We start from the raw sequence: 144,179 nt of genomic DNA, 5'->3' as shown, positions 1-144,179 counted from the left end.
GTATATAAAAATGAATTATCATCTCAGTACGTACCGACTTGACAGAAAATCCTAGGAAGTTCTGGTCTTAGGTTAAATCAATATGTGGATCGAAACAGCATATCCAGACACTCTGGGATGATGATGGCATTGAAACAGAGGATGACGCGCTGAAATACGAAACACCTTTTTACATAGTTGTTTCACACAGGAAGACCGCACTGCAGTTCTTTCTCTAAATCCTCATGCAAACGAAAAAATTGCTGACACCGAAATAAGTGTTCAAGGAATAGAAAAGTAACTGAAATCACTCAACAGAAGAAAGTCCACTAGACCTGACGGGATACCAATTCAATTCTACACATACTCAAAAGAACTTGCCCCCTTCTAACAGCCGTGTACCGCAAGTCTCTAGAGGAACGGAAGGTTGCAAATGATTAGAAAAGAGCACAGGTAGTTAGCTCGCGTATCATGTCATTTCTGGAAAAACAGAATCTACACTGTAGGAATCAACATGCATTCCGGAAACAGCGATCGTGTGAGACCCAACTCGCTTTATTTGTTCATGAGACCCAGAAAATATTAGATACAGGCTCCTAGATAGATGCCATTTACCTTGACTTCCAGAAGGCGTTAGATACAATTCAGCACTGTCGCCTGATAAACAAAGTAAGAGCCTACGGAATATCAGACCAGCTGTGTGGCTGGATTGAACAGTTTTTAGCAAACAGAGCACAGCATGATGTTCTCAATGGAGAGGCGTCTACAGACGTTAAAGTAATCTCTGGCGTGACGCAGGGGTGTGTTATGGGACCATTGGTTTTCACAATATATATATAAATGACCTAGTAGATAGCGTCGGAAGTTCCATGCGGCTTTTCGCGGATGATGCTGTAGTTTACAGAGAAGTTGCAGCATTAGAAAATTGCAGCGAAATGCAGGAAGATCTGCAGCGGATAGGCACTTGGTGCAGGGAATGGAAACTGACGTTTAACATAGACAAATGTAATTTATTGCAAATACGTAGAAAGAAGAAGCCTTTATTGTATGATTATATGATAACGGAACAAACACTGGTAGCAGTTACTTCTGTAAAATATCTGGGAGTATGCATACGGAACGATTTGAAGTGGAATGACCATATAAAATTAATTGTTGGTAAGGCGGGTGCCAGGTGGACATTCATTGGGTGAGTCCTTAGAAAATGTAATCCATCTACAAAGGAGGCGGTTTACAAAATACCCGTTCGACCTATACTTAAGTATTGCTCATCAGTGTGGGATCCGTACCAGGTCGGGTTGACAGAGGGGTTGAGAAAATCCGAAGAAAAGCGGCGCGTTTCGTCACAGGGTTATTTGGTAAGTGTGATAGTGTTACGGAGATGTTTAACAAATTCAAGTGGCAGATTCTGCAAGAGAGGCGCTCTGCATCGCGGTGTAGCTTGCTGTCCAGGTTTCGAGAGAGTGCGAACCATACGCGACTGGAACAGGAAAGGGAGGTAACGAGAGTCGCACGTAAAATGCCCTCCGCCACAAGCCGTACACAGATGAAAGCATTCGCCACGAAGACAATAGACGTCAGCCTATTTACTCATCATCTATAAGATGAGCAGTCTGTAGTTCGCAAAAACCGTGGTCCAAATTGTGTGGATGTGTACCCGTCAACAGTACTTTTCTGCTCAGAGCAGGCAAGGACTGTTTCAAAAGATAGCATGAAAATTAAGAGAAAGTTATAGCAAGTTGGACCACCAACTACCGTACTTTCATACTGTAACATGGCATGATAATCATCTGCTGTGACCATAATTAATGATAATATTTTGTTGTTCCCCCTTCACCCCTCCCCCATGAACCATGCAGCTTGCCACGTACCCTAGGTGCAACCACAACAGAGGGGTATCTGCTGAGGGACCAGACAAACGCATAGTTCCGAATGAGAGGCAGCAGCATTTTCAGTTGTTGCAGCGGCCACAGTCTGGATGATTGACTTATTTAATCCTGTAACATCAACCAAAACGGCCTTGCTGTGCTGGTACTGCGAACGGCTGAAAGCCAGGGGAAACTACAGCCGATTTTTTTCTGAGGGCATGCAGCTCTACTGTATGGTTAAATGATGATGGCAACCTCTTGGGTAAAACATCTCAGAGGTAAAATACTCGCCCATTCGGATCTCCGAGTGTGGACTACTCAGGAAGACATGGTTATCACGAGAAACAAAACTGGCTTTCTACGGATTGGAGTATGGAAAGTCAGATCCAGTAATCGGTCAGGTAGGTTAGAAAATTTAAAAAGGGAATTGGATAGGTTAAAGTTATATGTAGTGGAAATTAGTGAAGTTCAGTGACAAGAGGAAGAGGACTTTTGCTCAGCTGAATACAGGGTTATAAATACAAGATCAAATACGGGTAATGCAGGAGTAGGTTTAATAATGAGTAAGAAAATGAGACCATGGATAAGCTACTATGAATAGCATAGTGAGCGCATTATTGTAGCCTAGACAGATACGAAACCCACACCCTAGCTGACTAGCGCCACAGATGAGGAAAATATTGATAAAATGTATGACGAGATAAAAGAAATTATTCAGATGATTAAGGGAGCTGAAAATTTATTAGTCATGGGGGACTGGAATTCAGTAGTACGAAAAGGAAGAGAAGGAACAGTAGTAGGTGAAAATGGACTGGGGGAAACGAATGAAAGAGGAAACCACCTGGTGGAATTTTTCACTGAGTTTAACTTCATCATAGCTAACACCTTGTTTAAGAATCTTGAGAGAAGGTTGTGTATGAGGAAGAGACCTGGAGACCCTGGAAGGTTTCAGTTTGATTATATAGTTGTTAGACAGAGGTTTAGGAACCAGGTTTTAAATTGTAAGACATTTCCAGAGGCAGATATGGACACTGACCACAATTTTTTGGTTATGATCTGTAGATTAAAACTGAAGAAACAGTGAAAAGGCAGGAATTTAAGAAAATGGGACCCAGATAAACTGAAAGAACCAGAGATAGGGGAAGAATGGGGAGCTCTGAGGGATGAAACAGTCAATGCAGCAGATGATCAAGTAGTTATAAAGACGAGGGCTAGTAGAATTCCTTGGGTAACACAAGAGATATTGCATTTATTTGATGAAACAAGAAATTATAAGGAAATAATAAATGAAGTGCGTGTAAAAAATGAGATCTATAGGAAGTGCAAAATGGCTAAGCAGGACTGGCTGGAAGAGAAATATTAGGATGTAGAAGCATATGTCACTAAGGGGTAAGACTGATACTGCCTATATAAAAATTAAAGACACCTTTGGAGAAAAGAGAACCCCCTGCATAAATATCGAGGGCTCAGATGGAGGATCTATACAAGATGTACTTGAGGGCAATATTATGGAAATGGAAGAGGTAGTAAGATGAGTGAAGAATTTGACAAGGCATTGAAATACTGAAGTCGAAACAAAGCCCTGGAAACAGACAACATTCCGTTAGAACTACTGATAGTCTTGGGTGATTCAGCCATGAAAAACCTCTTTCATTTGGTGACCAAGATGTATGAGATAGGCGAAATACCCTCGTAGTTTGGATTCTGGAACACGACAGGCAATACTGACCTGTAAACTTCTCATAGAAGATAGGTTAAGGAAAGGCAAGCCTTCATTTGTAGCATTTGTAGACTTAGAGATAGCTTGTGACAATGACTGAAGCACTCTGTTTCAAATAATAAAGGGATTAGGCGTAAAATACAGGGAGGAAAGGTTATTAACAGTTTGTACAGAAAGCATATGGCAGCGACACAAAAGGAAAGTAGTTGGTGAGAAGCGAGTGGGACAGGGGTGTAGCCTATTTCTGATGTTATTCAATCTGTATACTGAGCAAGCAGTAAAGGAAACAAAAGAAAAATTTGGAATGCGGTTTAAAATCCAAAGAAGAGAAATAAAAACTATGAGGTGTGCCGATGACATTGTAATTATACCAGCGACAGCAAAGGACTTGGAAGAGGAGTTGAATGGAATGGTCAGTGTCTTGAAAGGGGGATTAAGGAGAAAATCAACAAAAGCAAAACGAGGAGAATGGAACACAGTCAAATCAAATTAGGTGATGCTGAGGGAATTAGATAAGAAATGAGACACTTACAGTGGTAAATGAGTTTTGCTATTTGACAAGCAAAATAACAGATGATGGTCAAGGTAGGGAGAATATGAAATGAAGACTGCCAATGCCAAAAAAAGCGTTTCTGAAGAAGAGAAATTTGTTAACGTCGAGTATAGGTTTAACTGTCAGGAACTCCTTTCTCAAGGTATTTGAATGGAGTGTAGCCATGTATAGAAGTGAAATATGGACGATAAATAGTTTAGACAACAAGAGAGTAGAAGCTTTTGAAATGTGGTGCTACAGAAGTATACTAAAGATTAGATGAGTAATTACATAACAAATGGAGAGGTAATGAATACAATTGGGGAGAAGACAAATATATGGTACAACCTGACTAGAAGAAGGAATAGGTTGGTAGGACACATTCTGAGGCATCAAGGGATCACTAGAGGCAATCATGAGGGGTAAAAGTCGTAGAGGGAAACCAGGAGATGAATACAGTAAGCAGATTCATAACAATGTAGGTTTTGCTAGTTACTCGGAGATGAAGAGACTTGCACAGGATAGAGTAGCATGGTAAGTTGCATCAAACCAGTCTTCGGACTGAAAATCACAACAGCACATTTGTTGTTATTGTGAATTTTTAAAAACTAAGAGTAGAAGACGTATCACACTAATGAAACAAAAGTATTACAAGTGAATAAGATTTAAAATACGTAAATCATTATTCATGCCCTCCTATAATAAAATATTTTGATTACCTCCCCTCGAGACTTAAGTGCCTTTTTATTCGCAAAATTATTTTCATTGCCTGCACTATTTCTAAGGTGAAATTAAAATGATTCCGTTCGGTTGTGTTTTTGCAGCACATATACAACGTAGCGCATCGCCCATGAGGGTATATAAGCACCGATACTTAGGCAAGAGATTAGCACAGTTTTAATGTCTTTTTCAGGTAAATCTGCAGTAAATGCAGAAACGAGAGCTATGGTGACGTTACCAAGAGCTTCCAAACAGGGTCACAGTGCTTTTATTCTTTTCTTGGCTGTAGACATGCATCAGAGGATAAAGAATGTGTATGGGACAGCATATCTGTCAGAAACCACCGCTGTGGAATAGTGTGACGCCTGCCGCACTGGTCACGGCGCGACAAAGGACGCCTGTCGGCCTGGGACGCCAGCCCCATCCAGTCAACTCAAGGGCGAGGCAGACGTGCACCCGCCCTACAGTCCTGAACTCACACTGTCTTATTATCATGCATCTGGTCGTTTATTAAAGACCTTGAAGGGTCGCCAGTTCCTTTCGAGAGAGGGTCTACACTTGGCAGTTACCGACTTATTCACGCAGCAAGACATGGTGTGTTACCAAATGGATATTCTCAGCGTGGTGCAAAGGCTGGATGATTCCTTGAATGACCATGACACTTTTGCCTGACTACCAGACTGATTCTGGACTGTTTGCCTAGTAATGGAAAATTTTTGATTGCTCCTTACATGAACACAGTACTTTTAAAATGCCAGTATTGTTGACAAATTATCTGATGCTGACCATTATTTCTCAGCTTCTCTGTATACAATACCGAGAAACATGAGAATATGTGACCCACTGTGCTTCTGACTGCAGGTCCCCCATCACCTGTTGACTAATGGCAGGGTGGTCGTGGCTGTTGGTGCAGTTGGTGGTGTGGTGCTGCGCTGGCTTGGTGGCTGTGCTGTGGTGGAAGTGGGCTACCAGGCCCCACATCAACGCTCCCGGGCCACCCACGCTGCCCATCATTGGGAACATTCTGGACTTCCTTGAAATGCCGGTGACCCTCCATAAGATGTTCGACCTCCACCACCAGTATGGGAACTTGGTGAGGTGAGCTTATGGCGTCTGGTGGGAGAATGATCGGCCAGAACAAAAAGTATGGACTGAAATGTTATATCTAATCTCTGGAAATCAGTAGTATAATTTTGGGTGATTTGATACTTTTGAATAACTTGAGGCATTACGATATTAATCAAGTGAACAATGATTCTTTTGAAACCTTTAAACTAACACTGAAGGTGAATGATACTGAAGTGTTGCAAAGTGGAGTAACTCTCAAGGTTCTGTTCTGATACATCTCTTTTTATTAACAACCCTAATGTGAAGTACTAAAGGTTTGATGATCTTCAAAAAAAGAGAGGCCCACCTGAGAAGATTTGTATTGGGGACACAGGCGCAGTTTTACAAACAGGGGCATTTTATTTACAAATAACAGTAAAAAATCAAATGTCCCATTTTTTACACAAAAGTGAAGATAATTATACGTATGTAAAACGACATTTTTTAAATAAATAACCACAAAAACTCGATTTCCACACTCATCCTACCTATACGCGCAAACTGACAAGTAGATGAAATTGTTCTTTTAGTTACTTTCGATGTAAAGCCATATTAAGGGTAAAAATCCAGTTCATGACACTCATTATCACTATATTTAAGCTTCTTCATTCCTTTGTGTCTCAAGTTAATACTTCCATGTTCAAGAAACTGAAAATCACAACCAGTAATTTATTTATTATATCAGTTTGTTAAATTTGTCTTCAATTATTTATCAAGTTCAATACAAATATTTTTCCCTTATCTAGTTTTTAAATATTCATAACCTATAACCTATTAGAATTTATTACTTCTTGCTGACTAATGTTCTTAAACAAATTACAATTGCTTGCATTATTAAGCTTCTTCAGTAGAGTATCCATTTATTTACATTACAACTTAAAAGGTTTATCAATTTTTAATCTTATAAATATGACTAACGTGTGGACCCATTTATATTTGACGTTTTTGTCGAGAGAAATAATAAACCAAGAGAGAGACAAGTTGAATGTAATATTTGCATAGACAATATTAAACCACATTTAGTTATAGAACATTTGAGAACTACCATACTGACAGTAATGATGTATTAAAGGAAATTTATAGAGAAGAACAATACAAAAAGAGTTGATAGTTATGAGGAAAGTGATACAGAAATATGGGAAGAAATAGGAAACTGACATTTTCTCTTTTTTATGACTGTCAAAGAAATACCGAAGTGTAATTTGCCATATGGTATGTATTTATTTTATTGTTCAATATATATCTTTTATCATCATGAGGACTGTACACTTTCTTGTTTACCCTAAATGCGTAGAGTTCATGTTTTTCACTTCAAATCATTTTCATCATTCTATATTGTTCTACACTGTTAAATAAACAATCTTTACACTCTTCTAAACTTATTCTGTTTTTAATAACATATTTCTTAACACCTATAGATTTATTCTATATTTTATAACCAATTTTATATGCATTTATCTATGATCTCAAACTACAGAATCCTTCCATTACTTTTCCACTTCATTTATCTATCAATTTCCCTAAAACTTCTTGTCATATGGGATAGCTGTGCGGTCTGGGGCAACTTGCCACAGTTCACGTGGCTCCCTCTGTCAGAGGTCTGAATCCTCCTTCAGGCATAGGTGTGATTGTTGTCCTTACCATAAATTAGTTTAAGTTACAGCCAATAGTTTGTAAGCTTAGGGACTGATGACCTCAGCAGTTTGGTCCCCTAAGCTCTTACCAGAAATTTCCAAATTTCCGATTTTCCTATAACTTTTTTGTTTACTTGTAGAATACCAGAAATATTATCTGTTGGGTAATACTTGCATCAAAGTAATTACTCTTCGACTTCATATATTCATATAAATGTTTACTCTATATAGTAAATGTCTCTGGCTGTATCTTGGTAAAACAATTGAATACTTTAAATACAAAAATTGTAATTATGCTTTACTGTGACTGTTATTGAGATCAAATGAAACAACAAGTTTACTGTTATCAGTCACTGTTTATTTATCTCCACAGAGCACTTTAAAGGTCTAAATCTGCATTATCAGGTAGATTTAGATCTGTTAATATGACGTGTGTGTGTTGTGTTACGAATTTTTGGAGTAACGTGTGGCATCGTGTAGTGAGAGAAACAAATTAATATTTCAGACCGTGGTTTTCGGTTTCTTTTGACAAGAAACTAAATGTTATATCTAATGGTGAAAATAAAATGAGTGAAATAGAAGTCCTCCAGTGGCCACAGGTTCCTTTCACTGCCATAATGTATGATATTTATACTATCATATTTTGTAAACAAATATGGCATCAGGAAAATAGTAGTTGCAAGGATCATATTGCAGAAGAGAAACATTATCACAGAGTACAAAAATAATCATTGTAAAAACATTATTACAGAATATATTTTAAAGGATTTGGGAAATCATTGTTTTGAGGTGTTGAATATGTATATTGGAATAAATATTTCAGGTTGTATATAAATCTGATTTTGTCAAGTTAATGTAGCTTTAACGTCATACTCGTTTATATAATAATGTGATATGTTGCAATTTTTAGGTACAATAAGTATGTTGACTACAGTGGTAAAACTATATAAAAATAACAATTCTGTTTGAGATTCACAGACAGCTATAAAAGGCTGGATGCAGAGTGGGACGGTGTGAAAGAGAAAGTGAGAGAGAAAGGGTGGAAGGAGTGATTGGATGAGAGAAAACGTCTTAGGATTGTATCTATTTTATGTAGTAACTGTCTAAAGGTTGTGGTAATACATTGGTTAATGCTTTAAGATATGCAGATTGATCTACAGTTCCTGTCATTTAATGATGTACTTATAATTTCCATCTGGTGGGGGGTGCAAGCTGTTGGTGCAATGATGTATTAGTAAATAAGATTAACCCCTTGTACATTTCAGGGATATCATAGTAACATAACTAGTTATTGATAATATGAATGTGTCTGTGTGTTTGGGTGTGAATGTGTTTGTGTATGCGTGTGTGTGTGTGTGTGTGTGTGTGAGTGTGTGTGTGTGTGTGTGTGTGTGTGTGTGTATGCGTGTGTGTGTGTGTGTGAATTGCAAATTTAACAACATAGGCAGTTGCTAAAGCAAGGAGTGTACTATAGTAAATATTGTCATTTTTGCTATTTAAGGTGGGTTCAAATGACAATATAAATATTTTACATATTGCCATTAGAATAAAGAGTAGCAGGCAACAGTTTGAAATCTGTCAGACACCTACCACAACACATACAATTCTCTTTCTAGATACCATTGCATATTAGACTACCAGTGCCAACAAACAAAAAGGCATAAACATATTTTTACCACAGAAAACAAGACTGCACAGAAGTTATCCCACAACATCAGCACATGGAACCCACTTCACTACACAGGGGTATCCCATATAGAAAGACTGTAACTGCTTTTTCATGAGCCAGACAGGCAGATCACTTGAGATTAGATTCAAAAATACAAATAGCAACACTAAAAAACGAAAAAATACCATACATCAGCATTAGCCACCAACCTGCATGAAACAAAACACCATGTTAACAACCCAAGTATTAGCATCCTACACTTACAGCCTAAAGGCAAAAAAGTAGACATCCTTAAAACAGTCCAAATTTACAAACACAAAACAAAAAACCTGAATCCATCGTAAATGACAAAAATGACTGTATTGTCTCTATCATAGCTGTCTATGTTATTAAACATGCAATGGAGACACATACCCATCCACCCACCCACCCACCCACCCACACACCCACCCACCCTCCCACACACACACACACATACACACACACATACACACACACACACACACACACACACACACACACACACACACACACACATTAATATTTACCATAAATATTTAGTTATGTTACCATGAGATCTCCACAATGCACAAGGGATTGACCTCATTTACTAATAAATTATCTTATCAACAGCTTCTACTTCCTGACAGCTTGAAGCAAAATGTCCATTAACTAGTGGCACAAACTGTACACCTCTATGTGTATTTTAAGCATAACCAATGTATTACTCCAATCTTTAGGCAGTTATTACATGGAACAGATATAATCCTAAGAACCCCTTCTTTGGAAAGTTTGCTCCCATCCAATCACTCTGTCCACCCTCTGTCTCTCTCCAACTTTCTCTTCCCCTCACTCTGCATGTAGCCTTTTATTTCTGTCTATGAATCATAAACAAAATTGTAATTTGTGTATAATTTTATGACTGTAGCCAATATAATTATTGTACCTAAAGTTTGCAGCATGTCACCTTATTGTATAAACGAGTATGAAGTTTCTGCCATATTAACTTGACAAAATAGAATTTATACCCAACCTGAAATATTTATTCCAACCCCTGTATTAAACATCTCATAATTAACATCTCTAAAATCCTTTAAAATTTATCTGTAATAATCGTGTTATGATGCATGTTCTTAGTGCTTTGTGAAAATGTTTTTCTTCTGTTACCTTATGCTTCTTCTGTTATAATATGCTTCCACCTATTAATTTTTCGACTCCATATTTATTTACAAAATATGGCAGTATATATGTGGTGTGTTATGTCAGTGAAAGGAACATGTGATCACTGGAGGTACTCTATTTTAATTATTTTAATTTTACTCATAGATACATGTTTAGTTTTTTGTCAAAAGAAACCCAAAACCATGCTCTGAAATATTGTCTTGTTTCCCCCTCTAGATGATGCCACGAGTTCCTCTAAAAAGTGATAACACAACACACAGACACACACATGTCAATGTACATGCACCTGAAGATTGAGGTTTAAACCTTTGAAACATATCATGGAGATAAATAATGACTGGTAACAATTCAATACTTCCTCCATATTTCAGTTTCATTAATCTGTAGTGAAAAAATCGTACACCTGTGCTTTAGATAGATTGTTTACTCTTATGCCAACATCAATTGGTTTATTAAATAGATTTTTATGTTATTCATATGATTAGCAGCAACATTGTCAGCAGATATAGTCCTTCCTTTAAGGTTTGCTTTATCACACTTTTCTCTCTCTGACACTAATTTTTAAATCTAATTTGTTTCTTATATTTTCCATTGTCTTACTGAATACTGAACTATTCATTACCTGTTAGAAATCTGTTTCAAAATCGTTCTTTGATTGCATCGTCATTTGAGGATTCTAGTCTAAATTTTATTTCAACTAATCAGATTATTTAAATTTTAAAACTCTCTGTATTTTTGTTAGCTTTATGTCTTGATACAAGTATATCTGTAGTGAACAACATAATTGTATTTACCATTCAAAGTATTCAGTGACTTACTTTCCTATGTCCCTTGTCCAATTTTATTTTCAGGATCGAGTGGTGATTTTTATGCAAATCATGTAATTCTTTTGTATATTCTAGATGTACTTACAATATATATATATATATATATAATAATTTTATCATTGTTGATATTTCACTCATTTTTGTACAATCAAACATTGTTTGGTTCATCTCATTCAAATCCAAAACATGTTAAATATGGACTCATAGTATAACCATACAAGTTGTTTGCATCTAAAGACATTATTTGATATGTTTTTTTCATCAAAATCTTTCTTATACTTATCATTTGCTGTGACATATCTTTTACAACACAGATACACCTCCTATTCCTTTTTCTATCATTAAAATCGTATTATAAATGTGTAATAATTTAAGTTGTTGTTTAGTCATTTGTAACTGTGCATCCCATGATAATCAAGGTGCAGTAAAACATCAACAAGGATCTAAATCATAACCTTTAATACAAGTTTTTCTACAATTTTCAAATACATCACAAATAATAATACTTCATTTTCTAGATACAGACCATGGTATGCACCAAGATCTTTAATATTACACTTTTTCCACACTAATTGTGCATGATTACAGTCTTTTTGTCACACTATATCAGTATACTGTAAAATTCTTCTTTTGGTGGAAGAAGCTCTTCTGCAACTTTTTTCCAAGAATCCATATAATCATATTGATACACAGCTTTCCTCATCACTATATTGAATAATCCTTGGTGAAAAATTATCTGATTTTTTCATTTGATCTCTCTTCAAAGGGTTGTTAAGTGTAGAAGTGATGAACCTAAATATATCAATAAATCTGATCTTAAAATTTCTGTTTTCTTCTCAAAACTATTGTATGTATCTTCTTTGTTTGGTATTTAATACTTGTCTTTATCATCATAACCAAGTTCTTTCACAAACGAACAAGAATAGTATACTGATAAATTACATACATAAATTGGAACAAAACTCAGATGTTCTAACTCTAGATTGCAAATACTACATAATGGACTTTTGTATTTTCCAGATAACTGATGATGGTGACAAACTTTCTTTATTATATCTTGTATAATGATATCTACAAAATCTACAAGTTTTCGATCTTTCACATGTTCACTATTCCTCAGGAGTTAGTGGTTGCATTGCTTCAATTTCAAAATAATTTCATCCAATTCCATCAACCTCCTTTTTATACATTCAGTAATTTTTTCTCACAGTTTGATCATAAGTATACAATGGGAGCCATATAATGTCTATTAGTCTATTTGATATAATAACAAAATCCTCTGTGTTCATATTTTTGATATTTCATTGTATATGAATTTTCTGTATTTGGTTGACAGTTGTCCATCTTTCAATATACTCTCAAAATCTGTACAAATACCAAATGGGAATTTCTGTGTATTTCGATAATTTTCAAAAGTCACATATGACCATTTCTGTGGTAATTCTCTTTTTAATGGTTTGATAAATAAGTAATTTCGTGTGTGACTATCTAATATTTCCTTACTATTAAAGTGGAGTATATATATATATATATATATATATAATCTACGTTTCGACATTTTAGCTGAAAGGGGTCGAGAAAAAACTTTCATTTCAACATTGTTTTTAAAATGTAATAAATTTACACATTTTTCTTTCTTGCTTTTTGTGTTTTTAATGGATAAATTTGATATTTGTCATCAAATAAATAACATTAATACATACATTAACATGTTATCAACCACCACAGGAAAGTCAAAATATTATAAATTCTGATCAAGACCATGGCCAAGATTTTTGTATTTTGTAACCCTTTGTGGTTCTATATCTACATGATATACTGCAGATTTTATAAACAACAGAAATTTTTTCACCATCATGTTTTACATTAACTCAAACTTGTTTTTTATTTACTTTTTCTTGTGATTTGATGCAAGATGATGCTGTCAATGGAGTATATCTGTTGAATCCTAACTGAAGGCCAATAGCTCTATTTAATGTCCATCCTGATCCTCATGCTTGAAAATTAGATAATTTTGTTAAAATAACTTGGTTTTCAGGCTCAAAGTTTTCAATCAAATCCTTCTCTGTAATAATAGTATAAGTATGTGTTTGTTGTCCTAATTTCTGAACTTTTTCGTTTGTCTGCAATCTGTACTCACAAAAGAAATAAAAATTTATTTTAGAACCATAAAATAGTTGTAATTTTCCTTAACTATTTTCATATTTTTGTGGTTTTAAACACTATCAGCTAGGTAATCTCTAATTGCTCTTCTGTTTCTTTCCTATCAAACACGGAATTATAAAAATGAAATATTCCTTTCAGCAGTTTATATTCTTTATTTAGAAAAATTTCCTCATCATTTCCTATTTTATGAAATGGTAGTTGTGTCCAAGGGCCATTTGAATATTAGAATGTCTACTAATAATATAATAAAATTAGCTTTTCTAGATTTGTGATATCCCCACAAATTATTCCTTCAACAATAGTCATGAAGCTGAGCAACTACGAATTGCTCTACTTATTAGAGATAAAAAAACATTAGAGTTTGGAAAATGGCTTCCGTTTTCAATTAATTTTTACGCTTATTTGTCCATAAATGTTCTTTTAGATCACTTGTAATTGTTTCTTTTTCACATTTACCATTTTTCTGTTCAGCATGTTTTCTAGTTGTCTTGATAACTGATACATTTTTTGTTGTATTATGATAATCATCAATTTTCAGGAATAACATTATTTTAGAATGCTCCTCACATTGTATTTGTTTTAAACATTTGTTATAAAATACAGATATAATATTTTTCCCACACACAAAAGAACACTTAAATACATTTATTTCTTTGATAGTTTCTAATACATTTTCTTCATATATGTGAATATTTATTCTTTGTATATTGATGTGACTGAATGTTATCAATTGACTTTTCCCTGTCACAAATATTACACTTCTTGGATATAAAAGCTTCCATGTATTGAGATAATTTTTATTAGTTTAGTTTAAATTATTATTTAAGAAATACAATGAAATGCATAACTTATCACAATTGGTAAAGAAAAATGCGAATAGATATAAAGTAGAAAAAGATCATTATGTTATTGAGGGAACAAAAATTAAAGCACATTTCGAGAAAGAAATTGGAAAATTTAAAGTTGAATATTTAACAATTGTTCATTAAGAGAATATGTTCTTATATGAGAAACATATTGAATATTGGGCAAAGAAACAGGAGAATTATTGTCACCATAGCTACACTTTTTATGATTTAGTATGCTCTTTTATAGCGATTTTTATACAAGAGATAGTAGAAGATCTAGAACCAGATTTTCATTTTTATAGCCAACCAATCATCACTTGAAGGATTAACTTTTGTTCACAATGTAAAGAAAAGTTCATTTTACTAAATGAGTCATCCTTCATGTTGCTGTGGACTAGATCACTGTATAGATAAAATATTTACAATCGTAATTTTATTTCTATCACTAGCATTTCTACTATGCTTTCCTATCTTATTTCAAAACGTTTGGCACAATAAGCATTTAGATAGTGTCAGAAGTTCCACGCAGCTTTTAGCGGATAATGCTGTAGTATACAGAGAAATTTCAGCATTAGAAAATTGCAGCGAAATGCCTGAAGACCTGCAATGGATAGGCACTTGATGCAGGGAGTGGCTACTGGCCCTTAACATAGAGAAATATGATGTATTGCTAATACACAGAAGGAAGGAGCCTTTATTGTATGATTATATGATAGCTGAACACTGGTAGCAGTTACTTCTGTAAAATATCTGGGAGTATGCGTACAGCTGATTTGAAGTGGAATGATCGTATAAAATTAATTGTTGGTAAGGCATGTACCAGCTTGCGATTCATTGGGAGAGTCCTTAAAAAATGTAGTCCATCGACAAAGGAGGTAGCTTACAAAACACTCATTCGACCTATACTTGAGTATTTCTCAGCAGTGTGGTCAGGTTGACAGAGAAGATAGAGAGGGTCCAAACAGGGTTATTTGGTAAATGTGATAACATAATGGAGATGTTTAGGAAACTCAAGTGGCAGACTCTGCAGGAGAGTTTTGCAGTGTAGCTTGCTGTCCAGGTTTCGAGAGGGTGTGTTTCTGAATGAGGTGTCGAATATATTGCTTCCACCCACATATACCTCCAGAGGAGATCACGAATGTAAAATTAGTGAGAATCGAGCAGGCACGGATACTTTCCGGCAGTCATTCATCCCGCAAACCATATGCGACTGGAACAGGACAGGGAGGTAATTATAGTGGCATGTAAAGTGCTCTCCACCAAACACCGTTGGGTGGCTTGCAAAGTGTTAATGTAGATGTAGATGTAGATATAACGAAAAAGAAATTCTGACATATAATGACAAATTCTTAAGAAAATTACTGAAATCTAGCTACACATTTTTATCTCATATTTTTTAAATCTATATAAATGGAGTCAGCGATAGTTGAAGCAGCCTCAGGGTCATGTCCAGTTCCAAACACTTCAACAACCACAACATCTATGATGAATATCTTTTAATTCATTAGTAGTAACAATTATCAGCTGAAGTTAGGGAATTATTTTAAAGACATTTGGCCTCCATTGTTTGAAAAGAATCATCTACTAATTATGAAAGAAGTTTTATTATTTTTACATGGAATTCCAGCGGAATCCACTTATCTCCATATAAATTTTTAAAAAATTAAAAAGGTTTATAATAAATTTTTAAAGACAACAAAATATCATACACAGAAGTAAAATATGACGTTCCTTTGGCTGTAGAGTATGAATTTGTTCAAAATTGAAATTAAAACATTAAGAGCTAATAATCTTGTTCAAAAAATGGCCTTTGTTAACTGTTGAAAATTTTATAAGTTCAGTGATGACATAAATGCAAAACAATATAAACAAGTAAAATGTATTACATTACATCAGAAAAAATTACTGGATTATGTGATGTATATGACAATTGTAGAAAACTTAAATCTCAAAAAATTACTGATAAGAAGTGATAAACATACAAGCAAAAGTTTACAAGTTAGAAGTGTACTTTCTGATATAGTAGAGGTAAAGAAAGAGCAGATTGTTTACATTGCCACATCTAAGCAGTAATTACCTTAAATTGGTGGTGTATTGTCTGCAAATCATCTTTCAGGAAGGTTGTCTGGTTATGACAGTGGAAGACATAAATAAGATAAAATACATTGTGTTTGAATGTATGAATCTACCGCTTATAAGTTAGTGAAATATCTTGAATATGTATTTGGTGTACATAGAGTAGATAAAAAGTAAAGAAATGTGCAATATTCACTTAAATAGTGTACCTTATGTCACTAAGAAATTATGTGACCAATCCAATGATATTGATGATGAACTAAATGAAATGAGAAAATATATTTATGATGAAGTTTTGACTGTGCCATTATACAATTTGCATTTATGAAATCTATTTTAATTTCTATAAATGGAAACGATCATACACAAGGTCGTCAAGAAACATGCATATAACAGCAAGCAAATCTGTGTGATAATTGATGATCAGAATAATCCAGGGTTTCAAAGAACAGATGTAGCCAAAAATTTAGAATATAAAACACCGAGAAATGCTATTTTTGATTATATGGATAAAACTGACACACAAATATATAGCGAATTATGTGGCAGTCACTCACTAAGATCTTTTAATATACAACTAAACAGAGTTTTAATCAAAGAATCAGCTGTCAAAAGTTATATTCAAACATAACATGTGTGCAGCTGAAAAATTTACACATTGTGTAACTAAAAAATTTTCACTATCAATTAGAGAACATGGTGGATATATGATTAGAACAGAAATAGTAGACACCCACAGATGTTAAATAACATATTTATGACAAAAACTAAACTGGGTGAAAAACAAAAATTTGGAGAATACAGTTTTAGATGTATAAAACTGAAGAAACAGAGAACTAGATGTAATGTTAGATAATGTCCCTAAAAGTATTACAATAATTTAAGACCAACTATTTTTTTAAAATTATTCCGTGATGCCAGTGATTATACTTACTGTGTCATTAGAACACAAAGGCAAAATTAACAAAAAAGTAGCACATTATTCAAAATAGACATCCAAATTGTGATGAAATGTTAAGACCATTTTATGATCCTAATTCAGTAATATTGTACCAAAGAATGAAAGAAATCTTATTCATCATTTGCTGCCATAATTATTTTAATATTTCGAATGATTACACACAAGAAGAACTGGTGAATGATATTATAAATAACACTGAATCGAGTTGTAGTTTTAGACCTGTGTACTCGGCTACCTTACAAAAATTCTACTTTATGAGAAAAATAGTGCAGCTATTCTGTCCCTCCACAACAATTCAAAAACATTTTATTAAATATTTTTGTACATACAGAAGAGGGTTGTTATTCATTACAGTTTCAAAAAATCAACTTTTTTCTTGGATGTAAATGAGGAGTCAGCAATCGGGAAAATCGACCACTGAATTTTAAAAATTTTATGTATCGATAAACTGATTTTTGAAATATTCATGTGAAATGCAAATTTCTTCATCTTCCAGGTATTATAAATAATTTAGATTTTTATCACTTAATTGATTTATGAATATAGATATATTTTTCATTATGTTAACATATGGATAGAAGGAATGAAATCAGTTTTTTCGCTGATAGTGTAGCCGTTTATGTGTAGCTATTTGTTTAAGATAATTTTTTCTTTATCTTTCTATTATGTGAATTACAAAATAATAACTATTCACATATAATTTATCTCCTTTCGTTCTCAATACTTTTTGTACAAGATACACATCAGGAAATTTTGTTTTCTGCAGTTCTTGTTCATAAAAATTTCTATTATTATCTTCCAGTTTATATGTGATTGGATTGGAATGAATAATAGATTCAGTTTCTAATTAGCTGTGTATCGTTTCTCAAAAAGTCTTTCGAGTTTACTGTTTCTAACTTTATCTAGTTTTTTAAATTTTGCATTATCATTAGTCACAACAGTAGTAGGTTCATAATTCTTGTCACTGACTTCTGTGGGTTTCATTTCAGTAGGTAAATCTTTTGTATTCTTGCACTCATCAACAAATTTTGTAAATGTCAGAACCTATTTATTATTTCCTTTGAATATCAAATTGATTTCCAAACTTTTTAAGTGTTGTATTAAAACCTTCAGCCAGAGATGCTTTTAATTCAAGTTGAATAATGATTCATACTATCTTTTTCCATTGATTTTTCAGAATCTGAATATTCTGAATGGTTTTAACTCAGCTGAATCTGGGTTTGAAGGAGAACCAATAGGACCAGAAACCGGTTGTTTCAGTGAAAATCACCACCCCTAGGCTGTTGCCACCTAGCCGCCTAGGTAGATGGCAGTGTTTCCAGCATACTCAACATGATGATATACACTCAGATGCCAAAGGTCATTAGGGGCCTCCTCATATCATGTAAAGTCTCCTTTTACTTCGTGTAGTGCAACTGCTGAACATAGTATGGACTCAAGAAATCGTTGGACGTTTCCTGTAGAAATACTGAGCCATGCTACCACTGCCTGTAGAGCTATCAATAATTGCAAGAGTTTTGCCGATGCAGAATTTTGTGTCTGAACAGACCTCTCGATTATGTCCCATGATTGATCTATGGGATTAATGTCACTTGTTGGAATTGTTTAGAAAGTTCTTAAAACCAATCATGAACAATTGTGGTTCAATGGCATGATTTACTACATCTATATGGGTTTCATCATTTTTTTAGGACATGAATTCCATGAATGGCTGCAAAATTTCTCCAAGTGGTAGATTTTCTCTGTGTAGCCGAACATCAAAATTTACAGTCAATAATCGGTTCCGTTGGTTCAGAGGATCCAGTCCGTTCCATGTAAACACAGCTAACATCATTATAGAGCCACCACCCGCTTGCAGAGTGCTTTGTTGGCAACTTGGGTTCACAGCGTTGAGGGGTTTGCGCCGTACTGGAGCCATACCATCGACTCTCATCTAACGAAACAACGGTTTTTCAGTCGTCTAGAGTCCAAACGATATGGTGACGATCCAGGAGACGCTCTGCAGGCGATGATGTACTATTAGAACAGGAATTCGTGGCAGTTGTCTCCTATCATAGCCCATCAACAGCAAATTTCGCAGCATTGTCTTAACTGATACTTTAGCCTTAGGTCCCGTATTGATTTCTGCAGTTTTATCTTGGACTTCTCTCCAAAGCCATGTGAAGATAACAGGTCTCGCCATTCAATAATTTCGGCACACAACAAAAGATATTTCACACATAGATCAGTTCACTGCGTATCTTGTATTCTTATACTAGCCCCAGTTGCAAATCAATTGTAGACCAGTATAATCTTTCTGCATGACAGTCATTCTGTAAAAAAGTAATAATTCTACGAAGTTTTGCCTTCGCCAGTTTAGAAGGGCAATTATAATTATATTGTTTCAGAAACTATTTTACTGTTACTGAAACGAATTTAGTTTATAACAGTAAATTGCAGCGTTATGCTTGGAATCAAGATAAATTGAAGCTGTGATATTTACCATGTAGCTCAATGGCTACCATCATTAAGTTTTGCAGTTACGAATTAATGAAAATTAAATTACTAGGTTAGGTGAAATTACTCCCATGAGCAGTATCATCAAACAAGTTAGCAATGCACTTAGTAAAGTTTAAGTTAGCTGTGCGATTACTAAATTTCAGGTAAATATGCATAGATCTGAAGATGACTTTTCCAGCTTCACTAAAGGGGCACTCACACGTTCAATATTAATAGTATTGTCAAATCAAACTATTAATATATTGGTCGTCTGAGAGTTCATACTGACGTACTGCCAGTACTAAAAATACTGAGGAGCAGTACTGATGGCCCTCAAAATATTCTGAATAATGTCAACACATACTGAATGTGCGAGGTCAAGTATTGACGGTTTGTCAATGTCCTCCATTGATACGTTGCAGAGCTTCATGAGCCACCCTAAAATTTTTATTGTAATGAAGTGTCATTGGAGCAGCAAGAATGAAGTTTTGTGTAAAAAAAGCATTTGCTGCATGCATAGGACAACAGTGTTGTGGTAGGCCGATAAATGTGTGTTACTCGACTTCAGCGCAAATATTGGCTGTACCTATGCATATTTTCCTGTAATCCAGTGATGGGTGCAGTGATGGAGGGTCAGTAGGAGCTGCAAATAAAAGATATTCGGGAGGCGAGAAATGTTCTCGGTCTTATTCAGGCGAGCTATCGGAACTGAATTCCTGGTGCCAGAAAATGCGTTCATACCTGACATAATACAGTAATGAAGTCTCAGATGTTATCGAACTGAATCCATGATTTTTCTTAACAACTTTCTCTATAGAATTTGCTACAAGTCTTTCGAGGTCTCAGATTCATTAGCGACGAGATTTTTCGCTAGAGAAGCCGAACGGTTTCACACCTGTACTGTATTTTACTATTTATTTCGGAATTAATGTTTTCACGATGAAAATATGTGTTGCATGGTTCTATCAGATGTGAGAATGTTTATATATTATATTCAGTCCAAATACGTCAGTGGTTCTGTGTTACACACAGCCTGAAATAATACACGCATATATACAGCGTGATTTTCTTCACACTGTACAATTCTAGTATTATAGTTTATTACAGACTGCAGTCTAATACCCACTGCGCCATGCAACCACAGTTACAATATGCATGGGTTCCTCCTAAAGGATGGAACTGTTCCTCATACGTCATGCTCCAGTGGCCTCAGCTGCCATAGTAATTGGTAATGTTCTGTCTGATTCACTTCTCTTACTGAGTCACCTTGTAGTGGATGCGATACAGCAGTGCACACATTGATTCCATATTGGAATCGACAGCTTGGTGGAATGGTGTTAACCAACATAAAGGCAAATGACATTGAGCGGCCAGCAGCAAGGTTGCATCAGAAAGTATATCCCCACCGACAACAACCACAGCGTTCAATGTTTGCAACAGTGTTTCGCCATTTGTGTGAGAGAGGGTCGTTTCAGGAATCTGGAAATAATGAAGGACGTACCAGAAGTTCTTGGACATCGAACTTCGAGGAAATGTGATAAACACTGTGGAAGGCGACTGCCATGTCAGTACCTGGCAGTTGGTCCACCAGTACAGGGTAAGCCAGATGGCTGTGTGGAACGTTCTCCATGACTATTACTCGTACCACCGTCACTTACAGCATGTGCAGGACTTACTAGAGACAGACTTTCCACATAAGGAGCAGTTTTGTCACTGGTTTCTTCACCAGGCAACCACGATTCCAGGATTTGGCTCAGCCATCCTATGAGGCCGCCTATACACAGAGTGATATCTTCGACTTTCATAATAGCCATCTGTGGGATAGTATGCAGAACCCCCATGGTATTGTGACAGCAAATAATTAGCATAGGTGTAGCTGGAATGTGTGGGCTGGGATAATTGGCGACCATATGTTGGGACCAGTATTCCTATCACGTCGCCTAACAGGCCGGAACTATCGGCATTTCTCGCAGGTGACTTTGCCTCCCTGCTTGAAGCAGTGTCATTGATGAGTCAAACAGTTATGTGGCTGCTACATGATGGTGCTCCAGCGCACTTTCCCATTAATGTGTGGATACATCTCAGTTGTGTGTTCCCTGGTTGAGGGATCAGACGAGGTTGTCCAGTCACATGGTCTGCTCGTTCACTGGATATCAATTCATGCGATTTCTGGTTAGGATTCCATCTCAAAAGTATCCTCTATTGCACAGCTCAATCCAGACGTGGAGACACTGGAATGGGGTATTCATGCTGTATTCAGATGCAGCTTGGCTGATGTGATTGCAATGAGACAGTGCATGCTACAATGCATGCACACATTTGTTGAGGCATATGGAAACCATTTTCAATGCATACTGTAACTGCGGCAGCATCATACTGTGCATATTAGACTGCTGTCTCTGTAACAGTGTATGACTGAATAAATGGTCTCTAGCTTGGATGGAAACCATGCATTTCTGGACACAAGTTCATTAGAATTGGTTTGTTCTGTATCCTCTGATCAATCAATCCACATAGAGGTTGTGCACAGTCGAAAAATTCACCCTGCACACACACACACACACACACACACATATATATATATATATATATATATATATATATATATATATATATATATATATATATATATATATAGGGTGTTTCAGGGCACATTCCTCACACACAAATAAAGAAAAGATGTTGTGTGTGGACATGAGTCTGGAAACAATTTCCATGTTAGAGCTCATGTATTGTACTTCATTGATTCACTGCAATGATTTCATATGGGATACTCTACCTGTAGTGCTAGAACATGTGCCCTGACAAGTACAACACAACATGTGGTTCATGCACGATGGAGCTCCTGCACATTTCGGTAGAAGTGTTCGTACGCTTCTCAACAGCAAATATTCGGTGACTGATGGATTGGTAGCGGCGGACCAATTTCATGGCCTCCAAGGTCTCCTGACCTCAACGCTCTTGACTTTCATTTATGGGGGCATTTTAAAGCTGTTGTCTATGCAACCTCGGTACCAAATGTAGAGACTCTTTGTGCGCGTATTGTGGTACAATACGCCATTCTCCAGGACTGCATGAGCGCATCAGGGATTGCATGTGACAGAGGGTGGATGCATGTATCCTTGCTAACGGAGGACATTTTCAACATTTCCTGTAACAATGTGTTTGAAGTCACTCTGGTACGTTCTGTTGCTGAGTGTTTCCATTCCATGATTAATGTGTTCTGAAGAGAAGTAATAAAATGAACTCTGACATGGAAAGTAAGCGTTTCCGGACACCTGTCCACATGACATGTTTTCTTTCTTTGTGTGTGAGGAATGTTTCCTGAAAGTTTGGCCACACCTTTTTGTAACAAAGTTTCTTCTGACGTTAGTTCTTACATTTTGCTGTAGCAGCAGCAGCTGAGAATAATTATCTTTTTTTAAGCCATCGATCATATTAGACTGAAAATACAGATATATAATACTTTATTTCTGAATTCTTATCAGAATTGGAAATTATCACTAACTGGCTATACTACAGGACTGAGATATGATCCCGAGGTGCCTATTTTCGTGACGGCAGCTATGGTAGCCAACAGGACGGTCTTCCGTTATCGCGATTCTGGAAATTTTATTCGATCTTTTGACTGTTTCTACTTAGCCAGAATTACTTAGAAACAGCAACAAGGAAGCAGGATTCCGTTTACAAATTCAGGAAATGAGTTTAAGAGACAGTTTTAGGTAACGGACTGTACTAAACAGAGGCGTATGAAGTTTGGACAGTAACCTTGCACACAGCTCTATTCATTTATATTTAATTAAAAATTCTTGCCTTGTTTATAGTAGCTGTTATTCTGTTGTAGCTGCAGATTTCAGAACGATAATTGCCGTGAGTCTTCACGTCTCCTATGAGATGGAATTACTTTATTTCTATGTTCGCCACAAATTCCATCATAGACTAATGTCGGGTAACCTTGCGTTCCAAACCCTGTAATATCCAAAGAAAATTTTATGGCACATATAACGCCGCCACCCCAATTTTCACTCGAATATACACAGTTTTTGTCCCATAAAAATGTTAACATCGCCAGACATGACGCAGTTAGATCCACACACTAGGCTAACCTGCTTCCGACTGTCACCTTTTGGTTCTTTCAGCGCCAAGGTCATCCACACGACCGAGCTGTAAATTTTCAAATTCCATAGTTGATCCCTGCCTCTCTCATTAGCTTTCTGAAACTTACAATACATTTCCCAAGAACCACTGAACATTATACTTATTATATCTATTCTTGACATTTGAATTGTGTTATTGTAGACTTGGTTAATACAAAATGTTGCATAAAATTTACTCCCTTTGTCATAAAAGTTCCAGAGCAGGTTTTTTTTTAAATACAAAGTTTCACTTACCAAGTAGTGATTCTAGGTGCTATCAAAATAGTGCCCTTGGCTATCTATACACAATTTCCAACGTTTATGGAGGTCTTGAAAGCAAGCAGGGCAGTAATGAACTGCGATCCGTGTGAGCTCATTTGTCACAGCCCATTGGATGTTTGCGATATCTTGCTGAAGCGTTCCTTTTAGTCGCCTTTTCACTCGTGACAACAAGAAAAATCTCAAGGCGAGAGGTCGGGCGAATATGGCAGATTTGGGATACCAACTACAGACTGTCTAGCCAGATACACGGCAACAGACATAACAGTGTTGAGTCTTGTTATGCAATAGAAATCGGTCCTGAGAACGCCACAAATTAGGGCGGTAACGTCGAACTGCTTGTCGCAAACGTTTCAAGACTTCGATGTAAAGAGATTGGTTCACTAATCGATCAAGATTGCTTTTCTTCTCGAAGTTTGTCGTTTGACTGTTTTCGAGGGTGGTGATCTACGACTCCAACATTCTGCAATTTGACGTTTCGTGTGAGGGTCTTAATGGTAGCACCGCCTTTCACCTCAAGAAATAATATTCGACATAGACGTGGCTGTGTCCTGTAGTTCAGCAAGAATTCTTCATCTTTCCTCTTTCAATTTGTCTGTTAGTGTGTAAGGGACGAGTTTTGCACTAAGTTTCCGTTTCCCTAAATCTTCACGTAAAATCTTGTGACACAGACCTCACGATTCAAATTAAGTTCTTCTGAAATCGTACGCACAGTTACTTTATAGTCTTCTTGCAAGAACTGTCTTACACGCTCCACGTTTTCATCAGTATGTGTTGCAGACGGGCGACCAGCTCCGGGATCGTCTAGCACTGAACCTCTGCCTTCAAGAAACATTTTGTTCCACTGGTAACCACGACTTCTTGAAAGTGTCTCGCATGCATATGCCTGCGTAACCATTGTTCACGTTTCACATGGGGTTTTCCCGAGCTTAACGCAGAACTTAATGTTCACTGTTTCCCCACAATCAGCATCCACTGTGTAACCGTAACTAATGCGCCAGTAGCCCAAACAGTGTGCTGCTAATCACAGACCCGCACACATACCAGGAAACATAGAAACAGCGTTTGTTCCTCTTTAGTACTCCAAACTCAGAAATAATAATGAATCGCTCCAGAAAATTTTCTGATGATGGAGCATGTTGCTTTATATATCCATGTGGATTATTTTGACAATGATGCAAGGTATTGCCAATTGTTATTTCTCGAATAAGATTTTTGACGCGCTGTATGGAGGTAGATTGGGAGAGTTCTGATTTGAGATGCCCTGCACCGTTAGCTGTAGGTGCGTGCATGAATGCCAAATGAGACAGAATGATATCAGCTGTTCTCTTGTGGGATTGTCTTCAGCACTAGGCTTTAGCCTATTTCAGCTGCACTTTGTGAACACGTCTACAATGACAAATAGTTCTGATATTCAATATGAATATATATTATGTGTATACTGCCTACTGTATGTGTAAAACGGCTGTCGGCTAAGCAAGCACTGTTAGTGCAGATATGTCATAATTCAACTAACAACTGACGAAATCTTATGACGTATATTTTAAGTGTTCTAATTTTTATAGTTTCTTATAAAGCATTATATTTTATATTTGATAGGCATGGATAGAAAATTAACTTGATAGTTTGAAACTAGTTGTCAGCGTAATTAAATCCGTATGAGACGCAGTTATGTTATCCAAGTTTCCAGCTCTATCTTGACTTTATTTTCTAAATACATCGTTTGTTTTTCTCACGTATGTCTCGATCTGTTTAACAAGTCACATGATCATCTTTAATCTGAAAATTATGAGGTGCATCCAAGACAGCATCTTCGCAAATTGCCACGATTGTTGGTAACATAAATTTACGAGATATCCTCATTTTCCACCTCACATTATGTGATATTAAATGTCTATTTATCCACCTGTTTGTTTTTCAGAGGAGTGAATACCCTACCCTCTACTTTGGAAATATTTTTTTTACTCCCAGGTCTCCTCATCGCATTGGATGAAGCTACAACATTTCGCGAGTTTAGAATCTTATGAGCTAATAACTTCTTATGGAAGCAATGCGTTGGACAGTCAGCTAACACTCATCTTGATGTCTTGACACCTTGATTCAATAGCAGCATTCATGTTACTTGTACTGTGGCGATAGGAAGGGCATCTGGCACCTTCAGACACTAACATCGCTAAACCCATAGTAACAAGGCCGGCCCCGTGTTGAAGTGGGACGAAGGCCAACGAAAATGATGATGATGTTACTCATACTCAAACATCTTTTCCTTAGGCATATTGTTTGAAGACATTCTCTGGAGGCTGGAGCTATGTCACGTATATTATTCGGACAACTTCTATTACCAACAAATCGCAAACGACATACTGTTCAAGAGGCAAATATACGTCATTCCTCAACTGCTTAGGTAAGGGTCGTGTTTCACTATATCATTTCAAAGTGTCCTTTAGTGATAGTAGCTAACTTGTTTGCTGTTACCATGGTGATGGTAGTTCTAGCATAATATGTTATTCAGCGGCCTGGCGCACAGACTCCTAAAGGAATTGGATTGGGGTAAAATACAATCTCACCTCCTACAGGGAGGAATTGCGACTTGATGTACTGTTCCTTCTCGAGGTAACGCCACATAGCATACAATAAACTCACAAGTGTTCTCGTGTGGAACATCGAAGGTTTGAAGAACGTCCTGCCTCTCTTCTCAATAGAAACGCTAAAAAGATATGACGTCATCACACTGACAAACTTCCCTATCAGAGGAATACAATATACAGGGATGTTAAGGAATGCATTCAATAGGCCGTCAGGCTGCAGGAAGACCGGCAAGCATAGGAGCAATAAAACAAATAATAAAAGAAGAAAACACAATCACCGTAAAGACTAACCAACTCTCAATCATCGGCATCTACGCACATCCGCACATTTCAACAGAAGACACAAATGAAAGAATTACAGAAGCGCCATCACAAACGGAAACAGATGACATTGCTCCGAATGGAACCAGCACCATAGACCTAGTATTCTACAGACGGACAGACATTAAGTCTCTCAACAAAAACGCAGTATGGAACTCGGCCATGGCTCCGATTACAAAGCGTCTACCAACCTCAACAACCTTTCACTCGCCCAGAACAAGCGCCCATACCGCCGAAGAAGAAAAATCCAAGAAATTAGATTCGGAGAAACTTGGACACAACACCGAAGAAATAGGCAAAGCAAGACCGTTATTATAACAACACGATTTAACTAAAGCAGTAGAAATATGCACGAGAAGTCTACAAGCCTGCCAAACTGAAAAGAAAGGAAGAAACTCCAACCTATGGTTTAATAACGACTGCTATAATGAACAGGAAAAACCGTGCTAGCAGTACACCAAGCGAAGGACACAAATCACTCAAATGACCTACTGAAATATACAGAGCAGAAAAGGAAATATAAGACACTAATCAAGAAGACGAGGGCAGAATATATTGAAGAAGACGCCAGGAGGCGCGTAACAAGCGCCCAAACTGATCCATTCATAGCGCTCCAAAGTACCAGCAACAAATATCATCTTAAGGGAATCGTAGGAAAGCCACTTCAAAAACATCCTCAACCATCAAAGTCGGTCAACAGCCTTTGAACTCAGATACAACAACGGCAAATCACACCCCCATAACGAAACAGGAAATACTTGAGACAATAACAACAGCACAAAACGGAAAGGCCCCAATACCAGACAGCATCTATATGAAACACCTAAAGGAATCGCTTCATTTCATGCAAGACTATTCACCGAGTACATCCACTCTAGGAAAATACCAGAGCAATGGAGGTCATCATTAACGAAGGTGATGTTCAAAGGGAAAGTACACCCCCGCGATCCTCACTCATACCGAGGTATAGCACTCGAAAATACATCCTTCAAGATATTCATGATAATCTTAACAAACAGACCCACAAAAATGATGGACTCACAAATACCAGAGAATCAGTTCGGCTTCCGAAAAGGAATAAGCACCTTACATGTTTTAAGCTACCTAATGAAGTAAACACAAATATACTCAGACATCCAAGAAAGAAATGCTTTATGGTCTTCATGGACTACCACAAAGCCTCTAACATCATCGACAGAGCGACACTAGTCCAGAAAGTCAATCATCTGATAGAAGCGACACACACGTTAGCAAACACAATCTCAAATATCTTCAGATATAACAATATCCACGAACATAATCCAGGCAAACGGAGTTCTACAAGGAGATCCAATTAGCCCAACGTTATTCAACATCATGACCGCAAACATCACAGACATAATCAGAGACAGCTCAGCATCACTTATTCTCTATGCGGATGACATGGCAATAGAAAATGCAGGAGAGCTCCAAGGTGGTGGCGGTCGTTAGTGTTTAACGTCCCGTCGACAACGAGGTCATTAGAGACGGAGCGCAAGCTCGGGTTAGGGAAGGATTGGGAAGGAAATCGGCCATGCCCTTTCAAAGGAACCATCCCGGCATTTGCCTGAAACGATTTAGGGAAATCACGGAAAACCTAAATCAGGATGGCCGGAGACGGGATTGAACCGTCGTCCTCCCGAATGCGAGTCCAGTGTGCTAACCACTGCGCCACCTCGCTCGGTAGAGCTCCAAGGGGTTCACAAAAGGCTCACATCGAGGGTGGAAAGAAATGGATTTCAAATAAACCACAGCGAAACCAAAAAAGTGACTTTAAGGAAAGGAAGGAAACACGCTCCCAGAAAGTACAATGACCCTGCACAATAAACCTTTAGAGGTAGTGCCAAAATTCAACTACCTTGGAGTCACCCTGCAAACCACCTTGTCATCCTTCAGTAATCATGCCAAAGAAACAGCTGCCACTGCCACATCCAACAGCCACAAATATATCACTGGATATAGCGGCGCTTCTCTTCAAGTTTCCCCAATAGCTACCTATGGGATTAGCATCACATGGGAAAAACTCACTCTAAGCGACCTGATAACAAAGCTGGCTACATAAAAAGGATTTTAGGCGTCGGAAAGTCAGCACCCTCAAGGCTAACATATGTATTAACCAGGGAAAACTACTTCATCGACGACATCAAAATGCAGAACTGGCTGCCAAATACCAAGCCCTAAGAGAATCACGTCAAACCCTTACCAAGAAGTGCAGAGCCATCTGGCCTGACTTCTACTCCACAGACGCCATAATGACGGACGAATGGAAACAAGCAAACTTCTAGCTACGACATGTAGTAACGCGTTACGCCAGGCATGGATTTCACCATGGAGTCTACCAAAGAAAGAGATTTCACCAGCCGAACGAAGACTGTGTTTCGGATTTGTGTAATAAACATTGTGAGAGATACCACGCTCAAAACTACAAAATCAGGAAAACCCCGATTATAAAACTGGCTCTGGAATAGCTATTACTTTGTAATTTGGATTACTTTGTAATTTCTCTTTGGACATTGTGCGCTTTTCAAAATGGTTCAAATGGCTCTGAGCACTATGGGACTCATCTGAGGTCATCAGTCCCTTAGAACTTAGAACTACTTAAACCTAGCTGGCCGGAGTGGCCGTGCGGTTCTAGGCACTACAGTCTGGAGCCGAGCGACCGCTACAGTCGCAGGTTCGAATCCTGCCTCGGGCATGGATGTGTGTAATGTACTTAGGTTAGTTAGGTTTAATTCTCTAAGTTCTAGGTGACTGATGACCTCAGAAGTTAAGTCGCATAGTGCTCAGAGCCATTTGTGAATTTAAACCTAAATAACCTAAAGACATCACACACATCCACTCCCGAGGCAGAATTCGAACCTGCGACCGTAGCGGTCACGCGGTTTCAGGCTGATGCGCCTAGAACCGCTTGGTCACAACTGCAGGCGTGCGCTTTTCAGTTAATATTTCAGCAAGGCAATGCCCAGATAAGCGCATGAAGAATTATGATAAAATCTTTCAAAAATGATAGCATCTCAACGTAGTTGTCCTGCATGTTTACTCCATGATTAGTGTGACGAACATGGCTGACGTGCGAGAAAGGGGGGAGAGTGTCACGGACGTGATACAGCATTTGAGGTGTATATAATCTAAACGAGGCGTTTCTCCTTGCGGCAGGATCTTCTCACGAAATTTCTGTCACCAACTTTCTCCTCAAAATACGAAAATAATTTGTTGACGTCGACCTACATAGGGAGAAACGATCATCATAATAAAATAAAGAAAATCAGAGCTTGCATGGAAAGATATCACTGTTTGTTTCGAGCATGCGCTCTTCGAAAGTGGAATATTTGTGAGTTATTTTGAAGGTGGCTTGATGGACTCTCTGCTAGGCACTTAAGTGTCACTTCCGGAATATCCATGCAGATGTAGATGTAGTGCTACTAATGAATATTTGTGGCGATTGATGTATGAATTATTGAGAGTGGTCTCCAGGAACGGATATATTCAGTCTTTGACATGTTGTCAAGATGTTTAGAGAGTTTCGTTACAGAATTTGAGGAAATTACGTCATGATGAACTCACACATATCTTATACACTTGTGCAAACCTCCTCACTGGTATATTGTCGTGTTCCTCAACTGTTGTGTCACACTTATTACAGTTGTTATACATGTACAGCCGTTTTGTCTGAACATGGGGGTACACTTGTTATCTTGTGGCAGGCTGTATGTCGGCCCAATGCTGCTGGTGATGGTGGCGCATCCAGACGATGTGCAGCACACCCTGCTGACATCAAAGCTGGTAGACCGTGGCAACGTCGTCACCAACCTCTTGCGGCCCTTCGCTGGCGTTGGACTAGTCAACATTGATGCCAGCCGGTGGAAGCTGCACCGCAAACTTATCAACCCCACGTTCCACTCTGAGGTGAGTTACTCAGCATAGGTAAGGTGCATCCTTTATCAGCAGCCGCTAGAAGACCTACTGTCAACAACCCTGCAATCAGCTCTGAGGTGAATTAGCTAGCTTCCGTTGTTCGAGCTAGGCAGCTTTCGATGTTTGTAAGGACTTGCAGGAATGGGCAAAATACTCAAGCAGGAAATGAAAAGGAACGTCTTGTGACAACGGGTGCACGTGAAGAAACTTTAATTCATAACCTAAAGAGATTGTAGATTGTTCAAGATCAAAATCTTATGATCATACTTTAGAGGACTGATACTCTTTGACTACACTGTTCTTATCTTGTATACCATATCATACGCACAATATGTAAGCTTGGAATCCGAAATACACAAGTCAAATTTTTTTCTCCAAAAACATGGTCATTCTGGTCAAGAAGAAAAATACAACATGTGAGGCATAAGTTTGTAACGCTTTTGTTTTCCATTTTGGTGTTCCAATTTCTATGGGCTTACTTATCGATTGTCATTTTTTATTTTGTGGGGTGCGTACTGTAAGACCTTCGGTCCACACACCATCAGATTATTTGACTTGTCACTAACGAAATAGGCGAGTGTCAGTAATATGTCTCGTGGTCTTATTGTGGTGTGTTTATCTTCAGTTGATAGAAATGCCACTTGCACACTTAGAGTAGCAGATTGATGGTGACAAACTTTAAACACAAGTTGATTAATTTTTACACACATTTATTAAAATAGTAGCAAGCATAAACCTTACGTAACTTGATTCTGGATGCTGTTTACAATTGACAATCTCAAGTTCCTTGGTACGTTAATCTTATTCTCATATATCTCTGAGACTTGACAATGTGTCTGTACATTTCTCTTCATGGCTATGTATAGGAATATGATAATCTTATTAGGCGCAGACTGAAACTTGACTATAGACTGGTACAGACTAATGTAGACTGGTACAGACTGGTGCAGACAAATGCAGACTGACTAATCGGAGGTCTGTACACTCATTATAATACCTCGCGTGTTCAGGTATCACTGCACGAGTGTGATCCATGAGGAGAAAAGGTTCTATACTAGCAGCAATCTCACTGGATGCGTTGCATATTAACACGCGGATCGGCGGATGCAGAATTTGGTCCGTCTCTAAGACAGCGCCATCTCGTAGTGCGGAGACGAACGACTGCTGCGCCTGCGCTGTTGTGTTTAGCGGGGCGCGCTCTAGTGGGAAAGTTGTGCACGCGCTGACTATGCAGAACTATGTATACAACATATTTGTAGTTCTTTGGTCCTATTTGAGTTTACGAGTTATCATTCGGTCGTGTGTGGACGCTTTAAAGTGGGGTGCTGAGTACAGAAGTAGGAACATTTTCGATATAGTTTTTCGTATGATTTCAGTAGAATGGTGACAGTTGGGGAGGCAACCAGAAACATTTTCAGGGTTTATGTGGAAAGTGCCATTTAACAGAGCATGACAAGATAATGGTTTTCTCGTTTTAAGAAGGATCGTTTTGACGTTAGTGACTTTCCACATTTAGAAAGAGCTTCGGGGTTTGATGAAGATAGTTTAAACCCATTAATACACAATGATCCATTTCAGTCTACTGCAGAGCTTGCAAAAGTCATGAACTTGGGTTATTCCACCATCGTGCGATATTTGCATGCAATGGCGAAGGTTCAAAAACTGGGAGTGTGATTACTGTGTGCTCTTAGACTGATGTTACTATAATGGTTTTGTTGTGTACATTGTTCAGCGTAGTCATTGCGTACACAACTTTCCCACTAGAGCCCGCCCTGCTAAGCACAACAGCGGAGGCGCAGCCCTCGTCTGTCTCCGCACTACAAGATAGCGCTGCCTTAGAGACAGACCAAATTCTGCTTCCGCCGATCTGCATATTAATATGTAACGCAGCCAATGTGATTGTTGCTAACATAGAACCTCTTCTCCTCGCGGATCACACTCGCGCAGTGATACCTGAACGTGCGAGGTATTATAACAAGTGTACAGACCTCCGATTAGTCAGTCAGCATTTGTCTGCATTAGTCTGTACCAGTCTGCATTTGTCTGTACCAGTCTATAGTCAAGTTTCAGTCGGCACTTAATAAAATTACCATATTCCTGTACGTAGCCATGAAGATAAATGAATAGACACTCTGTCAAGTATCAGAGATCTGTAAGAATAAGATTAAAGTACCAAGACCAAAGGAACTTCAGATTGTCAATAGTAAATAGCATCCAGAATAAAGTTACTTTGATTTATGCTTTTTATTATTTTAATAAATGTGTGCGAAAATTAATCAAGTTGTGTTTATAGATGGTCACTTTCAATCTGCTAAGGGTGCATGTGGCATCTCTATCGTCTGACCTAACGGCAGAAGAAAAACACGTCACGATAAGACCACGAGACATATTGCTGACACTCGCCTACTTCATTAGAGCGACAAGTCAAATAATCTGATGGTGTGTGTACCGAAGGTCTTACAGTACGCACACCACAGGTTTCAACAGATAATGTAGTGGCGTAGCTGCCAGAGTGCCATCCGTGTCTACCCTTTAATAGGGAATGGTCACAGCCGGAACGCTCAACGTGGTGCAGAAGTGTGAAGTAAGCAGGCACCCACGCCACTGAGACGCGCTCGTGCTTCCACAGCCAACTGTGCGAGCTTGAAAGGGGTCAAACTGTGGTCTTCCGAGTGGCGAGATTCTCAGATTGTGCAGCGATTTTGGTATCAGTTGTTACGTGAACATACTCATACCACAGACGATGCTCTAGACGTCCCCGCAGTTCAGAAATCCGCCAGGACCACAGCATTGTAAGAGCCGAAATAACATATCGTAAAGCTATCACAGCATAGATAAGAGGGCTTGGGAGTCCAGACATCTCAACATCAACCATTGAAAATTGGTTATTAGCAGTGAGACTACACACAGGGACAGCTCTAGCCTGTCTTTCTCTCACGCAACAGCATGGAAGTGCACGTCTCGACTGGCGGCGTCAGAGAGGCGCATTCGTGATGGAATGACGCTGCGTGGTCTTCATCGATGAAAACAGATTCTGTCTGCGTACAATGTACACCTGGTGAGTTCTGTCTCGTGGAATGCATACGTCCAATACAAACTGGTTCCACTGCAGGCCTTAAGATCTGGGATGTGATAAGCCACAACTCTCGTTCACCTTTGATGTTTCTCGAGAGGATGCTAACCAACGCTCGGTATGTGCAGAATGTTGTGAACCTGTTCTTTTGCTGTTTTTGCAACACGAAGGTGATGTATTGTTCCAACAGGATAATGTGCCCCCACATACTGCCCATGAACCTGAATTTGCTCTATAAGATGTGCAAAAACTTCGCGGGAGAGAAATATCCTCCAATGAAGCGTGGGTGGGATATGAGGGGATGGGAAGTGACTTGTGTGACTGTTCAAGTAACAACTGATAGCTATGTGAGCTGGTCGAGTAGTATCCCAGCCATCAGCACTGTCGACTGGATGTCAGAGTCAATGCATGCACTGGGGGCCAAGGCTGCTACATCACACACCTCGTAATATCATGTTTTAGCATAGCTCAATGTGTGGCACCTCAGAACTGCCTGTGCCATTTATCTGTTATTGTAATCATTTCATATACTCTATATGGACCATTGTGACAATAAATCCTGGGTGAATTGGAAATCTCTAAAATCTGTGCTAATTTATTTTTTGTGGATTAGAAACTACAAAGGACCCAAGATAGAACCCTGTGGTACACAATTACTGATTCATTGCCGTTCAGAGTAGGTGCTATGGGATAGAAAAACCAGCGAGAGACTAATTTATAGCATGCAAATGGGATAAATTCAGCGTGGTAGCTATAATTGAAGATTAAGCATGTTGAAAATGTGCTGCTGGGTTACAGCTTCTGGAGGGATTCCTGGAGGCTTTCCACGACGGTGGTCTCTTCGTGAGCGAGCGGCTCGCTAGGACCAGAGGCGCAGCTACCGAGGTTCACCCTTCAGTGTTCTTGGCAGCCATCCACAACTTCTGCAGCACCATCATAGGCATGAACCATGACCTCATACCCGACGGCATGGCAGGGGACGAGCTGTCTGCCGCAGTGAACGATGGCTTGACCACTGTGCAGGTAAGATCGAATAAAGCAGTGAGTTTACTGATGCACATTCCAAGAACGGCATTGTCTGTTGTCGCAGTTATTTATGTATCCCTTGAACCACCTTACGATATGTATCGTAGGAAACATAGTCCATTGTCCCACAGGGCGAGTGTCGTTGGATACATAGATATCTTCTCGAGTCCCTAGCGAAGGTTTCTTTATCTTTACAAATAAAAGTATATTTAAAGCGGAATTTTGTGTACTCGTAATGCAGGGCGATTTCTTCCACAGTGCACAAATTCAAGTGAATGATAGATGAAAGAACACAGAACAAAAACTAATGGACGTATCTCCGGATATGCATGATTTCCATGCTACAGATAATTTATTCAATCATAAATTGTTCCAGACACTGTGATCTACTTCGCGCTGGACCATCCAGACACAGATACAGTATAGCCGGTTCCCTCCTACAGGGTGGAACGGTTAATAACACGTCATGCCCTAGCGCCCTCTCCTTCCATAGTCATTGCTAATGTTGTGTCCGATTCACTTGCGCTGACTCATCTCGCAGTGGATGTGATGAAGCGTTGTACATAATGGTTCCGCTTCGAATCGAGAGCTAGCTTAGATAAATGCAAATGACAATGGGCGACCAGCAGCAAGATTGCATCAGAAAATCTATTCCTACCGACAACCACAGCATTCAAAGTTTGCAACAGTGTTTCTCCATTTGTCTGAGACAGGGTCGTTTCCGGAAGCAGGAAATCATGAAGGACCTACCCGAAATGTTCGGACATCGGACTTGGAGAAAAATGTGATTAACACTGTGGAAGGCGACTGCTGTGTCCGTACCAGGCAGTTGGCTCGCCAGTACAGGGTAAGCCAGGCTACCGTGTGGAACATTCTCCATGACAATTGTTTCTACCGTTGTCACTTACATCGTGTGCAAGACTTACTAGCGACAGTCTTTCCACATTGGGAGCAGTTTTGTCGCTGGTTTCTTCACCAGGCAACCACGATTCCGCGATTTGTGTCATCCATCCTATTCACACATGAGGCCACTTTTAGACAGAGTTGTATCTTCGACTTTCATAATAGTCATCTGTGGGGTAGTACGCAGAACCTCCATGGTATGGTGACAGCGAATCATCAGCATGGGTGCAGCCGGAATGTGTGGGCCATGTTTTGGGAGCAGCCTTACTTCCATGTCACCTAACAGGCTGGAACTATCGGCGTTTCTTGAGGGGGACTTTTTCTCCCCTGCTGAAATAAGTGCCATTGGTGGTTCGTTTTGTGGTGCTCGAGCCCACTTCCCCGTTGTGCAAAGGAAACGGATATTCATGGATTTCGTAGCGCTTAGAATAAAAACCTCCATAAGGGTGCACAAATGCTACACTTCCCATTACTTAGGACACCGAGTTAAGTGCTGTGGGCGAGACGCAGCAGTCTGCTACAAATGCGCCAAGCCAGGACAGATTCAAACCGATTGTACTGATGAGGCAGTTGGTTGCTACCGTGAATGTACAGAAATAAAGCAGGCGATCCGGAGAGCACCACATACAAACAGTTGCTCGAAAAACTGATCTCTAACACGAACTAAAATTATCAAAACTGCTTAGTAAGATCAGGACTTGTCAAGAGGATCTGCATTCCACGTATCTTGGCAACGCATACGAAGATATTCACTGCCGGAATGGCAAGTCTCCAGCTACCTTGGCGAGCTCATGGCGCCGCGAAATGGCATGGCAGCAACAAATGGGCTTCCTCCGGGAGACGTTCGACGACACTGAAACCCTCCCTTCATTGGCTGCCACCAACTTGGTTCAGCGACATAACAGACAACGTAACGCATCGACGTACTGAGCATGAAAGGTATCATGCGCAAGGCACATAAAATGTGAAATGTACCAATGCGCAGATATCTTAATTTGTTAAAGACAGAAAAATAGGAACTAAAATTAGTCAGTAATGATTGTGGAAAGAAAGTGCTAAACCACACAAACCAGTGACGTTCATCTCAGGGTGGTTCACAAACACAAATAACGCAGCACACAATATCAACACGCGTGGAAGGGGATAAAAGTGAAAATGATTCCAAAAGACAGACAGACAGACAACCCAACACAACTTCAGCCAGGAAGCTCGAACGTAAACAAGAGTACGACACAAAACACGCCTTTCGAGACTATAAAACAGAGACACCGTCCAAACAGCGTTGCGACTTGTGACTAGAACTGGCAACTCAAAAGGTGCCTCATTCTGCTACTCGATGACAGAGCAGACGGAAAGGCTTTCCCTGAAATCAATATACGAACAGACATTAAAGGACTGCGCTACTATACAAAACCTGCTCTAGAAGGGGCGACAATCTCATTCTAGAAAATGTATACAAAGACATTGCGAGGGCCCACGGATTAGTATACTTCGAGGGATCTAAATGTCTTGTATATATCCGACGTCCATGAAACTCTTACAACGGAATGCAAACAGTCAGACACTAGTTAGTTTGGAGATACTTAAACTAATGGATGAAGCGCAATCGGACGTAGTCTGCTTTTAGGAACGCTGCCCCAGGAAACTGCAAACTAGTAGGTTTTGATCACAAAGAAATCGTCGCAACAGGTACATCCAATGCGAAGGCTGCGATCGTTGACACAAATCGAATCTTCACAGTTACACAGACAGCTCCTCCATGTACCGAACACCTCGCAACATGGGAAATAGTACACGAAGGCAAGAAGCGGATTATTGCGTCGTTATACGCCCAGTTCTCGCACAACATTGTACCATATCTCAGTTACATCAAAGACGTTGTCGAACATGCCAATAACGGAAACTTGTTAATAGCTGCTGACATAACTGTCGACTTTATGGCACTCTGACACAACAGACGACTGGAGGTGCTAAATGAACACAATCTATGCATCATCATGAACATAGACTTACAGATACACACACCTACACAGCGTTTGATATTTCATAAAGTGGAATGGGCAAATCTAATACAGACGATTTATGCCTTCCCCCTACATGCAGTTGAGGGGTCAGTGGATTATGAGGCATATGTTTTGACTAACTTACTACGAAAAGCATAAACTGCTGCAAATCTGATCGCTGACACAGGACAGAAGTTAAACATACCATGAAGACTAACAAGATTGCGTAAAGAAGTACGAAACATACGGAAATAGTATGAAAGAGCAACAACGGCAACGGACGGAAATGTCAGACTGATACAGGTCAGGGAAGCAAAACAAAGCTACTAAAAAGAGTTACAAAAAGCACGAGAAGAACACTGCAACGTTCACGTGTAGAAACAGCTCCAAGCCAACGTTTGGGAGGAACCCTTCAAAATACAAAGGCAACGTCTGAAGACGCTACTAGTCTTAGGAAAGCTGAGAGAATTTGACGGCACCATAACATAGGGGTGGTGAAATTCTGCGGAATTCCTGCTAAGTAAACTCCTCCCCGATCTCTAGCTACAGTCAGGAGAGAAGATTCATACTTGACAGCGAACCTTATTGAACTCTTGCTATGAAAGTGGTACCGTCATTATTCCCTTTACATGTGAGGAGGTCGCGATTGCGATTGCCAAACTAAAGAACAAAAAGCCCATGAGTCAGATTGTATCCATTGGGAGAAAATGAAAATGGTCGTTCCATAGATTGTTCAATACCTGACGGATCTGCTCAACGAAGAGCTACAGCCGGGACAGGTATCTGCGATCTGGGAAACAACAAGTGCTGTCTTAATTAAAAAATAACAGGATAAGGATCCCTCACATCCAAAAAATATGCTTGTTAATGTCTTGGCCAAGGTCCAGGAACGACTTCTGTGCGATCGCAATCGCACAAGGACCTCCTTGTCCTTAGTCCGCACCAATTCGGTTCCAGGGTCGGAAAATCTATAGGTGACGCTCTAAATACGATACTAACTGCTGTTCATAACATAGAAAACAAATACTCAGAAGTTATTAAAAGAGTCACCAAAGATCGCTCGCAAGTATCAATCTGCGGCGTCTTTTGGGATATCACCTTTGAACCCGTCCTACAACTGGGTGGGGATAAACGTGGGAACAGGGTGACAGCATACGCAGATGACCTCCTGGTGGTGATATCCGAGACCTCAAGAGTGCAACTCGAACACTGGTCAACACAACAACGCACAAGCGTCAGCCAGTGATGCAAACATAATGACCTTTAGATAGCTCTCCACAAAGCAGTTCATATACTTCACAAAGGAACACTAAAAAGAAATCCAACCATAAAGCAACACGACGTTAGCATACGCCGACAACGGATAACTCGATACCTTGGCGTGCAACTCGACGAACAACTGTCCTTTGACGAACACATCAGAACAACGAGTGTAGGGTTGCCGAGATCACGCACAAACTGGCCAGACTCAACATAACACATTTCAGGTACCATTAGGCACACTGAGAACTTACCAAAGTGAGCTCTTTGAGTCTGTGGTCTGTTTTGCAGCCAGTGTGCGGTCTCACTGAGTACGTCTGGTGACGAATAGGAACATGGTGCGGCGAGGGCAGAGAAGCGCCCGGGTAAGGCTGTCAGGAGCTCTCAAAACATCAGCGGAATCACTCTGCGTGGTGGTTGGAACCTTCCCTATCAACATAACCATTAGGTTTATGGTTACAATGTACTGGCTGAGGAAGAGGAGGGGCAGCATAGGGTAATCAATATTCAACGCCGAGACGCGCCAGCTGGTTAAATGTCAGGTGGATACCTGGCAATGGGTATGGGAGGTGGGGTTCTTTGGGAGTTGGGTTCTTTGGGGAAGGAGACCAGACAGCTGGGTCATTGGTCTCATCGGATTAGGGAAGGACGGGGAAGGAAGTCGGCCGTGCCCTTTCAGAGGAACCATCCCGGCATTTGCCTGGAGTGATTTAGGGAAATCACGGAAAACCTAAATCAGGATGGCCGGACGCGGGACTGAACCGTCGTCCTCCCGAATGCGAGTCCAGTGTCTAACCACTGCGCCACCTCGCTCGGTCCGGTATGGGAGGTAAGCGATAAGGGTCGTAGGGTATATCATTTCATCCCAGACATCAGGGAACGTCTGAGACAGCCATACCAATCCCAGCCAGGGAATGGTTCACATTCTGACAGATCACGGCCCTTATCCTGTGCACTTACACTGCGTAGGTCGCAGCCAGCGTACTACTTGTACACGTGGGGAACACGGATCCCCAGAACTCATACTTCTTCACTGTCACCGATACAGAGCAGCACATCAGATACCAACGCAGTACGACAATAACATGATACCGGCAACAAGAGACAAAGACGAGTGTTTTTGTTGTTGTGGTCTTCAGTTCTGAGACTGGTTTGATGCAGCTCTCCATGCTACTCTATCCTGTGCAAGCTTCTTCATCTCCCACTACCTACTGCGCCCTACATCCTTATGAATCTGTTTAGTGTATTCATCTCTTGGTCTCCCTCTACGATTTTTATCCTCCACGCTGCCCTCCAATGCAAAATTGGTGATCACTTGATGCTTCAGAACATGTCCTACCAACCGATCCCTTCTTCTAGTTAAGTTGTGCCACAAACTTCTCTTCTCCCCAATCCTATTCAATACCTGCTCATTATTTATGTGACCTACCCATCTAATCTTCAGCATTCTTCTGTAGCCCCACATTTCGAAAGCTTCTATTCTCTTCTTGTCCGAGTTAGTTATCGTCCACGTTTCACTTCCAAACATGGCTACACCCCATAGAAATACTTTCAGAAACGACCTCCTGACACATAAATCTATACTCGATGTTAACAAGTTTCTCTTTGCACAAACGCTTTTCTTGCCATTGCCAGTCTACATTTTATATCCTCTCTACTTCGACCATGATCAGTTATTTTGCTCCCCAAATAGAAAAACTCCTTTACTACTTTAAGTGTCTCATTCCCTAATCTTATTCCCACAGCATCACCCGATTTAATTCGACTACATTCCATTATCCTCGTTTTGCTTTTGTTGATGTTCATCTTGTATCCTCCATTCAAGACACTGTCCATTCCATTCAACTGCTCTTCCAAGTCCTTTGCTGTCTCTGACAGAATTACAATGTCATCGGCGAACGTCAAAGTTTTATTTCTTCTCCATGGATTTTAATACCTACTCCGAATTTTTCTTTTGTTTCCTTTACTGCTTGCTCAATATGCAGATTGAATAACATCGGGGAGAGGCTACAACCCTGTCTCACTCCCTTCCCAACCGCTACTTCCCTTTCATGCCCCTCGAATCTTATAACTGCCATCTCGTTTCTGTACAAATCGTAAATAGCCTGTATTTTACCCCTGACACCTTTAGAATTTGAAAGAGAGTATTCCAGTAAACACTGTCAAAAGTTTTCTTTAAGTCTACAAATCCTAGAAACGTAGGGTTGCCTTTCCTTAATCTTTCTTCTAAGATAATTCGTAAGGTAAGTATTGCCTCACGTGTTCCAATATTTCTACGGAATCCAAACTAATCTTCCCCAAGGTCGGCTTCTACTAGTTTTTCTATTCGTCTGTAAATAATTCGTGTTAGTATTTTGCAGCTGTGGCTTATTAAACTGATAGCCTGTCAGCACCTGTTTTCTTTGGGATTGCATTTATTATATTCTTCTTTAAGTCTGTGGGTATTTAGCCTGTCTCATACATCTTGCTCACCAGATGGTAGAGTTTTGTCAGGACTGGCTCTCCCAAGGCCGTCAGTAGTTCTAATGGAATGTTGTCTACTCCCGGGGCCTCGTTTCGACTCCGGTCTTTCAGTGCTCTGTCAAACTCTTCACGCAGTATTGTATCTCCCTTTTTGTCTTCATCTATATTCTCTTCCATTTTCAGAATATTGCCCTTGTATAGACCCTCTATGTACTCCTTCCACCTTTCTGCTTTTCCTTCGTTGCTTAGAAAGACGAGTGGGAGATTATATAGAATCACTGATGATGTCTCAAGGACATTACCTGACGAATACAAACAGATACTTTCTGCAACACACAGGAAGCACGTAAGACAGGAAATCCAATTCGTACAACAACACACACAGCAGTACCAAAATACAATCACTCAAACAGCAAGCACTTTCAACAAGGCGCGCTAGAATAATTAAAACTGTATTAGAATAAACAGTGTAATGGAACCAATCCTACAAACGTGTTCTAGCTCAGGTATAAACATCAGGCACATCCATCCCGTTGCCATTATACCGCTGTTGGGATGTAATACATGTAACTGAACACTTACTATATAAGCAACACAACAGGTAAAAGTCAAGACACATAATATAGGAACTGAAAGTTAATTAACAAGAAATAACGTACTTTACACTCACAGGCTAATGCGCTTGCCACAATATACATAATAGTTATTGTTTTTGTATAAAGAGTTTAGAAATATTAATTCGTAAATTACACTGTGGCGAACCGTGACTGCAAGGCTCGGAGTTGTTCTGAGACTTTCACACTAGGCTGGGTCAGATAGAGTAACTTCTCTCTCTCTCTCTCTCTCTCTCTCTCTCCCCGTTTTTCTATCCAAGTCTCTCCTATTGTCTATGATAATATTTTCTTAAAATCTAAATATTTTTGTGTTGTATTCAGTTTCTAATGTATTTTTAATTTGTTGTTACTTCCATTCTAATTGTCGAAAACAATAATTGCTGTTTGTAATGGGGAATTCGTTTTGTAATCTACACGAACAGCTGTAAAATGAACGAGCTGGTATAAAATGTAAGGCAACAGGTCTCTAACTACCGTTAATGTCCAGACGCATTGTTGTGTGTTCCTTGGTCGATGGGCCGAACGAGGGAGCCAAGTTGCATAGCCTGCTCGTTCACTGGATCTCAAACTGTGCGATTTCTGGTTATGCGTCCATCTCAAAAGTATCCTGTATGCAGAGCCCATTAAAATGTGAATACATTGTAGCAGTGTATTCATGATGCCGTTGGCACTGTGGATGCAGCCTGGACGATGTGAAAGTGTGAGACAGAACATGCTACAGCAAGTACATGTGTGCATTGAGGCATATGGACACCATTTTCAACACACGCTGTAACTGTGGCTGCATGGACCAGCACATATTAGACTGCAGTAACAATGTGTGACTGAATAAATGGTGTGATTGAATAAATGCATTTCCAGACGTAAGCTTATGAGACCTTTTTTTCTGTATCTTCTCATCGATCAGTCCCTAGAGTTTGCACATGGTGGAATAAATCACCCAATATAGAGAGGTCCCCAATTAGTCTTATGTGTTTCCGTGTTATCGATATGTATTGTCAGGGACGGTAAAACACGAAGAACAAACCAGTACTCCAGTGGAGACTGAGCAGCGCTTTATGGCGTTAACAGCCAGCGAGGGCGAACGTGGTGCTGTCACTGTGGGAATACGGTTGGTTCAAATGGCTCTGAGCACTATGGGACTTAGCTTCTGAGGTCAACAGTTAAAAAATGATTCAAATGGCTCTGAGCACTATGGGACCTAACTTCTGAGATCATCAATCCCCTAGAACTACTTAAACCTAACTAACCTAAGGACATCACACACATCCATGCCCGACGTAGGATTCGAACCTGCGACTGTAGCAATCGCGCGGTTCCAAACTGAAGCGCCTTAAACCGCTCGGCCACACCGGCCAGCGTGGGAATACAGATTTGTTCTTCGTGTTTTACCGTCCCTGTTAATACAAAACGATCACACGAATATCGCGTTAGACTAATTTAGAACCGCTCTATCTTGCCACATACACCGTACAACAACAAACTGCGTTGTCCCTACACTCTCCACAGATGATGAACATATCGGTTTTTTCTGCATTGGCAGATCCCAGCGTCCACTTACGACCTACTACCTGGACTGTCATACACTAACTGACGAGCGAGTAACTTGTACTCGAAGAACACACAAGCACAATTTAAGCAAACATGACAGCATTATGAGCCCACTCAGAGGCATACCGACATCTCTTCTTTCCACGAACAATACGAGACTGGAATAGAAGGGAGAACCGATAGAGGTCCTGAAGGTACCCCCCGCCACACACCGTCAGGTAGCTTGCGGAGTATGGATGCAGATATAGATTTAGATCGTGCCTAGCAACTACGCAGATTGATAGGTGCAAACAAGTGAAAACTTCTTAGAATACAGTACACGCAGAGATGATAAATGTGATGGGATAGTGATATATCCAACATACTAATGACGGTAGTGTCGTGTACTCAAGGTATATTGGCGGAGCTGTCATTTGTACTCTGGTGATTTATGTTAAAAGGTCTCCAACGTCATTACGGCCGCAATATGGGTACTAAGAGATTTTGAACGTGGAATGGTAGTTGGAGCTAGATGCATGGAACATTCCATTTCGGAAATCGTTAGGGAATTCAGTATTCCGAGACAAGCAGTATCAAGAGTGTGATGAGATTGCCGGATTTCAGTTATTACCTCTCGCCATACACAATGCAGTGCCCTATCAGCGGCGTTTGCGTAAAGTTGTCAGTGCTAACAGACACGCAAGACTGCATGGAATAACCGCAGGAATCAATGTGGAACATACGACGAACGGAACGTTAGGGCAGTGCGGCGAAATTTTACGTTAAGCTCCTCTCCCAGTCTCGTGATCATATTGGTTGATCCTAGACGACTGGAAAAGCGTGACCTAGTCAGATGAGTCCCGATTTCAATTAGCAAGAGCTGATGGTAGGGTACGAGAGTACCGAGACCCCACGAACCATGGGCCCAAATTGACAATAAGGCACTGTACAAGCTGATGAAGGTTCCCTTGTAGTGTGGGCTATGTTTACATGAAATGGACTGAGTTCTCTTGTCTAACTAAAGCTATTACTGACTAGAAATATCTATGTTCTGCTACTTGGAGACCATTTGCAGCCATTCGTGGACGTCACGTTCCCAAACAGTGGTGGAATTTGTATGGGCGATGTGGTGTGTGTACTGTAAGACCTTCGGTACACACACCATCAGATTATTTGACTGGTCGCTCTAACAAAGTAGGCGAGTATCAGCAATATGTCTCGTGGTCTTATCGTGGCGTGTTTATCTTCTGCCATTAGGTCAGACGATAGAAATGCAACTTGCACACTTAGAGCAGCAGATTGACAGTGACCAACTTTAAACAGAACTTGATTAACTTTCACACACATTTATTAAAATAATAAAAGGCATAGACATTACGTAACTTGATTCTGGATGCTGTTTACAATTGACAATCTGAAGTTCCTTTGGTCTTGGTACGTTAATCTTACTCTTACAGATCTCTGATACTTGACAAAGTGTCTATTCATTTATCTTCATGGCTACGTACAGTAATATGGTAATTTTATTAAGTGCCGACTCAAACTTGACTATAGACTGGTACAGACTAATGCAGACTGGTACAGACTGGTGCAGACGAATGCAGACTGACTAATCGGAGGTCTGTACACTCGTTATAATACCTCGCGCGTTCAGGTATCACTGCACGAGTGTGATCCGCGAGGAGAAAAGGTTCTACGTTAGCAGAAATCTCATTGGCTGCGTTACATATTAATACGCGATCGGCGAAAGCAGAATTTGGTCCGTCTCTATGGCAGCGCCATCTCGTAGTGCGGAGACGGACGAGCGCTGCGCCTGCGCTGTTGTGCTTAGTGGGGTGCGCTCTAGTGGGAAAGTTGTGCACGCGCTGACTACGCGGAACTATGTACACTACAGACGACAATTGGCCATAACACTGGGTCGCAATAGATCGGCCTGAAGAACATTATGGACTGTCACTGCCACGTCGAGTTGCTGCACTCCGTCGGCCAAATATAATATTAAGAGGATCGCAACGCCTTTTGTCACCTCATTGTGTAATCTCACCAGAAAAATGTTAGTTACTGCTAGAGATATCAATACAATCATCATTTAATTCCATTTAATCCCGCATCTGAACTTGATGACCGCCTGGATTCGGTTAGGAGGAGACTCCACAAGTTAGTGCAGGCACGTTGCATCCAAGTCAAGCCACCCGATGAGGTTTTCATCGCGTAATTCCTCCAAATTGCGGAGATGCTGATGTCGGCGTTTCAGCCGCTGTTCCAGCATTAGCCACAGATTCTCTATGGGTTTCTTCTTTGGCGATTTTGCGGACTACATGAGACGTAGTGGGGTTGGGGAGTGACCAGGGAACGAGTCGCATGTTCTTGCAACCCAGTGGACCTTGCTGTTGTCGTTTTAATTTGCCTGTGTGGGCAATGGACACTTGATAGACGACCGACTCCAAATGTTCGTTGCATGCTCTTTCATTCCCAATGTTCTCTCATCAGCAGTTTGGGACGGACGCTGATTCACTGCCTTCAGCAATACCTGTCAGGTCTGGAAGTGATTTTCATTCACAAGCCGCGAAACGCGTCTCCGACACACTCCGCCTTTGTGTTTCGTGGCCACGTGTGTTACACCATTGTTTGCAAACACGTTCAACAGTCCACCGTGAAATACCAACAAATCCAGCAACGTCACAGGCCGTACGGCAGTGAGCACCGTCAAACACGATTGCCCCTTTACTCCACTGTGCCACAACTTTATATTCATCCATGTTTACGTACAATGTCCGATTGATACATAAACGTCTTGCTTACCACTTTTTCCTTGTGGCCACACAGAGGTAGTATGCTCGCGGTTGACGGCTGCACCATATGTAAAGGATCGACTATTCATCTGTGCGTTCTCACTGGACTGAATACATACAAATGGCTCAAATGGCTCTGGGCACTATGGAACTTAACTGCTGTGGTCATCAGTCCCCTAGAACTACTAAAGACATCACAAACATCCATGCCCGAGGCAGGATTCGAACCTGCGACTGTAGTGGTCACCCGATTTCAGACTGTAGCACATCTGTGAAAAGTTTCAGTGAATTCCTTCATTACGATATGGCGGGGATCTCAAATGCCCCAGCAGTTCTCAAGAGTGGGTCGCCCTTCTCTTTGCTGTCTTTTTATTGGACCAATTACATTTTCGCAGAATCCTCCCATCAAACTGAAGCTATGGGTTCGCCCTCCCTACAACCGACCTTACTAGACCAATGCACTTCATGTTGCTTGGCACAGCAGCACCTAGATATTAAGTAGGAGTGACCATGTCAAGCAGCACACATTGTTCGAACATTACCGGATTGTTTTTCCTACTCCTGTGCATTAAGTAAGATTTATCTACATTTAGAGCATGCTGCCCTCGATCATACCAAGTCATCCTCCTTCAACCACATAAATATATATGTATACAGGGTGTTACAAAAAGGTACGGCCAAACTTTCAGGAAACATTCCTCACACACAAATAAAGAAAAGGTGTTATGTGGACATGTGTCCGGAAACGCTTACTTTCCATCTTAGAGTTCATTTTAGTTTCGTCAGTATGTACTCCAACGTGTTCAAATTGTAAATTTTCACAATCAACATGTGTGGGCTGACGAGAATCCGCACGTAATTGAGCAATCACGTCATCAACACAGATATTCTGTGAACGTTTGGGCAGGCATTGTTCGTGATGTCTTGATTGGGCCCCATGTTCTTCCACCTACGCTCAATGGAGCACGTTATCATGATTTCATACGGGATACTCTACCTGTGCTGCTAGAGCATGTGCCTTTACAAGTACGACACAACATGTGGTCCATGCACGATGCAGCTCCTGCACATTTCAGTCGAAGTGTTCATACGCCTCTCAACAACAGATTCGGTGACCGATGGATTGGTAGAGGCGGACCAATTCGATGGCCTCCACGCTCACCTGACGTCAACGCTCTTGACTTTCATTTATGGGGGCATTTGAAAGCTCTCGTCTACGCAACCCAGGTACCAAATGTAGAGACTCTTCGTGCTCGTATTGTGGACGGCTGTGATACAATACGCCATTCTCCAGGGCTGCATCAGCGCATCGGCGATTCCTTGCGACAGAGAGTGGATGCATGTATCCTCGGTAACGGGGGACATTTTGAACATTTCCTGTAACAAAGTGTTTGAAGTCACGCTGGTACGTTCTGTTGGTGTGTGTTTCCTTTCCATGATTAATGTGATTTGAAGAGAAGTAATAAAAAGAGCTGTAACATGGAAAGTAATCGTTTCCGGACACATGTCCACATAACATCTTTTCTTTATTTGTGTGTGAGGAATGTTTCCTGAAAGTTTGGCCGTACCTTTTTGTAACACCCTGTATACATATATATTTATGTGGTTGTAGGAGGATGACTTGGTATGATTGAGGGCAGCTTGCTCCAAACGTAGATAAATCTTAGTTAATGGACACGAGTAGGAAAAACAATCCGGTAATGTTCGAACAATGTGCGCTGCTTGACATGGTCACGCCTACTAAATATGTAGGTGCTACTGTGCCAAGCAACATGAAGTGCATTGGTCTAGTAAGGTCGGTTGTAGGGAGGGCGAACCCGTAGCTTCAGTTTGATGGGAGGATTCTGGGAAAATGTAGTTGGTCCAATAAAGAGACTGCAAAGAGAATACTTTGGCGACCCACTCTTGAGAACTGCTGGGGCGTCTGAGATCCCCGTCATGTCGGAATGAAGGATCTCACTGAAACCTTTCACAGGTGTGCTATTCAATTTGTCACCAGTATTTTTGATCAAAATGCTAGTATTATGGAATTGCTCAACGAACTCAAATGGGAATCACTGTAGAGAGTAAGACGTTCATTTACGAAAGACTATTGATAACTTAAGAGACGCAGCATTTTCAACACAGTGCAGAACGAGCCTATTGCCACCAAACTACACTACTGGCCATTAAAATTGCTACACCACGAAGATGACGTGCTACGGACGCAAAATTTAACAGACAGAATGAAATTGCGGTGATATGCAAGTGATTAGCTTTTTAGAGCATTCACACAAGGTTCGCGCCGGTGGCGACACCTACAGCGTGCTGACATGATGAACGTTTTCAACCGATTTCTCATACAAAAACAGCGGTTAACCGGCGTTGCCTGGTGATACCTGGTGAGGACTGATGATGACTCATGTAAGGAGGAGAAATGCGTACCAGCACGTTTCCGACTTTGATAAAGGACCGATTGTAGCCTATCGCGATTGCGGTTTATCGTATCGCGACATTGCTGTTTGCGTTGGTCGAGATCCAATGACTGTTAGCAGAAGATGGAAACAGTGGGTTAGGAGGGTAATAAGGAACGCCGTGCTGGATCTCAGCGGCCTCGTTTCACTAGCTGTCGAGATAACAGGCGTCTTACCCGAATGGCTGTTGCGGATCGTGCAGCCACGTCTCGATCCCTGAGTCAGCAGATGGGGACGTTTGCAAGACAACAACCACCTGCACGAGCAGTTCAACGACGTTTGCAGCAGCATGGACTATCAGGTCGGAGACCATGGCTGCGGTTACCCTAGACGCTGCATCACAGACAGGAGCGCCTGCGATGGTGTTCTGAACGACGAAGCTGGTTGCACGAATAGTGAAACATCATTTTTTGGATGAATCCAGGTTCTGTTTACAGCATCATGATGGTCGCATCCGTGTTTGGCGACATCGCGGTGGACGCACATTAGAAGCGTGCATTGGTCATCGCATTACTGGCGTATCACCCGGCGTGATGGTATGGGGTGCCATTGGTTACACGTATCGGTCACCTCTTGTTCGCTTTGACGGCACTTTGAACAGTGGACGTTACATTTCAGATGTGTTACGACCCGTGCCTCTAGCCATCTTTCGATCCCTGCGTAACCCAAATTTTCAGCATGACAATGTACGACCGCATGTTGCAGGTCATGTGCAGGCCTTTATGGATACAGAAAATGTTCGGCTGCTGCCCTGGCCAGCACATTCTCCAGATCCCTCACCAACTGAAAACGTTTGGTCAATGCTGGCCGAGCAACTGGGTCGTCACAATACGCCAGTCACTACTCTTGATGAACTGTTGGTATAGTGTTGGAGCAGCATGGGCAGCTGTACCTGTACACTCCATTCAAGCTCTGTTTGACCCAATGCCCAGGCGTTTCAAGGCCTTTATTACGGCCATAGATGGCGTACTGATTTCTCTGGATCTATTCACCCAGATTGTAGTGAAAATGTAATCACAAGTCAGTTCTGATATAATATGTTTGTCCAATGAATACCCGTTTATCATCTGCATTTCTTCTTGGTGTAGTAATTTTAATGGCCAGTAGTGTACATCTCGCGCAGCGACCATGAAGATAAGGGCTCAAACAGAGGCATATAAGTAAATCAGCTTTTTCCTCTCTCTGTTTGCGAGTAGACCAGGAAAGGGAATTACTAGCAGTAGACAAAGTAACCTGCACCGTACTGTTTGCTGGTCTGCAGAGTATAGAGTGCTGATGTAGTTTGTAGACGTACCAAAATAGCTTTCGACCCATATCCATTCAGTCGATGGGGATTCTCAGTATGTAGATGGATCAACCCAAACGTGTCCAGTATACAGTCATGTTAGGGGAGGTAATATAAAGTGTGAAGAAAAAAGCCACACTCAGCAGTCGCCACGCGATTCCATATCCTACTTCAAGACAAAAGTGTGTCTAGTAACACCTAGTTCCAGCAATAGGTTTAATAGAAATGCGATTCGAACATGAGGCTCTGGCAAAGTTTTACTACGTGCAGCGCGGACAAGCGGCGCGGCAGTGTGAACGCTGCAGTGTGCCAGGGCTTTATCACTACCTCAGTGAGATGAAGAAACGCCGTCAAGAACGAATATGCAGACTCGCCGATGCCCGAGTCGCGTTTGCATGAAGTTATTTTTTTTAAGTTAAAGCATCAAATTGTATCCAATTGTGTCTATTTCTTTCGGTTACTGTTGTCTTTATTTAACTACACTCCTGGAAACTGATATAAGGACACCGTGAATCCATTGTCCCAGGAAGGGGAAACTTTATTGACACATTCCTGGGGTCAGATACATCACATGATGACACTGACAGAACCACAGGCACATAGACACAGGCAACAGAGCATGCACAATGTCGGCACTAGTACAGTGTATATCCACCTTTCGCAGCAATGCAGGCTGCTATTCTCCCATGGAGACGATCGTAGAGATGCTGGATGTAGTCCTGTGGAACGGCTTGCCATGCCATTTCCACCTGGCGCCTCAGTTGGACCAGCGTTCGTGCTGGACGTGCAGACCGCGTGAGACGACGCTTCATCCAGTCCCAAACATGCTCAATGGGGGACAGATCCGGAGATCTTGCTGGCCAGGGTAGTTGACTTACACCTTCTAGAGCACGTTGGGTGGCACGGGATACATGCGGACGTGCATTGTCCTGTTGGAACAGCAAGTTCCCTTGCCGGTCTAGGAATGGTAGAACGATGGGTTCGATGATGGTTTGGATGTACCGTGCACTATTCAGTGTCCCCTCGACGATCACCAGAGGTGTACGGCCAGTGTAGGAGATCGCTCCCCACACCATGATGCCGGGTGTTGGCCCTGTGCGCCTCGGTCGTATGCAGTCCTGATTGTGGCGCTCACCTGCACGGTGCCAAACACGCATACGACCATCATTGGCACCAAGGCAGAAGCGACTCTCATCGCTGAAGACGACACGTCTCCATTCGTCCCTCCATTTACGCCTGTCGCGACACCACTGGAGGCGGGCTGCACGATGTTGGGGCGTGAGCGGTAGACGGCCTAACGGTGTGCGGGACCGTAGCCCAGCTTCATGGTTGCGAATGGTCCTTGCCGATACCCCAGGAGCAACAGTGTCCCTAATTTGCTGGGAAGTGGCGGTGCGGTCCCCTACGGCACTGCGTAGGATCCTACGGTCTTGGCGTGCATCCGTGCGTCGCTGCGGTCCGGTCCCAGGTCGACGGGCACGTGCACCTTCCGCCGACCACTGGCGACAACATCGATGTACTGTGGAGACCTCACGCCCCACGTGTTGAGCAATTCGGCGGTACGTCCACCCAGCCTCCCGCATGCCCACTATACGCCCTCGCTCAAAGTCCGTCAACTGCACATACGGTTCACGTCCACGCTGTCGCGACATGCTACCAGTCTTAAAGACTGCGATGGAGCTCCATATGCCACGGCAAACTGGCTGACACTGACGGCGGCGGTGCACAAATGCTGCGCAGCTAGCGCCATTCGACGGCTAACACCGCGGTTCCTGGTGTGTCCGCTGTGTCGTGCGTGTGATCATTGCTTGTACAGCCCTCTCGCAGTGTCTGGAGGAAGTATGGTGGGTCTGGTGGGTCAATGAACACATTAATATCGTCTGTATCCAATGACGTACAAAAAAATTTTGTAGGCAGGATACATCATATTGCACAACATTGGCGCCAAACAAGCGGAGGGGCGTGCGGCACGGTAGCTTAGCGTGTTCGGTCAGAGGGTTCAGCTACCCCCTGTAATAAAAAAACTGAGTGAACGGATCAACGAACAACGTGAACGAGTGTCATCTGACGTCCGTCACGAACAAATTCAACGAACTATATAGAACAAAATGAGATTCACAAAAAAAAGTGGCACCGTGTGGTGGTGGGTAGGATGCAGAACTGTTGCATGAAGGGTTTTGGGTTCTAAACTAACCTGGACTGCACAATTTTAATTTCTATATTCGGTTCATTTTAGACGTATCCACAAATGGAAAGAATTATTGTACTGGAATGTTCTGTAGCTGTATATGTACTGTATGTTTTCTGGCCAGAGGTAGTTCGCTCGGCGCTCTTGTATCTGCAAGTTCTGAATAAACCTTCGTTAAGTAAATTTAGTGTTCGTCATTCATCTAATTACACCATCTTCTACTTGAAAATATGATACGCACAATAATTCCATTCTGTACATTTGATGTCCAGGCTTACGTTCACAGAGATGATACGTACTCGTACAAGCAATTTTCACTTCAGAGAAGATGTTCAAAGCAACCATTTCATCACTCTCTGGATCATACTTCGCTGGAACCTTAGCAACACAATTGAATCCGCCAAAGCGTCATACACGCGATCTATTGGGTCGGGTAAATCTGCATGTGAAGTACTATAAACTTGTGACTTTAAGTGTCTCCACAAATAGAGATCTAGTGAATTAACAACACTGAAACTCCACGACCAGCCAATTTACCTGGAGACGTTTCAGTTAAATAGCGACGCATATTCGTTCCAAAGCGTGGCAGTGCATCATCATTATGAAACCATAGCTGTCACCGAACGCCAAGCGGTACTGTTTCTACTGCAACAAGCAAAATATTGCAAGGAAATGTACGACATAGTGGTGCATTCAACTTGTCCAGCAATAGGTAAGGCCCCAGAAACACCCCTCCCACGATTCGAGCCCACACCTGTACCCCATAACGAAAAGCCACGTTCACGGGTGACGTGGGTTGTGTTCTGATCAATAATGGCTTTCGTGGATGTTGAAAATACCTTCACGAGTGTAACTTTATTCGTCAGTCCTAAGTTACTTATAAAATGTTCATTATCTTCCACTTGGTGCAAAAACAATTCACAAAACTATACTCGGCGTATGTGGTCTTCTACCTGCTGGTGTTAACGTGTAATGATATGTATGCAGTTTCGCATCGTGCTACAACCAGTCTTTGGGATATGTGGAACTGCCCTGCAATATCACAAGAAACTCGAATGCTGGAACGCTTTGACCACCTGCCGAGAAGCATCTGTGATACGTTTGCGCAGGACCGCAGCGGTGGAGCACATAAGGCGGTGCCTGATACCTTGCCATCAGCCTTGCGACTCACTCTGATGAGGGCCTGATGATACACGGCCGAAATAGTAGTTGATGAAGAAAATCTTCTACACATGCATGCCAGAAATTTTGTGAAAGTTTGTTTTGTGTTCTTGTCAGTGTGTTCAGAGTACAAATTGTGCTGTGACGCAAGATACGATGTATGATGTAAGTGTTAGTTAAGCTAATGAACAGCTAGAGGTGCTGGCCATTTCCTGACGCTCTAACCCAAAAATCACGATCATGAATAAGAGTAAAAACAAAATTTTGATGACTGATGATATTCATGTGCGACGACTGCAGAACGGGCAGCCAGCCCTCAAAATGAAAGCCTTGTTCTAACTCATGGCTAACATTGTAAGACCGCCTACCTCCGAATACGCCTCAGCAGTGTTTTAGTCCCAGAAGGCAGGGGGCAGGTTAGTGTTTGGTACTGAACTACAGAGTACATAATGCTAAGGCAATTTTAGAGTCACTGGCGCTACCGGACCTACACAACTCTATCACTTGATTTGTTGTGGCACGCTAGTTAGGATACAAACCAGGCGTATCGTCAAGTCTTACTCACCAAAGACTGCAAACCATGCAAGTGAAATTTGCACCAATTGGAATCTCTATGGATTTAATAGAGCTCCTTATGCGCTATCCACAGGGGCAACCGTGTTATCGTAACTTTCAGAGGTTGTACTGTCATGTACATAGTTCTCCGTAGTCAGCGCGTACACAAATTTCCCACTAGAGCGCGCCCGCTAAGCACAACAGCGCAGGCGCAGCGCTCGTCCGTCTCCGCAATACGAGATAACGCTGCCATAGACACAGACCAAATCCTACTTCCGCTGATCCGCGTATTATTATGTAAAGCAACCAATGAGATTGCTGCTAACGTACAACCTTTTCTCCTCGCAGATCACACTCGCGCGGTGATACCTGAACGGGTGAGTTATTATAACAAGTGTACAGACCTCCCATTAGTCAGTCTGCATTCGTCTGCACCAGTCTGTACCAGTCTGCATTAGTCTGCACCAGTCTGTACGAGCTCTACATTTGTCTGTACGAGTCTGTAGTCAAGTTTCAGTCTGCGCCCCATATTCCTGTACATAGCCATGAAGATAAATGTATAGACACTTTTGTCAAGGATCAGAGATACACTACTGGAAATGGAAACAAGAACACATTGACACCGGTGTGTCAGACCCACCATACTTGCTCCGGACACTGCGAGAGGGCTGTACAAGCAATGATCACACGCACGGCACAGCGGACACACCAGGAACCGCGGTGTTAGCCGTCGAATGGCGCTAGCTGCGCAGCATTTGTGCACCGCCGCCGTCAGTGTCAGCCAGTTTGCCGTGGCATACGGAGCTCCATCGCAGTCTTTAACACTGGTAGCATGTCGCGACAGCGTGGACGTTAACCGTATGTGCAGTTGACGGACTTTGAGCGAGGGCGTATAGTGGGCATGCGGGAGGCCGGGTGGAAGTACCGCCGAATTGCTCAACATGTGGGGCGTGAGGTCTCCACAGTACATCGATATTGTCGCCAGTGGTCGGCGGAAGGTGCACGTGCCCGTCGACCTGGGACCGGACCGCAGCGACGCACGGATGCACGCCAAGACCGTAGGATCCTACGCAGTGCCGCAGGGGACTGCACCGCCACTTCCCAGCAAATTAGGGACACTGTTGCTCCTGGGGTATCGGCGAGGACCATTCGCAACCATGAAGCTGGGCTACGGTCCCGCACACCGTTAGGCCGTCTTCCGCTCACGCCCCAACATCGTGCAGCCCGCCTCCAGTGGTGTCGCGACAGGCGTGAATGGAGGGACGAATGGAGACGTGTCGTCTTCAGCGATGAGAGTCGCTTCTGCCTTGGTGCCAATGATGGTCGTATGCGTGTTTGGCGCCATGCAGGTGAGCGCCACAATCAGGACTGCATACGACCGAGGCACACAGGACCAACACCCGGCATCATGGCGTGGGGAGCGATCTCCTACACTGGCCGTACACCTCTGGTGATCGTCGAGGGGACACTGAATAGTGCACGGTACATCCAAACCATCATCGAACCCATCGTTCTACCATTCCTAGACCGCAAGGGAACTTGCTGTTCCAACAGCGGAAAACGCCTATTTCCGCCAATAACAAGACGCAATGCAAACGCCAATAAAATGAACTCCTAGTACCCTTCCTCCTCATCCTCACATCCAATGACAACACTCTTCCATAGTATATATGTACCCACACTTGCGCGCATTCAGCAGTTAGCAACACACCCTGAGGAAGGCGTCTTGCAACAGACGCCGAAACGTTGGAATTTTATAAATGACAATGCGGTCTCTAACCCAGAAGAATTTTATTGACATTGACAACGGCCGCGGAAGCCTACGGTTACATTCTGTACTATACTTCACAATTTTTATTTTACCTAGGATCGTAGATTGAGTAACATGTTTGGTTACCGCGGCGAATCGTGCGGCCCTGATCGGTGGAAGCGGTTTCTTTGGCTTCCATGCACTTTTATGTTATCTACCTTTAGCGGGAGTGTGGGTGTATTAATTCACCTGCTTGTCCTCAAGACTATACACCACTGACGAGCCATCTGTTGTTTATGTAATGCAGCGCTGTAGTTTGTATGTGCTTGCCGGTGTGAGAATCAAGTTTAGATTCGCGTCAAACTTGGAGTTGGTGTTTGACCGGTTGTATTGTAATGGTTCACATGGCTCTGAGCACTATGGGACTTAACATCTGTGGTCATCAGTCCCCTAGAACTTAGAACTACTTAAACGTAACTAACCGACATCACACACATCCATGCCCGAGACAGGATTCGAACCTGCGACCGTAGCGGTCACGCGGTTCCAGACTGAAGCGCCTAGAACCGCACGGCCACACCGGCCGGCGGTTGTATTATAAGGAGAACCACATATTTAATCGGCGATTTATTCCGCTCTTGCCTTTCTTTCGGTAGCAATTGTTAGTCTGCTTGAATGCAACGCGAGGCATAAGCACAGTAAACTTGCGTGTTTGTAATCCCCTAAATGACCTTCTGAACGTCAATCCAGAGTACATTTTGAATCAGCCTTCTTAGTGTTTCTATTCGGGTTTCATAGTGCTTAATAGGAACAAATAAAATATGTTCCTTTGCGCTACGGGAAGAGCAAAGCGCTTTTGAGTTTATAACCATAGTCTTAAGATCATATAGGTTTTCACGCTGGGCAAATTCGTTAAAACAGCCTTGCTGGTTACTAAAGGTTATGCATTTCTTAATTTTTAAATTGCTGTGCAGTCTGAATCACGTTATGGAGTCATTATAGTGCCTTGGGCTGGAGGTTCAATGGCCATCTCATTAAGGTACTTTCATTCACAAATAGCACTTGTCACTCAAGGCCTATCATAAGTCTACTTTCTTTAATGTTATAGCGGTTAACCAAGTTAGTGCAAATTCTATTTTTTAGCTGGCTGTGACAGTTCTAAAAGAATTTTTTTCGTAAATTATTTTTGTAGTAAAAAATTATAATGATAACAACGTCAAGCAAGTATCTGCTCTTAAGTTTGTAACTGTTGGTAATACATGTCTTACGATCAGTGCTGCTGAAACAGAACGCCGCCTGGAAGCATATTGCAGTTGTTCTTTAAAGGCAAATATTGCAAGGTTTAAATGGTTTTCAGGGGAGGAGTCACTAAAGACAAGCATATGAACACGATGTGGATTCTGAAAGTACATAATGCTTTGAAATTTGGCTAGGTTATACTTTATGATCTTAAGACTACGGTTATAAACTCAAAAGTAAAGTAGATTCAGAAGCAGATTCAGAAGGATGTGGGTTGCAGTGGGTTCTTGCAGATGAAGAAGCTTGCACAGGATAGAGTAGCATGGAGAGCTGCATTAAACCAGTCTCAGGACTGAAGACCACAACAACAACATACTTTACTGTTTTACACGGCCTCTAAGTATGTACTATTATTTGGTTTTTGAGAAATGTTTCATGTTAGTAATTCACAAAAGTCTATACAGTATTATTCTTATAATTTTTCTGCAGTCAACAGTTTACAAAAACTGGGTCCATCTGGAAGTAAATATTTTATGATTCTAAATTTTTCAACATATTAGTTACTAACTGTATTAATTAGTGTGAGGTGTTTTCTGATTTAGAAAAGATACTGCAATAAAATTATTTTGTCAATGCTCAGAATCTTGCAGTCATTAAAGCAAATTTTGAGGAGCCTACCTTTCAGTGTCAATATTTCATCAGTTAATCAACGTCAAATGATTCCAAATACGTTCTCAGAACGTTGGGAGCATCTGCTTCCAAATGAGGGTTAACAGTATCTCCTCTGCTGCTTACTTGCTCACAATGTTTTTTTCATAATACGATGTTGTAACTTTAATTAGATGTTACTTTTAATTATTCAGGCTTCCAGTGCAAGCAATTGCATTATTATACTCATGAACATAAATGTTAACAACAGATATAAATGTTTAATGGACATTTTGCCTAAATAAAGTTTTACACGTTCCTGTACCGATCACGTATTGTGCGTGCCACTGCATTACATAGAGAATGAGAAGGTAAAATCGAAATATTTTTAGCTATCCTTCAGACCAGGAAATATAACGACGAGATCTCCACTTACTGTGTCTCTATGTTCAGATTCTCGCTATGAGGCCAATCAACAACATTATCGTCTAAGTATGTGAAAATACACGCAGGTTTCAAAACCGCTGACGCCAATATAATTCCCTCGAAGTCTTCCATAAACAAATTGGCTTTAACAGGTGACAAGGGGCTACCCATCGCAACTCCATCTGTCTGCTAATAGTACCTGTCACTGAATAAAAAGTAAGTGGATGTCAACACATGCCGAATTATGTACGTTAACACAAAAAAAACCTCACCTCAATTAACCGAAGTGAATAAGAGGAACACGAGTGAAGAGAGAGACCACATTAAAACTTACTAGAATATCATAGTCGTTCAGACTTATTCCCTCTGACCGACGTAAGCAATTAAACAAGTTCTTAATGTGATGCTAACACAGACGTACTAATGGGTTCAACAGGACAGCAAGGTGTTTTGCTACACGCAGTGTCGAAACCCCAATATTACTCAAAACCAGCCTAAGAGGGACCCTTGTGACCTACAGCACAATAAGAATTATGACTCTTGATAGTCTCCTAGGACAACGAACTATTCTTCGGGAAGCTGTTAATCTTTTTTTCAACACTTTTTGTCAGCACCGATCCTCCGTTACCCTCAGTCAGACAGCAAACATTGTATCTTTTGGGCGTAATCCTGCTTTTCCAAAAGAACTGTAGCATTAACCTTGCCCTTGGGTAAAATAATAGTATCCCCTCAGCCAGAGCCATATTACTCTCGTGCGGACGCTCCTCAGCCAGCACGCGGCCAGGCTGCCTCCTTACCTCTTCTGCAGAGTCAAAAGGTAGTTTAAAAATAGCCTTTTCCATAGATCTAATAAAAATCAAACTTTGACAAACGCATGGGAGTTGTTGCAAAATTGAGACTATTCCGTAACACGGTTAAATCTGCATCGTCAAGATAATTAACGAAATGCGCAACATTGGCAAACTTTGGAACACTATTTTGATGACGACACCTCAACAAAAGCGACAACGCACATCGAAATCTTACTTTACTACTGAGCAGTTTATCCCACCTCCTCAAGCAACGGCACATTTGCTTCCCGTAGAGGTTAATGATGCAAAATCTAACTGTCTTCCGGCATACAGGATGTTGAAATTATTTACAGGCGTACAACTGCGTGATGTCGTCAGCACTTTAGCCTTGAAAATGACAGGTTTTTCACCTCTCGAAGTATCGGCGGTTGTCGTCGAGGTCACCCGGCTGCATTTCCCTAACGTGTTTGAACGTTGTTTATGCAAGAAAAACTCAGGTCCCATATTGTTCACTTGTGGTGTAAATAATTTTTACACACACATAAGAATGTAAAAATATACTTTCACTTAAGAATGTGAACAGTGGTTCAAATGGCTCTAAGCACTATGGGACTTAACATCTGAGGTCATCCGTTCTCTAGAACTTAGAATTACTTAAACCTAACTAACGTAGGGCAATCACACACATTCCATGCCCGAGGCAGGATTCGAACCTGCGACCGTAGCGGTCGTGCAGTTGCAGACTGTAGTGCCTAGAACGGCTCGGCCACTCGGATCGGCATTTGAACAGTGAAAAAAGTCGAGGTAAAAAAAAGGCGCATGGTAAGGTCGACAGGTGGAGCAGCAACATACCTCTAGGAGCGAACGAGTAAGAAGCTAAAACTGAGTGTCGCACGCAACAGTGGCGGTGAGTGTTCGTGGTCGTTATTTTGAGGCTCTAGTTTTGCTGTTACATGTACAATTTCGGCACACACCACAGACGAGGAAACTAAAATGTAAACATATTACAGTACATATCGGACTGCAAATTTCAAATTCAAACACAGCACACTGATGTGACAAAAGTCATGAGGTACCTCCTAATATCGTGTCCGACCTTTTGTCGGGAGTAGTGTAGCAACTGGACATGGGGTGGACTCGACAAGTCTTTGGAAGCCTCCGGGAGAAATATTGAGCCATGTTGCCTCTATAAGCCGTCCATATTTGAGAAAGTGTTGTTCAAGAACTGATGTGGTGATTGTCCGATAAATCTCCAATCAGATTCATGGCGGGTGGTCTGGGTGGTCAAGATCACTCCCTCGAATTATCCAGAATGTTCTTCAAACCAATCCAGAACAACTGTGGCACGGTGAAACGTCGACTTGTCAACCATGAAAATTCCATCGTTATTTGGGAACAAGAAGTTCATCAGTGGTTGCAAATGGTTGCGAAGTAGCAGAACATAAAAATTTCCAGACAATGATCGGTTCAGTTGGACCAGAGGACCAACACGCTTCCGTGTAAGCAAGGCCCACACCATTATGAAGCCGCCACCAGCTTGTTGACAACTTGGGTGCGGTGATTTTGAGAATGCACGGTAGCAAACAGAGCGAACTCAGGACGACAACATGGCACTGCCGAGAGGGAAGACCATCGTGTTTGGCGAACGGCTCTCTCGCAGTTTGAGCAGCAGTTGGTACGGCAGTTACAACGAACTGTTACAAATCGGTTACTTTCAAGACAGCCCCGAGCCAGATGCCCTGTAGCTTGCATCACTGACGCCAAACCATTTGCGACTTCAATGGTGTCAAGCAAGAGCTCATTGGCGGGCAGCGAGGAGGTCTGTATTGTTCCCTGATGAAAGCTGGTTCTGCCTCGGTGCCAGTAATGGCCGTGTGCTGCTTACAAGGGAACCTCCCCATCGCACCACCCTCAGATTTAGTTATAATTTGGCACAGTGGATAGGCTTTGAAAAACTGAACACAGATCAGACTAGAAAACAGGAAGAAGTTGTGTGAAACTATGAAAAAATAAGCATAATATACAAACTGAGTAGTCCATGGGCAACATAGGCAACATCAAGTATGATGTGGGCACAGGAGCGCTGTGGTCCCGTGGTTAGCGTGAGCAGCTGCGGAGCGAGAGGTCTTTGGTTGAAGTCTACCCTCGAGCAAAAAGTATACTTACTTTATTTTTGCAAAGTTATGATCTGTCCGTTCGTTCATTGACGTCTCTGTTCACTGTAATATGTTTAGTATCTGCGTTTTGCGACCGAATCGCAAAACCGTGCGATTAGGAGACGAAAGGACGTGCCCCTCCAATGGGAACCGAAAACATTTGATTCAGGAAAACACTCCTGATATATTCTATACGACACTGGTGACGGCATGTGCGTCACATGACAGGAATATGTTGTCGACCCACCTAACTTGCACACTTGGGGAATGGGTAAAAACATTCTTCTACTTTGCCCGATTTAGGTTTTCTTGTGGATGTGATAATCACTCCCAAAAAAGGGATGAAAACATAAGAGTGTGTCACATAAACTGCAACAAATGAATGCAACAGTTTCACGGTCGCACAGTTTTCTCTGTGCTCTGTCAAAACATATGTTTTTAACGTTTTCAAATTTTCCCGTTTGTAGACCGTCACATCCTGCATATGTCAAAGCAAATATGAACATGTCCTGGAATTTTGGAGAGCGAAATTGATTATGAGTAAGTGCCTGAACTCTGATATTGTCTGAAAATAAAAATATAAATTTCTTACTGGAGGGAAGACTTAAACCAGAGACCTCTTGTTCCGCAGCTGCTCACGCAAACCACGGGACCACGGCGCTGCTGTGCCCAGATCATCCTTGATGTTGCTTATGTTGCCCGTGGACTACTCAGTTTGTATATTTTGCTTATTTTTTCATAGTTCCACACAACGTCTTCCTGTTTTCTAGACTGATCTGTGTTCAGTTTTTCAAGGCCTATCCACTGTGCCAAATTATAACTAAATCCGATGGGGGTGCGATGGGGAGGTTCCCCTGTTAGAAAGAGGCCAGTTGAGGGTCTGCAACCAACCTGTCTGCCTGCTAGACACCGTGAACCTGCACCTGTAGTTATGATGCGGGTTTCTACACTCCTGGAAAAGGAAAAAAGAACACATTGACACGGTGTGTCAGACCCACAATACTGCGAGAGGGCTGTACAAACAATGATCACACGCACGGCACAGCGGACACACCAGGAACCGCGGTGTTGGCCGTAGAATGGCGCTAGCTGCGCAGCATTTGTGCACTTCCGCCGTCAGTGTCAGCCAGTTTGCCGTGGCATACGGAGCTCCATCGCAGTCTTTAACACTGGTAGCATGTCGCGACAGCGTGGACGTTAACCGTATGTGCAGTTGACGGACTTTGAGCGAGGGCGTATAGTGGGCATGCGGGTGGCCGGGTGGACGTACCGCCGAATTGCTCAACACGTGGGGCGTGAGGTCTCCACAGTACATCGATGTTGTCGCCACTGGTCGGCGGAAGGTGCACGTGCCCGTCGACCTGGGACCGGACCGCAGCGACGCACGGATGCACGCCAAGACTGTAGGATCCTACGCAGTGCCGTAGGGGACCGCACCGCCACTTCCCAGCAAATTAGGGACACTGTTGCTCCTGGGGTATCGGCGAGGACCATTCGCAACCGTCTCCATGAAGCTGGGCTACGGTCCAGCACACCGTTAGGCTGTCTTCCGCTCACGCCCCAACATCGTGCAGCCCGCCTCCAGTGGTGTCGCGACAGCCGTGAATGGAGGGACGAATGGAGACGTGTCGTCTTCAGCGATGAGAGTTGCTTCTGCCTTGGTGCCAATGATGGTCGTATGCGTGTTTGGCGCCGTGCAGGTGAGCGTCACAATCAGGACTGCATACGACCGAGGCACACAGGGCCAACACCCGGCATCATGGTGTGGGGAGCGATCTCCTACACTGGCCGTACACCCCTGGTGATCGTCGAAAGGACACTGAATAGTGCACGGTACATCCAAACCGTCATAGAACCATTCCTAGACCGGCAAGGGAACTTGCTGTTCCAACAGGACAATGCACGTCCGCATGTATCCCGTGCCACCCAACGTGCTCTAGAAGGTGTAAGTCAACTACCCTGGCCAGCAAGATCTCCGGATCTGTCCCCCATTGAGCGTGTTTGGGAGTGGATGAAGCGTCGCCTCACGCGGTCTGCACGTCCAGCACGAACGCTGGTCCAACTGAGGCGCCAGGTGGAAATGGCATGGCAAGCCGTTCCACAGGACTACATCCAGCATCTCTACGATTGCCTCCATGGGAGAATAGCAGCCTGCATTGCTGCGAAAGGTGGATATACACTGTACTAGTGCCGACATTGTGCATGCTCTGTTGCCTGTGTCTATGTGCCTGTGGTTCTGTCAGTGTGATCATGTGATGTATCTGACCCCAGGAATGTGTCAATAAAGTTTCCCCTTCCTGGGACAATGAATTCACGGTGTTCTTATTTCAATTTCCAGGAGTGTATTTCGTATGGCACCAGGAGAAGTCTCGTGGTTATCCCATGTAAGACTGTAATTCAGTCGTGTGATAAGACCTGTTTGCTGCTTTTTATGAACACCATTCCGAGGGTGATTCAGAACAGGATAACGCTCGCCCACGTATCGCTCTTGTACGAGTAATGCAACATGCTGTACGGAGTGTCGACATTTTGCCTGGGCCCGCTCGATCGCCAGATCTGTCTACAGTCGAACACATATGGGGCATCATTAGACTACAGCTTCAGCGTCATGCACAAACTGCACAAATTGTACCTGTATTGACCGACCAAGTGCAACAGGCATGCCACAAACTGACATCCGGCTCCTGTACTACGCAGTGCACACACGTTTGCATGTTTGCATTCAACATTCTAGTGGTTACACCGGTTATTAATGTAACAGCAATTCTCGTTTGGCCGACCGGGGCGGCCGAGCGGTTGTAGGCGCTACAGTCTGGAGCCGCGCGACCGCTACGGTCGCAGGTTCGAATCCTGTCTCGGAAATGGATGTCGGGAATGGATGTGTGTGACGTCCTTAGGTTAGTTAGGTTTAAGTATGGGACATAATCGAGAGGTAAGTTGGTGAATAATATTCTGCACAGGCAACCCTTTCGCAAACATGGACGGCTATAGAGGCACTATGACACAATATTTCTGCAGGGGACCTCCAATGTTTTTTCGAGTCCACCCCATATCGATTTGCTGCACTACTCTGGACGAAAGGTCGAACACGGTATGAGCTGGTATCCCATGACCTTTGTCACCTCAGTGTACTCTGTTCGTATTTGAAATTTGCAGTCCGCGATGTGCAAGACCGAGTTGTGCACACTGGAGACCTCCCACCCGGCAGCCACGTCCTTCCGCTGACTGTACTTCGTATTTTCAGCTTAGGCCTATGATATGTACTTTAATATGTTCTCATTTTTGCTTCCTCGTCTGTGGCGTGTGCCGGAACCAGAGATGTAACATGAAAACAGGGATCTCAAAATGACGAACACGTCTACTCGCTCTCAGTGTTGTGAGCAACACTCGGATTTAGTTTCGTACTCATTCGTTCCAAGAGGTATGTTGCTGTTCTACCTATCAACCTCACCTTGCTACTTTTCTCTCATAGCATTACACGAACTCCCTGTTCAAATTCTTAAGGGAAAATATAGTTTTATATTCTTATATATGTGTAAAAATTATTTAATCCACAAGTAAATAATATGGGACCCGAGTTTCTCTGGGCATAAACAATGTTCAAATACTTTACGGAAAGGCAGCCAAGTGACCTCCCCAACAGTCGCCGATGTATCGAGATGTAAACGACCCGTCATTCTCGAGGCAAAAGCGCCGCCGACGTCACCCAGTTGTATCACGCAGTTGTACACCTGCAATCAATTTCAACATCCTACACTACGTGATCAAAAGACTTATAAGTTCGTGGCGCACCGGGCGCTGTGAACGAGCGGTTCTAGGTGCTACAGTCTGGAGCCGCGCGACCGCTATGATCGCAGGTTCAAAACCTGCCTCGGGAATGGATGTGCGGGACGTTCTTAGGTTAGTTAGGTTTCAGTAGTTCTAACTTCTAGGGGACTGATGGCCTTAGAAGTTAAGTCCCATAGTGCTCAGAGCCATTTGAACCATTTCTCGTTTGGGTGCTATTGCCTAGCTCACGTTTACATTAAACTGTGAGTCTGTGTGTTACTAAATTAAATATGTTTACCGGACCAATGTATTCCCAAAATTTAGTAACTCTAGGCTAATTATTTGTTTGGTGTTGGGATATTTTCCCGGTCATTGTTTTGGGGACTCGTGGGGGTTTTCTTTTTCCTTACAATGAAAATCTACGGTTAAAAGAGAGAAGTGCACACACGGAAACGCCACAAGTTTCTGCCGGAACAAACTGAATTTACTGTCTTCCAAAGACCCACCAAATCTGCCTTGCTGTTACCAAACACTGCCTCCAGGTAGCTGAGATATCCGCCTGAAGGGCCGCTTTCTTACTTGTAAAACTTTGGGTGGCTTTTACAGCTGTCTTCCACGAGAGAAATATCCTCTTCTTCACACGCACGCGGCCAAAGGTCTCTCAATGTTTTGTTCCACATATATTTGCGGGCGCTTTTTCTCTCTTTTAAAGCTTGCTAAAACTAATAAGCGTTCATTCCATGGCGATAAAAATTTTACCAATTCTTTGAGGTTAGCAGTCTTACGGAATATTGTACCAAGCCTAGACAAAATCTTTTCCTCGAAAAAGTGTAAAATGTTAATTGTCTTCTTTAACAATGTTGACTGTAAGAATTATAGAGCTTTATAACCTTAATCCTATTTTAATAAGTTTTCAAACTTGGCCAGTTAAAATTATTACGTACAAAACAGCAAACTAAGGATCCGGTTTCTAAACTCTAAAAAGGGATACAAAAAAACTGTAGCACGAAGTGTAACAAAAAATACTTACTTCTAACTACTAACAGTTATAATGAGGCTCTATATCCCTTACATAAAATTAATTCTAAAATATAATATTTTTTTAAGGTTAGATCTGACCGCGGGACAGTGCAGTGCAGAGCAGTGCTGTGCGGTTTCACTCACTCTGCAGCTCTCTCTCTCTCTCTCTCTCTGTCTCTCTCCCTCTCGCCTATGGCGACACTAGCGACACACTGTCGCGGACGGGGCGCTCAACTACAGTGTCTGTCGCCCGTGGGGCTCGGGCGAGACCGCCGGGCGCAATTCTTGGATGAGCCTGGGTTAGATGTACACGCCTCTTCAAAGAAAGTGGGGTTCGGATAATTTTCTGCTGTATAGTATAGGATAGATGGTGATCTGTGGCAACTCTGCCGAAGGAGCACAACGCTGGAGCACGCACAAGTGTTTCGGAGCTCACCGCTCATCGTACATTGTCAAAGATGGAGCTCCGCAGCAGACGACACCTACCAGTTAACACGTTGACCAAACGACATCGTCAGTTATGGCTGCAGTGAGCACGGGATCATCGGGCTTCGCTCATCGATCAATGCCAACGCTTCGGCTCTCTTGGCGAATATACAGGGTGTCCCAGCAATCTTGTCCACCCAAACTATCTCTGGAACAATAACAGCTATTGAAAAACGGCTTTCACCGGTATCAATGTAGGACTGGGGCCCATGAACGTATATATTTGGAAACATTCTAAAACGAAAACATATGTGTTTTTTAACACAACTTACATTTTTTTAAATGGACCTCCTATATTTTTTCTTCAGCAATCCATAGCATGACAAAGCACATACACAATGGCGTTGATTGCATCTCAATATTCCCATTACATCCCGAAATATTGAGACGCTAAGTTGACGCTTGAAACGCCCGACATGCGCTGCCAGCGCACGTCCTGAGGCTCAGGCGTGAACCCCATACTGCCCGTAATCGTGATGTGATTGACATGTGCAATCACACCTCTATACTTATTAAGAGGAACGCTTACTTGTCAATCACATCGCGATTACGGGCAGCATGTGGTTCACGCCTGAGCCTCAGGACGTACGCTAGCAGCGCATGTCGGGTGTTTCAAGGGTCAACTTCGCGTCTCAGTATTTCGGGATGTAATGGGAATAATGGGATGCAATCAACGCCATTGTGTATGTGCTTTGTCATGCTATGGATTGCTGAAGAAAAAATATAGGAGGTCCATTAAAAAAAACATAAGTTGTGTTAAAAACACATATGTTTTCGTTTTAGAATGTTTCCAAATATGTACATTCATGGGCCCCAGCCCTACATTGATACCGGTGAAAGTCGTTTTCCAATAGCTGTTATTGTTCCAGAGATATTTTGGGTGGACACGATGGCTGGGACACCCTGTATATTAATGACTTGCCATTCTACATTCGTGAAGATGCAAAGCTGGTACTTTTTGCCTATGATACAAGTATAACAATCACACTCAACAGACAAGAATTAACCGGTGAAATTGTAAACGATGTTTTTCAGAAAATAATTAAGTGGTTCTCTGCAAATGGGCTCTCATTAAACATTGACAAAACACAGTATATACAGTTCCACACAGTAAATGGAATGCCCCATTAATAAATATAGACTTTGATCAGAAATCGGTAGCTAAGGTAGAATATTCAAAATTTCTAGGTGTATATATTGATGAGGGGTTGAACTGGAAAAACACACTGAGGATTTGCCGAAATGATTACTGAAACGTTCAGCTACTTATGCTATTAGGGTCATTGAAAATTTTGGAGATATACATCTGAGTAAATTAGCTTACCACGCCTATTTTCACTCTCTGCTTTCGTATGGCATCATATTCTGGGGTAACTCATCATTGAGTAAAAGAGTGTTCATTGCACAAAAGCATGTAATCAGAATAATTGCTGGAGCTCATCCAAGATCATCCTGCAGACACTTATTTAAAGAGCTAGAAATCTTCACTGTAGCCTCACAATATATACAGGGTGAGTCACCTAACATTACCGCTGGATATATTTCGTAAAGCACATGAAACACTGACGAATCGATTCCACAGACCGAACGTGAGAAGAGGGGCTAGTGTAATTGGTTAATAAAAACCATAAAAAATGCACGGTAGAGTGTTTTTTTAACACAAACCTATGTTTTTTAAAAATGGAACCCCGTTGGTTTTGTTAGCACATCTGAAGATATAAACAAATACGCAATCAGTGCCTTTTGTTGCATTGTAAAATGCTAATTACCTCCGGAGATATTGTAACCTAAAGTTGACGCTTAAATACAACTCCTCCGCTGTTCGATCGTGTATATCGGAGAGCACCGAATTACGTAGGGATCCAAAGGGAATGGTGATGGACCTTAGGTACAGAAGAGACTCAAGCGTCAACTTAAATTACAATACACATTACGTCCACATGCTAACACCTTTTTTTTGGTCTTTTTCACTGACGCACATGTACATTACCATGAGGGGTGAGGTACACGTACACACGTGCTTTCCGTTTTCAATTACGGAGTGAAATAGAGTGTGCTCCGACATGTCAGGCCAATAGATGTTCAATGTGGTGGCCATCATTTGCTACACACAATTGCAATCTCTGGCGTAATGAATGTCGTACACGCCGCAGGCTGCCACAATACGTTGTTTCACATCCTCTGGGGTTGTAGGCACATCACGGCACACATTCTCCTTTAACGTACCCCACAGAATATTTAGAAGTCCTGAGGTGTAAGATCAGGAGAATGGACTGGCCAATTTATGCGTCCTCCACGTCCTATGAAACGCCTGTCGAACATCCTGTCAAGGGTCAGCCTAGTGTTAATTGCGGAATGTGCAGGTGCACCATCATGCTGATACCACACACGTCGACGCGTTTCCAGTGGGACATTTTCGAGCAACGTTGGCAGATCATTCTGTAGCAACGCTATGTGGAGGAGGAGATTAGTGTTTAACGTCCCGTCGACAACGAGGTCATTAGAGACGGAGCGCAAGCTCAGGTGAGGGAAGGATGGGGAAGGAAATCAGCCGTGCCCTTTCATAGGAACCATCCCGGCATTTGCCTGAAGCGATTTAGGGAAATCACGGAAAACCTAAATCAGGATGGCCAGAGACGGGATTGAACGGTCGTCCTCCCGAATGCGAGTCCAGTGTGATAACCACTGCGCCACCCCGCTCGGTAAACGCGATGTATGTTGCAACTGTTTGGGCCCCTGCAATGAAGTGAGGACCAATGAGGTGGTCGCCAATGATTCCTCACCATACATTTACAGTCCACGGTCGCTGTCGCTCTACCTCTCTGAGCGAGAGAGGATTGTCCATGGACCAGTCGTGCATGTTCCGTAGATCCACTGCCCCGTGGTTTGTGAAACCCGCTTCATCAGTAAACAGGAAGAACTGCAACGCATTCTCTATTAATGCCTATTGACAGAATTGCACTCGATGATTAAAGTCATCACCATGCAATTGATGATGTAGTGACACATGGAACGGGTGAAAGCGGTGACGATGCAGTATGCGCATGACACTACTTTGACTCAGTCCACCGGCTCTGGCAATGTCTCGTGTACTCATGTGTGGGTTCATGGCAACAGCAGCTAACACACCAACTGCACCCGCTTCTCCTGTGATGGGTCTATTACGGACCCGTTTGCGCGCTACGACCATACCTGTTGCATACAGTTGTCGGTAGATGTATTGCAATGTACCGCACCTTGGATGCTCTCTGTCCGAGTACCGTTCTGCATACACCCTGCAGGCTTCAGCTGCATTTCGACACTCGCCATAGATGAGTATCATCTCCGCCTTTTCAGAGTTCAAATACACCATGGTCACAGTCCCTACAACACTGCACTATCACAGACGTCTGGTAACACGGTGTACTACAGTTGGTCTACGTGCGGAGACGAATGCAGAATAACAATAGCAGCAAGCGCTACATGCGCACACTGCGACAGCTAGACCAAACCGCAACAGTGCACTACAGCCACACTCGTAAATACGGTCGTCATCGTAAACATGTCCGTGCAGATGCTGCTCGCCGACCGTGGCCCGTGTTTGTTTCAACACGCAACTGAAAGTCGGAGGTTTCAAGCGTCAACTTTAGGTTACAATATCTCCGGATGTAATTAACATTTTACGATGCAACAAACGGCACTAATTACGTATTTGTTTATATGTTCAGATGTGCTAACAAAACTAACGTGGTTCTATTTTTAAAAACGTAGGTTTGTGTTAAAAAACATACTTCCGTGCATTTTTGTATGGTTTGTATTAAACAATTACACTAGCCCTTCTCCTCACGTTCGGTCTGTGGAATCGGTTCGTTAGTATTTGATGTGGTTTACGAAATATATCCAGCGGTAACGTTAGTTGACTCACCCTGTATATTCGCTTTTGAAATTTGTTATTTACAGTCCGAACGAATTCAAAAGTAATAGCAGCGTACATGGCTACAACACTAGGAGAAAGGATGATCTTCACTAGTCAAGGTTAAATCTAACTCAAAAGGTGGTAAATTATGCTGCCACAAAAGTCTTTGGTCACTTACCTAATAGCATCAAAAGTCTGACAGATAGCCATATAGCACAGAAAGGAAATTAAAGTAATGTGTTAATGGCAACTCCTTCTACTCAATAGATTAATTTTTGGATATAGTTAAGTGGGTAATTTCCCAACCTCCACAAAAAAAACAAAAAAAAAACGTAAACAAAAAACGAGGGTCATGTAATATTTTTTCTAATGTAATATCTTGTATAGAAACCTTTTATTGACCTGACACATTCCACATCATTACGAAGTGTCGTATTCATGATCTACGGAACAAGTACTAATCCAATCTAATCTAATCTAATCTCTAATCACAAACGCCGTCCTCGGGGCGAATGGCGCGGCATCTACGCAGGCTGGTGCAAGTATTATGCTACGGGAAATATTCTCCTGTTCTTGCATTGGACTTGTGGCAGTAATCGAAGACACGCTGACAGCTGTAAACCACCTGCATCCCTTCATACTTGACTCGCTCGAAGTAGGCGATCTCATCTTCCAGCAATATAACTGTCCGTGCCTCGGAGCCAGAACCGCGCTACAGTGCTTTGAGGAGCATCACATTGAACTCACGTTGATGTCTCGGCGACGAGATTCACGCGGTGTAAATCCTATGGAAGTCACCTGCGTCATTATTGGGCGCCACCACTTCGTATACATACCAGCGTTCCGTTATTTACGCGAATTATATTACCTGTCTAATACCACATACCTCCACAAACCTGCCAACAAACTGCCGGATCCGTGATACTCAGAATCAGTGATGTATTGTGTTCCAAAGACTGATAAACAAGCTAGTAAGCAGGTGGACATAACAGCTTTGGCTCATCAGTATAGGCACATCATTCGACTATGTCCTGGCAATGCTTATAGTACCTACTGAAAGGTGTTTATTTCTGTCAAAAAAATGGCTCTGAGCACTATGGGACTTAACTGCTGTGGTCATCAGTCCCCTATAACTTAGAACTACTTAAACCTAACTAACCTAAGGACATCACACACATCCGTGCCCGAGGCAGGATTCGAACCTGCGACCGTAGCAGTCGCGCGGTTCCGGACTGAGCGCCTTAACCGCTAGACCACCGCGGCGGGCGTTTATTTCTGTCAATCATGCGATAAGTTTCTTTTGTAATAGCGTATTGGGAAAAACTGGGTCTCCTGTGCGAATCACTCGCTTCTGCCAACACTAGCGTCGGGCCAGACAAGCATCTGTTAGCAAGATAGAGGAAATGCTGATTCGTTATCTCCAGGCTGCAGAAGAGTATCCATTTCCCTGAATCTGGATTACCGTCATGAGCGTTCAAAATAGCGACTAACAGGTAGGAGGTGCCGGGAACAGATGTGTAATAGTTTATACGTTTAATCACTGTTTTAATTTAGGGAGTTTCACAAGCATTCGTCATTTGTACGAGTCAATATAATTAACAGAGAACAATGTTTCATGGCCTATTGTCCTCCCGCTCCCTCCCCACTCTCCCCCAGGTGGAGACTAGCACTGACGAGTGCCACATGGTTTTTACAGAAGATGATACTGCGGCCATGGATGCAGAACAAGTTTCTGCTGCGGCTGACGTCCAAAGGGCGTGGTGTGTTAAAGTTCGTGAAAATGCTGGAGAATTGGGCCATGCAGTGCATCGTCATAAGGTCGGCAGCCACAGAGGACGCACCTACCAAGACACGGCAGCGCCTGCTGGAAGCTCTGGTCAAGCCAGGCGGTCAGACTGCGATACCACTCGACGAGGTTCAGGGCGAGGTGAGACAGAGTCCTGCAGTATCTCATTGTTTTCCTCTTCGTGTTAATTCTCCACTACGATGTTTCTTTCCACTCCATCCACATCTGCAGCCTCCCCCTCGTCCTCATTTCTCTTCTTCTCTTTCCACTTGCTTGTTTATCCCACTTCTTTCCTTCTGCTTCTCCTTCTACTATACTAACACATCCTTTTCCTCGTGTGCACTTCTCCTCTTCCTCTTTCACTTTAACGTCATCATTGCATTATTTCTATTTCTCCTTCATTCTTCCTCCACTACAACTCTTCCACTTCCTATTCATGTTTCACTGTCTCATTCTCCTCCTACTTCTGCTCAACTTCCATTTCACTTTTCGCATCTTCAATTCTCTTTCTCCACCCTTATTGTATCCTTATTCCTCTCCTAATTTTACTCCTCTTTCATTTTTCCTTGTCCAGTTCATCAGAATCCTCCCCCACCTGCCCACCCACCTCCACCTTCTTTCACTCCTGTTTCCATTCCGTCTTCTTCTTTCGCTCCTTTGTTTCTTCTACCCCTTCTTTTCAATCTTTGGTTCAGTATCATCTTTATTTGCCTCTTTTCATATCTTTTTCTTTCAGCCTACCATCACCTAATACTTCCTGCTTTGAGTATTTTCTCATCCTTTTTTACTTCATTTTCGTCCCTTTCCCACATTCTCCTTCCTCTTCTCCTCTTTCTCTTCCCTCTCCCAAGTCTCTCCTCCCTCTTCTTCTCCTCCTCCTTCCCTTTATTCCCATCATTACATTTCTCTGCTGTCTGTTACCCATTTTCCTTTTCTTCTTCATCTTCTTCTTCTATTCTTATGTTTACAGTTTACACCTTTATGTCCTTATCTACATCCATGTTCCCTCTCCCTGAATCTTTAGACTTCTCCCGGTTTTTCCTCTGATCTTGCGTTCCCCCTCCTATACCTTTCCTCTTTCTTGTGCTACTCACCCTCTCCATCCTTCGTTCCCTCCCTCCTTTTCTCCCTTATAACTCTTCATCTTGCCATTATTGTCCATTTTTCATATCCAAAAAAATATGCCTTAAGAAACCAAATAGACACGTTAAAAAATTCTCAGCTTGACAGTATGAGTGTCTGTTTTAAAAGTAAAAAACACATTTATTTCTTTATGTTGCTCACATAATTATTTTACTCAGAAGATTCCATTAGTAAAGCGCAGTTTATTACAGACTGTGAATAAAATCATCTTTCCACTTTCATCAGCACTCTCTGTGCAATGTGGGAAATTTTCTCTTTGATCTAGTAACATAGTGTTTATCAATGAAACACTTGGAATAAGAAGAACCAGCATAGAAGCAGAAAAACACTTCCTTTTGTTTATTATAGCGAACTTGTTAGTGATCATAAAAAGTTTATTCACTGGAAGGTACAGGAAAAGACAAACCTCAGGTGCACATTGGTTGTCAGTTATTCTACTCTACCAACAATACTGTGATCTTCAAGTCTTTCCAGTGCTTGACTTTTGCCCATTTATACAGTTTATGAAAAAGTTTTCTCATGTAGAACGAGCAAATTAAAATCCGATCTAATGAATAAGTAGCCCCTGATAGTGGCCTACATAAGAACATATTATTGTATTAATGAAAGAGATATTTTTTAAAAAATAGTTTCCTTTCTGAACTAGCGATTCATCAAGTATGAAATAAAGCAGTTTACTGTGGAGACTCGGTGGCAAAATTCTTCTTTGGCAAATGAAACAAAAGCCTGTACCTGACACCATATCGGAAAGAAGCAATATAGAAAGCCATAGAATCAGAGCATGCCTTCCCTAAGCTTTCTACTAGAAGTTATGAGGTTCATGGAAATTTTATCTTGATATAACACGAGAGCTTAACCCCTGTGAATTGTAATATTCAAACCATATGAGTTAAGCCATTAATTGCAACTTTTTAATGACATCATCTAACTATGTACCTGTTGTATTCTTAGCACTGAGAGTGGCTAGTTTCTAGATGAAATATAGATCTGCCAATAAAATTTCAAAAGCATGACTGATAGCTGAAATCTATTATTTACAAGTCTATATAACAGTCGCTGCGTGCAACAGCCTCTGAATGGAGGGTAACCTGAGAATAACAACATCCGATGTCATAACACTTGTCCTATCTTCTGGTTGCTTCTTGTTCTCAGTGTTTGCCTTATACTCCTTCCTGTTGTTTTTAGCAAATGATTGTGCAAGACAGGTGTCTGACATCACTCTCAGGCGAGAAGGCACAGCAAGGAGGGACCTTTATGATGTGAAGTAATCAGAGCAGCACAGGGCACAACCCATTCGTTACAGTTACAACAGCGCCTAGGGACCTCTGTAGGGGCCGAAGCGGGCTGAGGAAAACTGACGTTGTAATTATTAGAGAGCACTCCACTTGTCCCACCGGCCGCTGTGGCCAAGCGGTTCTAGGCTCTTTAGTCCGGAACCGCGCTTCTGCTACGGTCGCAGGTTGGAATCCTGCCTCGGGCATGTCTGTGTGTGACCTTCTTAGGGTAGTTAGGTTTAAGTAGTTCCAAGTCTAGGGGACAGATGAACCCAGATGTTAAAGTCCCTCAGTGCTTAGAGCCATTTGATTCCACTTGTCCCCTCCAGAGGAAATACATCAGAGGTGTAGGGAAAACGATTAATATGCGGTCCCGGAGGCTTAAAGCGAGCAGTTCTGTCTGCGTCTAGAACTGGAGAGAATGACGATTGCTTAAGTTGCGTGCCAACCATGACGATGGATATCAATAGACAAGTGGCCCGCTGAAACAACAACCAACCTCCAATGCTTGGACACGCTATAATTGGGGCAGGGCGGGCCGCATTTTGGGACTTTACAGGCGTGAGGAGCGAGAGGGCTGGTAGCCTCCGCTCTGTGGGTGACATCGGCCGGCAAACTGCAAGCTACCATCCACAGGGACCCGAACTGCAGAGCTGTCTGCTGTCACCGACCGAGCTGCACTGGGTGGACGGCCAGAGCTGTCAAGACTCACCTCAACGATGGTGGTCGGCTGTTTCCCTTCGGTGCTCTGCTTGAGGGAGCAGCGCATCTGAGCAGGAGCGCCACGTCTACAGGGATGGGCGGCCGCAGTCTGGCACTGGCGTTTAATCACGAATGCATGCCGTGCAGCGCCATCAGTGGAAGGCACATGTATACCTTTATGCAGCAGAAAGTGTCAAACTTGCTGGTGTTTCCTTGCCCCCCTGAGATCAGGGGGGGTTGTAATAATTTGGTGACAGGAAGTCGTCATTCTGCTTTCCAACACAATACTGACACGTGGTGCTCGTTGATGGCGCGGCAGTCCCTTGCATGTCTATTATCGATGCTTCGATGTTCCTTATCTTTGCTTGCCTTGTAGTATTCCGCATTCACGGGGAGAGTGGCAGTTGACGTTTGCTCGGGCCACCTGCTGAGACGCCGCGAGGTACGAGGTGGGAAGCAACCACGTATACAGGGTGTTACAAAAAGGTACGGCCAAACTTTCAGGAAACATTCCTCACACACAAAGAAAGAAAATATGTTATGTGGACATCTGTCCGGGAACGCTTACTTTCCATGTTAGAGCTCATTTTATTACATCTCTTCAAATCACATTAATCATGCAATGGAAACAAACAGCAACAGAACGTACCAGAGTGACTTCAAACACTTTGTTACAGGAAATGTTCAAAATGTCCTCCGTTAGCGAGGATACATGCATCCACCCTCCGTCGCATGGAATCCCTGATGCGCTGATGCAGCCCTGGACAATGACGTATTGTATCACAGCCGTCCACAATACGAGCACGAAGAGTCTCTACATTTGCGTAGACAAAAGCTTTCAAATGCCCCCATAAATGAAAGTCAAGAGGGTTGAGGTCAGGAGAGCGTGGAGGCCATGGAATTGGTCCGCCTTTACCCATCCATCGGTCACCGAATCTGTTGTTGAGAAGCGTACGAACACTTGGACTGAAATGTAAAGGTGCTCCATCGCGCATGAACCACATGTTGTGTCGTACTTGTAAAGGCACATGTTCTAGCAGCACAGGTAGAGTATCTCGTATGAAATCATGATAACGGGCTCCATTGAGCGTAGGGGGACGAAACTAGAAAGAGCTCTAACATGGATATTAAGCGTTTCCGGAGATATGTTCGCATAACATATTTTCTTTATTTGTGTGTGAGGAATGTTTCCTGAAAGTTTGGCCGTACCTTTTTGTAACACTCTGTATGTGGAGTTGGTTGTACGTGGTCTGCCGGTTCAGCATGGACGATATGTGTTGGCTTCCTGCCTGTCTTCTCTCATGATTTTGCTCGCCGTGCCTTGCGACCACCTAGCTTGGGTTGCTGCTTAGTGTATCCTACACGAGCCTTACCGGACGTTCAGCAGAAGTTAAGCAGCCTTGTGTTCCTTTTAAAGAAAAGTAGTAAATGTATAAGACTTTTGTAACCAATTTTGGTGGCCACTTAAGTGTGGCCTTCGCGTTTACACTGCCTTTGGGGAGAGCTAATTCTTTAGAATTGAAGTAATTGGGGTTCCCTGTCCTTTACAATCTTTTGGGGATTTTATTTGAATTTTCTCTTTGGGGTTGATTACTTGTGCTTGGTTATATGTTTACTTGTATAGCGGGAAGTGACTCCTGGTTAAAACGGAGAAGGTGTTTGATCTTACTGCCGCTTCCGGCATTTGTCTTTTCAATGAAGTGTTGTCATCCCTTCGAGCGACCTGGTGTCACTTACTCCTCGTTAATTAATGCCGGTTTATATGTACTTAATTGTGAATTGGCCATTTGAATTAATATTTTGGAGCGCAGTATAGCACTAAGGCAACCTCATTGTATACCGTCTTGTGCCCCGGTATAGGACCTTAATTTTCAGTGGCAAGAGTTATCTCCAGTACCGGATTTACTGATGTGCTCCCTTCAAAATCTTGTCTTGTATAAGTTTGCCCCATGTGTGTCTGGGAACACAGAGATGAGCTTTAGTGTGAATTCAGTGCTAGTCAGTTAATGGAATCTTCATTTTGGCTTGGCTTCCATTAAAGAGTTTGAGAGGAGCGTAGTGTGTATGATTTGTTATTCATTTAATTACTGTAAGTTTGTTTGTTTAATGGGGAGCAAGACATTTAAAGACTGTTGGTATTAACTCCCCTAGTTGCGGGGTGTTCCTAATTCGTTCCAAATGGCCAACTACGTATTCAATGGCAAGGCTGTTTATTAGTTGGTTACTTTGAGTACAAATTCACGCTATTTATTTGTTACCGAAATTGTTGAAGTGTCTGTGTCGTGATTCAATCAGTAGCTACGTGTTTCAGCTAAATTGATATAAACCTTACATTTCCTGCTTAAAATTTATTGCCAGCAGAAACCCTTAAGACAACTAAGTTTTGTCACTGCTTATGTTAACCTTTACTGGGAGCAATATTTCATGTAGTTAAATTTTGTCCTGAAATGAGTATTTCTCTGATGTAATAAACGAGTGATAAAAGAAAAAAGCAAAGGGGCCTGGTCCTTCCCATTGGGTCCGGTTTGTAATACGTATCAAATACGTCATGTCCATCTCAGACTTTGTTGTTTGAGCTAGGGTACACGTTCAGAGTTACTTTCCTGAAGCCACAGGAATCCGTGGACTTAGCATTGTTTAGAGATTTTGGTGGAGCTGCTGCTGACATGTCCATTTTGTAGTTTCTCTGGGCAAGAGTTACCGTTTACCGGAACTGTAGCAGATGGACGGATGATTCGCCAAATAAATTCTTTGGGTAGGATTAAATACGACTATGTGTTAGTCTTTTTTAAAAAATAAAATCAGTCGAGGTAAATTGGAAGTAGGGTGATGTAAATGGTGGAAGCACGTGCTACTACGTTAGAGGTAGTTGCTGCTTTAACTCAGCAAATGCGAGGCACTAACAGAGCAGTGTGGGAGCGTAAAACGGAGAAATATCCTTAATCGTTAGTTAGAGGCTCGTTATGACAATCACGATCAGTCGCAATCGGAGTCCTGGGGAAGCAAGTCTGGACTGAGAGTGCCTTCTGTTCCATATGACCCGGCAGTGGTCGCACTGATTAATCCATTCTCGAGAAAGGCAACGGAGGACGTGGCAGTTTTCATTCAGCGTGTTCGGGACAGGTGAAGTTACCCTGTATGTTGCCAAGATGCGTTTGGCAGGGGACGCCAAAGTATATGTCGCCTATCACGAGACATTCAGTAAAGCACATACGTTCCAGGAATGGGCCGCTGGATTGTGACACCAGTATCAGAAGCAGATCTGTCCGCGGTTGTTTCCGGAGAAATTAAGTACGTTGTCGATGCAGCGCAAAGAATCTGTGGAAGCATTCTCGGATAGAATCTATTAGCTAAATGCAAAGACATGTGTACAGTCTAGTACAGTCGAACACGCGCCAGAACAAATGGACGTTGACCGTAGAGGGCTCCGCCTCCGCGGCGGCTATTCCGCGCAGCATAGCGCGCCACCGCTACGCCACGTGCAGACAGCGGCCAACAGCCGCTCCCTCCGGTTTCGTATATAGGGATCCGCTCTGCCCTAGTCCAGCCTCCGCACTAGACGCAACACTGCTCCCGGCCACGACTGCATGACCTACCGCCACCTCAATCGCTGCCCTCCCTCCTTCCTTTCAGTCCTTGCCACCTACCCCGACCTGTGGAACACCTCCCGTATCCTGATGTTCTCCAAACCCAACAAGCCTCCATCTGATGCCTCTTCCTATCGTCCTATCTGTCTCATATCGGTGTTCAGCAAGCTCTTGGAATCCATCCTTTCTCGGAGCATCCATCACCACCTCCGCCAAAACCACCTCCTCCCCAACACCCAATGTGGCTTTCGACCTTCATTCTCTGCTGATGATCAACTCCTCCGCCTCCCTCATCTCCTCTCCATCCAGCTTAACTCCCACCGCTTCGCCATTTTTGTCTCCCTCGACCTCGAAAAGGCCTATGACCGTCTCTGGCATCCCAGTCTCCTGTTTATACTCCAAACCTATGCCCTTCCCATCAACTACATCTGTCTGATGGCATCCTTCCTCTCCCACCGCCCCTCCTATGTTACTATCCATAATGCCAATTCCCACACCTTCTACCCCTCTGCAAGTATGCCCCAGGGCTCTCCCATCTCCTCTACCTCCTGTACACGGCAGATATGCCCCAACCCTCCTCCCCCCTCCAGTAAACCTCTTGCAATATGCTGATGACACCGCATCCCTCGCCCTCGCTCCTACCCTCCAACGGTCCCATCGCCTTCTCCAGACTCACCTTGAACTTTTTGCTGCATGGTGTAACAAGTGGCTCCTGAAAATCAATCCTTCCAAGGCCCAGGCAATCATCGTAGCTCCTTCCGGCTCCTGGATATCTCCCTTACTGTCTGCACCCATCCTGTCCGCCTCACCCCCACCCTCACCTACTTTCGTCTCACCATTGACCGTCACCTCACCTGGATTCCTCATCTCTGCTCCATCCAATCCAAAGCCCACAACTGCCTCTGACTCCTCAAACTCCTCTCTGGATGGACATGAGAATTGCACCCCTCTACCATCCTCCACACCTACAAATCCTTAATCTGTCCCATCCTCTGTTATGCCAGTCCCACCTGGATATCTGCCCTTCCCCCAAATTCTATGTCCCTCCAGATCCTTGAGCATCATGCACTCCGCCTCACCTTCCATATACGCCTCCCGTCCCCCACACGGATCCTCTATGACCTCATTCCTTTCCCCCATCTGCTCCTATTCCTCAAACATATCTGCATCCTCTACACCTCCCCCCACCTTGATCCCCCTCACACCCTGGTTGCTCCTCTCCTCTCCCATCACTGCCCCCTGCCACGTCTTCACTGTTGTGTCCCCCCTACCCTCCATCTCTACACCCTTCACCTCCTTTCCCAAGGTAGCGTCCATCAACTCATCCTCCTGGATGATGCCCTCTCTCCCTCCATTTATCCCTCCTATCAACTCTGATCCTAACTCCCCCTCCTTTCCTCTGTCCTTTTCCTGGGCTCCCTCTCCCCCCCTTCCATCCTCTTTTTCACCACCTCCCCTCTCTCTGCCCCCTTATCTCCCCTGAGTCCTTTTGCATTTCCCTCCTCTGCCTCTTCTCATTCCCTCTCGTGTCTGCCCTACCATCTCCCTCCTTCTCTCCATCCTTGGTTCCCATCCCCCTTTTCGTTTTTTCCTTCTTCCTTGTTCCTCCCCCTCCTCCAGGACCACCCCCCCCCCCCCCCCCCGCATCTGCCTTTGGCTCGGGAGTGTCATCTTTGTGCCGCCTTTTTCAAGCAGTGTTTTACAGTGAGTGTTCCGTGTTGTGTTTCTTGGGAAGTGTTGCAAACTGCGATCATACTGTCGCTGGGTGTGTTTTTTATCTCTAGAGAACAGAAACCAGACTGTTGTCATGTTTTTTAATTGTGTGTGTACTATGTTACTTGTCTGATTCCTGTGTCTTTTATTAACATTGCCAACCCCTTTTGCTTTCTGTTTTAACTTTCTGCAGTTTTTCGCCATTTTACACGTTAAGTCGCCGTTTTATCGCCTGTTTTTCTTGTTTCTTTTCTTCTTCTTTTTTTTTAAGTCTGTAGGCTGTAGAGCAGCATACTAAGCTGCTGCCAGCCAGCCCCCTTTGGGGGGAATTTAAAATCAATAAAGAAAAAAAAAACCTAGTCCAGCCAGTCTGCTACTCGCTCTGGGTTTCGTTTCTAACTCGGCGGTACTGGGTTCTGGTCATTGCTCCTTGTTGACATTTGCCTGGCTCTGGTTCCGAGTGGATTTACGTTTGGTGTGTGGTGTTGTGGTTTCCACAAGCCTCCGTTGTTTATCTCTTCCTTGTTGTGTCGCTCATAGCCTGTCGTGGTCGGTTGTTGTCAGTTGTCGTTGGTCTGTCGTCCGACTCGTCCTGTGTTTATGCGGTGGTGCGTGCTCCACCGCCGGCGGCTTCCCCGCCTGGCGGCTCCGATCCGCAGCCCAAGGCGTTCCCGCTGATGGTTGTGGTTACTACATACAGAACCAGAATGCAGACGCTAATAGAGTACCGTTACAGGAGGCAGAAGATAGTGCGGTGGCCGACTTTTAGCGTGCCACAGAGGGTGCGGATGGAGAACTTAGATTCAGCTCTTAGGATCGCAACAGTTATAGAGGAGGTGGGTATGGTCACAAGCCAGGGAGTGGACCACTGCGTGTTTGCATCTGAAGTCAAGTGCTATAGATGTGGTCGGGAGAGGCATGTAAGAAAGCAGAGTAAGCGACTAGAGCGCTATGTACGTGGCGTAGTGGGCCACCGAGCATTTGAGTGTAGAAGTGGGAAGGGTGGAAGGCACCGGCAAGGGAAGCAGCCATTAAACGCAAATGGGATTGCTTCAACAGTGGGGAGGTAGTTCCTATAGAGTGTAATGTGGCACAAGTTGGCGCACATAACGGAATGCGGCATAGTAGGAATGAAGGGTCGCAGGAAACAGATATTTTGGTGCGAATGTGTCCATTATGAGTGTGGATCTGTTGGGAAATAGGAGTCTTGGGCCTACATTGTATAGGTTACAGAGGTCGGCGACAATAGGGTGGAATCGTTTAGTGCAGCGGTTCTGGAGTTTTTGGTCGGGAAAACTAAGTTCAGCCAACGCCTGGAGGTGTTACCATGCGTAGGCGAAGGTTATTCAGTGATTCTTGGGCTAGACTTTATTGGAAAACATCAAACTAATATTGGTCTTCCCATTGGAGTTCAGTAGGATTTTGTTTCAGCGCGGGGAACAGCTGCAACTGAGTCAATGGCGCAAGGTTCACCTATTATGGGGATGAGACCAACTAAACTGCTACGTTTTCTGTAAAGATCGATCATCAGGATAAAATACCCGCAAGTACAGGAATGGTAGCGTGGGTTTCAGTGGAATCCGATTTGTCGAAGGAAATATTATACAGGGTGAAGCGAAATTCGCGCCCTCGGGCTTCCCAGCAACTCCTCACATGCTAACGATAAAAAAAGTCTGTCACAAAATTTCGTCTGTCGAGTACATCCAGCAGAAAAAGGACATTGAAAAAGAGTGGGAATTTGGAAACACTGTAACCACATGCATGGTAACTACCTCTGTCAACCCACATTAGTTACGCTGCGCAGTTGGTGCAGTGGCTAGAGTTTTGGGTTAGTATGCAGGAATGTATGAGGTCGTGGGTTCGATAATGGGTTGGGGTGCATTGTTTCATTTGCTAATTTCATTCTGATATTTCATACTGTAATACACACCGTTTCTTAGGTCACAACATTCTGTAGTGCTGAACATAACAGATACGCGGTTGGACAGACAAGAAACAGATAGCTGAAACAAATGACCAGTCATAGAACAGAATAATTTTGTTAAAAAAATATCAAATTCGAAATGCTAAAGATGATATCACAGTACAAAAACACAACATCTACTTGTCATTTGTATTACATGCAACTGTCCTCTCAGATGTCCCACATTAGCAACCTGTGACAATAATAATGTTTGTATTAATGACAGCATGACCTTCACAACAGAATATGTTGTCCTCTACATCTACATCTACATCTACATGATTACTCTGGAATTCACATTTAAGTGCTTGGCAGAGGGGTTCATCGAACCACAATTACACTATTTCTCTACCATTCCACTCCCGAAAAGCGCGCGGGAAAAACGAACACATAAACTTTCTGTTCGACCTCTGATTTCTCTTGTTTTATTTTGATGATCATTCCTACCTATGTAGGTTGGGCTCAACAAAATATTTTCGCATTCGGAAGAGAAAGTTGGTGACTGAAATTTTGTAAATAGATCTCGCCGTGCAACAGTATTCTAACCGAGGACGAACGAGTGCAGTGTAAGCTGTCTCTTTAGTGGACATCTTGCATCTTCTAAGTGTCCTGTCAATGAAACGCAACCTTTGGCTCACCTTCCCCACAATATTATCTATGTAGTCTTTCCAACTGAAGTTGTTCGTAATTTTAACACCCAGGTACTTAGTTGAATTGACAGCCTTGAGAATTGTACTATTTATCGAGTAATCGAATTCCAACGGATTTCTTTTGTAACTCATGTGGGTCACCTCACACTTTTCGTTATTTAGCGTCAACTGTCACCTGCCACACCATACAGCAATTTTTTCTAAATCGCTTTGCAAATCATACTGGTCTTCGGATGACCTTATTAGACGTAAATTACAGCATCATTTGTGAACAACCTAAGAGAACTGCTCAGATTGTCACCCAGGTCATTTATACAGATCAGGAACAGCAGAGGTCCCAGGACGCTTCCCTGGGGAACACCTGATATCACTTCAGTTTTACTGGATGATTTGCCGTGTCAAAAGCTTTCCGGAAATCTAGAAATACGGAATCAACTTGAGATCCCCTGTCGATAGCGGCCATTACTTCGTGCGAATAAAGAGCTAGCTGCGTTGCACAAGAACGATGCATTCTGAAACCAAGCTGATTACGTATCAATAGATCGTTCCCCTCGAGATGATTCATGATGTTTGACTACAGTATATGCTCCAAAACCCTACAGCAAACCGACGTCAATGATACAGGTCTGTAGTTTGATGGATTACTCCTTCTACCCTTCTTAGACACAGGTGCGACCTGCGGAATTTTCCAATCTGTAGGTACAGATCCATCGGTGAGGGAGCGGTTGTATATGATTGCTAAGGAGTATGCTATTGTATCAGCGTAATCTGAAAGGAACTTAATCAAATGGTTCAAATGGCTCTGAGCACTATGGGACTTAACATCTATGGTCATCAGTCCCCTAGAACTTAAAACTACTTAAAACTAACTAACCTAAGGACATCACACAACACCCTGTCATTGAACTTAATCGGTATACAATCTGGACCTGAAGACTTGCCCGTATCAAGCGATACGTTATCTACTTCTAAGAAACTCATGCTAGCAGCTGTTCGTGTTTCAAATTCAGGAATATTCCATTCGTCTTCCCTGGTGAAGGAATTTTGGAAAACGGCGTTCAATAACTCCGCTTCAGTGGCACAGTCGTTGGTAACAGTACCATCGGCACTGCACAGCGAAGGTATTGACTGCGTCTTGCCTCTTGTGTACTACAAAGATGGCGGCCGGCTGTTTCCCTTTACGCTTTAAGGAGCAGCCAAGCGTGTCCCAGTCTACTGGGGCAGCCAACACGCTCGGCGGTCACTTAGCCGCGGCATGAGTAGGAGCGGCACGTGTCCAAGTATTGGCTGCCGGACTCTGGCGCAGCAGATTCTGGCATTGGAGCTGACCCACACACGCATGCCGTGCGGATCCATCAACAGGGTCAGTGGAAGGCTACTGTGTACCTTCGATGCAACAGAAGTCAATTCCAACCTTGCTGCATACTGCAGTACGAGTCACCCCTCTATCCCAAGCCACATCTCTCGGGCGTTCTGACAAACTGCAGCCCCTGAGTTTCTGGGGTTGTAACATATTACTCCTTTTTCCCTCGGAATGTCGGGAGATATTGCGCCTATTCAACTGTCGAACGGTTTTTATATGGAGGTAACTTGATTTTTATAAGTCTTGCTTCCATTATCAGTCGCTACATCAGATCTGTCCCTCTGTTGCATTACCGACTGCCAAACTGATCGTTATCTGACACTTCCTTTTTACTGTGTATTTTTCTCGGCAACTGGGATGCATGATTCGACAATAATTCTGGCCCTTTAATACCCCAGATTGTGTACCTGCTATATTTCCGATCGGCTTATTGTACACTCCTGGAAATTGAAATAAGAACACCGTGAATTCATTTTCCCAGGAAGGGGAAACTTAATTGACACATTCCTGGGGTCAGATACATCACATGATCACACTGACAGAACCACAGGCACATAGACACAGGCAACAGAGCATGCACAATGTCGGCACTAGTACAGTGTATATCCACCTTTCGCAGCAATGCAGGCTGCTATTCTCCCATGGAGACGATCGTAGAGATTCTGGATGTAGTCCTGTGGAACGGCTTGCCATGCCATTTCCACCTGGCGCCTCAGTTGGACCAGCGTTCGTGCTGGACGTGCAGACCGCGTGAGACAACGCTTCATCCAGTCCCAAACGTGCTCAATGGGGGAAAGATCCGGAGATCTTGCTGGCCAGGGTAGTTGACTTACACCTTCTAGAGCACGTTGGGTGGCACGGGATACATGCGGACGTACATTGTCCTGTTGGAACAGCAAGTTCCGTTGCCGGTCTAGGAATGGTAGAAAAATGGGTTCGATGACGGTTTGGATGTACCGTGCACTATTCAGTGTCCCCTCGACGATCATCAGAGGTGTACGGCCAGTGTAGAAGATCGCTCCCCACACCATGATGCCGGGTGTTGGCCCTGTGTGCCTCGGTCGTATGCAGTCCAGATTGTGGCGCTCACCTGCACGGCGCCAAACACGCATACGACCATCATTGGCACCAATGCAGAAGCGTGTCTCATCGCTGAAGACGACACGTCTCCATTCGTCCCTCCATTCACGCCTGTCGCGACACCACTGGAGGCGGGCTGCACGATGTTGGGGCGTGAGCGGAAGACGGCCTAACGGTGTGCGGGACCGTAGCCCAGCTTCATGGAGACGGTTGCGAATGGTCCTCGCCGATACCCCAGGAGCAACAGTGTCCCTAATTTGCTGGGAAGTGGCGGTGCGGTCCCCTACGGCAGTGCGTAGGATCCTACGGTCTTGGCGTGCATCCGTGCGTCGCTGCGGTCCGGTCCCAGGTCGACGGGCACGTGCACCTTCCGCCGACCACTGGCGACAACATCGATGTACTGTGGAGACCTCACGCCCCACGTGTTGAGCAATTCGGCGGTACGTCCACCCGGCCATCCGCATGCCTACTATACGCCCTCGCTCAAAGTCCGTCAACTGCACATACGGTTCACGTCCACGCTGTCGCGGCATGCTACCAGTGTTATAGACTGCGATGGAGGTCAGTATGCCACGGCAAACTGGCTGACACTGACGGCGGCGGTGCACAAATGCTGCGCAGCTAGCGCCATTCGACGGCCAACACCGCGGTTCCTGGTGTGTCCGCTGTGCCGTGCGTGTGATCATTGCTTGTACAGCCCTCTCGCAGTGTCCGGAGCAAGTATGGTGGGTCTGACACACCGGTGTCTATGTGTTCTTTTTTCCATTTCCAGGAGTGTATATCGCACTTCTCAGAGAGTATACACACCAACCTACATAGTCGGTTTGTTGCTACATCTCCAACCGTAGTAGAAACTCCGAAGAAATTTTATCTATTCCTTCTACCATAACACTTTAGGCAGCAGTAACCTCCAGGAAAGTTGGGGTTGGAGGTGTCAGTATGTTTCACATCTCTCCTGTCGTAGGATGTTGCGCGATATTGTGCTGGTTGATACCAGACGATTCCCAAGTCAAGGAACGACACTGAATGTCAAATTTGTGAGTGGATCCGAGTGTAGAGGGACTGCTTCCAAGCGCCGTCACTGTGGCACTAAGTTATAAACTTTAAAAAAGCGCTGCAATTACAGACACAAAAGTGACAACATCAATCACAGTTTATGGGTCAAAAGCGCTTTTTATAATCAGTTTTGAAGGATATAATTATTTGAACCAAGAACAATTCAATAACATTAAGTAGATTATGACCCACACCATTTTCTGAGAACGTCTTCATTCATAAGAGTTAGAATTTGGTGATAGATCAGTCAAAATATCTTTTCTATGTACTATTATGTTCTAGATCTAGAGGGTCTCTGGCATGTTCTATGGGCTTACGTTAGTGGCACGTAATAGCGTGTATTCCCTGTCGGTAAATGCTCTTGTCTTGTGCTCATACACATGTTTCCACTGCGTGAATAACGCTCTCACCATCTTCAAAATGTATCGTTTGTAGAGAATTCGTAAGTGACCGAAAAAGGCGGAAGTCCCTCGTCAAAAACTATTTGGGCATGAGTTCACAGGTTATGGCACTTGGGTATGGGCGTGCACTATGTGTAAGATTTCCTTTGGGTTTCTGTAAGGCCTAAAACGTCGTAAAACGATCTTGAGCTTTTAGTGTCTTAACACAGACTATTCATATAATCACAGTAACAAAAAGAGATAGGGGAGGGGAAGGATTAAATACTTTAATCTAGTCACATAACACACATATTAAAACTCCGATGAAAATATTTACTCTTTTGGATGAATTGCTCCAACGGATCTCTAATTGACGTAACAGTAGGTGCGAGTTTTCACAAGGAACGCCATACTCTATATTTTCAGGTCTGGTCGCTACTTAGACATAAGTATCTATGTCGTGTTAGTAAAAGTCAACAACAGTTAAGAAAATTTGCGATTTTTTGTAGTACTAGTAGTGGTAGTACTAGTCATAGTAGATTATGCCATTGAAAATACTGAAGTTCATAGTGTTAGTCGATAAGTTTAATAAGCACAACAGATACACATAACTGAGACATTAGTCACCAATAATATGTTCCTCCTGGCTATTTACTACAGGTAGTGGAATAAAACTAGCGTGAGTGAATTTGTTAGTGCAGATTGCCTACATCAGGGATCAGCATACATTCAGGGGCAAACCCATTGTCCTATTTTGCTTGGCAGGTCCTTAACCCATTCTTGTGCTAAGTGGATTACGACCCCTGAGGAAAATCGATCTTTCTAAGAAATCCCACTACGCTCCACCTCCCATCCCTCATCTCGCCCACCCCCCAAATCCCCTCTATCAATTCCCCTCACCAATACACGTATTACATTAATTTACTAATTAATTAAATCGATCAATTAATTAACCTGTCTACTCTGAGAAATCCCACAGCCCTTCCTCTCATCTCCCTAGCTGGAAATTTGAGGGAAGAAGATTCAGTTGATTGGCTGTTTGGTGGGAAATTGAGAGCAATAGACGGAATATTATTCAAAAAATTTCTGGTAGACAACGCATTTTGTGGAATATTGCTTATTTAAACAATTTTTTGGATACAAGGCAGTGTTTCGAATATGCCTTATTTACTTTTTTAAAGAATTTGGTGGGTAATCGATTGCAGTAAATGGAATATTGTTCAAAAAGTTTCTGGTAGACAATGCAATATGTGGAATATTGTTTATTTAAACCATTTATTGGATACAAGGTAATTTCTGGGACATAGTTCCTCTATTTATCAAAGAATTTGTCAGGAAACTGAATGCAGTATATGGAATACTGTTTATTTTAACAGTTTATAGCTGGCAAGGTAGTACGGAACTGCAGAGTTTTTTTTATTCCGATCGCACAAGGAACGCTGTGAACATAACATACCAGATGTAACTGCACTGTTAAAAATGTTTCAGTCATGAAGCACGAGCCGTCTGCTGTCCGCCAGCTCGCACACGGCACTGGCTCACACCACCGCAGCAGTCGCCAGACCGCGCTAATCCCCTGAACAAAAGCTGCAGGTGGTGGCAAGCCTCAGCTATTGATACCTGGGAAACCACCTGTGCTGTCTCTCAAGTGGCCGCATGCCATCACGTGCAACCCGCCGGGTCTGCACGCTCCATCAGTCGCGGTCGGACCGAACTACAAATAAAGCACTGCTTAACTATTAAAGGACCAGCTGTGCATGCCTTAGAAATATTTCCTCACTGCATCAAATTGATTGATAAATTAAAGAAATTGATACCCTTTGTGTGAGACAGTTTTTACGTGGTTCTTATTGGTGGACATTAGGTTTGGAATATTTGTTGGGATTCGATCTGCACCAATTTGGTTTAGAAACCCTACTGGATTTTTTTCCTTTGCCTCCTAATGGTGGTTACTGGGACAGTTCGGTCTTCTGGTAGGAAGAAACTGAAAATTTCAAATATCAGCTCAGTTACATGCTACGTCCTTAAACAATTTGCGGAAGGGGCTGGACAAATGTGTGCTATCGATACAATTAACAGAAACAATAAATTGATCAATCGGGAATTTGATGTTGTGATTGGATTTTTACAGCACTGTATAACCGCTAAGTTTGTTCCATCAGCTACACTAGAACGAGGAATGAGCAGGAAGAGGAGGAGGAGAAGGAGGATCAAGATTCTACTGTGTCAAACTGCCTATTGGCTTCTGTCTCGGGTTGTTCGGCCGACGTTCATCTAATGATTTTTCTGACGTTTCGCCAGCACGAGTGGCTGGCATTGTCAAAGCTTCACCCTCCATTGCCGGTGGTGAACTGGAGGCGAGCTTTTATTATTAGAGGTGGAGCCCCTCCACGCCCATACCGGCATGATGTCCAACACAAAAGGTCTGCTGCCATCTCTACATAAGGGTTAGTATTCACTAAAGTGAGGTGTTGCAGGATGTGGGTACTGCGATGTTTGCGTACGTCTGGTTAGGATTAACCATTAATACGCGCTCATCTGGAGATAGATTGGTCGAAATCTGACGAAGGGTAGCGGTTTTAAGGGCAGAGGAAAAAAAGTGCCAGGGCAAGAGCCAAGGGAAAAAAACCTCTGCGATAGTTAGGTCGGGCGGTAAGGGCAGTAGCGGTTTTCTTGCTGCCTGCGATAGGTTGTGCAAGGATAGGCTCTGTTAGTAGTGGGTGTCATGCTTGTAGATACCTTGGCGTTGTACGTTGTGCTGCTCGGCGGCTGGCGCTGGGTGCTGGTACGGAGTCCTCGTTCAGCGTCAGCAACCTGCAACACTTATGTTTGTAATCGATCTTGTGTCCGATAGGTCATATACCGGGGACACAGTGTGAGGAAATGTTGGCAGTTTGTGCGCCTGTGGGCGAGCTTGTCGGTGTCCCTGCTGTGGCCTGTTGATCGGCTCTAGTAGCAGCTGGTAGTTGCCAGTCAGTGTTGCTGATGTGCAGGGGCTTACCGACGTTTGTCGCTGTTTGCGTATGTTATTTTACCACAGGTGGCTATGGCCTAGCTACCAGTGTCTCTGGCCGCTTGTGTTTCCACCTGTGGTTGTGATCGTAGTTGCCCAGAGTGAGGATGAAAGGATTGTTCGAGTGTCTCGAGTTCCTGTATAGTCGTGTGGCGTGTTTTTTGAATACTTCCTTCAGGGTATTAAGGCGGTATTCATGGTGAAGATCCACGGTGCGTGTGTAGCGTGGAGCGTTGCTAATGATTCGTAGCACCTTGTTCTGTATGATCTGCAGGCGGCGCAGTCGTGTAGGAGCTGCATTTCCCCAGATGGGAGCTGCGTACGTCATCAGAGGTGTAATCAGTGTCATGTATGTGGACCTCCTTGTTGAGCATTGGGTAGAGCTGTCTGAGCCTCGCGTGCGCTCGGTTGGCAACGTATTCAATGTGGTCCCCCCATGTAAGTTGCCGGTGCAGCCAGACGCCAAGGTACCTGACTTTCTCTCGGAAACGTATTGAGCGTGTATGTAGTGTTATTGGTCTACAGTGTTGGTGTTTGCGCAGTAGTTTCGGTCTGCGTGTGAACAGAACTGCTTCGCACTTGTCGACGTTTACTTTAATACGCCATCTCTCCAACCAAGGCTCAGCTGTTCTGAGTGCTGTCTGTTGGAGCCGATCTCGTGGCGGCAGGCTATATGTACCTGAAACAACTAGGATACTGCACCGAGAAAAACCACCATCTTGCAACCTGAAGAAAGCATAGGTACAAGACATTAAGAATCTCAACACCGACAAGAGTTCCGGTGCGGTTCTCCTTTTGCTACCTGCGACGGTCGTTCGCTGCAGTACGAAAAGCCAGGATCCGTTTAAGGCTTTCCTCTTTCTTGTTTAAACTGTTCACGTGTTTTTGTATATCTGCAGCTTCTCTGAACGAGCGCGCGTGATAGGTGGAGAAATCGACCGTGGCAGAGCAAGCACTAAATGAGACCGACCACGTAATAAAATTTTATTACGTGGTCGGTCTCATTTAGTGCGTGCTCTGCCACGGCCGATTTCCCCACCTGCCCCAACCTGCAGTATCGCTTATGCTCTTTGATCCTGGTGTTGATGGATCGTCCACTCATTCCGACATAAACTTTTCCGCATGTGCATGGTATACGGTATATTCCCGACATTGCAAGTGGGTCTCTTTTCTCCTTCGCCGATCTAAGACTCTCTTTGATCTTCCTCGTCGGTTTGAAAATCGTCTTTGCGCCATGTTTGCGCAATATACGGCCGATTCTGTCCGTCAGTCTGGGAATGTATGGCAGAAAGGCCGTACCCGACATTTCTTTTTCTGGTTCTTTACTTCGCCGAGTGTTTGGCTCTGTGACACTTCTAATATAATTTGTGGAGTACTCATTGCTCCTCAGAACAGTTTCCAGGTGTTGCATTTCTCGTTTGAGGTGTTGCGGCTCACATATTCGTCCTGCTCTCGTTACGAGCGTACTAATCATGACTCTTTTCTGACTCGGGTGGTGGTTTGACAGTTTGTGCAGGTATTGGTCCGTGTGTGTCGGTTTTCGATGCACTCTGTGTCCCAGATTTTCGTCGTCCCTTTGTGACCAGCACATCTAGAAATGGCAGTTTCTGGTCCTTTTCTACTTCCATGGTAAATGTTATGTTGGCATGGAGGCTGTTCAAGTATCTTAGGGAGTCACCGAGCTGTTCCTCACCATGGCTCCACACCACTAAATTATTATCGACGTACCTGTACCACACCTTAGGTTTGCAAGTCGCCGAGTTCAGTGCCTGTGCTTCGAATTGTTCCATGAAGAAGTTGGCCACCACTGGACTGAGAGGACTACCCATGGCGACGCCTTCCAGCTGTTCGTAGAAATCTCCATTCCACGTGAAATAGCTCGTGGTGAGACATGCATGGAAGAGCTTTTTGATGTCTTGCGGGAAAATGGAACCAATGTGCTCCAGAGCGACACTGAGTGGCACTTTGGTAAATAACGAAACAACTTCAAAGCTGTCCAGGATGTCGTTTGGTGCAAGTTTCAGTTTCTTCAGCTTGTCAATCAAATGTCCTGAGTCCTTAATGTATGTGTCGGTCTTCCCCATTTGTGGCTGGAGCAGAGAGGCCAAGTGTTTTGCCAGTTTATACGTTGGTGAGCCAAGAGCGCTAACGATCGGTCCCAGTGGAACATTGTTCTTAAGGATCTTGGGTACTCCATACAGCCGAGGTGGTAGAGCTTCTGGGTTGCGCAGGTTTCTCTGTATGTCCGCCGGCAGAGAAGACGCCTTGATTAATCGATTCGTATTCCGTGTGATACGCTGCGTCGGATCTGCGCTTAGTTTCCGGTACGTCGTCGGATCTAATAGGTCTCGCATCTTTCGCTCATAATCTCCGGTCTTCATTACGACGGTCGCATTCCCCTTATCGGCAGGCAGTACCAATATACTCTTGTCGGCGTTGAGATGCTTAATGTCTTCTACCTCTGCTTTCTTCAGGTTGCAAGCTGGTGGTTTTTCTCGGCGCAGTATCCTAGCTGTTTCAGTGCGTATTTCCTCTGCCCTTTCACAAGGAAGGGACCGAATGGCTGCTTCGGTGTTGGCAATGATGTCTTCCATAGGTAGCAAGAGGAGAACCGCACCGGAAATGACCGCGGAGAAGCCCTCGGACGTTGGCGCGCCAGGTACATATAGCCTGCGGCCGCGGGCTCGGGTCCAGTTCACCACCGGCAATGGAGGGTGAAGCTTTGACAATGCTGGCGAAACGGCAGAAAAATGACTAGACGTACGTCGGCCGAAGAACCCGAGACAGAAGCCAATAGGCAGTTTGTCAACAAGTCGCCACGAAAGCCACAACAATTTTGTTCTGCTGTGTGATAGGATAGAGACAACAACAACAAATACCGCTGCAAGACGAAGTCCACTGAGATGTATTGAGAAGCAGTAAACACGAGACACTTAAACCAAGGTCTAGTCCGTAGTAGACGTCGTGTTGGCTAGATGTCGGACATCGCTGAAACATCTGTACATCCCGCACCTCATGTCCTCGTGTCCACTCGCGGTGCCCCAGTCAGGAGATTGTGCAGCATCAGTTACTGCAGTGCACACATGGGTTTGCCCGAATGAATCACCCTGGGCCAAAGACGGCATAAAGGGAGGATTGGATCGGTAGAGATTCGCATGTCATCAATACGTCCAGCGTCAACACTTGTCAGTGATTGATATTTTCCATTCAGAATGCATGCGACACATGCAGTCGCTGAGGTAGCCGAACGCATCCTGAGTTATTAGTTGGCTATTCAGCTTACCAGAGAGCGCCAGAGAACTAAATTAGAAGAATATGTTTGAAGTACTCCTATATCTGCACTTAGCACTCCATTTTCTAGCATCCACAGTTCGACCGACTATCTCAAAATGACTATATTCAAAATAAAATAGCAATAGAGAATTAAAAATTAAAAAAATGACAGTCGATAAATAAACCCATAGTAACCGGAATACCAACATGAAAACAGAAGTGCTATGAACCAATACACCAAACTAACATGTTGGTTTTGGACTGTGCCGCTGGTCCCGGCGGAGGTTAGAGTCCTCCCTCGGCTCCATCCTCGGCCATGGGTGTGTATATTTGTCCTTGGGATAATTTAAGTTAACCAGTGTGTAAGCTTAGGGACTGATGACCTTAGCGGTTAATTCCCATAAGATTTCACACACATTTGAACATTTTTGAACATGTTGGTTTTGTTAAGACAGTACTATGAGATATTTTCATACTCTGGACCCTACTTATACAGCAGTAAACGTTTGAAAAGTATGTTGTTACTAAAATTGCAAAACAGTTATCGATCTTTGTGATTTTTTAGGTTTGGTAGTTGATTCTTTAGGAAGAAATGTACGTAAATGACGTCAACACTACCCAAAACATTGTCATGATTTTTGTCAGCAGAGGGAACTGTGTTGATTTTGTCTTCTATCGTGAACGCAGGAGGTGCCAGTTCAGTGACTGCAATTCGTTTCTAGCTCATTGTGATGCACTGAAGTTGCATCATCTGTGATGATCCGTTACAGAAACGCCTCTTCTTTCGCCTCAGACTGCTCCAATAATTCAGATGAACAGTCTCTTTTGTCTTGTGCATTTTCTTGTGAAGGAGAACTGCGAATATACAAGAGTCTCAGTCACTGGGCACACACTTATACTATGCTCAATGATAGCCGTAGCGCCTGTTGTCGAGTTGCCATGCGCCAGTCTGCACGAATAATGGCATCTGCCTGATTCGCCATACCGCACACGTTCTAAAATCAAATTTGAAGCACGTAAAGTAACATTCTCTGTATATTACGTTGCTGGTGCGTAAATTCGTAGTGTTTTTGTTTTGTATCTTGGTATTCCGGTTGCTATGGGTTCATTACGAAATGTAATTTTTTTTTGTAGTTCACTCTTGCTGTTTGAGTTTACATATTGCCACTTTGTCATTTGGAGTTAGTTAGTGGAGCTGTGGACGCTATAAAATGGAGTGGCAAGTGGAGAAATTGGAACATTTGCCACATATTCTTGTGCTTGAATTCAGTGGAGGGATGACAGAAGCAAAAGCAGCCAGAAACACGTACACTGCACATGGGGTAATGCCATTGGGCAGAGCACATCAGGAAAACGGTTTTCTCCTTTTTAGGAGGATCGTTTTGATATTAGTGACCTTCCACATTCAGGAAAACCCTCAGGGTTTGATGAAGATTGTTTAAACATGTTAGTCCACAATGATCCACTACTGTCTACTTGGGAACTGGCAGATGTGATGAACTGTAATCATTCCACCATTTTGCAGCATTTGCTTACAGAGTGGGAGATTCAAAACTCAAGTGTATAGGTACTGCATGTTTTATGTCAAAATTACACAAATCAGTGGGTGGACATATGTGCCTCTCTGCTTGCTCGTCATCAATTGTCTCGCGAATACACCCGACCGCTCCTATCCTGTGCCGTTACTGCAGACGGGAAGTTATGTCTTCACGTTTACACGAGGAAGGGCCATGAATAACTGAGCCCAATGAAAGCAGCAACCCCCCCCCCCCCCCCCTCCCATACGAAGACCTGTGTACATCCACAAAAGATGAGTTATGCATCTGGTGGAACAGTGACGCTGTGGTGTAGTATGAGTTACTCCGTAGCCCTGGGTTCGGTGTGGGGCGGCGGAGGGTGGAAGTGGACTGCGTAGTCGTCGTGGGGTTGCAGACCACTGCGGCTGCGGCGGGGACGGAGCCTCTCCCCCGTTTCTAGATCCCCGGTAACATGCAACACATACAATACAGTGAGTTACTCCCCCTACGGTGTAACCATCGCTGTCGACATTTATTGTCAACGACTGAGACGTCTTGCAGACGCAATCCGAAAACAACGAGCAGGAAGCCTGCGTGAACTGACCCCCCGCCCCCCAAACCCTCACCCCTCAACTGTGCTGAACTGACATTGCAGATACGTAAAGAGCAATAAAAAAATTTGTATGGTTATTTATTGAATAACTCTCGTACAACAGCACTTCCAAACTCATAGCTAGCAAATGAACTATGAAAATGTGATTCTTTGCGATTGTTCAATCTCTCCTGGCGTATTTGTTGGTATAACGGTCCACGGGTGTCCCACGGGCACACTGTCGTAATGTATCCCAACTAGTCAGCGGTCGCGGAGCTCTGCTCGTCCGATAATCATGCGGTGGAGTACGAACATAGCAGGATCTTGGCACAGGCGTCCAAGTACTAGGACAGAGGCCATAGAAATTCTTACGAGGGACGATCTCATGAACCGAGATTGCGCCTATATTTTTAGGAAGACTTCGGAACCAACACTGAGTTTAATTAAGAAGGCTCTCGGGAATCAAAACGATCTGGTGACCAGGTGTTGTGTACATAGTTCCGCGTAGTCAGCGCGTACACAACTTTCCCACTAGAGCGCGCCCCGCTAAGCACAACAGCGCAGGCGCAGCGCTCGTCCGTCTCCGCACTACGAGATGGCGCCACCTTAGAGACGGGCCAAATTCAGCTTCCGCCGATCCACGTATTAATATGTAACGCAGCCAATGAGAGTGCTGCTAACGTAGAACCTTTTCTCCTCGTGGATCACACTCGCGGTACAGACCTCCGATTAGTCTGCATCAGTCTGCACTAGTCCACAATGATCTGCATTAGTCTGTACCAGTCTGCATTAGTCTGCATTTGTCTGTACCAGTCTATAGTCAAGTTCAGTGTGCGCCTAATAAGATTATCATATTCCTGTACATGGCCATGAAGATAAATGTATAGACACTTTGTCAAGTATAATAGATATGTGAGAATAAGATTAACCCACCATGACCAAAGGAACTTCAGATTGTCAATTGCAAATAGCATCCAGAACCATGTTAAGTTATTTTATCCTTTTTATTATTTTAATAAATGTGTGTGAAAATTAATCAAGTTCTGTTTAAAGTTGGTCACCGCCAGTCTGCTACTCTAAGCCTGCAAGTGGCATTTCTATCGTCTGACCTAACGGCAGAAGTTAAACACGCCACAATAAGACCACGAGACTCATTGCTGGCACTCCGCCACTTCGTTAGAGCGACAAGTCAAATAATCTGATGGTGTGTGTACCGAAGGTGTTACAGTACGCACAACACACCAGGGTGGACAGAGAACTTACATCAACGTTACCACCACTGCCTACGCTAGAGCCTCCGCGACCTCCGACGAGTGGCTGCGGGCTCGGCCTGCGGACGGAGCAGCCCGCGGTGGCAGGGGATACTGGTAGGCCGCTTGCCCTCAGGAGCTCAGGACGACGGTGAGGTGTCTGAGCGCCTATGTGCTGTACCCGTACGATGCTATGAACTGGCAGTATAACCGTTCCTGTGTGTGGGTACTTTTAGGCTAATAGTGTGTTCTGGATTTCCCACACTCTCCAAGATATCTTGATGTGGACCTATAGAATAAACAGAACATACAGTCTGATCTAATTGACATGCCTTGCAGGTTATGAATCTGCTGGTAGCCGGCACAGAGACAGTGTCCGTTACCGTCAGCTACGCACTGACACTGCTGGCGCTCCACCCTGAGTGGCAGGATGCAGCCCACCAGGAGCTGAAGGACGTCTTCGGCGAGGGTGACGACTACCTGCGGGCTCCCAGCCTTGCAGACCTAGGCAGACTCAGGGTGCTGGAGAGCATCATCAAGGTGAGCCACTGTCCACTGGCTGCCCTTGTGTTTGTAAGGCATGCTACTTTTCCATATGTCGACCATCATAGCGGGCCCCCAGCCTTGCACACCTAGGCAGACTCAGGGTACTGGAGAGCATCATCTAGATGAGCCACTGTCCACTGGCTGCCCTTGTGTTTGTAAGGCATGCTACTTTTCCATATGTCGACCAACATACTAGGACCCATATTCTGTACATGTATGTATGTATGTATGTTAACCGGGGACCTAGAAACGATGGAGAGGCTCTGTCCCCGCTGCAGCCGCTGTGGTCCACAACCCCACGACCACTACTGCAGTCCACTTCCACCCTCTGCCGCCCCACACCCCGAACTTGACAACAGACGCTATGGCTATCAGTGAGCATAGTATAAGTGTGTGCCCAGTGACTGAGACTCTTGTATATTCGTAGTTCTCCTTCACAAGAATGCACAAGACAAAAGAGCCTGTTCATCTGAATTATTGGAGCAGTCTGAGGGGGAAAGGAGAGGCCTTTCTGTCACAGATCATTACAGATGATGAAACTTCAGTGCATCACAATGAGCTAGAAACGAATTGCCGTCATCACTGAACTGGCACCACCTGTATTCACGAAAGAAGACATAATCAACCCAGTTTCCTCTCGGAGCTCTGCTCGTCGGAGAATCATGCGATGGAGTATGAACGTAGCAGGATCTTGGCACACGCCTCCAAGTACTGGGACAAAGGCGACAGAAATTCGGGCGAGGGGCGATCTCATGAACAGAGATTGCGCCTTTATTTTTCCGAGGACTTGGAAACCAACTGTGGACCGTCCAGGGAACGTCTCACACCAGACGAGTGTAACCTCTATGTTTGCGTAGTAAAGGTGGCATACGCGTTCGTGGAGAACTTGTTTGTGCAGCGATCGCCGACGTAGTGTAACTGAGGCTGAATAAGGGGAACGAGCTAGCATTTGCCGGGGCAGATGGAAAACCGCCTAAAAACCGTCCACAGACTGGCCGGTTCACCGGACCTCGACACAAATCCGACGGGAATATTCGTGCCAGGGACGAGGCGCTCCTTCTCGCCCGGAAAGCCATGCGTTAGACTGCACACCCAACAACGAGGGCTATTCTGTACATAATGGCGGTTGGAAAACTAGACAGTACACTTTAGAAATAATATGTGTTTCAGTCAACAACAAAAATTGTTCGTTTTGCCAACTGGCTACCAGTTTCCATAAAATGTGTCATCTTTGGACCATCCCCTGGCATAGAGTCAGACCACTCGCTTCCAAAGTAGAGGCGTCAAATACTGCTATACACTAACGTGACACTCGTACACATACACATGGTGGTAGTATCACGTACACATGATGAAAATTAACGGGCTTTGAACACAAAATGGTAGTTGGAGTTAGATGCACTGAACATTCCATTTCGGCATACGTTAGGGAATTCATTAATCCGAGATTCATCGTGTAAAGAGTGTCCAGAGAAAACCGAATTTCATGCATTACCTCTCACCACAGATAATACAGTGCCCAACACCCTTCACTTAACGACCGACAGCAGCGACGTTTGCATAGAGTCGTCAGTGCTAACAGACAAGTAACGCTGTTCGAAATAACCGCAAAAATCAATGTGCAACCTTCGATTAATGTATCCTCTGCGACAGACTGCCGAAACGTGGCGCTAATGGGCTGTGACAGCAGACGGCCGACCCAAGTGCCTTTACTGATAGCATGTCATTCATTGCATGCAGTGCCTCCCCTGGCCTCATATTATTATCAGTTGGACGCAAGACTACAGGACGACAGTGGCCTTGTTTGACGAGTGCCAGCGACTGCAGTGCCCAGCAGTATTGTGGCAATAGCGCCGACTAGTGGCGATAACTTGATCTGTGGCCTGCAGTCCCCATAGATATAGTACTCCTCATGTTGCAATTTTCATTTCATCGAACTACAAGATTGGCTTCGGATCACAGTTACTTTTCTGTGCAGATAAAAGTTATCGTAACTCAAATTTTTTGAGTAAACACTATGACTCATTCCACTTTAATAAAATATATCTTTTCTGTTAAAAGTCCTTAAAATGTTGACTAGAAGAAACAATTGTCACTCTAGATTTCGGTGCATTTTTATATATTACTAGTATACTTTAACGTGAGAGCATTACAGAACCGCTACTGTTTGCCGCACGTATAAACGTTTTTTGTAGATAGTGTTGCAAGCCCCATGACGTTGTGGATGATGGTGCTCTAAATAGAGAAGTCGCTATGCTACAAAACTGTAGCGGACAACAGGAAGATCGATACTATCCAAAGACATGAGATTCCCCGCACATGATCCATGGACCTTGCCATTCGTGGGGAGACTTGCGTGCCGTAGCGATAGGGATAGCCATGTGGTAGGTGTAACTACAATGGAAGCGAATCTGTTGAGAGTCCAAACAAAGGTGTGGTTCCTGAAGCGGGGCAGCAGCCTTTTCAGTAGTTGCGGGGGCAACTGGGTGGGAGATTGATATGGCTTTGTAGCTTAGCCAAAACGGCTTTGCTGTGCTGGTACTGGGAACGGCTGAAAGCAAGCGGGGACTGCAGTGGAATTTTCCCCGAAGGCATGCAGCTTTACTTAATGGTTAAATGATGATGGTGTTCTCTTGGGTAAAATATTCCAGAGATAAAATTGTCCCCCATTTGGTTCTCGGGTTGGGGACTACTCAGGAGGACACTGTAATCAGAAGAAAAAAAATGGCTAGGTTAAAGTTAGATATAGCGGTAATTATTGAAATTTTCAGACAGCAGAACAAGACTTCTGACGAGGTGAATGTAGGGTTATAAATAGAAAGTAAAATAAGAGTAATGATGAAGCAGTTTTAATTATAAAAAACAGGAGTGCTGATAAGCTACTACGAACAGCATAGTGAACGCATTGTTGTAGCCAAGATAGACGCGAGGCCCACACCTCCACAGTAGTACAAGTTTATATGCCAACTAATTCCGCAGCTGATGAAGAGATTGATGAAATGTTTGATGTGGTAAAAGAAATTATTCAGATAGTTAAGAGAGACGAAAATTTAATAACCGTGGGGGGGGGGGGGGGGGGAGGGGAGATTGGAAATAGATAGCAGGAACAGGAAGAGATGGATAAGTAGTCGGTGAATATAGACTGTGGTGTAAGGAGTGAAAGAGGAAGCTTCCTGGTAGAATTTTGCAAAGAGCATAACTTAATCATAGCTAATACTTGGTTTAAGAGTCATGAAAGAAAGTTGTGTATGTGGAAGAGTCCTAGAGACACTACAAGGATTCAGATAGATTATATAATGGTCACACAGAGATTTAGGAACCAGGTTTTAAATTGTAATTTCCAGGGCCAGATGTCGACTCCGAGCAAAATTTATTGGTTATGAACTATTGATTAAAACTGAAGAAACTGTAAGCCGGTACGAATTTAAGGAGATGGGACCTGGATAAACTGAAAGAACCGGAGGGTGTAGAGAGTTTCAGAGAGAGCATTAGGGAAAGACTGACAAGAACGAGGGAAAGAAATACAGTAGAAGAATAATGGGTAGCTTTGAGAGATGAAACAGTGAAGGTAGCAGAGGATCAAGTAGATAAAAAGACGAGGGATAGAAGAAATTGTTGGGTACAAGAAGACATATTTAATTTAACTGATGAAGGGAGAAAATATAAAAACGCACTAAACGAAGCAGATGAAAAGGAATAGAAACGTCTCAAAATGAGATCGAAAGGAAGTGTAAAGTGGCTAAGCAGGGATGGCTGGAGCGCAAATATATGGATTTAGAAGCATATTTTACTAGGGTTAAGATGGATACTGCCTACAGAAAAACTGAAGACACCTTTGGAGAAAAGAAACCACCTGTATGAATATCAAGAGCTCAGATGGGAAACCAATCCTAAGCAAAGAAGGGAAAATAGAAAAGCGGAAGGAGTATATAGATAGTTATACAAAGGAGATGTACTTGAGGGCAATATTGTGGAAATGGAAGAGGACATAGATGAAAATGAAATGGTTGAAACAATACTGTGTGAAGAATTTGACAGCCCACTGAAAGATCTAAGTCGAAAAAGGCCTCTGTAGTAGAAAACATTCATTTAGAACTACTGATAACCTTGGTACAAAACTCTTCCTTCTGGTGAGCAAGATGAATGAAACAGGCGAAATGTCCTAATACTTTCAGAAGAATATAATAACTACAATCCCAAAGAAATCAAATGTTGATACGTGTGAAAAATATCGAACTATCAGTTTAATAAGTCACAGTTGCAAAAAATTAATACGAATTCTTCAGGAACGAATGGAAAAATTGTTAGAAGCCGACCTTGGGGAAGATCAGTTTAGATTCTGTAGAAATGTTGGAATACGTGAGGCAGTACTGACACTACGGCTTTTTTTAAAACATAGGTTAAGGAAAGGCAAATCTAAGTTTCTAGCTTTTATAGACTTTGAGAAAGATTTAGACAGTGTTTACTGGGACACTCTTTGAAATTCCTAGGTGACAGGAGCAAAGGAGAAAAAGCGTACAGAAACGAGATTGCAGTTATAAGAATCGAGGGGCACGAAGGGAAGCAGTGGTTGAGGAGGGAGTGAGAAAGGGTTGTAGCCTATCTATTATATTAATCAATCTGCAAATTGAGCAGGCAGCAAGGGTTCAAATGGTTCAAATGGCGCTGAGCGCTATGCGACTTAACATCTATGGTCATCAGTCCCCTAGAACTTAGAACTACTTAAATATAACTAACCTAAGGACAGCACATAACACCCAGCCATCACGAGGCAGAGAAAATCCCTGAATCGAACCAGGGAAACCGGGCGTGGGAAGCGAGAACGCTACCGCACGACCACGAGATGCGGGCTGGCAGCAAGAGAAACGAAAGTATTTTTATGTAATGTAGCCACGTATGGAAGTGAAACACGTACGACAAATAATTTAGACAAGATGAAAATAGAAATTTCTAAATGTGGTGCTACAGAAATATGATCAAGGTTACATGGGTAGATCAGGTAACTAATGAGATGGGACTGAATACAAATGAGGAGAAAAGAATTTTGTGGCACAACTTGACTAGGAGAAGAGATCTGTTGGTACGACACATTCTGAAGCATCAAGGGATCACCAGTTTAGTATTGGAGGGAAGTGGGGAGAGTAAAAATCGTAAAGGGAGACCAAGAGATTAACAATCTTAGTCGAGTCAGAAGGCTGTAGGTTGCAGTAATTACACAGAGATGGAGAGGCATGCACAGGTTAGGGTAGGACGTTGAGCTGCATTAAACCAGGCTCTGCAATGAAGACCACAGCAACAACGCATTAGAGTCAGAAGGCGGTAGATACTACAGCCTAGGCAACGCAATTTTCTACCACTTCCAGAAGGTGTGCGGCACCATTGTTTCATAAACAAAATACGATTGTACGAAATATCAGGTCCTCTTTCTCATGATCTGAAAAGTTCCTGGCAAAGAGAACACAGTGAAATGAAATGAGCGGACGGCATTGTGGATAGGGAGTCACCCAGTGGGGGAAGTTCGGCCTCCGAGAGCAGGTACTTGCATTTGACGCCACATTGGGCGACTTGCGCGTCGCAGGTGGGGATGAAATGATGATGAGGAAAACACAACACCCAGTCCCTGAGCGGAGAAAATCTCCTGCCCAGCCCGGGAATAGGCGTGGCATTCCACCGTGTTGACCACTCAGTTAACGGGGGCGGACAGGGAACACAGTGTTTTATTGGTAATGGAGAGAAATCTAGAGACACGAAAGAGACTTCAGGCTTACCACAAGAGAGCATTATCGAACCGGTGTACAGAATGCGCTTAATATTCATCAGCGACATCAGTGACTCCAGATATAGTAAGTTTTGATTGTTGGAACAACTCACAACCTCCCAGAACTAGCCTGAACATGTATAGTTGACATCATGATTAGAGTTGGTGACATCTGCATATGTACACTGTTGCAATCTTCCAGTATGTCATATTTAGAAAAGTTGAGATACATGCATATGTAAGGTACTGAGAGTCACCTTGTCGGCTGACCATCATTGCCCTATCTAATACTATCTAGGGTAATAGTGGCAGTCACTTCGTCAAATGGTCATCATTGCCCCTACACAATAATATATGGGGGAGTTGCAAGCACTTAGAATTTTGCTGCACTGTGACAATGTGACTTGTTGGAAACAGAAATAGTTAGAACTATTTTAACATTTAGAAACTTGTCTGGGGTAATGGTAGCGAGCCTTTAGAATACTATGTGAGTTGACAATGCTTATTCGTCTGTGTTAACTATCACTGCCTTTCCTGCTTAGCATCATCAGCATCAGGTGTCGAACGTTTTGTAGTGGAGGATAGAATTAATACTCTAGCATGGAACCACCACAACGATGGGTGGCTTTGAGCGCATAGCAACTCTCTTTTCTTGCTTATGTTAAAGTGTTAAATATGCTGTTGCATGTAGTTTCCAATTTGTAACACCAACTGATGACATACAATCTAAACCAAAAAAGAGGAAGTCACTACCATAGAATGGGGTCACTAACTTACTTGTAGATATCTACGCCTAATACATTCCATCTAAATTAAAGGTTGAGATTGAGGCTTTCGTTAAATGTGTATTGTCTTTTATGTGTTCCTAAATTTTGTGTTTAGTATGTTGTCAAGTCCATTGTCGCTATGTACTGTGTGTTATACTCGATCCTGTTGAGCGGTAATATTCTTAGGGTGCTTTATAGTTAATGTGATTTGGGTCTGTACCTAATCATGAGGTGAGATGAAATGGTAATGTGCCTGTTTTGTTGTAGTGTCATTACATTTTTTTAATGATAGACGTGATGGATGGCATGTTTATGTATTGGTCTATGTGTATATTGAGAATGAACCAGGGCTCATCTCTAGTGATTGTAAGTGCTTTATTTTGAAGCACTTGTAGCTTGTGCAGATATCAGCAGCTGTTCCGAAGGCCTCACAGCCACACAGTTTAGTTCGAAGTATTATGGTCTTCCAAACTAACAGTTTGGCTTTTATTGTCAACCCATTGCTCTTGAGCATTAAGTAAAACTGATGAAACCTACCCAAAACCCCAGTTACATGTATCAGTAATGTGTAAGCTCCAAAGTAATTTGTGATCAATATTTTACCGACTCACACCTTGGGAAATTCCGCCTGTCTAGAGAGAGCTGATGAGTGGTTGGTCTCCTCTTGGTTGTGAACATTATGGCGCTGCATTTTTTAGAGATTAGTCTTGATCTTCGAGAAGCTGCACATTTAAGTAATTTGCTCGAGGTGCCGCTGCAGGCGAGTGACGATGTAATTGGTGTTTGCGTGACTGGCATAGACATCTGTATCATCTGCAAAGAGTGTGAGATGACTGTTGTCTTGTGTGGGGATAGCATTAATATAGATACTACGTAGAGTGGGGCCCAGGACAGAACCCTGGGGTATTCCTGCATCTGTCCCTTTATGTTGCTTTTGTGCTTGTGTAAGCTAGTAAAAATTTTCTATTGCTTAAGATGCCAGAATTTTGATTATGTAGAGGAGACACTCGATCTCATTAAGTTTGTGTATTAAGCCATTGTGCAAAACATGGTGAAGGCCTTCTCGGTGACCAAGAAGACCAATGCCATTCTGTGCCCTTCTGCCATGGCCTTACACATCTCTTTGTCCATCTGGCTGTCATGGGTTGTTGTGCCATGCCCTACACGAAAGCCAAAGTGTTAGGAGATGATGATTTGCCTGTCGTTGAGGTAGGTTTGCGATGATGTGATAATTAAGCTTTTAACGACTTTCCTGAGAAAGCTTAGGAGGGATATGGGTCTGAGGATTTGTGAAAAGAGAGGATTTTTGTTTCGTTCTGGGAGGTTGATGACTTTGTCCTCCAGGTTGTAGGAAAATATTGCAATCTAGACTGGAGTTGTAGATGGAGGTGAGGTAAACGATGGCTAAGGGTGGAGGATTTTTGAGTTGAAGTGGACTAACGCCATCGGTAACAGTAGATTTGGAGTTACGAATGCTTTGATGGTTGAGCTGAATGTTTCACAACTAACTGGCTGAAGTGAGGTTTGTGATACTCTTCTATGTGTTCTTCTGACTAATTACCCGACTTCCTCTTCATGGTTTTCGGTGTCATCGTCGAAAATGTGTTCTCGGAACTGGCGCTGGAAATTATTTGCCTTTGCCTCAGCTTTGTAATGGGCTGTGTAACCTGTTCCATGGAGTGATCCCCTTCTCACTGGGATTTTATAATCCTCCAGAATTTTCCTCTGCTGGGAAACAGAAATGAGCAAGAGCAAGTAGCGACTGCAGAGCAGCCTGCTGCTGCACCCACCCTCCTACACCCACCACTGCTCTCCCTTCCACCCTCAGCAGGGGCTGCTGTGGGACCAGCTTAATCTCTCGGTCTCTGTTTGGACTTCATGGATTTTGACGTTTCGACCCAAGATGGGTATCCTCTATAATTTTCTGGGTGCGACCCTTTACAGTTTACACTCTACTGTAACTTTCAAACAGTGTTTGGTGAAGTAGTAGCCTCTGCGTTTTAGGCAGTGGGGTATGTGTTGTAGTTGCATGAAAAATGGTTGAACCTTTAGCATCTGTAGCGCTGAGTGTGTCTACCTCTATCTGTGTATAATACAGTAGGTGCATGATTATTTAGACACCTGAGAAATTGTCGTCCTTCACGACTTCTGCATTGAATACAGATGTTTTACCCTTGTTTTCTTTCTTGTCTTTTTTTCACTGTCTCGGGTACGTTCATCCTGACTACGATTTGTGCATTAAATCTTAGTTCCTTTAGTTCATGTTGCAGGATTTTATGAAGTTCAACGTCTTAAGCATGGTGTTGCATTGTTTCTGTTTCCTTTTGAGAACAAATTGAAAGTCCCCATGGTTATGCAGCTGGTACTTCACCTTGTCGCCTTTGGAGATGGGGACTACTTTCCATTTCATGGACAGCCTAATGTCTTTGAGAACTTATCCCTTCGTTTGATAGCTCATTATTGGAGGCAAGTGAGTGATTTGCTTTTCGCTTTCCGCTGTCACTGTAGTGGGAGCTTTGGCAGCATCGAGTGTGAGTCCTGTTGTGCTCACAGGATAATCCATGAGAATATCTTCTCTGTCAGTAAGAGCCAGGAGCAAGACAGCTACCACATCTTTGGTAGCCATTCCCATTGATTTACTTGCAGATGATTCACCTGGTTCACCTCCAGTGCTTGATATTTTGCAGTTCTGTGTTTGTTGTTTAATCTCGACTGTATAACTGTGTGTAGCCCAGAAGGCTGCTACAGCTGGGTGGGGTGGGAAACTACTGATGTGCAGTTTGCTTAGACGTCAGTCAAGAGGGAAGTCCACCAGGCACAACGCTGGGAATGTCATACAACACCTTGGTCAAGACTGCAGTGTAGCTGGGAGAGCCATGCACTGCACCACATTAACAAGCCCGAGCCAGGCTGCAGCTGCCTGCTCCTGTTGCCTGCACCGCCGGTAGTTGAGCTCAGCTGGACCAGCTGATGAAGGTTTTGCTCAATGATTAGCTCTTGTATGAAATATTAAAGTATCTTACTCGAACACTAGGGGCACGGATGTGTGAGATGTCCTTAGGTTAGTTAGGTTTAAGTAGTACTAAGTTCTAGGGGACTGATGACCTAAGATGTTAAGTCCCATAGTGCTCAGAGTCATTTTTTGAAAGTATCTTACACTGTTCTGCTAATCATAAAGTTTTCATTATGGAACTGACTGGCTCAGCCCGTCCTTGGAATTCGATGAGAAGGATCCACCTGCTTTGTAGTTGACATAATTTTGAAACCAGGAACCACGGAAGGAAAGACAGTATCAAATTACTTTCAGTGTCAAGTTTATTTCTGGATTTATTTTTTCTGTGCATGTAAGAAGGAAAAGAATGTTCACACAGATTTGTGTACGAGACAGGTAATAAACTTATTACCGCTTCATTCAATAGCATTGGAATTTCTGTCTTTAAGCTTAACCACAAACTTACCAGCGACGAAGATTTATTTTCTACAACTCAGTCACTATAAGTTTCGAGTAGCTGCTCACTTCAGTTTACACTTCTTGTGGATTTCAAAGCTATTGTTTTTCCTAGATAGAGCAGGGAAATATTGTTTGAAATTTTGCGAAGTCCCTTAAAATCTGTCTTAGTATTATTCCTGACATTTTCGTTCAAAGTAAGACTTGTTCCTACCAGGAAATCTCGAATGGTACCAAAGTTCTTAATTTGATTGGGATTAGATTTCCCAACCTGCAAGGTTTTTGACGAACGATTCATATGGTCTTCTACATTACAGAGGCTTATGTTTGATCTGTGAAGTAATAAATTTCTACTGCTGTCTTTTTATCAAAATTTCTTCAAATGAACAACAGTTGGAATCCAGACATTACCTAAGGAAGGGTGTACCTGGTCATAAAAAGATAACTGTCGCACCATATGAGATCAGTTTTGATGTGATATAACCATCTTCCACATGTGTCTGTCAATAAAAACTATTAAATACTTTGGTGCATCCGTGTTAGTCAACAAAGACTTTTAAATACTCTGCTCAGCATTACAAAAATTTGCTGATGAGTAGTATGACCATTAATACAATTAAATGTTTTCACAGGCATTTTTCATATACATGTAACAATATGTTCATCTAATAATTACAAGAAACAGTAGTGTTTTGAATAACCATATTGTTGCTTGTGTTACAGCCTTCAGTTATCTTAACATAAGACCATAGATGAAGAAATGCGTCAGTAAATAACATGCGAAGTAAAAAACTGCCTGCTAATGAGCAATGGAGGTTTCATTTCATGTTCACAACAGTGCGACAGCTGGCGGGCGCGCGACTTGACGAACAGTGGAGCAACAGGGGTTCTGGCTCTGGCAGTGCCACTGCTACGACCGAACTGGCTCGGCAGGCCCCAGTGGTCCTCTGCCGGGTGACCTCTGACACGGCAGCGCTAGTCGAGGTTCACCCACCTGACTGCTGACCAGGCAGAACGAGTCGAGATCACTTGGCGGTCGAGGCGGCAGTCCCAAACGGGCAGCGCAGCCTTGGTACACAACTTTTTTAGCCAGTGCAGGTTACTGGGCAGTGACACAGGCGCTGCGTCGGATATTACCCTATACTTGGAGAATATAGAGAGTGTTCTTTGCAGTGCAATGTCATATAGGTGAAAACTGGTCAATTTTGCTCGCTGTCTTCACGAACAGCGACGTTAACACATGTGAACCGACTTACCCAGCAGCAAGGGCACGCCATCTTTGTTCCACACCGGAATACTCCATACAAAGGCAGCAACAGAAGGCAGCATTCATAGCATGAGAGACAGAGTCGCCGTTCGGAATGTGCCATGTGTGGATCACTACAATGTTTGATTGACCAGACGGTTTTTTTTGCGAATTTAGATGTGGGAATGATATTGTTTATTTCGGTAATTCTGATAAACAAGTGCACTTGAAGCTGTAACTTAGATCAGCTGTCCTAGTCATGTCCGTTTTTTACTCTTATGGAACCTATATTTTTAATAAATTTCATGTCTGGTACTAATGCACAGTACAAAGATCGAACTATGCTCGTCTACTAATCTGTTATCTATTTCAGTAGTGCCAACAAGCAAGCAGTGTGTAATTCAGTAAGTAATAGAAACAATCTAGATATGTAAATATTTAACTTTTAGATCCACTGTGCTTGGACAGTGTGGTACAACAATCGAACTTTGGCTGTTTGCAAGTGAGTTTTATGGGTAGTGTCAAAAATGAAAGTCGAATGTATTTTTTTAAAATCTTATAGCATGATAAATTCAGACAGTAGTGTCTCAGTTGTTTGTGTTCAAAGCCTTCCATATTTTGAAAAATAATACAATTGTATTTGGCTGCCAACTTTTGTTTGCAAACAGGGCTCAGTTTGAAGCGGAGCTCACCACAGAAAACCATGATACTCCAATCAATGAGACTGCAGGGCTAAGTCTGTAGATGCCCTGTACAGCTGAGGAACACCAACCTGACTGTCGCCTGCCATACAAAATGCTTCGAATGGCTCTGAGCACTATTGATATTAACATCTGAGGTCATCAGCTCCTAGAACTTAGAGCTACTTAACCTAACTAACCGAAGGACATCACGCGCATCCCTTCCCGAGGCAGGATTCGAACCTGCGACCGCAGCAGCAGCAGCGCGGTTCTGGACTGAAGCACCTAGAACTGCTCAGCCAGAGCGGCCGGTTTGCCTGCCATACAGCCCAATGTGGTGTGATAGGACCTCCCGTCGGGTAGACTGTTCACTGGATGCAAGTCTTTCGATTTGACGCCACTTCGGCGACTTGCGTGTTGAGGATGAGGTGATGATGATTAGGACAACACAACACCTAGTCCCTGAGCAGACAAAATCTCTGACCCAACCACGAATCGAACCTGGGCCCTTAAGATTGACATTCTGTCACGCTGACCACTCAGTTACCGGGGTGTGTGTGATGTTCTTAGGTTAGTTTAGTTAGGTTTAAGGAGTTCTAAGTTCTAGGGAACTGATGACTTCAAAAGTTAAGTCCCATAGTGCTCAGAGCCATTTGAACCATTTTTCACAGCGAGAGTTTATAGTGCACGTGGTCTTGCTTGTCAAACCCCACCTCCACCAGCAAGGTCGCCAGATGTCTCTCCAGTTGAGAACTTTTGGAGTGTTGTGGACAGGGTCCTCAGATCATCTAACGATTCTGACGATCTAAAGAGCCAATTGGACAGCATTTGGCGCGGTATCGCAAGGAAGACATCCAATAACTTTGTGAACCTATGCCAATCCGAATAACTATTTTGCACAAGGGCTATAGTTGGACCAACGCATTATTGACTTGTTCAGTTGTGGAGGTCTCATCCAATTTTTCGGAAATTGTAATCATTTTTTAGTTCATACATCAACATCACATGTCCTTAGGTTAGTTAGGTTTAAGTAGTTCTAAGTTCTAGGGGACTGATGACCATAAATGTTAAGTCCCATAGTGCTCAGAGCCATTTGAACCATGTATATCACACCTGCCGATTTCCGTCCTATACGGAAAATTTCTTTGTTGTGTGCCATTTCGTGTAATTATGTATTAGGACAGGGGACCTGCATGCATGTGTGTACCTGTGTGTGTATGTGTGTGTGTGTGTGTGTGTGTGTGTGTGTGTGTGAAATGATAAATAGTTTAATCTTTGGAACAAACATCCACCATCTTTGTGTCATGTTGTAATGAATGTGAACAATTTGTAATATGTAGTTTACTTGTATATTAGAAAAATGTAAAGTTTAAGTTATAGCTTACAGAAAATCGTTTCCCTCTTGGTTGTGTTGCTTGTGTGTTTTTTGCATCACATATTGATTGATTTTCGATGATTTTTAGCAGTTTATTGTAGAAAATACAGTCTGTAAACGTCTCAGAAGACCTTGGTACTATAGCGCCAAATAGTAAATATTGCAATATTCCTCAAAAGTCCGATTTCACTTAATCTTTTAGTGCAAACGCAAATAAAAGGCAATACCAGGCTGGTAATAACACCGATTATATTTTCTAGTGTATAATATGATGCATTAATCTCTTTCGCCCCCCCCCCCAATCAAATGGTACTTACTAAGGTGAAACATTACTTAATACTCGTAAAAACACTGTATAACGATTGTTTGTTATATCAACCAACAATAACATTTTTTCAGTTTAAATTTCTGCATGCTTCATTTATTTTAAGCGTGTGGATACCACTGTAACATTTTAAAAGCATCATGGAACAAAGTAGACGTTCAAAAAATTTAGTTTGAAACACATAACATAGTGACACTTGACACAACCGTTGCGTATTTTGTAATGCTCACGGATTTTTTCACACATTTCAGATTCGGAATGAACATCGTGAAACTTGAAAAGCATCATAGATTGATTTAAAGGTGGAAAATAATTAAGACGTGGCTCCGTTTGCCTTATACAGAAATCGAACTTCGTTCATTAGTTAGTGTTGCTTAACCATCAATTTCATGATACACACATTATGGGAGTATGTGTGTGTGCTTGAGTTTGTGTGTGTGTGTGTGTGTGTGTGTGTGTGTGTGTGTGTGTGTGTGTGTGTGTGCGTTTGTGTGTGTGGTGCTGACGTATTTTAGCTGTGGAAATACTTCAAGATACTGCATTTACGTAATTTTTGGATAAATGCCTTTGAACATGACGCAAAAATTTAGCTCGCTCAGATACTGTTGTGCATGATCAATATGCCTGCTCTGGTACTACACCTCGATTTTATTCTAATTTTCACGAAAATAATACGCTTTGCTTGACTGTGTCGTTTAGAAACTACGCTCATAATGACTGGAGGGTGGTGGGAAGGGGATGTAAGGCTATGGCCGTCACATGATAAGAAGCCTCGCTTGTCATGTGGGTGTTGTCATCTTCGATTTGTGAATTTCGAAATTCTATGAACTATATCATTCATTCAAAAGATTTCGAATCGTACATCTGCATGATAGTACCAGATGCTATGCACGCTCTTCTGTGACCCTTCCATTTCTTTGAATTCTCTCTCATGAAGTAACAGGCAGATTATGACAGGAGATTTCTTCTCAGTAACAGTAGGTGGAAGGTGGCTATTGATCTACTGTAAGATGCAACCTCTAAGAACTAAGCATGTCGACATTTCCAACTGAAGAAATGGTGGTTCATGTAACACACAGTCGCTATCCAGTGTTTTTATAAGTTCTTAAGTAATGTTTCACCTTAGTAAGTACCATTTTGGGGGGAGGGGGTGGCGAGGAGATAATGATGCATCATATTGTACACTAGAAAATATGAGCAGTGTTATTAGCAGCCTGATATTGCTTTTTATTTTCCTATTTGCACTAAAAGATTAAGTGAAATCGGACTTTGTGTCTTTCATGTTCAATCCATTAGTGCCTTGATTTTTCCTAAATGATCAGTACACAGAAACACTCGCTCACACACACACACACACACACACACACACACACACACACACACACACAGGTATGCATTTAAGCCAAACTAGCCACCTCACGGTCGCGTTGTTTCGCTCTGCCTCAGCTGACTACTTCTTAGCAGCGAGGCGATGGTAAATAACATTGTGACTCTTGACATTAACATTGCGTTTTGTATGTTGATGACAAATTTTTGAAGATATTTTAGAAACTGTAAGAACATTGTGAAATTGAATAAGTGTCATAGCCAACCCTCACTGATTTTTATTTACTCTTTTAATTTATAGGAGTGGGTCAGAAACAAAGGAATATGACTGCACTTCTTCTAGTTTTCAAAGGACTTCAGTTAAAGGTCACAAGGTTTCGCAATTTTAATGAGATTTCAAAATGGAAATTCTGTTTTTTGTGTATATTAGACACAAAAATACTTTATAGCATGTTGGCTACCAGTTTTGGATCATAAATTGTAAAAGTTTATATGCACTTGTATGCCATTGCTTCCAGAATATTGTGATTTAAGAAGAACGTGATTTACGTTTTCGATATAATTCTTTATCATAGGCTTTTATCAATTCTATTAGCATAAAATTACTATTTACAGTTATAACAAAACATTTTAGTAATGCTATGTGAATGCCATGTGTTTTGTGGCTTACTATAGTGAAACAAAATAAGAAAGAGTACTGTTTACTGCGTTATCCCATTACTGAAAATATTTCTCATCATCTGGGTCACTTCCGTCTCTCATGTATCATAGACAGGTTATTTGGATAACATGCTACATCAAAAATGAGTATAGGCCTATATAAACGTAGCTGTCTCGTGAGATCTTGTAACTAGTTTCCTTTTTGATCACCAGTGAGCATCAAAGAGTGGTATTTCACTTGTATCCCTTTTCCACAACAATTTTAGATGCCTTACCATGCTGTAAATGCACTTATCTCATTTTTATGGGAAATGTCATTTGAACCTCGTTATTTCTGACATAAAAAATGGTTGAAATGGCTCTGAGCACTATGGGACTTACATCTTAGGTCGTCAGTCCCCTAGAACTTAGAACTACTTAAACCTAACTAACCTAAGGACATCACATACATCCATACCCGAAGCAGGATTCGAACCTGCGACAAGAGCGGTCGCACGGTTCCAGACTGAAGCGCCTAGAACCGGTTTCTGACATCCTGTTATACCCATGCTGATAATTTCTTACGAACAGTCTTTCCAAAAAATTATTGTTTCTTCTGTATGATAAGTTTTTGTCACTATTTGTTCTCTTTGCATGATGATTAGTGCCCACTGCCGAGAGGCATACGTGAAACAGAATTGCAGCAGAGACTTAGTTGTATATATTGATGCACTCTAGTGCAGATTAATACACATTACTACAGAAAGTTTCTCATGTAGCCAGTTATGTCAACATTGTAAATCTGTTGATGAGATTCGAGTGATATAAATACACTAAATTGTCACAAGCTTTCAGCGAACTGACTCTTCACGAATAATATAGATGATGTTCATTCTAGTCGAACACGTGACAGAACAAATGGACGTGGTTGGCCCATAGAGGGCTCCGCCTCCACGGCGGCTATTCTGCGCAGCGAGGGCGCCACCGCTACGCCACGTGCAGACAGGGGCCAATAGCCGCTACTTCCGATTTCGTATATAGGGACCCGCTCTTCCCTAGTCCAGTCCTCCCCTCCCCCATGCGGATCCTGTATGATCTCATTCCATTCCCCCACCTCCTCCTTTTCCTTGAGAGGCTACGGATCCTGTACACCTCCCGCAAACTCGATCCTCCTCACCCGCTTGTCTCACCCATGCTGTCCCGCCCCCGCCTGCTGCCGCGCGTGTATTCCCACGTCCCACCTGGTCTCCATCTCTCTACCCTCCTTACCCTCTCCTAAGGTGGTTTCCGCCAGCTCCCCCTCCCTGATGATGCCCTCCTTCTCTCCATATACTCCTCCTCCAAACTTTGATCCTCCTTCCCTCTTCCTGTCTCTGTTCCTTTGGGCACCCTCCCTCCCTCCTCCCTTTCTCCCAACTCCTCCCCCAGGCTTCCCCTCCCCTGTCCCTCTACTCCTCCTCCCACCTCCTCAGCCATTGGCGTCTTTGTTCTCCCCTCTCCACACCACCCCCCTCCCGCCCTTCTTCCCCTCTTGGCAGGTCCCCGGACTCGCACACGCTACGTGGACTTTCGCGCGCCGGAGATCATCGCCATCAGTGTCTCGTGTGTGCCGTCGTGTTTAGTGTTCAGTGTTCACCGTCGCACTCTGTCGTTCACCTGAGCCGTCGTCGTCTTCAGTGTTTGTGCGTCGTATCAACAGCTTCAAGTGTGGATTCTCGTCGAGTGTGAACGGCTCCGTTTTGTCTTTCTGTGTCAACTGTTTTCTTGCCCACCGTTCTGTAACCTATGTCTAATCTTTCTGTATTTCCTCGTTGTGTATCCTCTGGCTGAAGAGCAGCATAGAACGCTGCTGACAGCCTGCCTGTTGTACAGGTTTTAAAATTACAATAAAGAAAAAAAACCTAGTCCAGTGAGTCTGGTACTCTTTCTGGATTTCGTTTCTATCTCGGCGGTACTGCGTTCTGGTCCTTGCTCGTTGTTGACATTTGCCTGACTCTGGTTCTGAGTAGATTCACTGTTGGTGTTTGGTGTTGTGGTTTCCACAAGCCTCCGTTGTTTATCTCTTCCTTGTTGTGTCGCTCATAGTCTGTCGTCATCGGTTGTTGTCAGTTGTCGTTGGTCTGTGTTCCGACTCGTCTGTGTTTACCCGGTGGTGCGTGCTCCACCACTGGGAGCTTCCCCGCCTGGAGGCTCCGATCCGCAGCATAAGGCGTTCCCACAGTTGGTTTTGGTTACTACATTCATCATTTGTGTGACTATGGTTTCAGGTTCTGCCACACGTGTGGGCTATTACTATTGATACCATGTGTGAAATATCTAAAATGTGTTTATTATTTTTTGCTTTAAAACATGGTCAGTGGCAGGGGTTCCCAGATTTCTTCATGTTTATTAACAGGACATTATGGTTCAAATGGCTCTGAGCACTATGGGACTTAACATTTATGATCACCGCTCCCCTAGAACTTAGAACTACTTAAGTCTAACTAACCTAAGGACAGCACACAACACCCAGTCATCACGAGGCAGAGAAAATCCCTGACCCCGCCGGGACATTATGCCTGAATACGTGTTTCACAAGAATTTCCACCTTTGGCGCTGAAGTTGTAAATAAAAGACAAATGGACAGTGGCCAGTGGCAAACGCACAGACAGGGAGACAACGAAACACCTAAAGCGTGGCACTGTACTAGGAAGGCAACTGATTCGGATAGCCAACAACACACCACGGGCAGCTCTGCAGCAGAAAGGAGCAGGGAGAGAGGACGGTCCATCCCTACCCCTCCTCCCGTCGTATCGCATTGCTCACAGGCAATCGTTTCAGCTGCTGCTACAGAAAGCTTTTGCCCAGCAGTCGGCAGCGGTATTGGGCGTTTGTGCCCACAGAACATCGTTGTAACTGCACGACATAATTCAGCGACTAACTATATACTCGACTTACCGCAACTGCAGCTAAAGACTTGTACTGAATCCAAAAATAAGGAATTTCTTTACCTGTCGATCTGATGGTGGGAACACGGTGTAAGACGTGATACCCTGCAATGACCGAAGGAAAACTGCAGCTCGAAGGAGTTATGCGACATAAACGAAAGTTGGTAGGTTGTTTCCACATGTCAATACGATCTGTATTAAAATTTTGTTCCAGTTGCATCAGTGTGGCACCAGTACCGCCACTATGAGGCTATAACTCAGGTTCACTTTAAATAAACGCTGAAAGGGTCGTGAGAACTAGTTGTCGTTAAGATTAGATGTAGTGAGGTGATGCCAGTCAAGAACGCCTTACAGGCGAATAAAATAGCATTGTAAACAGACTGTGAGCGACGTCGAGTAACAGAGCTATGACAAGGTCGGTGTTTCTTCTGCGATATTGCTTGAAGACTGAACAGGGATATAGCCACGGTACTCGATTATTAGCAGCGGTGGTCGCGAGAACGTACAGTCGCAAGAAGACCGCCCTATGGACAGCCACGTGGTACTACTGAGAGGAAATACCACCGTGCTCAGCATTTTGTCACAACTAACTGTTGACAGATGTGAAAATTACCCAACTAACAAGTCACAGCTGCAAAATACTAACACGAATTATTTAGATACGAATGGAAAAGCTGGTAGAAGCCGACCTCGGGGAAGATCAGTTTGGATCCCGTAGAAATGTTGAAACACGTGAGGCAATACTTACCCTACGACTTATCTCAGAAGAAAGGTTAAGGAAAGGCAAACCTACGTTTCTAGCATTTGTAGACTTAGAGAAAGCTTTTGACAATGTTGACTGGAATACTCTTTTTGGAATTCTAAAGGTGGCTGACGTAAAATACAGGGAGCGAAAGGCTATTTACAATTTGTACAGAAACCAGATTGCAGTTATAAGAATCGAGGGGCACGAAGGGAAGCAGTGGTTGAGGAGGGAGTGAGAAAGGGTTGTAGCCTATCTACTATATTAATCAATCTGCATATTGAGCAGGCAGCAAGGGTTCAAATGGTTCAAATGGCGCTGAGCGCTATGCGACTTAACATCTATGGTCATCAGTCCCCTAGAACTTAGAACTACTTAAATATAACTAACCTAAGGACAGCACATAACACCCAGCCATCACGAGGCAGAGAAAATCCCTGAATCGAACCCGGGAAACCGGGCGTGGGAAGCGAGAACGCTACTGCACGACCACGAGATGCGGGCTGGCAGCAAGAGGAACGAAAGTATTTTTATGTAATGTAGCCACGTATGGAAGTGAAACACATACGACAAATAATTTAGACAAGATGAAAATAGAAATTTCGAAATGTGGTGCTACAGAAATATGATCAAGGTTACATGGGTAGATCAGGTAACTAATGAGATGGGACTGAATACAAATGAGGAGAAAAGAATTTTGTGGCACAACTTGACTAGGAGAAGAGATCTGTTGGTACGACACATTATGAAGCATCAAGGGATCACCAGTTTAGTATTGGAGGGCAGTGTGGAGAGTAAAAATCGTAAAGGGAGACCAAGAGATTAACAATCTTAGTCGAGTCAGAAGGCTGTAGGTTGCAGTAATTACACAGAGATGGAGAGGCATGCACAGGTTAGGGTAGGACGGTGAGCTGCATTAAACCAGGCTCTGCAATGAAGACCACAGCAACAACGCATTAGAGTCAGAAGGCGGTAGTTACTACAGCCTAGGCAACGCCATTTTCTACCACTTCCAGAAGGTGTGCGATACTGTTCGGCACCATTGTTTCATAAACAATATACGATTGTACTAAATATCAGGTCCTCTTTCTCATGATCTGAAAAGTTCCTGGCAAAGAGAACACAGTGGAATGAAATGAGCGGACGGCATTGCGGGTAGGGAGTCACCCAGTGGGGGAAGTTCGGCCTCCGAGAGCAGGTACTTGCATTTGACGCCACATTGGGCGACTTGCGCGTCGCAGGTGGGGATGAAATGATGATGAGGAAAACACAACACCCAGTCCCTGAGCGGAGAAAATCTCCTGCCCAGCCCGGGAATAGGCGTGGCATTCCACCGTGTTGACCACTCAGTTAACGGGGGCGGACAGGGAACACAGTGTTTTATTGGTAATGGAGAGAAATCTAGAGACACGAAAGAGACTTCAGGCTTACCACAAGAGAGCATTATCGAACCGGTGTACAGAATGCGCTTAATATTTATCAGCGACATCAGTGACTCCAGATATAGTAAGTTTTGATTGTTGGAACAACTCACAACCTCCCAGAACTAGCCTGAACATGTATAGTTGACATCATGATTAGAGTTGGTGACATCTGCGTATGTACACTGTTGCAATCTTCCAGTATGTCATATTTAGAAAAGTTGAGATACATGCATATGTAAGGTACTGAGAGTCACCTTGTCGGCTGACCATCATTGCCCTATCTAATACTATCTAGGGTAATAGTGGCAGTCACTTCGTCAAATGGTCATCATTGCCCCTACACAATAATATATGGGGGAGTTGCAAGCACTTAGAATTTTGCTGCACTGTGACAATGTGACTTGTTGGAAACAGAAATAGTTAGAACTATTTTAACAATTAGAAACTTGTCTGGGGTAGTTGTAGCGAGCCTTTAGAATACTATGTGAGTTGAGAATGCTTATTCGTCTGTGTTAACTATCACTGCCTTTCCTGCTTAGCATCATCAGCATCAGGTGTCGAACGTTTTGTAGTGGAGGATAGAATTAATACTCTAGCATGGAAGCACCATAACGATGGGTGGCTTTGAGCGCATAGCAACTCTCTTTTCTTGCTTATATTAAAGTGTTAAATATGCTGTTGCATGTAGTTTCCAATTTGTAACACCAACTGATGACATACAATCTAAACCAAAAAAGAGGAAGTCACTACCATAGAATGGGGTCACTAACTTACTTGTAGATATCTACGCCTAATACATTCCATCTAAATTAAAGGTTGAGATTGAGGCTTTCGTTAAATGTGTATTGTCTTTTATGGGTTCCTAAATTTTGTGTTTAGTATGTTGTCAAGTCCATTGTCGCTATGTACTGTGTGTTATACTCGATCCTGTTGAGCGGTAATATTCTTAGGGTGCTTTATAGTTAATGTGATTTGGGTCTGTACCTAATCATGAGGTGAGATGAAATGGTAATGTGCCTGTTTTGTTGTAGTGTCATTACATTTTTTTAATGATAGACGTGATGGATGGCATGTTTATGTCTTGGTCTATGTGTATATTGAGAATGAACCAGGGCTCATCTCTAGTGATTGTAAGTGCTTTGTTTTGAAGCACTTGTAGCTTGTGCAGATATCAGCAGCTGTTCCGAAGGCCTCACAGCCACACAGTTTAGTTCGAAGTATTATGGTCTTCCAAACTAACAGTTTGGCTTTTATTGTCAACCCATTGCTCTTGAGCATCAAGTAAAACTGATGAAACCTACCCAAAACCCCAGTTACATGTATCAGTAATGTGTAAGCTCCAAAGTAATTTGTGATCAATATTTTACCGACTCACACTTTGGGAAATTCCGCCTGTCTAGAGAGAGCTGATGAGTGGTTGGTCTCCTCTTGGTTGTGAACATTATGGCGCTGCATTTTTTAGAGATTAGTCTTGATCTTCGAGGAGCTGCACATTTAAGTAATTTGCTCGAGGTGCCGCTGCAGGCGAGTGACGATGTAATTGGTGTTTGCGTGACTGCCATAGACATCTGTATCATCTGCAAAGAGTGTGAGATGACTGTTGTCTTGTGTGGGGATAGCATTAATATAGATACTACGTAGAGTGGGGCCCAGGACAGAACCCTGGGGTATTCCTGCATCTGTCCCTTTATGTTGCTTTTGTGCTTGTGTAAGCTAGTAAAAATTTTCTATTGCTTAAGATGCCAGAATTTTGATTATGTAGAGGAGACACTCGATCTCATTAAGTTTGTGCATTAAGCCATTGTGCAAAACATGGTGAAGGCCTTCTCGGTGACCAAGAAGACCAATGCCATTCTGTGCCCTTCTGCCATGGCCTTACACATCTCTTTGTCCATCTGGCTGTCATGGGTTGTTGTGCCATGCCCTACACGAAAGCCAAAGTGTTAGGAGATGATGATTTGCCTGTCGTTGAGGTAGGTTTGCGATGATGTGATAATTAAGCTTTTAACGACTTTCCTGAGAAAGCTTAGGAGGGATATGGGTCTGAGGATTTGTGAAAAGAGAGGATTTTTGTTTCGTTCTGGGAGGTTGATGACTTTGTCCTCCAGGTTGTAGGAAAATATTGCAATCTAGACTGGAGTTGTAGATGGAGGTGAGGTAAACGATGGCTAAGGGTGGAGGATTTTTGAGTTGAAGTGGACTAACGCCATCGGTACCAGTAGATTTGGAGTTACGAATGCTTTGATGGTTGAGCTGAATGTTTCACAACTAACTGGCTGAAGTGAGGTTTGTGATACTCTTCTATGTGTTCTTCTGACTAATTACCCGACTTCCTCTTCATGGTTTTCGGTGTCATCGTCGAAAATGTGTTCTCGGAACTGGCGCTGGAAATTATTTGCCTTTGCCTCAGCTTTGTAATGGGCTGTGTAACCTGTTCCATGGAGTGATCCCCTTCTCACTGGGATTTTATAATCCTCCAGAATTTTCCTCTGCTGGGAAACAGAAATGAGCAAGAGCAAGTGGCGACTGCAGAGCAGCCTGCTGCTGCACCCACCCTCCTACACCCACCACTGCTCTCCCTTCCACCCTCAGCAGGGGCTGCTGTGGGACCAGCTTAATCTCTCGGTCTCTGTTTGGACTTCATGGATTTTGACGTTTCGACCCAAGATGGGTATCCTCTATAATTTTCTGGGTGCGACCCTTTACAGTTTACACTCTACTGTAACTTTCAAACAGTGTTTGGTGAAGTAGTAGCCTCTGCGTTTTAGGCAGTGGGGTATGTGTTGTAGTTGCATGAAAAATGGTTGAACCTTTAGCATCTGTAGCGCTGAGTGTGTCTACCTCTATCTGTGTATAATACAGTAGGTGCATGATTATTTAGACATCTGAGAAATTGTCGTCCTTCACGACTTCTGCATTGAATACAGATGTTTTACCCTTGTTTTCTTTCTTGTCTTTTTTTCACTGTCTCGGGTACGTTCATCCTGACTACGATTTGTGCATTAAATCTTAGTTCCTTTAGCTCATGTTGCAGGATTTTATGAAGTTCAACGTCTTAAGCATGGTGTTGCATTGTTTCTGTTTCCTTTTGAGAACAAATTGAAAGTCCCCATGGTTATGCAGCTGGTACTTCACCTTGTCGCCTTTGGAGATGGGGACTACTTTCCATTTCATGGACAGCCTAATGTCTTTGAGAACTTATCCCTTCGTTTGATAGCTCATTATTGGAGGCAAGTGAGTGATTTGCTTTTCGCTTTCTGCTGTCACTGTAGTGGGAGCTTTGGCAGCATCGAGTGTGAGTCCTGTTGTGCTCACAGGATAATCCATGAGAATATCTTCTCTGTCAGTAAGAGCCAGGAGCAAGACAGCTACCACATCTTTGGTAGCCATTCCCATTGATTTACTTGCAGATGATTCACCTGGTTCACCTCCAGTGCTTGATATTTTGCAGTTCTGTGTTTGTTGTTTAATCTCGACTGTATAACTGTGTGTAGCCCAGAAGGCTGCTACAGCTGGGTGGGGTGGGAAACTACTGATGTGGAGTTTGCTTAGACGTCAGTCAAGAGGGAAGTCCACCAGACACAACGCTGGGAATGTCATACAACACCTTGGTCAAGACTGCAGTGTAGCTGGGAGAGCCATGCACTGCACCACATTAACAAGCCCGAGCCAGGCTGCAGCTGGCTGCTCCTGTTGCCTGCACCGCCGGTAGTTGAGCTCAGCTGGACCAGCTGATGAAGGTTTTGCTCAATGATTAGCTCTTGTATGAAATATTAAAGTATCTTACTCGAACACTAGGGGCACGGATGTGTGAGATGTCCTTAGGTTAGTTAGGTTTAAGTAGTACTAAGTTCTAGGGGACTGATGACCTAAGATGTTAAGTCCCATAGTGCTCAGAGTCATTTTTTGAAAGTATCTTACACTGTTCTGCTAATCATAAAGTTTTCATTATGGAACTGACTGGCTCAGCCCATCCTTGGAATTCGATGAGAAGGATCCACCTGCTTTGTAGTTGACATAATTTTGAAACCAGGAACCACGGAAGGAAAGACAGTATCAAATTACTTTCAGTGTCAAGTTTATTTCTGGATTTATTTTTTCTGTGCATGTAAGAAGGAAAAGAATGTTCACACAGATTTGTGTACGAGACAGGTAATAAACTTATTACCGCTTCATTCAATAGCATTGGAATTTCTGTCTTTAAGCTTAACCACAAACTTACCAGCGACGAAGATTTATTTTCTACAACTCAGTCACTGTAAGTTTCGAGTAGCTGCTCACTTCAGTTTACACTTCTTGTGGATTTCAAAGCTATTGTTTTTCCTAGATAGAGCAGGGAAATATTGTTTGAAATTTTGCGAAGTCCCTTAAAATCTGTCTTAGTATTATTCCTGACATTTTCGTTCAAAGTAAGACTTGTTCCTACCAGGAAATCTCGAATGGTACCAAAGTTCTTAATTTGATTGGGATTAGATTTCCCAACCTGCAAGGTTTTTGACGAACGATTCATATGGTCTTCTACATTACAGAGGCTTGTGTTTGATCTGTGAAGTAATAAATTTCTACTGCTGTCTTTTTATCAAAATTTCTTCAAATGAACAACAGTTGGAATCCAGACATTACCTAAGGAAGGGTGTACCTGGTCATAAAAAGATAACTGTCGCACCATATGAGATCAGTTTTGATGTGATATAACCATCTTCCACATGTGTCTGTCAATAAAAACTATTAAATACTTTGGTGCATCCGTGTTAGTCAACAAAGACTTTTAAATACTCTGCTCAGCATTACAAAAATTTGCTGATGAGTAGTATGACCATTAATACAATTAAATGTTTTCACAGGCATTTTTCATATACATGTAACAATATGTTCATCTAATAATTACAAGAAACAGTAGTGTTTTGAATAACCATATTGTTGCTTGTGTTACAGCCTTCAGTTATCTTAACATAAGACCATAGATGAAGAAATGCGTCAGTAAATAACATGCGAAGTAAAAAACTGCCTGCTAATGAGCAATGGAGGTTTCATTTCATGTTCACAACAGTGCGACAGCTGGCGGGCGCGCGACTTGACGAACAGTGGAGCAACAGGGGTTCTGGCTCTGGCAGTGCCACTGCTACGACCGAACTGGCTCGGCAGGCCCCAGTGGTCCTCTGCCGGGTGACCTCTGACACGGCAGCGCTAGTCGAGGTTCACCCACCTGACTGCTGACCAGGCAGAACGAGTCGAGATCACTTGGCGGTCGAGGCGGCAGTCCCAAACGGGCAGCGCAGCCTTGGTACACAACTTTTTTAGCCAGTGCAGGTTACTGGGCAGTGACACAGGCGCTGCGTCGGATATTACCCTATACTTGGAGAATATAGAGAGTGTTCTTTGCAGTGCAATGTCATATAGGTGAAAACTGGTCAATTTTGCTCGCTGTCTTCACGAACAGCGACGTTAACACATGTGAACCGACTTACCCAGCAGCAAGGGCACGCCATCTTTGTTCCACACCGGAATACTCCATACAAAGGCAGCAACAGAAGGCAGCATTCATAGCATGAGAGACAGAGTCGCCGTTCGGAATGCGCCATGTGTGGATCACTACAATGTTTGATTGACCAGACGGTTTTTTTTGCGAATTTAGATGTGGGAATGATATTGTTTATTTCGGTAATTCTGATAAACAAGTGCACTTGAAGCTGTAACTTAGATCAGCTGTCCTAGTCATGTCCGTTTTTTACTCTTATGGAACCTATATTTTTAATAAATTTCATGTCTGGTACTAATGCACAGTACAAAGATCGAACTATGCTCGTCTACTAATCTGTTATCTATTTCAGTAGTGCCAACAAGCAAGCAGTGTGTAATTCAGTAAGTAATAGAAACAATCTAGATATGTAAATATTTAACTTTTAGATCCACTGTGCTTGGACAGTGTGGTACAACAATCGAACTTTGGCTGTTTGCAAGTGAGTTTTATGGGTAGTGTCAAAAATGAAAGTCGAATGTATTTTTTTAAAATCTTATAGCATGATAAATTCAGACAGTAATGTCTCAGTTGTTTGTGTTCAAAGCTTTCCATATTTTGAAAAATAATACAATTTTATTTGGCTGCCAACTTTTGTTTGCAAACAGGGCTCAGTTTGAAGCGGAGCTCACCACAGAAAACCATGATACTCCAATCAATGAGACTGCAGGGCTAAGTCTGTAGATGCCCTGGACAGCTGAGGAACACCAACCTGACTGTCGCCTGCCATACAAAATGCTTCGAATGGCTCTGAGCACTATTGATCTTAACATCTGAGGTCATCAGCTCCTAGAACTTAGAGCTACTTAAACCTAACTAACCTAAGGACATCACACGCATCCATTCCCGAGGCAGGATTCGAACCTGCGACCGCAGCAGCAGCAGCGCGGTTCTGGACTGAAGCACCTAGAACTGCTCAGCCAGAGCGGCCGGTTTGCCTGCCATACAGCCCAATGTGGTGTGATAGGACCTCCCGTCGGGTAGACTGTTCACTGGATGCAAGTCTTTCGATTTGACGCCACTTCGGCGACTTGCGTGTTGAGGATGAGGTGATGATGATTAGGACAACACAACACCTAGTCCCTGAGCAGACAAAATCTCTGACCCAACCACGAATCGAACCTGGGCCCTTAAGATTGACATTCTGTCACGCTGACCACTCAGTTACCGGGGTGTGTGTGATGTTCTTAGGTTAGTTTAGTTAGGTTTAAGGAGTTCTAAGTTCTAGGGAACTGATGACTTCAAAAGTTAAGTCCCATAGTGCTCAGAGCCATTTGAACCATTTTTCACAGCGAGAGTTTATAGTGCACGTGGTCTTGCTTGTCAAACCCCACCTCCACCAGCAAGGTCGCCAGATGTCTCTCCAGTTGAGAACTTTTGGAGTGTTGTGGACAGGGTCCTCAGATCATCTAACGATTCTGACGATCTAAAGAGCCAATTGGACAGCATTTGGCGCGGTATCGCAAGGAAGACATCCAATAACTTTGTGAACCTATGCCAATCCGAATAACTATTTTGCACAAGGGCTATAGTTGGACCAACGCATTATTGACTTGTTCAGTTGTGGAGGTCTCATCCAATTTTTCGGAAATTGTAATCATTTTTTAGTTCATACATCAACATCACATGTCCTTAGGTTAGTTAGGTTTAAGTAGTTCTAAGTTCTAGGGGACTGATGACCATAAATGTTAAGTCCCATAGTGCTCAGAGCCATTTGAACCATGTATATCACACCTGCCGATTTCCGTCCTATACGGAAAATTTCTTTGTTGTGTGCCATTTCGTGTAATTATGTATTAGGACAGGGGACCTGCATGCATGTGTGTACCTGTGTGTGTATGTGTGTGTGTGTGTGTGTGTGTGTGTGTGTGTGTGTGTGTGTGTGTGTGAAATGATAAATAGTTTAATCTTTGGAACAAACATCCACCATCTTTGTGTCATGTTGTAATGAATGTGAACAATTTGTAATATGTAGTTTACTTGTATATTAGAAAAATGTAAAGTTTAAGTTATAGCTTACAGAAAATCGTTTCCCTCTTGGTTGTGTTGCTTGTGTGTTTTTTGCATCACATATTGATTGATTTTCGATGATTTTTAGCAGTTTATTGTAGAAAATACAGTCTGTAAACGTCTCAGAAGACCTTGGTACCATAGCGCCAAATAGTAAACATTGCAATATTCCTCAAAAGTTCGATTTCACTTAATCTTTTAGTGCAAACGCAAATAAAAGGCAATACCAGGCTGGTAATAACACCGATTATATTTTCTAGTGTATAATATGATGCATTAATATCTTTCGCCCCCCCCCCCCCCAATCAAATGGTACTTACTAAGGTGAAACATTACTTAATACTCGTAAAAACACTGTATAACGATTGTTTGTTATATCAACCACCAATAACATTTTTTCAGTTTAAATTTCTGCATGCTTCATTTATTTTAAGCGTGTGGATACCACTGTAACATTTTAAAAGCATCATGGAACAAAGTAGACGTTCAAAAAATTTAGTTTGAAACACATAACATAGTGACACTTGACACAACCGTTGCGTATTTTGTAATGCTCACGGATTTTTTCACACATTTCAGATTCGGAATGAACATCGTGAAACTTGAAAAGCATCATAGATTGATTTAAAGGTGGAAAATAATTAAGACGTGGCTCCGTTTGCCTTATACAGAAATCGAACTTCGTTCATTAGTTAGTGTTGCTTAACCATCAATTTCATGATACACACATTATGGGAGTATGTGTGTGTGCTTGAGTTTGTGTGTGTGTGTGTGTGTGTGTGTGTGTGTGTGTGTGTGTGTGTGTGTGTGTTTGTGTGTGTGGTGCTGACGTATTTTAGCTGTGGAAATACTTCAAGATACTGCATTTACGTAATTTTTGGATAAATGCTTTTGAACATGACGCAAAAATTTAGCTCGCTCAGATACTGTTGTGCGTGATCAATATGCCTGATCTGGTACTACACCTCGATTTTATTCTAATTTGCACGAAAATAATACGCTTTGCTTGACTGTGTCGTTTAGAAACTACGCTCATAATGACTGGAGGGTGGTGGGAAGGGGATGTAAGGCTATGGCCGTCACATGATAAGAAGCCTCGCTTGTCATGTGGGTGTTGTCATCTTCGATTTGTGAATTTCGAAATTCTATGAACTATATCATTCATTCAAAAGATTTCGAATCGTACATCTGCATGATAGTACCAGATGCTATGCACGCTCTTCTGTGACCCTTCCATTTCTTTGAATTCTCTCTCATGAAGTAACAGGCAGATTATGACAGGAGATTTCTTCTCAGTAACAGTAGGTGGAAGGTGGCTATTGATCTACTGTAAGATGCAACCTCTAAGAACTAAGCATGTCGACATTTCCAACTGAAGAAATGGTGGTTCATGTAACACACAGTCGCTATCCAGTGTTTTTATAAGTTCTTAAGTAATGTTTCACCTTAGTAAGTACCATTTTTGGGGGAGGGGGTGGCGAGGAGATAATGATGCATCATATTGTACACTAGAAAATATGATCAGTGTTATTAGCAGTCTGATATTGCTTTTTATTTTCCTATTTGCACTAAAAGATTAAGTGAAATCGGACTTTGTGTCTTTCATGTTCAATCCATTAGTGCCTTGATTTTTCCTAAATGGTCAGTACACAGAAACACTCGCTCACACACACACACACACACACACACACACACACACACACACACACAGGTATGCATTTAAGCCAAACTAGCCACCTCACGGTCGCGTTGTTTCGCTCTGCCTCAGCTGACTACTTCTTAGCAGCGAGGCGATGGTAAATAACATTGTGACTCTTGACATTAACATTGCGTTTTGTATGTTGATGACAAATTTTTGAAGATATTTTAGAAACTGTAAGAACATTGTGAAATTGAATAAGTGTCATAGCCAACCCTCACTGATTTTTATTTACTCTTTTAATTTATAGGAGTGGGTCAGAAACAAAGGAATATGACTGCACTTCTTCTAGTTTTCAAAGGACTTCAGTTAAAGGTCACAAGGTTTCGCAATTTTAATGAGATTTCAAAATGGAAATTCTGTTTTTTGTGTATATTAGACACAAAAATACTTTATAGCATGTTGGCTACCAGTTTTGGATCATAAATTGTAAAAGTTTATATGCACTTGTATGCCATTGCTTCCAGAATATTGTGATTTAAGAAGAACGTGATTTACGTTTTCGATATAATTCTTTATCATAGGCTTTTATCAATTCTATTAGCATAAAATTACTATTTACAGTTATAACAAAACATTTTAGTAATGCTATGTGAATGCCATGTGTTTTGTGGCTTACTATAGTGAAACAAAATAAGAAAGAGTACTGTTTACTGCGTTATCCCATTACTGAAAATATTTCTCATCATCTGGGTCACTTCCGTCTCTCATGTATCATAGACAGGTTATTTGGATAACATGCTACATCAAAAATGAGTATAGGCCTATATAAACGTAGCTGTCTCGTGAGATCTTGTAACTAGTTTCCTTTTTGATCACCAGTGAGCATCAAAGAGTGGTATTTCACTTGTATCCCTTTTCCACAACAATTTTAGATGCCTTACCATGCTGTAAATGCACTTATCTCATTTTTATGGGAAATGTCATTTGAACCTCGTTATTTCTGACATAAAAAATGGTTGAAATGGCTCTGAGCACTATGGGACTTACATCTTAGGTCGTCAGTCCCCTAGAACTTAGAACTACTTAAACCTAACTAACCTAAGGACATCACATACATCCATACCCGAAGCAGGATTCGAACCTGCGACAAGAGCGGTCGCACGGTTCCAGACTGAAGCGCCTAGAACCGGTTTCTGACATCCTGTTATACCCATGCTGATAATTTCTTACGAACAGTCTTTCCAAAAAATTATTGTTTCTTCTGTATGATAAGTTTTTGTCACTATTTGTTCTCTTTGCATGATGATTAGTGCCCACTGCCGAGAGGCATACGTGAAACAGAATTGCAGCAGAGACTTAGTTGTATATATTGATGCACTCTAGTGCAGATTAATACACATTACTACAGAAAGTTTCTCATGTAGCCAGTTATGTCAACATTGTAAATCTGTTGATGAGATTCGAGTGATATAAATACACTAAATTGTCACAAGCTTTCAGCGAACTGACTCTTCACGAATAATATAGATGATGTTCATTCTAGTCGAACACGTGACAGAACAAATGGACGTGGTTGGCCCATAGAGGGCTCCGCCTCCACGGCGGCTATTCTGCGCAGCGAGGGCGCCACCGCTACGCCACGTGCAGACATGGGCCAATAGCCGCTACTTCCGGTTTCGTATATAGGGACCCGCTCTTCCCTAGTCCAGTCCTCCCCTCCCCCACGCGGATCCTGTATGATCTCATTCCATTCCCCCACCTCCTCCTTTTCCTTGAGAGGCTACGGATCCAGTACACCTCCCGCAAACTCGATCCTCCTCACCCGCTTGTCTCGCCCATCCTCTCCCGCCCCCGCCCGCTGCCGCGCGTGTATTCCCACGTCCCACCCGGTCTCCATCTCTCTACCCTCCTTACCCTCTCCTAAGGTGGTGTCCGCCAGCTCCCCCTCCCTGATGATGCCCTCCTTCCCTCCATACACTCCTCCTCCAAACTTTGATCCTCCTTCCCTCTTCCTGTCTCTGTTCCTTTGGGCACCCTCCCTCCCTCCTCCCTTTCTCCCAACTCCTCCCCCAGGCTTCCCCTCCCCTGTCCCTCTACTCCTCCTCCCACCTCCTCAGCCATTGGCGTCTTTGTTCTCCCCTCTCCACCCCCCCCCCTCCCGCCCTTCTTCCCCTCTTGGCAGGTCCCCGGACTCGCACACGCTACGTGGACTTTCGCGCGCCGGAGATCATCGCCATCAGTGTCTCGTGTGTGCCGTCGTGTTTAGTGTTCAGTGTTCACCGTCGCACTCTGTCGTTCACCTGAGCCGTCGTCGTCTTCAGTGTTTGTGCGTCGTATCAACAGTTTCAAGTGTGGATTCTCGTCGAGTGTGAAAGGCTCCGTTTTGTCTTTCTGTGTCAATTGTTTTCTTGCCCACCGTTCTGTAACCTATGTCTAATCTTTCTGTATTTCCTCGTTGTGTATCCTCTGGCTGAAGAGCAGCATAGAACGCTGCTGACAGCCTGCCTGTTGTACAGGTTTTAAAATTACAATAAAGAAAAAAAAACCTAGTCCAGTGAGTCTGGTACTCTTTCTGGATTTCGTTTCTATCTCGGCGGTACTGCGTTCTGGTCCTTGCTCGTTGTTGACATTTGCCTGACTCTGGTTCTGAGTAGATTCACTGTTGGTGTTTGGTGTTGTGGTTTCCACAAGCCTCCGTTGTTTATCTCTTCCTTGTTGTGTCGCTCATAGTCTGTCGTCATCGGTTGTTGTCAGTTGTCGTTGGTCTGTGTTCCGACTCGTCTGTGTTTACCCGGTGGTGCGTGCTCCACCACTGGGAGCTTCCCCGCCTGGAGGCTCCGATCCGCAGCATAAGGCGTTCCCACAGTTGGTTTTGGTTACTACATTCATCATTTGTGTGACTATGGTTTCAGGTTCTGCCACACGTGTGGGCTATTACTATTGATACCATGTGTGAAATATCTAAAATGTGTTTATTATTTTTTGCTTTAAAACATGGTCAGTGGCAGGGGTTCCCAGATTTCTTCATGTTTATTAACAGGACATTATGGTTCAAATGGCTCTGAGCACTATGGGACTCAACATTTATGATCACCGCTCCCCTAGAACTTAGAACTACTTAAGTCTAACTAACCTAAGGACAGCACACAACACCCAGTCATCACGAGGCAGAGAAAATCCCTGACCCCGCCGGGACATTATGCCTGAATACGTGTTTCACAAGAATTTCCCCCTTTGGCCCTGAAGTTGTAAATAAAAGACAAATGGACAGTGGCAAACACACCGACAGGGAGACAACGAAACACATAAAGCGTGGCACTGTACTAGGAAGGCAACTGATTCGGATAGCCAACAACACACCACGCGCAGCTCTGCAGCAGAAAGGAGCAGGGAGAGAGGACGGTCCATCCCCACCCCTCCTCCCGTCGTATCGCATTGCTCACAGGCAATCGTTTCAGCTGCTGCTACAGAAAGCTTTTGCCCAGCAGTCGGCAGCGGTATTGGGCGTTTGTGCCCACAGAACATCGTCGTAACTGCACGACATAATTCAGCGACTAACTATATACTCGACTTACCGCAACTGCAGCTAAAGACTTGTACTGAATCCAAAAATAAGGAATTTCTTTACCTGTCGATCTGATGGTGGAAACACGGTGGAAGACGTGATACCCTGCAATGACCGAAGGAAAACTGCAGCTCGAAGGAGTTATGCGACATAAACGAAAGTTGGTAGGTTGTTTCCACATGTCAATACGATCTGTATTAAAATTTTGTTCCAGTTGCATCAGTGTGGCACCCAGTACCGCCACTATGAGGCTATAACTCAGGTTCACTTTAAATAAACGCTGGAAGGGTCGTGAGAACTAGTTGTCATTAAGATTAGATGTAGTGAGGTGATGCCAGTCAAGAACGCCTTACAGGCGAATAAAATAGCATTGTAAACAGACTGTGAGCGACGTCGAGTAACAGAGCTATGACAAGGTCGGTGTTTCTTCTGCGATATTGCTTGAAGACTGAACAGGGATATAGCCACGGTACCCGATTATTAGCAGCGGTGGTCGCGAGAACGTACAGTCGCAAGAAGACCGCCCTATGGACAGCCCCGTGGTACTACTGAGAGGAAATACCACCGTGCTCAGCATTTTGTCACAACTAACTGTTGACAGATGTGAAAATTACCCAACTAACAAGTCACAGCTGCAAAATACTAACACGAATTATTTACATACAAATGGAAAAGCTGGTAGAAGCCGACCTCGGGGAAGATCAGTTTGGATCCCGTAGAAATGTTGAAACACGTGAGGCAATACTTACCCTACGACTTATCTTAGAAGAAAGGTTAAGGAAAGGCAAACCTACGTTTCTAGCATTTGTAGACTTAGAGAAAGCTTTTGACAATGTTGACTGGAATACTCTTTTTGGAATTCTAAAGGTGGCTGACGTAAAATACAGGGAGCGAAAGGCTATTTACAATTTGTACAGAAACCAGATGGCAGTTATAAGAGTCGAGGGGCATGAAAGGGAAGCAGTGGTTGGGAAGGGAGTGAGACAGGGTTGCAGCCTCTCCCTGATGTTATTCAATATGTATAGTGAGCAAGCAGTAAAGGAAACATAAGAAAAATTTGGAGCAGGTATTAAAATCTAGTTAGAAGAAATAAAAACTTCGAGGTTCACCGATTACATTGTAATTCTGTCAGACACAGCAAAGGACTTGGAAGAGCAGTTGAATGGAATGGTCAGTGTCTTGAAAGGAGGATATAAGATGAACATCAACAAAAGCAAAACAAGTATAATGGAATGTAGTCGAATTAAGTTGGGTGATGCTGAGGGAATTAGATTAGGAAATGAGACACTAAAAGTAGGAAAGAAGTTTTGCTATTTGGGAAGCAAAATAACTGATGATGGTCGAAGTAGGGAGGATATAAAATGTAGACTGGCAATGGCAAGGAAAGCGTTTCTGAAGAAGAGAAATTTGTTAACATCGAGTATAGATTTAAGTGTTAGGAAGTCATTTCTGAAAGTATTTGTATGGAGTGTAGCCATGTATGGAAGTGAAACATGGACGATAAATAGTTCGAACAAGAAGAGAATAGAAGCTTTCAAAATGTGGTGCTACAGAAGAATGTTGAAGATTAGGTTGGCAGATCACTTAACTAATGAGGAGGTTTTGAACAGGATTGGAGAGAAGAGAAGTTTGTGGCACAACTTGACTAGAAGAAGGAATTGGTTGGTAGGACATGTCGTGAGGCATCAAGGATCACAAATTTAGCATTGGAGGGCAGCGTGGAGGGTAAAAATCGTAGAGGGAGACCAAGGGATGAATACACTAAGCAGATTCAGAAGGATGTAGGTTGCAGTAGGTACTGGGAGATGAAGGAGCTTGCACTGGATAGATTAGCATGGAGAGCTGCGTCAAACCAGTCTGAGGACTGAAGACCACAACAAGAACAACTGTTATGAATGTCCTACTTCCAGGATAACTTCGACCCAGACTACTTGCAGTGTGTCTTCCCCTTGCAACAAACCACCGTCATTATTCGACTTGTATGGTGTCAAGCGAGAGTTCGTTGAACATCATGCTAGATGTCTGTTGTATTTTCTAATGAAATCTGTTTCTGCCTCGAAGCCACTGATGGCCGTGTATTGGATAGAAGGATGCCAGTTGAGGGCCTGCAACAAACCTATTAGAGTGATAGACGCACTGACCTATACTTGGAGTTACGGTCTTTCAGTGTGTGTTCATGTGACTCCATGAGCACTCACAAGATTATCGCACTCAACCTGACTCCAAATATGTCCGTCAGTCTGATGATTCGACCTGTTGTGCTGCCATTTTTTGAACAGCATTCCCAGAGATATTTTCCAACAGGATAATACTCGCCCTCATACAGCTGTTGTAACCCAGTATGCTCCACGGAATGTCTACATGTTGTCTTGGCCTGATCATTCACGAGATGTGTCTGCAATCGATCACATATGTGACATCATCGGACAAGGTATTCAACGTTATCCACAACCAGCATTAATCATATGTGTATTGACTGACGAAGTGCATCATGCATGAAACTCCATCCAAAAAATTAAAACTTGGCATCTGTAATCCAAAGCGTGCACGTTTGCATTGTTGCATTCAACATTCTGGCTGTCTCAGGAGAGAATGCGTTCATCATCACACTACAGACCATCAAGTCTATTATTAATATATCAGCATTTCACATTTGCTGTGTCTCATCTCGTGCTTAGATTAATCTCTGATCAAGCAATGTTAGTCACTTAAATGTATTACCTAGACAAATATATTCCCTAAATTTCATTACTCTACATTAATACTTTTTTCTGCATTGTGACTTTTTTTCGATCAGTGTATCTTCACTCTTCTTTGGTATGACCTACAGGAGACACTGCGGTTGTTTCCAACGGTCCCAATACTCCCTCGAGTGGCCACAGAGGACCTCTGGCTGTCTGGAGGGTCTCCAGGGAGTGTGTTGGTTCCTAAAGGTGCACTGCTTTTCGTGATGCCCTTCCTCACACACCGCCTGCCGCAGTTCTTCCCGGAGCCACATCTGTTCGACCCATCGCGCTTCTTGGAGCACCGTGTTGGCGAACAACATACATGCAGCTACCTGCCATTTGGATTGGGCGCGCGCAACTGTGTGGGCTCCCAGTACGGCCGGCTGCAGCTCAAAGTCTACCTGGCAGACATACTGAGGCGCTTCCGCTTCCTGCCATGTAGCCGACGGGAAGACCTGGAGAACAGTGCGCTCTCCTTGAGCCTGAGCCCCATCAAGCCAATCAGAGTGTCGTGCATACCTCTGGGTGGCTCTAGCACACAGGACCACTCTCAGCATTGCTGATCACCGTATTGGCCAAAGTCTGAGCTGAGACGGTTTTCATTCCTGGCACTGAGCTCCTGAGAATGACAACAATCACTCTGTCAGTGAAGATGCTATCAAGTAAGTCTAGCGTAGTCACTTTCAAGTTTCTCTATAGTTCCAGCATATTTGTCCACTCTCCTCATTGCTGAAAATTAAGTTCAACCAGACTGTTATCCTGATACACTTCACCTTCCTGCTGCACAGCCGCTGGCATGACTCAGAGGACAATGTGCTCTCCTACAATGTAAGCTTCCATGGCCGGTATTGTCTTCACTTAAAACTTCCGGGCTGATAGGCCATGGTCGAAGCATAAAACTTTTTAAGTTCTCCATCAGGCTACAGACCATTAAGTCTAGATAGCTTAATGGTCTGTCGCTTCATTGATATTTTCCATGGTATACTACGTCTACAAATGCTTCTGAAACTCCTAAATCTGAATGGTTACCTACAACTATCACCATAGTCATTCACCTCGAAAGACTGAACACATACTAACATTAAAATCAAAATGACACATTAAATAAATTGGGACCTCTAATAACTTATTTGTTGTTTGTGTGTTCCAGTAATTTTAGTCGTAACTGCTTGCAAGATCGTGTATACAGTGAAGTATGGTCGACGACATGTCTGTTGGCTTTGCAAAGGTCTGCTAACTAGCGAAAATTTTGATTCTTCTGTTTCTGTAAGTAAAAAATTTTGGAGGTTGTAGAGGTAGTTGCTGGCAGCCTGTAAATTCTTTTTTGGAGATGTAATATTGTCTTATATAAATAAAGATATTTAATTAAAAGGATTGCACTGATCTCAACAAAAGCCAAAGACCTCTGCTGGATGCTAGGAAATACGATCATACACCACACTCCTGGATCTATAGGACTTCACAAAATTGTTCTGTCGTGCTTTCGCTTTTTCCCCAGATTGCTACTGTGAGAACCTGGAAAGCAGTGGAATGTCTATCAGCTACACACCATCCAGATTTTTAGGTCTTCTACGTGCCTCTGCGCAGGATGCCAGCATATAGAATCACTCTCTGTAGAACTGAAGGACTTTCTGACAAATATTCCAAAGTGGTTCTGATGTCTCCTGTGCCCCTGTGCTCAGCTCCATCACGTAAGAACTACCCTTCACATTGCTGAAGTTGAAAGATTTTCTAGCCAATATACTGAGTTGTTTTTGCTTACTGCTGCACAGCTCCTGGGAGGACCTTGAGGACAATGACCTTACCACCAGCCTGTATACCACCTAGATGATCGGTCTCCTGCATGCCCCTGCTGGGCCACAGCACTGCTGACCAGTAACGTCTGCCTGGCCAACATCCTTAGGTCATAGGGAGTACCTGGAGGGAAGTACACTGCCCACCATACTACATATAATCAAGTTGAAAATGCATTTTTTTTTTCTGCCTGTTCATGACCTCAGCACATAGGACCACCCTCCAGACTGCTGAAACTGAAGGTGCTCTACGTGAACATCGCGAGGGTGTTTCTGCACAGTAGAGATGCTGAATGACATTGAGGGACAAGACCAAGTCCTCCTGTTTTATATCCCACATTTTCCCCACTTTCTCCCACACAGCTGCTGAGAGGACCTGGAGAACAAGCTCCCCACGACCAACACACCACCCAGCTGATCAGTGTTTCTTTGTGGTTGCACTATATCCCAGCACATGGGATCTTCCTCCACGCTTTTGGAGCCAGTAGGTCTAATATCCTGACGTTTCCTCACTTCGTTCTACATAGCAGGTGTTTATAATAAACGTACAGCTACTCATGGAGGGTCCAGTGTGGGCTACGGTTATCTTATGGCAGCGAAACGTGGTAGATATACTAACGCGTTAATACAGAACCAATTTACGCTGGATAACAAATTATTTCCGATTATGGGTACCAGATGCAAATATGGCGAAGTACACTGTTTGTATAGCGTCAGGGCGTGTCATTTGACGTGCCATAACGTGAGCGAACAGTACAGATATAGAAAAGAGAGACTGTGTACTGTAAGTGAAAGTGTGTTATGTGAATGGCAGTAATTACAATACTGCATTGAGAGAGTATTGCCGAATGAAAGGACTGAGGAAAGGTCCGATGTCATTAAAAAGTTAAAGATGATAATACTGAAATTCGAAAACATGGGTGTGTTTTGTGTGGCACTTGGAAGAGAAAGGCTCCCTATCCAGGTGGAGGACATTGATGAGGTTGCTGTTACTGTAATTGAGCATGCAACAAGCGCTGTGGGAAGTGCTAGTGTTCGCGTAGTGTCACGAGAATTATCTACCCCATGGTCAACAATATGGAAGCTTTTGCGATCTTTTTCACATTGGTACCTGTGCAAGATACAGATGGTGCAGCCACTGAAACCTCATGATCTGTAGCAATGTTTTCAATTTGCTGTTCAGTTTTTGGCATGGATCAAAGTTAATGACTTGTAGCCAGACAATGTTCTATGGAGTTGTCTCGCACATCTTACACTATAGGGTACAGCGAATACAAGTAGCCAATCACTGTATTACGCTTATTGTGCTAAAGCCGATGTTAATGTAGAGTGATGAATGTTATTTTTCCTTGGCGCATTGTAATTCCGTACATGTTTGTGCCTTTTGAAGTGCCGTTTATGGTTTACAAGAAACTCCATAAGGAAATATATATAGTGCAACGCAGTAGTCAGACTGCACAACTCCTTACAAAGATGTCAACAAAATTGTGATGGGTGATCACCGCATGTCACTCTTACAGCACGTTTTTTAGTAATGAACACTTTCTTTCTTAAAGATTAGGTACTCCAGGACATGCTTTCACATGACCATATAAAACATATGTCAGCTTACTGATTTGTCTCTCTCGAACATTTGCAGCAATTGTGGCTCAACTAACTTGTTTTAGCCATTCCCATATGTGCTTTTTGAAGTTAAAATTCTCATCAACGATATCACTTATGAATTTGTATCCATCCAATTAATTATTTCCTTACCATAAGTTACTCTTATTATTTGTGTAGCACCCACAGATGTGCAGAAATGAATATGTTCTGACTTTTTAAAACTGAAGGTGAAACCAGTCAATGGTACTTTTAGTAACAATTTTTTACCATTTATTTGGTTTCTGTATGTATGCTCTGGTTGATTCCAATGTTATCCACAAAAACAACTAACTCTGCATTTTGTGTAATAGATGGGAGATTCTTTACATATGGGAGGAGCAATAGTACACCTCAAACTTAGTATCTAGTCAGATTAATTTCCCTAGAAGACATTGACTGACTTACTAAGCATGAGTCTTTGCTTTAATTTGACTAAATATGATATTATCAATTGGTTGACTGTACAATAGTCCTATAAACCTTAAATCTCTTTAGGAGAATGCTGTGAGTCACACTGTCAAATTCCGTAGATAGGTCGCAGAAAAAAAATCCGACGCTGTTTCATTATTTGATACCCGTACTACGAATTGCTTGCAGTGGATTACCCATTTACTATCATCATATGCTTTCTGTATCTTTCGATCTTCTGCCTGCGACGTTGGCATATATATCTGAACTATTTGTGTCGGCGTTTATAGCTGTTATCAAGAGAATCAAAAGTTGACCAACATCGACAACAATAGATGCTGACGTCGTAAGCACAGAATGACGATAAAGCGAAAGTGTATGAGGATACTGAACGGGTAATTCAGTACGTGAAGGGAAATGAAAAGCCAATAGTCATGGAGGATTGGAATGCAATTGGGGAGGGAGAAGAACGAAAGATTATGAGAGAAAGAATCAGTGAACAAAGAAATGGGGTATGGACGTACTAAGGAATGAAAAAATATGCTTAGAGTGCACTGTCGATCTAGACACTGCAATACTGAATAGATCAGTAGGCAAATTAGTTGAAGAGGAATTGGCATCTCTGAAAAGTTTGATCAGAGAAGTAGGAAAGAAAATCACTTGGACAAAGAAGATAACTGTGAAGAAATCATGGGTAACAGCAGAAATAACTCAGTTGTTAGATGAAAAAACAGAAAAATGTTCACAGAAATTCAGGTATACTGAAATACAAGTCACTTAGGAATGAAATGAACTGCTGGGAAACTAAGGCGAAATGGCTGCATGAGAAATGTTAATAAATTGAAAAAGAAATTATTGTAAGAAGGACTGTCTCAGCATATAGAAAAGTCAAAACAACCTTCTCTAAAATTTAAAGGAAGGATGGTAATATTAAGAGTGCAATGGGAATTCCACCGTTAAATGCAGATGAGAGAGTGGATTTGGAGGAAGATTGCACTGAATGCCTCTGCAAACGATAACGTTTGAAAAAATGACAACTAATACCTAAATCACAGTTGGTTCTGCTCCTCCAGTGAGAGACATTTAGTTACATTTGTATGAAACTGGGAAACAAGAGGATCAAAGAAACAGATATGTAACGGGAAGATGCTGGAACAATTTTCAGCGTTCTCATGTAAACAAACATCTGTTCTTATAAGACGAGAAATGAAGAGATTCTGTGCAATACTGATGAGGCCAGGAGTATGATGAAAACATTACATTTCAAATGGGACAGGTGATAGAAAATGTAATCAGACATAAGAGAATGTAAAACGTTGAAACTGTAGCTGAACAAAAAGACTACAATACTGAATTAGATGCATTTCTGAGATGAAGATCTTGACACAGAAAAGGAAATCACAGTGGGTCACATCATACTGGTCATAATTTTTCACAACTGCCCCTCTTCCTCCAAATAAAAAACTGAAACTAGCAGTGCTGAGCTGCATACAAATGCAGACTGTAATCCCCCTTTGTGTTTGCAGATATTAGAAGTTCAGTCACATTTAAATCATTTCTGTAACCATATTCAGGGCTTACAGGTTTTGAATACAGACTCCATTTAAACCTGTGTTATTGAACAGATCCACAATAAATTCATAAAGCTGAAACTTAGTATAGTTTACTAAATTGGCCAGATAAGACTATTCAAGATAGAGTGGACTGTTTTCTTCCTGACCAAGCTGCTCAGGTGGAAACAGTTCAAGAAATCACCTAATCCATTTTTGTCAATATCTCAAAACATCAACAGCCTTGCCAGTTGAATCAAGTTGTGAAATTATGGATCCCTTATGGTTAACAACTCAGTAACAGAAGTGTGTCAAAATGGGTAACTTAAACTTACTACTAATTTCTGGTGTGGCTAAACGTTCATTAGCATTGATACATTAGCTCTGAACAATTCACATTATCTCTCTCCCTAACCGCCAAATCATATATGTAATAAATTTCTATTCTAATTCCCTGAATACTACTTCTCATAAATTTATGATTTATGATTTACTTTAATTCTGCATTTATTATTTTTTCACGTTCATAAACGTCCATTTATGAAATTGAAAATATATCGATATTTATAATTATCTATTATTAGTTGTAACAAGTCCATATAAAGACCAAAATGAATTCAACAGAATTTTGTTCCCTTACAACATAACAATATTAATAATTTTTCCCTTTTAGTTCTCAATTATTTGGTGTATTTCCAACAAACAAATCAAAATTTGATTACTTTAATTCTGCATTTATTATTTTTTCACGTTCATAAACGTCCATTTATGAAATTGAAAATATATCGATATTTATAATTATCTATTATTAGTTGTAACAAGTCCATATAAAGACCAAAATGAATTCAACAGAATTTTGTTCCCTTACAACATAACAATATTAATAATTTTTCCCTTTTAGTTCTCAATTATTTGGTGTATTTCCAACAAACAAATCAAAAAATATTTTTTTATTATTTCTTTTATAATAAAAAATATATTATCAGAAATATCTGCATTAAATATACCATACACAATTTTTTTGATACATTTGTTAACTAATCAGTCATAAAATGCTAATAAAATGTTTAAATTTTAGTTCTATAGCAAAATTTCCTGTAACAAAATTTGATGAAACATTTATTATTTATTTTTTATTTGTTTTAGTTACTTCAGCTCCAGTTCGTTTGTTTTCCATTGCTAAATTATGTCTTTTTTCTTCAAATTCACTACCATTTTGCTTTTCTTTATTTAATATTGTGTCTGATACTGTACCAGCTAGTGTACTAGCAGCAGCTAAATAATGCTAAATATCCACCCCCACATGTTTTAATTCCAGAGTCTATTTTAATTTTTTTATGATGTTCAACATTTTTTCAGAATTGGAATACCTAATGTTATAAGTAAATGTCCAACAGTTTTCATCTCAGTTTTTCTCTTTCGCAGCAGTTGAAAAATTATCATTACTATGATGAAGAATGAGATAAACATATTACTGAATATAAATAACATTACGAAATTTTGATTAAAATCTTATCAAAAAGTTTTATTTAATCTAATTTAAATATTTCAATTTCGCTTAAAAATTATTAAAAGCATTGAATAGAATATAATTAAAGAATTCATTGACTCCCAACCATTATCACTGAGGACCATTTTTAACTTTTGTTTCCCATACACTATTCCTCTTCTACTGTTACTGCTAATTTTTCGCAAAATTAAGCATCTTCCACATCCATTCTTTCTTTTGCAGTTAACTGAAGTTCTTTGCCTGGTTCATAACCTTTATCTAAATCTTTATTATTACTGTATGAAATTTCATGTTTTTTACAAGCTTCATCTGTTGGATTTGTTTCTTTACCATTTCCTGGACCACAATAATTATAAAAAGGAAGTTCCATTTCGAAAGGTAATTTATTAATTTTATACTTTATATTAATTTAATACTTTTACATATTTTCCTGATTTACAAAGTGTGTGAAGTAAATTGCTCAAAAACTAATTAAATAAGGATTATCATTTGTATTATTAATAATAGAACCATTAAATTTGTTTGTTACATTTTTGTCATTCCAGCTGTACCAATATAATAATTTTTTCCACCTAAGTCTTCTCCATGATTTCAAGATTTTAAACATGGCTGAAACAGCAACTGTTGAAATTATTCATGGTAAATGATGACAGCCAAAACAAATGCAGGATAAAGATTTATTTCTCCATGAATTGTTGGTAAAATATTGATTAATTAATGAACATCATTCATCCAGATATGTCAGATTGGTGTTTCTGTAAATTTTTAATATAATCTTAGGCAATTATTTCATCTAAACCTCATGCAGATTTACAACAGGTTGTAATTTATTTAAAAAAATGAACATCAATGGTTTCCTTAATAAAGTATTTGTATTTATAGCCCATATATGATTTTATTTTATTTGAATTATTATTGTAATATCATTACGTAAAATGTCCACATAACATGATAAATCAAAAAAATCCAATTTTTAATTCATGGCATCCACAGCTGTCTTTTTCTAGTTTAAGGATTTAGTAACTCATTAGTTCATTGACAATTATCACCAACTATTAATTTATCGCCATCAAACTTTATGGGTAATTTAGCAACAAATTTGAATGTACTGTCAGGTCATAATCCACAAACTGTAACTTCACTATAGTTGATACATTCTTGCATACTTTCACTTTTATTTTTTATGTTGGATTCTTGTGCTTTTGACTTTTTTATTTTTGATCTGTTCTTTATAATTGTTCAATAAAATGTATTTTTGATTCACTTTCAGGGTAATCCCTATCACATATTCAATGTTGTTAGTATATCGTTAAACTGTTTTAAATAATGGTGTCATTGTTAGTGGTAATTAACTATTTGTTTTTAACTTCTCTATTATATTTTATATAATGATCTATAATGTTTTTTCATTTTTAAGTACCTCTCACAGTTGTTCTTCTATCTTTCGATTTTTCTTTTTTTTAAGAACCTCTATGTCATATTTTTTGAACATTTTATTAGGGATAAAAATTAATTCATTAGTTAATGATTTACCTGTAACATTTCTTTGTTGATGATTATGTTGTCAAGAAACTTCAACTTTTTGTTTAATGATTATGTTGTTAAAATAATTTCAACATTATTTTGTTTATATTGTTAAAACATTGTTTAACGATTGTGTTGTTAAAAATGTTTAATGTCTTTGGTTTTGTTTATGTTGTCAAAAGGATTGTTTATTGTTGAGAAGGTCTTTTTTTATTTGTTTATGTTGTTTCAAAAGTTCTTTAATGTTTATTTAGTTAGAAAAATCTTTAATTTTTGTTTGTTTATGCTGTTCAAAAATTTTTCAGTCAATATTTGTAATTTCTTTTATTAGTTTTTATAATCATATCTATTGTAATAAATCTTAATATATCATTACTGCAACATTTAGTTTACATTTGCTTAGAATCATTAAATTTTAAATCGCCACCAGCAAATATATGACATTTATGTTTTCATTCATATCACCTTAAACAAATTATCTCTAACTGTTTTGGTATTTTAAGTATATTTTCGCTGAATAAAAAGATCTACTTCTTTATGTCTTTCTAGTAAAATATTCCTTAACTGTATTCTGATCTTCAGCAGTAAAATCATGAAATATGATAGAGATATGGCAGCAAGAGAAGGGAAGAAAACCAATGTGCACTCCTTGTGCATACCGGGGGGAGTCATTCCAGATGTGGAAAGGGTCCTTCCGGATGCCATGAATGGTACAGGGTGCACCCATCTGCAGGTGGTCGCTCATGTTGGCACACCAATGATGTGTGTCGCTATGGATTGGAGGAAATCCTCGCTGGCTTCCGGCGGCTGTCTGATTTGGTGAAGACTACTAGTCTCTCGCTAGTGGGATGAAAGCAGAGCTCACCATCTGCACCATCGTTGACAGGACTGACTGTGGACCTTTGGAACAGAGCCGAGTGGAGGGTCTGAATCAGAGGCTGAAACGGTTCTGCGACTGTGTGGGCTGCAGATTCCTCGACTTGCGCCATAGGGTGGTGGGGTTTCGGGTTCTGCTGGATAGGACAGGAGTCCACTACACGCAGCAAGCGTCTACACGGGCAGTAGGGTTTGTGTGACGTGGACTGGGCGGTTTTTTAGGTTAGACGGCCTCGGGCAAGTACAGAAAGGGCAACAGCCTCAAAGGGTGCGGGGCAAAGTCAGGACATGTGGGGACCAAGCTGCAACTCTCGAAGCTGCATTGGTAAAGTACCGGAACTTCAAGCGCTGATAGAAAGCACCGAAGATGAAATCGTTATAGGTACAGGAAGCTGGCTGAAGCCAGGGATAACTTAAGCCGAAATTTTTACAAAGGCACAGACGGTGTTTAGAATGGATGGATTGCATGCAACCGGTGGTGGCGTGTTTGTCGCTGTTAGTAGTAGTTTATCCTGTAGTGTAGTAGAAGTGGATAGTTCCTATGAAATATCACACTCAACAACCGAGCTAGGTTAATAGTTGCCTCCTTTTACCGACCTCCCGACTCAGCAGCATCAGTGGCAGAACAACTGAGAGAAAATTTGGAATACATTTCACACAAATTTTCTCAGCATATTATAGTCTTAGGTGGAGATTTCAATTTGCCAGATATAGACTGGGGCACTCAGATGTTTAGGTCGGATGGTAGGAACACAGCATCGAGTGACATTATACTAAGTGCACTATCCGAAAATTACCTTGAGCAATTAAACAGAGAACCGACTCGTGGAGATAACATCTTGGTCCTACTGATAACAAACAGACTCGAACTTTCCGACTCTGTAAGTACAGAACAGGGAATCAGTGATCATAAGGCCGTTACAGCATCTCTGAATATGGAAGTTAATAGGAATATAAAAAAGGAAGGAAGGTTTATCTGTTTAGCGAGAGTAATAGAAGGCAGATTTCAGGCTACCTAACAGATCAAAACGAAAATTTCTGTTCCAACACTGGCAATGTTGAGTGTTTATAGAAAAAGTACAATGCAATTGTAAAATGCGTTTTTTGACAGGTACGTACCGAGTAAAACTGTGAAGGACGGGAAAAATCCACCGTGGTACACCAACAAAGTTAGGAAACTACTGCGAAAGCAAAGAGAGCTTCACTCCAAGTTTAAACGCACCCAAAACCTCTCAGACAAACAAAACCTAAACGATGTCAAAGTTGGCGTAAGGATGGCTATGTTTGAAGCGTTCAGTGAATTCGGAAGTAAGATTCAAAGGTACCGACAAGACAGAAAATCCTAGGAAGTTCTGGTCT

The 144,179-nt window shown here is 42.5% G+C and overlaps 1 protein-coding gene across 1 annotated transcript; it reads left to right on the top strand.

Annotated features, from left to right (window-relative positions):
• Positions 1–72,208: 72,208 nt before the first annotated feature.
• On the top strand, positions 72,209–134,078 carry LOC126291457 (cytochrome P450 4C1-like). Its single transcript, XM_049984970.1, has 3 exons — positions 72,209–72,436; positions 97,191–97,391; positions 133,587–134,078. The coding sequence occupies exons 1-3, from the start codon at positions 72,209–72,211 to the stop codon at positions 134,076–134,078; spliced, it is 921 nt and encodes a 306-aa protein (XP_049840927.1).
• The last annotated feature ends 10,101 nt before the right edge of the window (positions 134,079–144,179 follow it).

This window comes from Schistocerca gregaria, chromosome 9 (assembly GCF_023897955.1).
Source record: "Schistocerca gregaria isolate iqSchGreg1 chromosome 9, iqSchGreg1.2, whole genome shotgun sequence".
Taxonomy (NCBI): domain Eukaryota; kingdom Metazoa; phylum Arthropoda; class Insecta; order Orthoptera; family Acrididae; genus Schistocerca; species Schistocerca gregaria.
This window is presented reverse-complemented; position numbering and strand designations above follow the sequence as displayed.

Coding starts and splice junctions, on each gene's coding strand:
- LOC126291457 (XM_049984970.1), top strand. CDS start 72,209: ATGATACTGCGGCCATGGATGCAGAACAAGTTTCTGCTGCGGCTGACG. Junction 72,437..97,190: donor TCGACGAGGTTCAGGGCGAG/GTGAGACAGAGT, acceptor CATGCCTTGCAG/GTTATGAATCTGCTGGTAGC. Junction 97,392..133,586: donor TGCTGGAGAGCATCATCAAG/GTGAGCCACTGT, acceptor TTTTTCGATCAG/TGTATCTTCACTCTTCTTTG.